The sequence below is a fragment of the Papilio xuthus genome, unplaced genomic scaffold, assembly GCF_000836235.2.
Source record: "Papilio xuthus unplaced genomic scaffold, Pxut_1.1 DF828952.1, whole genome shotgun sequence".
Lineage (NCBI taxonomy): Eukaryota > Metazoa > Arthropoda > Insecta > Lepidoptera > Papilionidae > Papilio > Papilio xuthus.
In genome coordinates, this window is record NW_013529697.1 from 5,874,377 (window position 1) to 5,995,827 (window position 121,451).

Sequence of the window (121,451 nt, forward strand, 5' to 3'; positions counted from 1 at the left end):
TGGTCGGCTGACTTTTAATCAAGAGTGGTTTTTCTTTTACATACACGTGTTCATACAATGCATTTCAATAGAACACAGAGATGTAGGCAGTTCGTATGAAGTATACACGCGCAAAGTCGATTGGGTCGACGTGGAAATCGTTTTAAAAAATTTATCCCATTGAATGATGCTATAATTTATTTTAGACTTTGATGAAAACGTTGATATTTCATGTGAATTCTCATCATCAGCTCGGAGCCTACCCAAAGTCACAGGTGACTAGGTCGTAGACAACCACGCTGGCCCTGAGCGGGTTGGCTGACTTGACACATATCGAATTTCATCTCAGATATGTGCAGATTGCATCACGATGTTTTCCTTCACCGTAAAAACGTCGGATATATGTTTTATACTTATGTAAATCGGAAATCGAAAAACACATTGGTACATGTCGGGGTGCGAACTCAGGACATGCAGATTACAAGTAAAGTGCTTGATCACTGAGCCACCGACTTCAAATTAATTTTGAAAGATTTATAAACTGTGACCTATTTATAATAATATGACAATCTGGTTACAATGCATGATTTAAAATTAAAAAAAGCTTTCAAGCTAAGTTATTCAAATTGAAAAAATGATAATTCTCTTGTACTAATAATACCGCGTTTGGTTTTAAGTATATTTAACTCACTACTTTTGAAAGAAATCCGTTATCATTACATTACCCTTTAAATTTTATCAAAGCCTTACTAATATTATAAATGCGAATCTAGATGGATGGATGAATGATTTGTTAGAAGATATCTCCACAACGGCTGCTTGGATCTCACTGTAATTTGGCAATGATGTAGAACATACAAAGCCTGAAAGAACACACAGGCTACTAATTAAGTTTTTTTTAATTCCTCCCGGACTGAGTCACGGGCGACAACTTGTTGGTCATAACTAGTAAAGATAAGCGTGTATTTTTCTTTTTTCTAAAGTATCAAAAATAAATAATTTTGATTATTTACAAAGAGAGCTCACCTATTGTTTCAATTAAATGGCGTATTTTATTGCGCTCTGTTTGATAGACCATTAATCTGATGAATAGGCATCCATCTGGTGATTTTCCAATTCTATTAACCGCCAAATGGTTACAGTTTGATTAAATTTGTATAAATTAAATGATCGTTCAAATTTGTGTATATTATAATACATTACGAAACATAGTATTGATTTTTTTTACATTACCAATGTTTTAGTGTCGATCTTAGTAAAAAAAAAATAGCTAAAATTATAGGTTTTAAAAATTGGATATTTTAATACTCAGTAATTGAATCAACCTAATATTATATACGAATAATTGGGTGGATTCATGAATGGATGGATGGATGGATATATGTTTGTTGGAAATTATCTTCGGAACAGCTGAAATTAGGCATAGATGTAGAGTCTGAAAGAACACATAGCCTACTAATTACGTTTTTTTTTCATACAGCGCGATCGGAGTCGCGGACGACACCTAGTTTAAAATAAACCGAGTATCGACAGCTTTGATATCTCATAAGTAGTTCGTATTTTGTAAGTTATTTTTAGATAAATTTCCTGGAATGGTCTATAGGAATGAACGCGTGCGCAATTATCATGAACAATGGTGTTGATTTACGAGTTTATGGTATTGTTGTCGTTGCGGGATATTCATGGGCGTATTAGTACAGCGGAGTTTGTGTGAAACAAGGCCGATATTCAATTGTTCCTGTGTAATGGATGAGTTCTCGAAAAGTCGAATTTTTTAATAAATCGTAAAAAAATTCGACTTTTGGTTATCAGTTCCTATTCACTTTTTTAAGTACAGTTATTCTTTGCGTATTTTTTACGTTGATACTGACAAATCAAATTAATAATAAACATAGAATATAAAGTGCTACTAAATCAATAGCAGGACTATGTCGAGCGCTAAATCAATACGAAGCTATTGTTTCAAATGAATACTGGACGCTTACGTCACAAATAACTTTTTTTTAATTAAACGCAATTACTATTTATTACTATTGTGACAAAGTAATGAAAACTATTAATTGTGGCTACCCTTAAAGTACTTTATAGTCTTGGAACTTCAACATTTTATATTATTTTTTAAACCACGATTTAGATTGAATTAGAATTGTTGCGCAAAAATTAACATCGTTTTCTACTCAAATAACTAAGAATTACGTTTAAAAATAACTAATGTCAATAGGTTGGTGGAATCGAATCAATATTACTGTTTTTGCAGTCTATACATTTTAACTATCTATGCGCAATATATGGGCAGTTTGCCCTAACTCTCCGCCCGAGTAATGTAATTAAAGCTCTACAAAGTTTGTGAAGAGGAAATATCGATCCCGTATCCGGTGTAAAATACGAGTAGAATTCTATTAGCTCTCAACCAATATTTATTTAGTTGCCAGTTTAAAACGATTTATAAATTAACTGCTTTTATATTGTACTAGCTGTCGCCCACAACTTCGTCTGCGCGAAATTAAAAAAAAACTTAATTAGCAGCCTGTGTGTTCTTCTAGGTTATGTTCTACATCTATGCCAAATTTCAGCGAGATCCATTCATCTATCTAAACATTCGTATTTAGCATATTAGTAAGATTTAAATAAATAATTAAAGGAATATTGTGGAATAATTGATTTATCAAAATAATAAACACACATCTTTATAGAGACAATTCTGCACTCATTACAGTGAGGAAAGATTTCCAAGTCGTTGGATTCACAAGAGCAATGTACTGTTTAGTAGATTCAAAGCACGTTTCCAAACTGACGAAATTAGTTTGTTCAGATTGCGTCTCGACACTGCTAGCACGAAGTTTCTGTAAATGTTTTTTAATTTAACATGTTACTTGTTTTTTGTATTTTGTCTTGTTATTTTACAATGTAAACGATAATAACTTATGTAGCTATAGTTCTTACCCACGACTCCGTACGCGCGGAATTAAAAAAAAAGTAAGTAGCCTGCTTCTTCCAGACTATGTTCTACATCCATGCCAAATTTCATCTAGATCCGTTCAGCCGTTTTGGAGAAATCTTCAAACAAACATACATCCATCCATCCATCTATCCAAACATTCGCATTTATAATAGTATTAGTAAGATTAAGAATAATCGAAAGTTTTTACCTAGGTAATATTTTATACTTAGTATGAGATTTTTTTATTATTAATTTCATTAAATTCACTTAACAAACTTAACTCTCTGACGAATCTTGCCTAAGAACGAAGTCAATTTAAATATTTTTATTCATTTGTATACTTACTGTCGATTTTTTTTTTGTTTGGAAAGACATTTTTGTTCGTAAAATTGAACGTCTAAAATTCAACCTTATTGAATTCCCAGCTCTCAGTTATTGGAGTTATCGCGTTAAGTAAATCATGTTTTGGAATGCGACGCGATGAAACTGGGACGCAATATCGTTACATCAGAATAACTGCTGGCCGTTTGTATACAAAGACAATCGAAACAAAGTATAATGTATCCTACATGTTTTAATATGTGATGTAAGCCGTAGTCTGTGTATTCAACATTGAGTACAACACAACAAATAATAGCTAACAATATAGATATTACATAATTTATGGAAGGTAAGAACTGATTTCGTTACGAATCTCTTATTAGTGTCTTAATTTGTTCTCATTACGTTTCACAAAATTACGTAAACCATAAAAAAAACTTTTAAGTTTATCTTTAATTCTATGATTGTGTTTCAGATCTTCATACTTTAAAATTTAATTTTGTAGTAATCTATAATAAATAAGTAGTAAAATATATTTCGTGTGGATTTTCGACTATTTTTGGACCAGAGCAGAGGATTAAGATTTAAGATTAATTTAGAAAGCATAACGTTTGAATTTTTATAGACATGACACGTCTAAGTCTTAGTTGATAAGAGTAAACTATAATATGATTTGTTTGAGTGCACAATTAGTTGCTAAGTAAATCTTTTGCCCCGGATTCTATCCATTAAAGCGAGTAGTTGCGAGCGGGTCGCTAGAGATTCAATTATTATCTTTTTACTAAGACATTTCGCTCCAGCTCTAAATAAGATTTTTTGTTCATTTTTGCGGTAACGTTCCGTTTAATTAACCAGCAACCGTTTCTCGATTAATGGAATCGGAAATACATCAAATCTTCCTATATAATATTATGGATAAGATAAAAATTGTAATAGAATTATGGAAAATAATACGCAATTTTGTTTAATCTAAGCAAAAATGTATGCGTTATTTCATAAAAACATCATTAATAATTTTCATAAATTTAAATCTACATTTATGAATTATCAAAGAAAAAACATTTGAAGAATTTCTCCACGAGAAATCTAATAACACGTATAATGACACAAAATGACAGTATGCACTAGAAAATCGTGATATTGGCTCTTAAGCAAAAGCAATAACGATTAAATTACAAACTACAGCATGTTAAAATTAGTGGTATGGATTTTACATGCTTTGGAACACGAAACAAACCATATTTGAACAGATGGAGCCAAACAATTAATATATGGATAGATTTCGCGGTAATTTCGGATACCGATTCCAATCTGATTAATGATATTAGTTTCTAAGCTTCATTGTTTTATATATATTTCATTTAAAGAAAACATAGCAGTTTCTATTTGTAAAACCTGTCTTTTCTGTTGACTTAAATTGTTGCATAAAAAATAGCATATGCTTATTGCCATTTTAAGCATATGCTTAATGCCATATTTACTTATTGACTACTATTGATAAATTTGCATGAAAACAGATTTTTTACAACATTGTACACAAATGTTATTTATTTATTTATATTAAAGAATAAAACTTTTACAATTTCCAGTCGTTAAATTAAAACATTTTCAGTTATATAACGCAATGTACTTCTGAAAAACAATTACGGTGCATTGTTTGTTTGATAAAATGATTTAATATTTTAATTGGGTCTCACAAAGGGGAACGCAGATGAGGAATTTCATTTTGGAATATGTGTACACAATAATGAATCACTCTTAGATATCTCTGGACGTATGTTGGTAATTAAATGGAAGTTGGTTTCATTAACAGAGGAGAGGATGCAGAGAAAGGATATATCTCATTCCAATACGTCCTCTCCTCTGCCAAATCCACTTCCCCTTCCCATCCTTTCCATAAAAAAACATTCGTGAACATGACCCAAAATTGGGCCTCCGGCACGCACACGCATCAGACTGTACACAAAATTGCTTCCACTTTACGCCTGTCTTCTGTGGTCGTAGCATTTCACCGGTCGACCTAGCCCATTAATGCACCCAACAAATATTGTTAGTACATGATCTATCACTGTCAAAATAATAAGTAAAATGTTTAGGAATAAAAAGGAATTAAACTGTGTTGCATTCTACGCGAGGCCTATCATCCGAGTAATCACGCAGACATAGATGCTAGATATGACTACTTGACATGTGTAAGGCTTATGAATATGCAAATGAACATTCGTAGATCTAAAAGGAGGTCAACAGTTGAGCGAGCATCTCCCATGAGTGATGAAGTCAAACTTTTTTTAGTATCTCAGATAAAACTGAAAATTATTTTCAGCTAAAACACACCTTTCAATTTTGCGTAAGATCAGTCAACTAATTCTGCAATAGCAAAAAGATACTTTATATATCCTCATCTTACTAAAATTCTATAATAACTTTAGATGGATGGATTGATGGTTGTTTTAGTAGGTATCTCCAGAACGGCTCAATGGATATCGATGAAATTTGCCACAGATGTAGAACAAAGTCTGGAACAAATAGGCAACATATTAAGTTTTTATTTAATTCCGCGCGGAAGGAGTAGCAGGCTAAAGCTAGTATAGTACAACATACGATGATTTATAATAAGCTTTATGGGTGTCCCAGTACTTAATGGATATACAAACACGCATGAATAACAGACGACGTCATTTGGCATAAAGCCAATATTTACAGACAGGTTCAAACCACGAGGAATTTAGTTTAAACTGATTAAATTATAGGATGTATGTACACTATTTCTACCATTGTTTTTTTTAATAAAAACATGGCAGTTAACTGATTGGCGGTCACCATATACTTACGTCGTTTAAAAAAGAAAACAAAATAATTACTTGAATTGTTCTATAATATATGTATACGGAGCATTATCATTTTCGAAATATGATGAAATATTGTTACATTTACGGCAACATTACTGAAAATTGATGGCTATAATAAGCCCAACTGAATGTCAACCTAATGAAGTTGATATTTTCGGTTGGATGTTTTCCTCATCCTTATATTATTTAATTTGAAATATTATGAATACGTTTTTATATTTACATGTCATCGATATATATAAAATCAATTGCTGTTCGTTAGTCTCGCTAAAACTCACTAACAACTGAACGGATTTATCCTATCTTGGTCTTGAAATGTTCGTGGAGGTTTTGGGAAGGTTTAAAAGGTGGGAAAAATTCCACGCGGATGGAGTCGCGGGCAACAGCTAGTACTATAATATATTTAGACAGTATACATCACAAGAAATAAAAGTAATTTAAAAATTAAACTAAATAATACTATTAACAAATCAAACATTAACTTTGTATAATGTTATTATCAAATACCTAAAAACACAATTAAAAAATAAATATTTTGACTTGACTTAAAAAGGTGTGAAAATTTGGTAAACATGATATTAAAATTATTGTGGTTAAGCGAATACATTTTCTCAGCAATGAGATTTGTTTGCAGTTAAGGAGGTTTCCTACGTCGTTCCGTTCAATCAAGCGGCGACTGGTTCGCGGTTAATGGAATCGGAAAACCATCAGCAAAGCTCCAGATTAATGATCGATCAAACAGCTCGCTACACGGAAGACCTCATTGATGATTTTTACGTTGTAATTTTTTAAATATTCAATTCAGATTATTCTAAATCCCCACAAAAACAATGAAACTCGAACACATAAAATAAATGGATGAATGAATGGATGTTTGTTAGAAGGTGTATCCAGAACGGCTCAACAGATCTCGATTAAATTTACCAGAGATATAGAACATAGTCTGGTAGAACACAAAGGCGACTTATTAAGTTTTCATGAAATTCCGCACAGGAAAATTCGCCGGCAAAATCTAGTCAATTTATAAACACTATTAGAGGTGTAAATGTGTAAAAGATCATATAATTAAACATATTAAAAGTGCTACATCACTTAGAGTAGCGGTCACTGAAATCCTTAAACAATTATTGCCGGAGCTATTTTCTTTATTTGAAAGGCATTGTAGGAGCAACACGCAGGGTTCGCGCCGCAATATTTCTTTGTCACTGCGACAGAGACAAATCATCACCTCCACACAATAGTAATTACAAATTAATGTTTGTTTTGTATTTACATAAAATATTGTACTTTATCTATATTTGACTTTTGATATGTTGAACTAGCTGTTGCCTGCGACTCCCTTTGCGCGAAATTAAAAAAAAAAACAATTCGTAATCTATTTGTTCTTCCAGACTATGTTCTATATGTATGCCAAATTTCATCGAGATCCGTTCAGTCCTTCTAGAGACCTTCAAACAAACATCCATCCATCCATACAAATTCGCATTTATAATATTAGTAAGATTAAAAACCTAAAAGTCATCGTAGAATAGTTATTTTCTGATTTCTGAGCCCTATTTTTAATCATTTAATATTCTCTGTTAACAAGCAATTCTGAATGATGCTTGACCCATTCTATAAGAGTTTGGTAGGTTACAAGCATACGCATATTTAAATCTTCTTTAAATATTTTTTTTTCATATTTAGATTATAGGATTTACAAAGTTTGTATTGCACTTTGTTAAAAAATACTGACCATATATAAATGTTTATTCGAATTAAAAATAAATTTTAGCTATCATATTCTGTTCCTTGCACACTGTTCGTAGTAAATTTATTATAAACAATTTATTATAAGGTGTCGTTACCAACTGACAGTTTACCAGCTTTTGGAATACAGCCAGAAGCGCAAGGCAGGTCAGGTACGTATATGATATGCAATCCTGGTACTGCCGAAAAATTCACCATTGTTTTCACCATTTAACAACATTAAAAAAACAAAATAATAGAAACTAATTCAATAGCTTTAAATACAGAGTCAATCTTACTAATCTTACTTCTTACTCTTACTAATATTATAAATGCGAGTTTTTAGATGGATGGATGGATGTTTGTTTGAAGGAATCTCACGAACGGCTGCAAAGATGGCATTAAAATTTGTCGTAGATGTAGACCTTAGTCTGGAGGAACACATAGGCTATTAATTTCGTTTTTTTTAATTCCACGCGGACGGCGTCGCGGGCGACAACTAGTTCCATTAATAACTTTAAAAACAGAGTCAATAGATAAAAAAAACTGTTCCCAAATAAAGCAAACATTTAGTATATTAAACATAGAATGTCAAAGGTTCGGAGGCTGGGCAATAAATCGATCTAATCCATCACTGTCACGAAGCCCTCAAGGGGAAATACATAATTTCCTGGGCATGAAAGAAATGCTAATAACATATTATATTTAATACTTTTAAAAGCTCGGTAACATTATGTTATTATTGTTTAGGCCAAACACAAATATTTGGGTGTAATAGTTTAATAAGCGGTAAGTACAGAGTTGCAAATAGACAAATTGATCGTTGCGCCTATGCATCGGCGGTCGAAAAGCGGAAGTCCAAGTGACGTTTCGTGCCACCGCACGTTGGTTCGCACCGGTAGTGGTGTTGCCCGCACCTCAGGCGCGAACAATTATTTTACTGCCAAAAACATTCTTCTTCTTCTTCTTCGTTGTTACAGTCTTGTCAGACTGGTCGTGGTCATCACGTATCAGTGACCCGCTTTACCAGGCGCCGCCACTCCTCCCTAGTCGCTGCCTTTTTTGTACATTGGTGCAGGGGGACATCCACAGCCGCTCTGATTTGGTCAGTCCACCTCATAGGCGATCTTCCTCGTGGTCTGTTGCCCTCAACTTTCCCCTGCACCACCAAGCGCTCGATGGATTCGTCATCACGTCTACAGACGTGACCAAAAAAAGTGAGTATGCGAACCCGAACAATGCATGACAGACGCTGCTTGATGCCGAGTTCTTCGATGATTGAATTGTTTGTCCGGAATTCGGTCCAAGGTATTATCAGCATTCTTCTCCAGCACCACATCTCGATCGCGTCTATCTTAAAAACATAAACGTTAGAATAATATTAATAAATATTTGCATGAATAATTTAATAAATTATGTTTATTTTTCGTTCACAAATAAAACACCGCTATCAACAATCGGAGTCACATAAAGAGAATAGCAAAAGAATCCTAATACTTTGTACCTTCAAGTGAACGTTTAATGTTTATTTCATTTTCTCTTTCATCGGACGTTCTGCCGGTTAGAAAAGGTCGAGGGTTCTTCAATGTTATCATTCATCAGTAAAGTCTTCCAGAAATGAAAATTCATCTTCCATTCTAATCGTAATGTTATGCAAAAAAAAACTTTGTTTTAAGAATTTCATATTTATTACTTAGTTTAAATAAATTACTAAGTTTAAAACACAACTTAAACTTACTACTTAGAATCAATTTGAACTTTTATTGTAAACAAATTTTACAGATTCTCTAATACAAAGCAGTGGACCATTAGTATTTGGGGAATTTAAAAAAATATCGTAATAAATATGACCTATGTAACCCAGGAATAGTGTAGTTTCTCAACAGTGAAAGAATTTTTAAAATCGGTTGAATACTTTTGGAGCCTATTCAATTCAAAGAAACAATAATTTATTTACTCTTTATAATATTATTAGTATAGATTATAAGACATAAAATGTGACATAACTATATTAAAAACAAACTTCTCTATATTAAAATGGTAATTAAAACAATCTTATATACACACCTATACATAAATCATAATACATACTGTAAAATTAATATTTTACCGTCGATTTATTGTGGTAGAAAAAATGCATACTTCGTTATCTTAGGCATAATACCACCGAGGCCTTGTTTTCGCGGGACTCTTGACTTGTTTAAGGTTCATACATATGCAAATGACCTAACGTGTCTTTGTAGAAAGGGTTACAAACCATGCACTCTGCAAACTATCGTATATCCTTCATCTCTATACGCACATATAACCTTTATAAGTTTACTTTTAACAACAAAAATATATAAACATAATCAGCAGAGGGAATTATGAGTAAAATTTGAACTCAAAATTTTTCATTTAAAATTTATCGAGATATCAACTAGATTTCAACATTTTACTTTTGATTATCGTTCAATAATTTTAGACAATTGAAGATATATTTCTACCGGAAAAGATTCTTCAATCAAAAATCCATTTATTCAGAAGTTAACTTGCAAGTTGCCAGTAATTACTTTGGCATTATTTACCTTCTGGACTTCTTTTCTCGCGTGTTGCATGTTATGCTCAAAGCAGAAACTAAAGCAAAGCGCAAACATTTACTTTAATTTGTTTACAATAGCAAAGTAAGCACTATTTAAAACTTTATTAAACACTCAAAATCAATATTTTTTTTATAATATTACAAATTAGAATGTTAATTAGTTTTATCAAGGATTAAGAAATTTATTGTAATGACTAATCTACTGATTTTTAATTATGAATATTTTAAACTTATGTTTAATATTTATTTTAAAAGATTAGATTTGGTTGAAAAAGATCTTTCAAAAGAACGATTTAAAAAATCTAGTGGTGACGTTTTTTGCTCGCGTGCACCGCACCGCACGGTCTGTGTTTAATGGGTTAAACGCAAAAAGAAATGCAATGAATGGTCTTGCTTTTATTCGGCTGAAATGAACAAAAATGTTGGAAATATTTTATCATATGTTATTAAATAATTTAGGAACTTTTACGACCTAGGAATGGTTAGAAAAGTAGATATCAAGAATAAAATTCAAAGTAAATTTTACTAAGAGGTTTACATTAATCCAGTTTTGATAAACATTGGAAATTAAAAGCAAAGCTACTGAGACAAACTACATACGTTGCAGAGTATTTCTTCTTTTCTATCGATTTTTTTTAAGATCTGATGATTTGTGAATGTATAGGATAAATCCCAAGCGAATGTTTTGATAAAGAATGTAGGAAACGTTCGTTTATATTATCAACACCGCTCCTGGCATCGCTCCAGGTGACAAAAATAATAACAAAAATTTCAATTCTATTTTTGTTATTTGTACAAATTGTTATTTTGTTGAAATGAAAAACAAATCGTGTTAATTATAAAATAAATAAATTATAAAATAGCACTTACGACTTTATCTATTCTTCCTCGCTATGTCCAGTCATGGTCTGTTGTTTACTTCGCTGGCGCAGCGACCCAAAGTGGCCCCTCCGACACATGAAGTCACCAAAGTCGCCAGTACTGCGCCGATCCCTGCCAGTCCATCGCTTGTAGCTCTCACAGATCTGTCGTAGGTATCTAGGCCAGCCGACGGGTTTTGTTGTCATATTAACAATTATCTGACATGAATAACTAAGAGCAGGATATATGAGAGGTAGCGACGTAAAATTATTATAAGAAAATATATGTGGGTAGCGTCGTGAGTGACGTAAGAGGCGACAAAGGTGAGTAGACGGTAGACGGAATTCTGAAGATACTTCTTTTTTTATAAAATGCTATAAATTATTTTATTATGTATTTTACTATTAATGTAAGGTAATGTTTAAGAAGAAATATTTATTTCTAAGAAAATGAAACTGTTTTTTTCTAAAAGTATTAGTTAAATACAACAAATCGAATTAAAACATAAAAGTAAAAATCGATTCAAAAATACAAATCTTTAATCATATTAATTGAATAATTCAATTCAAATCCTTTTCATATTTAATTAATAAACAAAATAAAAATGTATTATTAAACGCCTACTGTAATATGCGTCGCAATAATTATGCTAATATCAAGTAGCGTTTGCTACACTGTTTCGCTAGGCGCAATACAATCTCATCAAGACCAGCTGACATCGTAACAAACAGGAGAACTTTTATAATAATAAATTAGTACAAGATTTATATTTGTTTCAATAAACGTTACAACAAATTAGAGTAATAAGATTGTAAGTATTTTTAATGTAAGATAAAAAAAGACAGTATGAAAATATTTGAAAAAATCCAACGAATTGATTTCAAACACAGGTCCGGCACTCTAATATCTGTTTGTATCACAAAGGCTGCGGCCGTTGCAAACTGTTATTGCAGCAGGATTCATTCATGCGCATACCAAGAGATTTCGAACATAAAACAATTAAATTGCGGTTACTACGTGAAAATTTTGAATAGCAATCTTTTAGTACGATTTATTCGCCAGTATAAAAAGTTTTTTTTTCTAATATCAAGCAATTTAAGTGTAATTTTACCAAAAAAAAAATATTAAGGTAAAAAGTACAGAAAATATGTATAAAACAAACAGACAAACAACGTAAGCATAGAAAATCACACAAAAAACATTACAAGACAGCTATACTCAACTAAGGATGTCTGGTCCAATGAAAGAGGCTGCAGTCGCAGTTAGTCCTGTAACAAAATATGTAAAACCTACACTGACATATAAAATGGCATAAATTAAAAAAAAGACATGACAGCTACAGTACGAAAAGGATCTTCTGACACTTTTTGACATTGACATGGAGGCGCTAGTGAGCTGTCATAATTTAGTTTGACTTACGCCCACCTGGTCAGACTTTGTTGGTCTATAGATAGATACAAGCGAAGCTAATAAAAGTAAGAATGTAATATGTAAACGAAGCCCGAAGAAGCTAGAACTATTATAACACCCACCACAATATAAAGTGTCTGCGGATTAGATCATCATAGCCGTTTTTATAGAAATCAAAAATGTTAAGAATTTGTACCGTTATCAATATTTTATAATGTCAAAAGCATAACGCATTAAATTCGGTTTGCAAAAACAAATGAAAACTTGTACTAAATATCAATTAAACCAAAAAATATTGTCGAACTAGCTGCCGCCTGCGACTCCGTCCGCACGAAAAAGAAAATTATTAGCCTATATGTTCTTTCAGACTATGTTCTACAACTATGCCAAGTTTCAGCGAGATCCATTCGGCCATTTCTATGGGATAAAGAAAAGGGCTTTTTCTTAGGGTTTTCTCAGCAATTATTCGAATTTTTCTCAACTTTTAAAGCTTAACTACACCTCCACGAACATTTCAAGACCAAGATAAGATAAATCCGTTGAACCCTTCTCGATTTTAGCAATTGATTTTATATATGAAGATAAAAGATGTCCTTATTATTAAACAATTCGTGGAACAACAACTAGAGCCATAACATTTCAATGTTACATAACATAGCTCCTTAGTCTTGATATCAATTTACAAGGTAAGAAAACCACAATTCATTTTGCTTTAATTTGAAAATTCCGTAAAAACTTAATAAGTCATAATTAAAATAATCATTTTCTTCGAAGCGTTTCATGTGAATTACGCCGAAAAGAAAACGTTGCGTCGCCTCCATACAAAGTAGGCTGTGTTGTTTGCATCAAATGCATACGGTCACGCCGAGTAGTCAAATGTAAAACTATGTCAAAGTGAACAGTTGTTGCGTTTACGCCACAGATTATGCTTTTTGCTACACATCGGTTATGCGAGTACTAGGTTCAAGGGAAGCCGGCCAGATTACCAACGTGTTCGTTCACTATTTATAGTGGCTCGCATCTGTTTAGCCGTTGGCTTTCAGTGTACAAATGACCGGAGCCGCGAACGTCCAAAAAATCGCGCGCAGTCCTCACGATTGCGAACATTAAAACCATGTTAGATGAATAAACGTGAAGTGTTAATTTATCGCCAAGGATTTATTTTTTTCGATTTAAAGTTGTGAAGTGATTGTTGATACGACTATAACAAATTCATTTTACTATCATAAAGTCATTAGACGGTGCAACTGCGCGTAATACTTGCACACGAATTATGCAATCGTTTTCAACATCCACCGTCTCTATGCAGTGTTATATTCAATCATTAAAATTATTTGTTAGTGATGGTTATCGCGCGCTTAAAAATGTATACAGAACGGAATGGGAAGATCACGTGCTACTAAATTTATGTGTGTTGAAAAACAAAATTGACATTGGTGCTATTTTCGAGTGAATGCTGAAGAATAGTGATGTTTGGCATAATGCCAGTGTTCATAGCTAACAGCTGATCGTAAACAAATAGATTATCATTAAGTAAAAGCTTATTACGGGTTTTCCAAGTTGCAATATCTAAGTTAATAAAGTAACAAATGCCGAGAAACAAAAGTGAAAGGATTTTAAAAAATGGAAAACGAAGAAGACTCTAGTGACAGCAACACTCCAATTATCGATGACAACGTAATACGTATCCAACTACGTAAGCCTTCACACAGAAAATGGGAACTACGAACGAGAAATCATTCACCAGGTATCAGATTCCCAACGGTGCAGCTTTTCGACTGCGAAGGAAACCTATTAGTAGAAACAAACGACGAAAACATATCTATTAAAAGTTCCGATTACGATGAACCACATTTAAGGACTAGTCAATCCTTACGTGAAACAGATTACAAGCATGTTATTAATCACAAACTTCCTAGGAAGCACAACACGATTTCAGGTGACAGAGTATACACGCGTGTATACAGAACTCCTGCCTTAGTAAATGAAAACAATAATGTAAGTTATATTGTTAAGAATAATGATAGTGTATGCAACATTCCAAGTAAACTCACAGTTAATAATAGCTATAATAACTTACATCCAAGCAGTATTGAAACTACACCATTTCATTCGGAAGGACCTAGCGAAGCTAGTAGTTACAAAAGTTCAGATAATGAAACTTGTGAAGACGATAAAGAAATATCAGTGTACAAGGACATAGATGGCTCTATACACATCAATGGAGAATCGAACAACACTAATATTGCTATTCAGTCAACTGAAGAAAAGAGCCCAAACTTCACACTTCAAACTTCGCAATCTTTCAATGACACTGCGCTGAGAGAAAGAACAATTACTAATGAAATAACCCGTTCAAATTCAGGAAATAGTTTTTATACATTACCACGAAACAAAATATCTTTTCTGAATACTTACTTGAGAAGTTTAGCTGTACGACGAGCATCGAGTGCCAATTCTATTACTATATCTCGAAGTACAAAGCCTTTAGTAACTTGTGAACAGGCTTCCTGTAACCAGCAGTTGAATAACATAGAATTAAAAGAGAAAGACGAAAAAACAAATGTCATAAATTCAAGAGATGACATATCTGAAAGTGAATTCATTAATATGTCGACAGATGTCGCAGCTGATTGCGAGTTGAGAAAACGATTGAAGTTATATAGGCGAGGATTATCAGAAATTGAACAACGCGAACGAAAATTAAGTAGTTCATCGAACAATAGACGTTATTCTGTTAGTGGTGCTATTCAATTAAGTCGATCCTCCTCATCGGAAAGTGTTGATGAAGCGGATGTGGTACTAAATCGATTAAAACGAAGAATATTTAAAAACAAGACAAGAGAAAAGCATCGCAAACAATACGTATGTAAGTTATTTAACACACAGTTTAGATATTTTTTTAATCATTGTCCGTAACAATTTTTTTAATCAAGTGATTGCTATTGACCATAAACAATTTTTAGAATTTTCGAAATAAGCACATTAAAGGGCTTTAACGTAAAACAGAGTTGAGGATATGCATTCATGAGACATAATGTTGGCAGAGATAATAAAAAACTTTTATTTCGATCTTGTATTGAGCAAATACATTAAACTTTACTTCAAAGTTAATTAATTTCAATATTAACTCAAATAGTTTGGCTTTTACTTGTACGTAATAATAATGTTTGTTGCCAAAATAATCTATGGCACCACTGTAACGAAAACATTGTTGCCCGTAGCCGTTGCCAAAAATTAATATTTGTCTGAACAGACGTAGTTAATTGTTAAATAATTTCTTTTTAGATAGTATGTAAACAAAACACAAACGATTTTAAAGCTTTTACCTATGGTCGTATCAATGTGTAGCAGATCTCAATATTAATTGATACGACAAAGTTGTATGGTTTTAGCCAATTCTTTCGCCTCACGATATGAGGATTTTATGAACCTTACTCCAAGATACTTCTAGAAAAATTAGCTGGAAAGAATTTATTAATAAATTAGTTGCCGTTGATAGTACTACTAATTCCTAACAATGTTTCAATGAGATTCATTTTATGGTTACCATAACAACTCGTAAATAATCAATATAATCAAAGGACAAAGACGAAGGGAGATCAAAATAACAATCACTTCACGTGACTTTGTATTTCTGCAGCAACGTGTTAATAATAAATCCCAAGTTTATTACAAATTGTTACCTCGAAAGACAATTTATCCGGTAACCCACGCGGTTTATATCTCATTCGTATATAATATTATGATGCATAATGTAGATACATACATGGGCGTCCCCAGCCGATGATGTCGATCTAGGCTGGGTTGAGGGTTTGGGGAGGGGAGGGTCAATTACCATTATTGTGGTGTTATTCGAAGAAGTGTTAGTCGCCAGGGGGCAGCACCCCTCGCTACGCCCCTTTTGTTTCTTCTCCTTAACAGTTATTTGATAATATTTTTACTATTTATGGATGATATGTTATTATTTTTCAAATACAATTCGCTTCACTTTCATTAAAATAAATATAGTGGCATCTATGATAGACTTACTACCTTTCAAGTTACGATAGACAAACGATGGTACATCACACTCGCGCCATCTATGCCCAGCTTACGACAAAATTTTGCATTTAGTTGCGCTTGCCGACGACTTTCGTAACACAATGAACAGAGACCTCTATCGGCATATGGTATAAACAATGTCTGTAAGATAACTTATTTTTACTTTATTACAGTCATGGTTAACAGAGCTAAAATTGATGACCTGCAGATCAGCAATCTGTTCACGTATATGAAGCAGATCAGTAAACCGGCTCACGTGAATTTATACTTGCATATATTTTTTTTATCGAATGAAATAGTTATCATTTGCGTTTCGAGCTGCAAAATGCTGGTCATCAGATCGCGTCCCGTTGGCTAATATAGTTATGGTACTCCGTGATGAGCCATAAGCTCCCAATTTGGTTGTTGAGCTGCAGCTCAACGATTCAAGTCTTTGTGATCTGAAATGTTACTGCTAGTAACCAAATTATTGCAGATGCTTTTATGTTACGATAAGTAGGTACACGCAAACCTTACAAGAGTTATATTCGTGAAATAACTGCTTTAGTTGGCTGCTGGCCAAAAAAGACAAATAAAAACTTCTTGCCTCAAAAACCACATATAGAAATATACAAAAAATAATGGTCACCTGTGTTAGTTGTGCATATTAAATTAAGTTAATTCTGTGAAATTATATCGTTAACGTATGCAATATTCACAGGAACCTTACTTTAAAACACTTAAACAATATAAGTGTAATCAATAAGTTTGTAGGTAAATAAAGTAGTAACTAAGTTGTATTTTTATATTAGACTAAACAGAATATTGTGGATAGATGGGTAGGTAGCTACGTTGTAAGAAAATAAAATGTATCAATATTCCTTAGCTTTAAGCTCTTAAATACGCACGAACATGGCTACGGATATTTTTAGGCTCCATTATGATAATCCGCTAAGTTATTATTAAAGCGTGAACAACAGGCTAATTTTTTCCTCGGGTCAAGGCCGCCCGGGTCGACTGCGACGCGACGCTAGCGGTGTCTGACATTAAACTTTTTTTGTGGTTAGAAATTGACGACAGTTTTTGTAACTAATCAATACAGATACATGGAATGGTTATTTACATTTAATAACAGCAGTATGTACAATTATTATTTTAATAACAAGAGTATTAAAAACAGAAACACATGCTTTAGTTAATACATGCGCAGTGACGGCGTCGCAAGTCAATATCCTCCTCAACCAGCGTCGACGCGCCGCCATGACGCGATTCGTTTTCGCTTGTAACTCCATGGACACTTATATAAGTTTATTATTATAAATTTTCTTTTAATTAATGCGACTGTGTGTCGACAGTCGCGATATTTGTTTTGACATATTGTTGTTTCAATATTTCTCAAGAAAATGTTAAGGATGACAATATCTATTATTACCAGTGTCACAGCAATAGAGTTATGTACTATATTTAATAATCCGGGCATTGTGGCAATCAATGGGGGAGCCCTACACTGGATGAATTTAGACTGATTATGATGATGATGAAGACTATCTTTAAATAAATACTTGCTTAAGTTTAATTGGTATGATTGAAATATTTTTAATTTAAATTTATTATTTAATAATATTTATTGGATTGAATTTTTTTTTGCTCCATCCCTTTTTAAGTATTTTGATTAGGTTTAGGTTTAGGTTGGTAAAATAATTACAGTTACAGTTTTTCGATAAGTTCATATTTGATTGCTAGAAAATTGTACGGCATTGTACAAGCCACACAGTTTTTTACCACATAAAATGTCATCGATTAATACGAATCGCTTATATTTTTTGTCAAGAATTAAGTTATGTCATTTTACATCAGGGCTGAAGTTAGTTGTGAGTTTTGCCGCTAGAGTGGCAGAGATGCCGTACCAGCTGGTTCGTTTTGACAGTGTTCGGTGCACGTCGACTGGTTTGTGTTTGAGTGCCGGCGAGCGGCACATTCCTTATTCACGTGTTTATCAAAGGATAATATTTCGATTTTTGACCTCCGCAACTTTCTTAGAAAACTTTTATGTAACTTGTGAAAGTTCTATAACACAGTGAACGGTGACTAGAGAAATGGAGCGATTTATGCCAACTGCATTTGTTTGATTTAAGAAATAGTTTTGTTCCGTTGTTTTGTGTGAAAAGTATAAGTCGCATTGTATCCGTGCAAAGTAACCTTTCCGTTGTGACAGTTTATTTGTTTTGTTACCCTTTGAGACTACAAGCGGGAACTAATTCAGAAAAGGAGGTAAGGACGAAATTTAACTCTTATTAGAATAATAAAGGCAATTTTACCAAAATATTAGCAAAGTTTAACTTATTAATTGGATTAGGTATTAAATGGTGTTATCGGTGTTTTAATAACTACATTTCAGAACTACGAACAAGTGGAAAATTATGAATTTAATTTACCTATAAAGGTGAATTAAATCATCAGAATAATTCACATAAAAACAATGTCTACTAACTTGAATATGATTATTTTGTCACCGTATAAATATTAACCGTTTCAACAGTATAAGTAATTAGAACCTAGTGATAAACATACGTAGCAGTTGTAGATTTAGAATTTTACCTGAGCTTCTTAGGACGACGCAATGGAGGTTACCTTGTCGTTTTTTGGGAAGATTTAAATGTGAAATATAGAAGTCCTACTTATCTTTTAACAAATGGTATATTTCGATTAAATATTTAGCCATCATTAGTAAATATTTTAAAATGTAAATAATGTTATTGTTATTTAAAGTAGAAAAAAGAGTGAATATTGCGGTTTGTTAATTAAAATTCGGAGAACGAATCACGAATATCACACCTATTATATACAGGATGGTTTTTAATGGACGGGTCTAAACCTTTGTGGATCTCAAAATCTATCGCTTAAGCCCATGTAAGTTCTGCGGTTTTTATTAGATTCAAAGTTATTCCATTGTTTGTACAAAATTCGAAAAATCAGATTTTCGACTGAAATTTGTACGTCCAAAATATTTTGCATACAGTGGTAATGTAAATCTACGACATATGACGTACTACACTTTTCTTTAATATGAAATATCCTGCTCTGTACTGCGTTAATGTAACGAATGTTTGGGTTATAATGAATCATGCAACCTATACACGCATACCGACATACTATGTTTGTATTCTCTCACAGTTTCGTAAAACAAAAACATTTTGGTTCAAGAAAAACCTTTGTCCTTCGTTAGAACGAGTTAAACGATTTAGCTCTTAATAATCACACACGTAAACGCCGGTGGCAACGAATATGTTTCAGTTATAGCAAATTCGACCACATATGGAATTAGGGGTGTAAATTCGTGTAAGGGAACATACCTTTATCTATCAAACTAAGTACTAATATTCCTTTTTATACTATTATTAAATCGATATAGTTAAAAAACTTTATACTCATATTCTCAGGTCCTTTTACTCATCATTCGCATCGCATATGTTTACTGTCTGATGAAGTATGGAATTCAGTTTTAAAAACACTAACAAGGGATGTAAGCATTACAATACTCATAAACAATTTGTTTTGCCTCACAAATACTAACGCATTATGTTTTTATAGACTCTCATCAGTAAGCTGTACAAGACATTTGAAATAAGCGTTTCGTTCTCTAAATTGTTTCTATACTTATTAATTAAAATATTAATTAAATTAAAATATTACTTGTATTGATCTCGTACAAATGTGACGTTATTCTATTTGTATACCGTTATAAGTACAAGCAAGGCTGATGTAAGCCGCGTACTGTAATTTGTTATGACAAAAAACAAAAACCAGTATCATTAATGTTATCAAAACTTATTAAGAGTTCTTCTCTGTTAAGCATTTATTAAATATATTTTTTTTTTAAATTGAAAGTCAATAGTTTTAATATTGTTATCATTCGCTAGCGTTGCCACTTGATCCTATTTTTTACGAATTCTCAACGGATCAAGACGTTTGTAATATCTTATATATAAAATTCTCGTGTCACAATTTTCGTTCCCATACTACTCCGAAACGGCTTGACCGATTCTCATGAACTTTTGTGAGCATATTGAGTAGGTTTAAGAATCGGCCAACATCTATTTTTAATCTCGTGCGAACGGAATCACGGGCAACAGGTAGTATAATCTAAATTATTATTTTAATGCATCCTGTATATTACAATTCTTTCATTGATAAATTATTCAACGTATACTTGGTTATTATCAGTTCTAACAATGATATAGAAAGAAATGTATCAATTGTTTTATTATGTATCTCTCTCTCTATCCTTTGACTTTTTAAGACTGCCTTCTCACGTGATAAGGATCACTGCCCACCCATCTAACCAACGAAGCGGTTACTTCACATTATTGTAAAACATATATGGTAGAACAGACACGTCACAATAGAATCTCGAATCTTATCGACTAGCAATTACCGCGACTCCGTCCATTTAGAATTAAAAAAAAAAAGAAGCCTATATGTTCTTTCAGACTGTCCTACATTTATGCCAAATATCAGCGAGATCCGTTCAGCCTTTCCAGATGTATCTTTAAACAAACATCCATCCATCTAAACTTTCGCATTTATAATAATAGTAAGATTGAATATCTATAAAAGAACGGTCGGGGATGGAACACAGTAAAAATATGTTATGCGGTAATAAACGAGTCTTGGACATTCCTCCAAAAATTATATGTAAACGAGATATATACAAATAAAATGTTTTATAGAAATTACTTTTACATCCACTCGCCGCTTCAAGCATATTGCGACAATGACCGACATTGCATATATACTAACATTTTCTTCACTCACAATCCAGTTTCTATAAAATAACATGTACGTATGTCTCTCATTGACACATTTACATTTAATTATCTGCATTTGATTAGAGAAAATATTCTCTAGAAATGCTTAGCTAAATTAATATATGTTCTAGATTTCTTTTACTTTTGGTTATTTAGGTTTTAATGAAATTTACGAATATATTTGAACAACCTACAGAACCTTTCAAATTGGAATGCATTTACTTATGTCGTTCGTTAATAGTCCCAATCTTACTAATATTATAAATGCGAATGTTTAGATGAATGAATGGATGGATGTTTGCTACAAAGTATCACAGGAACGGAAGCATGGATCTTTCTAAAATTTGGCATAGATGTAGAACATAATCTAGAAGAACATATAGCATACTAATTAGGTGTTTTTATAATTCCGCGCAGACGGAACAAGCGACATCTTGTAATAAAGAATATTCAGGCAAAAATTAGTCAAAAAATTAATTACTAAAGCGTATTAATATTCAGCGTAATATTCAGACAGCAATTTTATAGGGTAATTCGTTCCGAATCACTGCAAATAACTACAGAGGAAACCTTGAAAGCAGTAGTTAGCGAAGTTTGTGGGAACTCGACGTAACTGTTCCAGAACAAATTCATCCTTCTCGAAAGTAAGTTAGCGCCTTTGAAAGCTTAATTACCTGGAAATTTAAGTGAGTCATTGCGCTCAATATTTATGCTGTTAATGTCTTGGCCCTACTTTTTTAATATAACAAGATACACTTTGGGTAGGTTACCTATAGGTATAGAGGGAGGAGAGGAAAGCGAAAGCGTGCCCGTGACCTCGCCATCCTGCGTAGGAGGAACAGATGGAACATCTGGAAGAGAATCCCACATAACTACCGTGACCCTCCCCTGGGCACGGAGTATCCATAAAGCATTCCCCTCTGAAAGAAAAAAAAAGATTACCTTTAGGTATATTAACAGAATTTTCTGCATATTTTTGCAAAATTAAGATCACTCTTGAAAATCCTTAGAAGACGAATCAGTCTAAAATATCACAAACAGTATACTTAATTATTTTGGATAGCTGTATCGATACCTGATACTCTAAAGCTTTCGTAGTATCTTAGATTTAAATATAAATGATTTTTAAGTAGATAAGTACTTCTTGGGAATAATAATTTACAAGACCCTGATGTAGTATCGTTATACAAAAGGAAACCTAATAAATTTTTCTCTTAACAGTATCTGCGAATGGCAAAACATTTGAAGCCTTTCGCATACAAATCGAATTAGTTTAGAAAAAAATTCTCAAATGTTTATTTGCTTTTTAATAAAAGGCGTAAACACTATCTTTTCTATAGTATTTTAAAAGCCGAGGAATGGTTCGTTTCGCACTTTGTCGATGGCAGAATGCTTGCTCATTTCATTTTCGCCATCTTTGCTAGTGATGATTTACGGACTGCGAACGTTCGGGCGATTTTATAAAATGTCTGATAGTGGAGGGTTTTTATCGACAATTTATATCCATGTTTTTGACATTTTTATTACATCCCTACTTCATTTTAAAATTTTTGTATAATACATCACTGAGAAAATCTTTCTTTAAATTGAAGATGCGATTTTAAAGACATAGTTAAATTGATTGTTTAATATCATTTACATATAATATAATATATTAAAAACATAGTATTATAAAGAAAAGTGTTATCTTACAAATGTTATAAATGCGAATGTTTGGATTGATGGATGGATGGATGAATGTTTGTTAGAAGATATTTCCATAACGGCTGCATAGTCCTTGCTGTAATCCATTGCCATAGATGTAGAACATAGCATGGAATAACACATAGGATACTAATTAAGTTTTTTTTATTCCGCGAATGGAGTCGCAGGCAACAGCTAGTTTAAAAATATTTTTGTACGTGTACACAGATAATATCAAAACGTATTTCTATTCAAATGATTTTCTTTTATTTTTCCAACACATAAAACTTGAGAATTCAACACGTTTATCTTTCATGACCTTTTCATAGTTGCCATAAAAGTAAATTATTCATGAAATTGTTTCGTGAATTGAATAGAGGATGGCGCGGCCGCTTTATCAGCTATAAAGTTGTAAAGTATTTTGTGCCAGGGAGTGACAGCGGGTACCGTCCTCCGTGCCACTCCACAACTTCCAACTTTGATGTTGAACACGGAATAAGCAGCACGATTCATCGTGCTTATCTCTAAAGTTAATATATTAAATAAAAAAAACATAATTTAACATTTTTCTATACAAAGGACCTTTGAATTGATAAATTTAGTCTTTAGTCCCTACCATTGTTATTGCATGACATCGTTGTTTATATCAAAATAATAAATTCATTTTAAATAAAATTATACAAAGCCAATGTTTCTATGCTATCCATTTATTTTCCGTCCATTTTAACCCAAACACGGTCGTTATCATTGTAATAGCATTCGGAACAGACGGACAAACAAATCTAATATCGCTTTAACGAGCATTCCATTGGCGGTATACCTTTTCTACCACGCGTGGTTCCATAACAAGCGATAAGCTATAGTGTTTGCCTTTCCTTGTGTATTAATAACAAGAAATATATTGAATTCTTTCCCTGCGTTACGTTAGGTTAACGAAGGTTTCCCTTAATCGTACAACAAAACAATTGCAAAATTTCATTTAAATAGTGCAGGGATTTTTATAGATCTTCGACTAAGATGATTCTGTACCCACTTATGTTTCGGTTACTATTTTATTATAACAATTTCATCGTTTTTCAGCGTTTTTATATAATATATCTTAGTAATATTATAAATACGAAAATTTAGGTGGATAGATGGGTGTTTGTTTGAATGTATCTCCGCAATGGCTCAACGGATTTTGATGCAATTTGGCATACACGTAGAACATAGTCTTATTAAGTTTTTTTTTTCTTCTGCGCGGAGAGTCGCGTGCTACAGCTATTATTATAATATGTGGAGTAGAAAAAAGAAATATAAGTATGTCAAAGATGATCGACAAATTATGTTTACATAAACTAATCTAAAGTTACTGTCTTCTTTATTATATTTGACTTCCAAGTTATATGTATGTTTAACAAATGGATACAGACATCGCTTATAGATTGTACAGTAATCCTCTTTCATTTGAAATGCATTGAAGCGAACCGTAATAAACTATACTTACGATCCAAGTGAAATACATTTGCCGGGTAGGCGACTGCAGATAAATGGCAAACTTGGCAGGCCACCACTTTCCCTGTATTTTTCAAGCTCGATAGATGTTATATGGATTACCAAAGCGCTGTAAATGCTGCTATTTTTTTCCTATTCATTGATGGAAGCTACAATATACGCGATTAAACGTTCATTTTGTTGGATGGTTCGATTTCTATTGCATATTTGTCTTGAAAAGTCAACGAAGAAATAGATAATACCCATTAGCTATCTAGTTTCTTTTTCTCTTGATTAGTACGATACTGGCGTTCGCTTTTGAGACATAAATTTGCCTCATTACAAAGTAATGAAGATTACAAAATAAAAAATGTTTCTCCGAACACCTGAACCAAGATAATGTTTTTAAAGTTCTTAACAATTACTTCTTTGTTCATCAAGTTAAAAAGTCTAAATAAGTTTTGTAAAAATTGCCATGACAGTAATAAGAATTAATGATTTATTAACGAGCAACTTCCAGAGCTGTCGTACCAATATAAGTAAACTCACACTTGTACATTTGACGCTACAATTTTATCGTAACCGATAATTTCCTGCAGGAATATACAAATATGCAAGCGAATGAAGACCACATACGCTATAAATAAACAACGCAAATAAGAGCTAAAGTGCTGTCTGTAACACTTAAAACTTTCATTATGTCGTCCATCAATAAAGGTTCATAAAAATTGCTCGCTATAGAAGTAAGGCTGGGCTTACTCTGCGTAACGATGCGACGCGATGAGTGAGTAATGAACTTGACAGTGGTGATATTATTGTTCGCCTGTAGGTGGGCGATGTGCATTCCTGTTGCCGACGCAGCTATAAATACCTGCGGCGTGTGTGCGGACACTAGTGATGTATACAATATTATCGATATACTACTAGAAAACTATGTTTGACACTTTGAATCTTCCGCAAGTATAGCAAGAGAAGGGAAAATGATCCTCAAGTTTATTGATATAATAAACACAAAGATTTTAGTGCTTGAAAAGATATGTTAAATTACATGACTTTAATTTCGCCATCATGTGATGTGATTTTAATTGTGGTGGCTTATCAATAATCACAAATATTATATAAAAGTTTTGTCAAATAATAGATCTTAGTATACGACTAAATATGAACATAAAAAGAACACTCAATAATGATACAGCGAGTTTCTTGGAATGTAATAAAAATATTAACTGTCATCTTCTATCGATATGTGAGAATGGCCCATCTCTACTCATCTCGACGCCCCTTTCCCTCGCTCCGAACTCTCTGAACACCTCGCACCGACATCTATCATCCGAAAGTTACTTAAAAAATAACGTGACCCTCGGGGACACTACGTCTTGTACTTTCGAAGTAGATTAATCGGGACTTTTGAGCCCGAATTCTTATAAATAGATATTTGTGGCTTTATACGACTTCATTTTTGTTTATGGATCTTTTATGTTTATTGACACATTGACAAATATACTTTGTAACTTTCGGTACTTTTGAAATACCGTTTCTTTTTATTCTGTCTGCCTCTATTATGTCTGACCTTTTACTATACCGCTGAATTATCTATAATTTATTTCAATAGTTGCCACCTGAGATATTTAAGCTAGAAGATTATTACAAAACAAAAAACTGCTCCATAAAATCTTAAGTCACATATTAATAAATTATACTGCATTAGTGTAATTATTTATATATTTTTTTCTTGATATTTTTTTAATCATTTTTCAACTATGAAAAATTTTGATAGTATCGGATTTGATTTGACCTGAGATTTACTGAGGGACCTGATGAATAACTACCCTTGTTTTATAGCATTTATTATTCAAAAGCAGGGGCTGAAGCATCTTACTTGTGGTAATATTTTCGATATAAAAGGTAAAAATATGAAATGAATTTTTGTGCTTTAAAAATATTAGTTATTATCCACTTTCAACTCTAAACCCTTTCCAATTCAGCTTTGTGAAATCCGATTTCAATGATTGTTTCGTATAATCCTCCACAATTACGGGTAAAATAGAAAATAGAACGGTTTTACTTTCAAGACCTTGTTCAAAGTTAAATCAAAATTTCTTTGAACGTATGATTTAATTTATAATTAATTAATTCTGAATTCGAAATTTAAAAAAAAAATACCGAAGAGTTGACCACTAAATCCATGACCATTAAAATAAAAGTGCATAAAAACTTATTGCTCCACCTAGCATTTATTTTTAACCAGGGACCGACAATACTTAAAACACTAGGTCGGCCGATAGATGTGTCTGAGAGTGTACTTTTAGAATGACTGTTTTGCAGAATGAATTATATTATTGTTGCAGTGATTTAAAGCAATCTTACGTCTAATAACAGTCACCTGTCCAATAGTGATATAGACTCCTTATCATAAAACATACAGTGTAGAGAAAAGCATTTGCTTAACGATGCGTTCTTATCATTCTGTTAACAATCTAATGTATGCACTGATAACGTAGTTATCTATCTATGTAGGTCCTTTACCAGTTTACCAATGCAAACAATACTAAGTGATTTTCAATACTACCGTTTTAGTATCGTAGATATTAGATATATATGTAACTTCTTACTAATATTATAAATGCCAATGTTTGAATGGATCGATGTTTTTTAGAAGGTCGAAAACGGCTTTAAGATTACGGTGAGAATTGGCATAGATGTAGAATAGATGGCATAGTCTGGAAGAAGACATACTACTCATTAGTTGTTTTTTTTTCATATCGCACGGACATTGTCGCGGGCGACAGCTAGTACTGGCATTATTATTTGTTAGATCGAAAAACAACTCATAATCTAACTTTTTGGTCACAAAAGAATAGGTAAGTTACAATAGGTAGATAACAAAATAAAAAATAAATCATAATACTTGACAGCTATATTTGTACAGTACCTTAAAAAGTCTGATGTTAACCAATTTGATAGATTCTTTATCAAATAATTTTCCACTAGGAGTTCAATTCCTTTCAAAGTATTAAGAATCATCTACCATTTTACGACGGAACAAAAGAAATCATTTGGTGTTTAATTAAATAGGGCGACCTCCGTTTGCAAAGGAGAAACTCATCACGGCTTATAGAATATAATTCTACATAAATGAGTTAAATATTCAACGACTTAAATACGGCATTCGGATCGGAGAAGGTACACAGTTGTATCAAAGTACGACAAGGTTCGCTTTCAGCTTCTGAAATAATATTAATTTTACAGAAGCCCCGAAGGGTATTGTTATAATTTATTCTATCCTTTAATACATTATAATACACTTAAAACAATAATTGAATATCATTTTCAAATAATTAGGTTATCATTATTGTATATAACTGAATTCTTACTACGTTGGAAATGTTAATATAGCTTGGAAGAGCGTGGATGACCTAAACTAGCTATATACTTTTGGATTCTTAGGACTTACTTATATATTTATTTAGCACGCATAATTTTATACACATATTTTAGTAAATAATTTCAGATTTTGTCCAATGTCTTAAATAAGGGAGATGATTGCAAAACTTGTCATTTGACATTACTTGCCTACATTTTACTAATATTATAAATGCGAATCTTTAGTTGCATGGTTGATTGTTTTTCAGAAGATCTCACCAGAGCGGATCAAAAGATCTCGATGAAATTTGGCGTAAATATAGAACATTGTCAGAAATAGGCTACTTATTGATTTTTTTTTAATTCTGTGCCGATGAAGTCACGGGCGAAAGCTAGTTAGTCGTAAGATTCAACAATTTTTGGAACGTCCGCTCTCTGTGTGTTGATATTGTTCTTAAGTCCCTATGCGAACATACAATGCATCCGTTGTTGTACAAACAAAGTATATCAAATCATAATATTATATGTTTATTTACGCTGGCATTTCAAAAGTATGATATTTTCACATCTCTAGCACAATGTCTTTGCGTTCATTGCTTTCTGCAGATATCAGAATAGTCGTGTTAACACTTAACGGGAACTACTCGGCTCGGAGCCTACCCTAAGTTAAAGGTGATTAGGCCATAGTCAACGACGCTGGCCAAGTGTGGGTTGGTTGACTTCACATATATCTTTTGAATTTCTTCTCAGATATGTGCAGGTTGCATCACGATGTTTTCTTTCACCGTAAGAACATCCGATAAATGTACAAATATAAATCGGAAACCGAAAAACACATTGGTGCATGGCGGGATTCGAACCCAGGACCTGCAGATTGCAAGTCAAGTGCTTAACCCCTGAGCCACCGACGCTCTTGACTTGAATTATGTGTTATAAAAATAATATTGGAACAGAATCGAAGAAATAAATTGACACCAAAATCAATCTCAAACGATTAAAATGTCTGGATTTAATTCTTAAAATGTAACCGCATCCGTCGATCTGACAGCCGGGAAGCGAAAGTATTGGTAATAAATTTTCAATTTATACAGTGCCTGCAAAGTTGTTACGATGTTGCTTCAAATCTAGCGGAATAACCGATAAAATGTAATAAAGTAAACCGAGTTCACCTTTAAAAAGATTTAAAAAAACCTTTTTTTTATATTAAATATTTAGCAGATTTTTTTGTAAATTTACTAATTTCTTTTACCATTCCAACTAAGCTCTCTAGGCTTGTGCTAGGATATGGTTTACGACAATAGTCGAATGGGGGATTCGAACCCCCCACCTCGTGATCGGAAATCCGTAACCTTAACCATTAGGCTATTGAGTTTAGGATACTGAGAAATTGATTTGTAAGTAACAAAATATGCACACGGATATACTCCTATGACAATCCAGGGATGAATGCAAATTGGCATCGGGCAAGAAACCTAACATTGAAAGAGATACAAATATGAACATACTTAATTAACAACGAAAAGCATTATCATCTTATATCTTACTTATTACTAATATTATAAAGTTTAGATGTAGGGTTGTTTATTAGAAGATAAGTGTAGAACATAATCTGAAAGAACACATAGGCTACTTATTAAGTATTTTATTAACTTCTATCTATCTATTTACCTACTATATTCTGGTTAATCCATAAGATTGGATGGATTGGTGGATTGGGAAAGCTGACCCCACCACCCAGAGATAGAGACAGATTCTGGTTAATCCAAGATTATTGTCATTTTTTGCTGATATTTAATTTTCGTACAAATCTAGTAAAATGTTACCGTGGTAAATGACGGTGAAAAATTCAAAGAGCCGTGACATTCTGCAAGGCTAGTGCATCAAATCGACCGGAAACAACTTGGTCATCGAGATTCGTGTCGTTTCCGTTACACGGTTAAGAAAATAACAGGTTATACGGTGTTTGATGAAAAGATTACGCTATTAATATTACAAACACTTAAAAAAAACATTACATTTAATGTAAAAAGTTTCTAAAACATCACATTCGTTGCATACCTATATCTAAATACTATTATAAAAATTTGGTCGGTAAAATTTCATCGGTCTGAATATTGTTTTCCATAATTTTGCTCGTATAAAAATTAAAATAAATTTCTATACGATTGGACCGTCCATCATTTTTTAATTGTATTCTTTAATAATAATGATTTTTTTATTATTGTTAAAATGCAGACCTATTCGTAACGGCCTTGGCAAAGCACTCAGCAGAAGCATTAAAGTTAATAATGACTTTATGTCAGTGCCAAGAATTAATGTCGACGATTAATATAATCTCGCATACGGAACTAAAATCTGAATACTCATCGAATAGTTACTAAACGGAAGTTTTAGGTCGATGGGTCCGAAACAAGATGATTTGTTAAAATGGGACCCACTTGCCCGCAAAACCTCTCGATCAAAAAAAAAATGTTCAAAATCGGAGCACCAGGGGCGGAGTTACGCTCTAACCATACATAAAAGAAATACAGACGAATTGATAACTTCCTTCTTTTTGAAGTCAGCTAAAAAAAACGCAAAGCAAAGTGGCAATTTAAAAATATTAAATACCTATATGTATCACGAACTGTCATTTATGTACCTTATATGTTTTAAAAAACATATTAAATGTAGTTTAACAATATTTAACATAGTACTTACTATGTTCTGTTACATTTAATAAGATATATCTCATACAATACGACAAAAGACATTATCCTGCGGCACTTACCCAATTCATTGTACATTCGGACTCAATTACATTAGAAGAAATCGTGAGATCTTTTATCTCATTGTATAGTCGGTTTGCTTCTAAAAACAATTCGTGCGAAACTAGTCCAAGGCCAGGAGTAATAAAACTTAAAACAACCATATAAACTTACCTGAGACATTTGTTAATAATATAGCTTAAAAACTTTTCAATTCAATTCAATAATAGACCACGTGATTATTTTTTTTAATTCCTAAAGTTCATTTGAAAATGTCATCTGATATCGTTATTTAATAACGATAAATAAAATGTAAGTCGATATTGTGATTAAGTTTGATTTTGAGTTTTAAAAACTGGTATTTATTTGTATCAGTTTATATTTAAAATGTTTAACTTATTACGAATTTCTGTCGACGGGTGTGAATGTTAAAAAGTTTTGGCATAGCGTAACAGCTGTATAATTTTGCAGTGTTCGTATTTATGTACTAGTAAACATTATGCAGTCAAAAACTTTTGGTGCAATATCTCAGGGACGGCAACTAACTTTCAATTTATTTCGATTGAAATGCATCGACTATTAGACCCACGAAAATGTATGAACCTGCACTATTTCGGTGAATGATTTGTCGCTCATAAAAGAGCAACATATTTGGTCTAACTCTTAGATATTCGATTCAAAGTAGGAAGAATTATTTTTTTAGCTACATCACTATTTCTTCTTCGTTGTTGTTCTTCTTTTTGATTTCAAGGATGTATGATAATTGAAACATCACATTTAACAGTTCAATATTTATACAAAGGAAAGTAATTTGACTTTTTTTTATCCTTCGAAACTATGAATAGTCAAAGGATATTTCCACCTTTTCTTGGCATAACACTTGAAGAAAAATTGTACCAGGGAGTTAAACAAAATAAAGAATAATGATTGGCATTTGTCGTATTTAATAAACTGGTACATATATTATCATAATATTATTTTATATTTATAACAAATATTATAATTTTAACGAATCAGCGACATTCTGTAGTTACATCAATCATAATTTATCAAGCGTCAATAGCCTAATGGTTAAGGGTACGGATTTCCGATCACGAGGTCGGGGGTTCGAATCCCGCCATTCGACTATTGTCGTAAACCATATCCTAGCACAAACCCTAGAGCTTAGTTGGAATGGTAAAAGAAATATTAGTAAATTAAAAAAAAATTGCTAATATTTTCAATTAAAGAAAAAAAAATTGGGTTGCAAAAAAAGGTTTGATGTTGAAAAAGTCCATTTTCATAGATACTATCGGAAAAACGTATTTTTTTATCTTTACAAGGTAACTATTGTAGAGAGAACAAGGAAAATGTTATCCTCAAATTGCTCTTCTTTACTAATAGTAGAATCAATGATAAAAAATTAACGACTCTGGATATATTTTATAGAAATATACTTACCCTGATACTAAGATTTAATATTAAAAGTATACAATGGCCTTTTAAGAATAAATCCCTTTAAATCTACAAGCTAGACGTACTCATGGTTGACAATAATTGAATTATGCGCTTATCAGCCCTAAGTATAATATGTACGGTCAATATCATACGAATGCATATTTAATTTTTAATTCTTACTAATATTATAAATGCGAATGTTTACATGGATAGATGTTTCTTTAAAGTTTTCTCCAGAACGGCTGCAATGTCTCGCTAAAATTTGCCATAGTTGTAGAAAAAAGCCTGGAAGAACACATAGGTTACTAATTAAGTTTTTTGTAATTCCGCGCGGACAGAGTCGCAGGGGACAGCTAGTCACTGCATAAAATTCAAAAAGCAATGTGTACCGTATGAAATTCACTAACAAATGTACTGATAATATCCTTAAGGAATTTGTTTTAAAATGCTAAACAACTAAAATCGTCATAATCTGACAATCTTACAGATAAGGCTGGCACACACGGAAGCTGTTAAGATCTCTGCCTTGTAAGGGATTAAAGAAAACGTGAGATGTTTTGATAGTGTGCACACACTTGGATGTTTACTAATTGTTTTACAAGATAGATATGTAAAATTCAGTACCTTCTTTATGTAGTAGTTAAATGCATATTTCTCATTACATTGAACTAAAAGTTGTTCAATAAAAGTATCGTCAAAGGATTCAATAAATCATATTTTTCTGTCGGAAGCGTGCGAAGTATCAATATCGAATGCTATTCGTACTATGAGTGTTCAATAAAAATGTACATAGGTAGTATATAGCCATAGCAAACTTTTACGTAATCTGTTGTATATTCTTAAATTGTGATTCGTGTAATTGCTTTTATATCTACATTAAGATTAACTTAGTTGTTATTTATAGTACACCAATTCAAATTTTCTTTATACTTAGAAGTATTTTATAGCTTGTGATATCAAGAAACCATGGCACATGCTTTGTTAATGAATAACATAAGAATAAGATGACATATTCAAGTCTTTAAGTTCTTGTAAATGTTCTTAATATTGCGATTTAAAGAAGCACACTGTTTTTCTTGGAAATTATCGAAATATTGGACCCATGGATAAGAGCCGAACAAATGTGTGGAAATCACGATAGCGTTTTAAAACATCATAGAAGAACACAAAGAGTGTAAAGGAGCACGTTCTCATTAGTACATTGTAATCGGAAAAACGTAGTGGAAATATCCAAGAACTTCAAAAGATATAGGAAATAATCGCATAAAATGATCTGTGACTTTTATATGTTCATGAAATGGTGTACTGGATGATTTTTTTTTGCATTGAATCCAAATAGTTTAGATTCATCTCATTTCTATGGTCTATGGTAGGCTTTTAACGTTTTAAAAATTCCGTCTGTACGCACCACTGCGTCGTACTTTTCGATTGAATTTACTTTACGACTTCCATTAAACGAAAGTGATGCAGAGCGGGGCTTCGGAGGAATGGATTTCTTGGAATGCTTTTAATCCTTTGCGCAGTTAAGGGTTCGCCTCCTTCATTGAAATTTGATTCCGGCAACTTGAGGTTTGCGGTATCTTATCTAATTTTCAAATATTGTTATTGTTATGTTCGGTTAAATTGTTGGAATTAACTGAACATTAAACGTTGCGGTATTTTGTTAAGAGGATTTTCATTTTATGCCAATTTTCATCTAAAACTGTCCATAAAATGTGTGTGTGTGTGAATTCATTATTAATTTTCTTTATACTTTTACTGTCTGTAGAATAAAAAAAATAACTAGAAGCCTATGTTCTTTCAGACTGTTCTTCATCTATGCCAAATAGCCGCCAAATCTATGCCGCGATATGTTCTGGATACTATTAGCAATATTGAGTTAAGAATTTGTATAAAACCAAGAAACAAACATTTATCTTTATTTATATGTACGATATTCAATTATTTTTCTTTTTTGGTGGTACAGATAGCATTTTACCATATAAGTTGCAATCCGATCATTGGAAAATAAATTTCGTTAGTGATGTTTGACCTTTTCGAGGAAGGTCACAATGAAATCTCTCAAAAACAATTAAGTTGGTAGCGCTCAAATCATTTGTTTGTGGGTGGCGCGCGCCGCTCCGGTTTCAATTTACTGTGTCATAACCGTTTCTTTTACTGTATTTGTTTGAGCAATCACACAGATCTCGGGAGACGGGTAAACAGACATTTACTGTTGATGAATTCCTGCATATTACATAATAAACTCACGAGATATTTCGTGGCATTTTGGTCGTTTGCCAAATGCGCAACAACAATCAAATACATTAAAAAATATCTAGCCGGAAATTTTACTTTAATTATTATCTATAAGGTTATGAGTAAAGCAATTGTCTTGACGATGGGTAATTGCGCGAAAGCCGTACTGTGTGGAATCCCAACCATCCAGAAGATGGAATTTAGAGCTCAGCCGTATTGAACGATAAAGGAATTCAGTTCTGGGAATTGTTTCAAAAAGTTATTTGGGATGATTTCCATTGTACCGATAGTATAACAGTTCGGCTAATAGAGATATAGTTTGTACTTTTATTGAATACCGTGCATCATTTGACAACGAGGGTAGTTTGGAAGCTCGTGGTATTAATATCGGGCCGTGCTCTTGTTACGATCGGTCCTACTGCATGAGAGCACTCCAGTTTAAGTACAGCGCTCTACTCTAGCTACGGAAAGTTTATTACCTACCCCCACTTTATTACTTTAACGCTAACTTTTTAAAATACTCGAAAACATTAAACTGTTATTCTGAATTATTTTTATATACACGTTTCCGTAATATTCATTTTATTAAATTCTTATTATTATTAGAAATTTTAATATTATAAATATAATAAAACAAACTAGGAAAAAATTATTACTCATGTGTAGAGATAAGCGTCAATAGCCTAATGGTTAAGGGTACGGATTACCGATCACGAGGTCGGGAGTTCAAATCCCGACATTCGGCTATTGTCGTAAACCATATCCTACCACAAGCCTAGAGCTTAATTATAATGGTACAAGAAATATTAGTGAATTTACAAAAAAAAAAACTATTAATATTTAAAAAAAAATATCACCGCTAGGTAACTTAGCAATAGGTAAGATATAAGTCGCAGAAACCATACGGCTTCAGCCTTTACAATTCCATTATCCATTGACTTTTAATTATAGTTTTAACTGGTAGGAATACTGTCATCTCAGTACTTACGTTAGCATATTGGTGTAAATAAATGTAATAAAATGATAAAAGCAAGTGAAATAGTTTTCATATCTCCGTAGGGTCGCGTTTATTATGGTCGCGGACGAGAGCGAAAGCGTGCCCCTGGTCCCGTCCCGATGCGTTGGAGGAACAGAGAGGTTTAGTGGGTATGCCTCCGCTATGGAGGAGAATCCAACATAACTACCGCGTCCCCCCCGGGGCGCGGAGTATGCATAAAGCTTTCCTCTCTGGAAAAAAAAGGGTCGCGTTTATTATAAAATACCCGATATTTTACTGCAGATGCACAGTCCCTTGCAGAATTTCCAACTGCGAATAAAAATAAAGCGCGGAAAAAATCGTAGTAAACGATCCTCCCACATGTCTGTTAAAGCGTTCCTAATGTTAAGGAAGGAAAATTATACTAGTCGGTTCACTTTATAAGTACTTTCAAAGACTTCAAAGCCTTAAGTATCTGACAGTCACCAACTTTAAAACTCTTTGATAGAACTAAGCCGTATGCCGTACTAACTTGGAAAGTATGTATACTAAACAGTTATATCGATTTGAAATTAATTAAGAAAGCGAATAATTGCTGATTTGATAATTAAAATTAACAAACATAGATATTATTCGACTAACATATTACATAGATATTTTGAATGAAGTCTTCACTGTAAATAAATCGTTAGCCTTAAAAGACAATGTAAAATTTAAAGCTTCATAGAATCTTTACCCTGAGCGTAAACTATACGGCAGTCTGATTGTAATTTCAAATGATGTGCCGAAGATATTTTGAAACGTCGCATCTGAATACAAATGGTTCGCTTAAAGCTTTCCTTGCAGTCTGAAATTCCTCATTGAATGGCAAGAATTGTAGTGTTGTTTACATCTTGAACGCGGTTCGAAGTGAATTTTAAGTCGGAGCTAAACACGAATTGATGTAGTGCAAGAATTCTTTTCTTGCAATGAGTGCAAAAATATAAATACACAATACAATTTTTCAGTTCTTCGATCCTCATCAATCCTTATGGAGAATGTTTAGATGGATGGATGGATGTAAGGATGGATGTTTGTTTGAAGGTATCTCCGGAACAGCTGCACGGATCTCGCTGAAATTTGGCATCGATGTAGAACATAGTATGGAAGAACACATTGGTCATTATTAACTTTTTTTTAAATTCCGCGCGAATGGAGTCGCGTGCGACATATAGTATTCCATAAAAATATTAATTTTTTTATGGATTTTTTACATTGAAAATTTGACAAAATTAAAACATTAAGCTTTTCGTACGATACCCTTTATACGCATTCTTATATTATAATCTTAGTTTACAACATCTTGGGATACGGTGTATATGTTACTTCACTATTACCTCCTATGTAAGCTATTGTTAAACATATAAATTAGTTTTCCTGTGCGTAGTTACGCTCGTTAAGGATTACAATTTGTGCTTGAAGCTTCGCTTTAATTATGCTGCGAGATAATTATATCTTAATCTAATAGGCTTTATTATACAATATAGCCAAACTAAAATATAAACACATATTATACGGTGTATATTTTAAACAAAACATAAACCGTTTTAATTTTTAGATTTCTAATCTTCTCATTCCAATTTTTTATAGCAAAATAGGATTAATGTATGCTTTCGAAGTACATATATAGATTTATAGTGTAACATAGATGAGCAAGAAATTCCCTCAAGCCACAACCACATGGAAATTAGTCTGCATTGTGCCTGACATGTGACAGAGGTTGGTGGGACCAACTGTCTGTTAAGTCTTGCGGTCTGCAATACTAATGAACTAGTACTGTACTCCATGCTATATTTTTACATAGATTTAGTGAACAGTTTAATCAAGTACGTTGATAGAAAGCTTCTAGATTATTTAATACCTAAAAATATTTTAGAGACAGTTATTTTAAACGGTAATACACTCCCAGACACATTTATCGGCCCAACCAGTGTTTTAAGTTTTGTCGGTCCCTAGCGAAAATAAATCTTAGGTGGAGAAATAAGTTTTTATGCAGTTTTGAAGCTGATTTATTGGTAAGAGTAAACCATGGTATGTTTTTTTATTAAATTTCGCATCCAGAATTATGATAAAAAAGGTGTTCGCGTAAAGAACCTGTATTTGTCTCAGAAATAATGTGATTGAATGTCGATAGCTACAAAAGTAGAGAAAGACCAAAGAAAATGTGGATGAATTGTGTGAACAAGGATTCGGATATGACTGTTGGTAGAGATGTATGGAGGAGTAATAAATGCTGTGCCGACTCTCCGTACGTACAAGAGCAGGTTGATAATAATGATTTTCTCAGAAATATCTCGATTTATTGAAATTTAAATTTATGCCAACGATGTGGTGAGCACTAATGTCAGGGGACATTAACGGTGTGTGGTGACACGTTACTAATGTTCTAGAACGTTTTAAACGTACCCTTGCGTATTCCAATTTCTTTTATCTATTTTTTTAGTACAGTTAATATTAGTGTTCTATACTCTTCTTTACAATTTGTTATGTTATTGATTACTAGCTGTCGCCCGCGACTCCGTCCACCCGTAATTAAAAGAAAAAGTTAATAAGTAGCCTATGTGTTCTTCCAAACTATGTTCTATATGTGTGCCAAATTTCATCGAGATCCATGCAGCCATCTATGCATCCATCCAAACATTCTCATTTATAATTTTAGTTAGTTCAGTTAGATATTAGTTTGATATTGTTGCAATTATCAAATTTAATCAGAAAACTATCTGTAGCTATACCGATTTGTTTGAGCAAATCTATGCTTCTTATTTGACTCTTTTTTTTGCAATAACCAATATAAGAAATAAGGTCGGAAACGGGAAGGAAGTTCTATTGTATAACGCATTAACAATGCATCGCATACTGCGGCGGCATTGTCTATAGCACAATGCCTTTGCCAATGATGGAGTTTTTTTTTATTCTTTCATAAATAAATAGAATTGAGAATGCTTGCATTTTAAAGTATCTTGTCGTTTCTTCGAACGCTAGACATTTTGCCAACAATGCTCATAATAATTGTCGTCATTTGCGAAAGTTCCTGTTTTTAAACCGACTAAAAAAGTAGGTTTTTATTCGGCATGCATTCAACTTCTATTTCGGACAACGGATTTCATGATTGTTTTTCAAAAATTTACATGTTTTGTACCAGTTTTTTGACAATGAAAATTCATTATTTGGTGCAGAACAAAAGATCGTAACAATTTGAAAATAAGGTTAACTTCGGTTAGCTTTAATCATTCTGTTTATCAAGCGGTCGTTTGATGTAAGCCGTAAGTGGAATCCAGTGTAACGACACACATTGCGGTTGCAACGCTAATGAACCTGGGCCTGATTAAACCAAAAATCAATTACCACTTGGTTAGCCCGCCACATTTCATGAATAACTATGAACAAGGAACTTTTTAAATTTAATTATTCGTACGATATTATTATCATACTTGATGAGTTGGGTGTTTGTGTGGTCAGTACGCTGAACGGCCTAACGGAAATTCCCCTCTGTCTTTAAAAAGTTGAAGGCCATTTCTAAATCTCTAATAATGTTTCCAAGTTTTATTGATTTCTTAAAAAAAAATACGCATATTAATTATATTATTAGATGGCAAACGAGCAAGTGGTTCCTCGATTCGTCGAAATATTGAAGTGACCGGGCACCGTCCGCATACTTTCATTTAGTTCCGATATCAAGATGTTACATCATATTTAACATGAATTTTACCAAAATTATTACTCAAGAAGTTCTCTTCAATATATTTCTAGGAAAGTGTTGACTGGCACAGAAAAAATATAAGTATTTTCTCATAGAAGATTTCAATAAGTGGGTTGCGCTTTCGTATTCACGTCCCGTGAATTTTTATGAATATGTACACAGCATTATAAGCAGGGCGAGATACCTGCGCCAGCCTACTCGTGCTTCACGCCAAAGAGATACGTTTTTATATTTCTTACTGCAAAGTTATATGCTTACAAGATTCAGTTGATATATAGGTAAATATATATATTAAAGTATTGACACATTTGGAAACAATTTTTTAAAGTCTAATATTGGAAAACTTAAAATCAACAGGTTTATTGAGGAACGTATTTTAAAGCTACTTTTATCTTCGATTATCTTTTTTTCTTTTGTTTAATTAGTGGTGTTTTTTTTTCAGATCAAAACCAGAGTAGAAGAGTTAGTGATAGCGAGACAAAACCGTGGCGCTATGATGCCGGCGGGGCCGACTTGAGGTCCCGCCACGCTATGGGCTCCAACATCAGCCAGCACTCGTCTAAAGGTCTCAAGGGCCGACGGGCAAGGTCTAGCGGAGATCTCTGCAATGGCGACGCTAAAAGTCAAACCGAGTCTTCAGTATGTGGGTCCGTGGTGGGTGACGTCATGGGATGGAACAGGTCCCTGCCGAATCATCTTGATGGCAACCGCCACCTAGCGGATTACAGTCGTGTCAACAACAACTATGGAGAACTCGGGACGTATAATCGATGTCAAAAAGGCGGGCGGGGATTGCGGTACAGAGTCTCAAAATCAGGTGAGTGAATGTCCTTTTAATAACGTTAATTAACAACAATTAAAGATAACTTTCCACGATAAAAAAGATAAAGTACGAGAAACGAAGACTAAAGACTAAAAGAATTTCTAAGACAACGACAAAAACTTAAAAACAAATTTTCTTTTCTATAAACAAGAAAATTCAAGGAAAATGTTCAGTTCATGAACTTTAAATGCAAATAATATTAGAACGGCTACGTAGATAAAGTCACGTAGGACTAGACGTTGGCCAGCGTCCACGAACCGCGTCCAGACATTAGCTCAACAAATTGAATAATAGTTTACAAACAGACCGAAACGGTTTTCTACTTTTAAGTTGGCTTTAATTGCGAGGGTAATTGTTTGTTCCTCCTTATTTTACGTTACGTTTTACGACGGTTTTCCAAACCATAGAAATATTACGTAATTATTACAACGGACGTTATTGTGTATATATCCTTTTTTAGGATTAAACCATTCAAGGATCTTTATGTGGTATAATAAATTCTTGTCCAGTTTTTACTAAACACATTTGAAAATGTTTTTTAGAGAACTTACCGCTTTCTTATATAGAATGAATAGCACAAGCAAACGTCTTGTTAAACAAGTTGGCATTTTCCCATAAAAAAAACTATTCTGACATGTTTTGTGGAAGACCTAATACTATTTGTTATATGAATTTTTAACAAACTAACATGCTGCAAACCCCAGTACAAACTCACATAAAATATCAGTGGTTGGTTTTAGCGCACCTCCGTCTTCGTTACTGCGCAATAGTGTCTAAGAAAGCTAAGTCATCAACTTGGCAATCTCGAGTGTAAGCAGGTAAAAGCTTTGGATTACATCCTTTAAAGGTAGGGTTGCCATTAAAAATAATATCAAAATATTGTCGTATTTTTATTATAAAACCATTTAGGTGTTTATTTTTTGCCATATTTATCGGAAATCTTTGTTTGCAATAACCCAAAGCTGTGGTGCGTTAACAAGGAAATAGAGTCTGAAACGACGTGAAAAATTAATGGCGGGCCGATGTCTTAATAGAAACCTCTTTACCAATTAGGACCCTCTGCCTTTGGATTGAATTGACGCTGTAATGCAATTTATTTCACAAGAAATTTCTAATAGAGTCCCAATAATATCAAGTTCTTTTCCTTTCGCACTATTTAAATTAATATTTTTTTTATATTTGATAGATTTTTTTAAAACAAAAATATGAAAATAAATGCTATATTATAACCCACATGTTAGTCGGGCGAATGCATACCCTTAAGTTACAAAAATTCACTCACAGCCTTGCTTCGATATTTACAAGGAAATATGAACAACTCTTAAACACTACTTGATTAATATTATTAAAAACGGTACAAAGTAACATAAATCCATCATACGTACATCATTTGATCATTCGTTCAGCATGGTTGGAAGTTACAAGGTTAGAAAAACACGTACAACTTGCTTCACAAGACTAACATCAATCTTCTTGTTTCTTGTTACACGGAGCCCATGTGTTTTGCTATTATGTTCTTATCCGTATCTAAAGATATTATGTCAATATCGTAAAAAATGTTAAGAGGCTAATGAACCGCGTATCAGAAGGAAGCATGACTTTATTTTAGAAACATGTTTCTTGTATTTTCGATATAATTAGCTACAAAATTAGAAGTATCTTGATTGATTTATAAATATGAAACATGATGTTCTTGAAAGAAAGTTCCGCTAAATTATTATTCTAGAAACATATTTTATCTTAATAAATTTTCGTGTCACAATGTTAGTTACCATACTCCTCTGAAACGGGTTGACCGATTTTTATGAAATTTTATAGGCATATTCAGTAGATCTGAGAATCGGCTCCTATCTATTTTATAATCCCGCGCGGACGAAATCGCGGGAGACAACTAGTTAAAATTATCTACGATACTAAATAAAAATGTCCGTAATAAAGTATTTTCTTGTGCGTAACTTTGTAACAAATTGCCTCTGCGCATTTCTATGTGTGCATGTAGCACTTACACCTAATAAAGCCTTACGATGTTCCTCTTGCGCAACATGACGAGAGGTCTACTGGAACACTGTCGGACATAAACTAAACGGAACGACATACCGGTATTGGAGAGTACAATCCCTAACGAACGTATGTTGACAAGATAGACAACGGACTGACGAACTGCGCACTTAACGCCGCAGTTTTATCTTTTACTACATTATACTATTATGCACAAAAAATTTGGTAGCATGTTACACTCTTCCTAAAATAAATCCCATAAATGAAATAGTAACCTCCACCTAACCCACCACAATATAAAGAGTCGGTTTTATTGGTAAATTGAAAACCCTTAATATTAAATCAACACTAATCAGATCCCTTAGTGACCACTAATCGTCTATGAGTGTGATAGTTGTTCTATGATCTGTACTTTATGTTTCGTTAGTCAAATATGTGTATATTTGAATGTCTTGTTTTTATCACTACTTAAATATTGACGTGAGTTTAACCTATACAGCTATGTTTGGTAGTTCAGTATAATGAAACGTCGATATAATTAGAAACTTAGAGTGGCTATGCTATGCCGTCCTTGACCGGCATTATTGACGCAGTGGGTGACGTCGGTGCGCGGTTGACCCCCCTGGTGATTTATAACTCTAACCCTTTAACGACGTCTCTAGTATGCTCCACTTTTGTTGAACATAAATTGTCTAATATTTTTATAGTAAAGTTTTGTACTTTGTGAAAGGGTCGCATTATAGATTGGAATTTCTTTTTTGAATAGAATACAACGTTGTTTTCGTATTGTATAGTACATTTTACAATGTTTTTTTTTATAATCCAGCAATTATTTGTAAATTATATAATGATGAATTCTTATAGACAATGATATTCTGAAAGATAAGGTGAGATTGCAGGACAATAACTGATTTGTATTGGTTGAACCGTCCCTAACCTGTTATTTTTTATCAAATATGATATACTCAAACATGCAATAAAGTCTTATTTATTTAATGTTAGAAATATAACTAAAGATACGTCCAATTGTATAGGTTATGACAGAATTTCCCTTGGGAGAACCGTTAGAAAGTCTTCAGCGCGGTATAATGTGTGCGAAAGCTTAATATGATCTTGACTTATATGAATTCAATGGATGGATTTTATAAATAACAACGTAAGGAACAAGTCTGATTTTTTTTTTTAATAAAATGTATTTTTTTTAATGTGCGCATAAAATTAAGTCATAATTTTAATTCAATACTGAAAATAAAATGCGCCACGGCTCTAATTTGATTTAAAGTCTTGCATAGTTCAAATAAGCGGTATTTAAAACGTCAGGCGGTAGGCTTTAGGAATAATTGTTTGAGTTTTCGGAAGTTCGTGCGGCCGCGAGGTGGGGCGACAGTCTTTTCATCTCACTAAGGACTTTTATCAATGCTTTTGAACGTTGGCTGCTTCTGACTTTGCGGTTCAGTTTAAAAAATAGAAGCTTAATATAATCGCTTCGAAAAATCTTTTCATTAAAATTGTGCCGCTCGAAATGTCAGCGTAATTTTATGCGTTGTATTACTGTGGTGTTATAAAAATAAATATAAATAATTTGACTTCGTTATTTCACTAAAAATATGAATCATTTGATTGTGAATGATTTAAATTATATATCACCATCATCAGCTCACTATACGTCCCGAGGAGCTCGGAGTCTACCCTGTGTTAGGGGTGACTAGACCTAGTGCGGATTGGTTGGCTTCACTTACTTACTGTATAAGCTATACCAAATTCGTTTTATAATTTAGCCTTATTACAAATTAAAATATTAATTAATTTTGTATATATATTTAAACTTAGTTAAACGTTTATCAATCACATCGTATCAAAGCGGTTAGAGGCAATAGAATGGTTGTCAGAACTGTAATACAAAGTGAATAGTCAGAAGGGTGTCTGCAATGCAAAGCTGTGGAGGCGAAGTCTTTTCACGTCACTTTGAGGACTACAATCCAGGCTTTAAAGCGCACTTTGTGTACACTTGCCGTTTGCACTTTTTTGAACGTTTAAATTCATTCGGTTTTTACTTAAAAAATTAAACCGACAATTTATAGAGTTTATTATGTCTTTACAACTTTATGAGAATTTTCTGCACTTTAATTTTCTTACGTTTTCCAAATGAATAAAGATTAGATTAGAGATAAATAACATTTTTAATTCGAAAATATTGTCTGTGGATATTTGTCTTGTGGATAATTAATCTAAAAAAAATCTCATCTCATCACGATCATTTAACCTATTTTTAGGCCATTTTGATAGCCTTGGCCTTAATTGCTACGAAATTAATTTTTAATTATCCCAACCAGATTAACAAAACGTCGATTACTCATTATTTTGTGTTAATTTATAAAGACATACTTAACTGAAATTTGTATAAAAAATATTTTAATTTTTTTTTACATACGTTGATTACAAATAACTTTTAATTAATTTAACCAGCCACAGAAAAGCCCACATGATTACCTTTAATCCTCTCAGAAAAATAATTAATATAGAACTTAATAAATTTCGTTACTAAATAAAAGTAGTTACGTTTGATTAATTTATTAAAATGCGATGATCCTTTTTAAGGATATGCTATTAAATTATTGAAAAAAAACCCTGTTAGCGAATTATTTGCGTCTATTTGAGAATTGTTCCTTGATAATTTAGGTACTATTGAAAAATAAGTTCAATTTTCGCGGCCATAAATAAATTTAAGGTTCTTTTCTAACCTATTTGTCTTACTTGTTATCATGCAAAGAAATGTTGGAACATTCGTCCTTTTTAGGTTATCCTAATTTGCAATTCGTCCCTCCTCCGACGTTGATGTATGACCCGTTTAGCCAACGAATAGCTTTTAATTAGGCGGAGAAAGCGGCCACCGAAATTGTGACTAAACGTTCCATTGTAACTTTCCTACATTTAATTGGCCTTTTATTTTCAAACTATTATTACCAAAAGTGTTTTACCCTATATTTATTTGTCATTAGTGAAACATAAAGCTAGATAAAAATATTTATAGTTTGGTAACTAATAGAACATGTCTATAAAATTGAAAAAAGCGTGGGTGTCTGAGACCAAAATCTCATTACTTAAAAAGTATATTGTTATCTTTGTTTGGCACAGATAATGAAAGTGATAACGATATGTTTTATACAGAAATTTTGGTATAAAAAAAACCTACGATAAGAGCTACGATCGCTAGTGATTTTTACTTATTTTTAATTTCATCCTTTATATAATAATTCAAGCGTAGTATAAAATAAAATAAAATGTCAAAACTATTTTATGCCAGTTTTATATTTATTAGCCCCAGGAAAATTTCCATTTTCACCGAAGTTCCTTTTCTTATCTGAATTTCTCTAACAAAGTCGTAAATCAAGACGAATTAGGAAGTAAAGTACAACTTCAAGTTACATTATCTTAACCAATTTGTCTTTGGACTAATCAGTGAAAAATACGGACCATTGTCCCTGTGCTAAAACATTATTACTGCTAATTTGAAGAAGTTTTACTTTTAAAGTTGACGTATTTTCTTTTCGTTTCGAATGTTTATGATCCAAATAACTTTACTAGAATAAAAAAAAATTAAACCTTATTAAATAAACCAACTAGATTATTTTTATACAATCGCATTTTTGTAATTAAACCCATGTTAGTGTTAGTTGTATGATTATTTCAAATGGTATCATTGTCAGACATCGAATCGTAAAATCTTGCTTCATGTTTGGTCATCTACAATACCAAAGAATGCAGATGCGTTGCCGGCCTTTAAATCATAACTGTTTGGAAATATCGCTGTGGACAGAGTACTCTATAATTCTTTCTAATATCTAATATTATCATACAAATACATTCAAAAACATTAAGTACACTATTTAAATAAGTCTTGTAAAAATGTTGGTCATATAAATTGCTAATAATGTTTGAAAACTATTAAAACAAATTAATTGTGTATATAAGAGGTTTCACCATTCCCTAATTTAATTTACGTTACATAATCGGTTAACATCGCTTATCCAAATGAAACTAAAAGGGCACTTCACCAAAAAGCTTTAACAACATGGAAACAGCTTTTGCAAAATGAAATACTCTCCCGTATAAAGAGCTCTGCACTAATCCTAATTTTAGTAAAAGCCTGTAAGTAAATGAGCGGCGAACTACGTGGCTTGCGTGGAATAGACATTTTTGTGTTTACATTTTAAAATTGTTGCTTACTACAGGAAATACTTTTAAAGTAACCTTTTGACTGCCTCTATATATATTGCTAAGTATATACGAAAAAAAAAATCATATTGTCTCGATACATTCATTAAGTCTTCTTAAATATATATTCGAAAATGTCTCACAATTTTTATTTATTTACCAAATAGGCATTACATATATGTTATGTTAAGAATCTATATAAACTTTAGGCAATAGATAAGAGAAGGTGCTGTCTGAAACACAGTATTTACTAGTTCAGGAGACAGAGCCCACAAAATTTTTGTGAAAATGTTTTTTTTTTCTCAATAAAGATTTTTTTTTAATTTTAATTTCATTTGCTGATTTTACTTAATATTGTACTTCTGCATCTTTGTAAGAACATTGACTTACTTAGAGCGAATAAATCACATAAGTCGCACAATTTTTTAGAAACGCGCTCTTAAAAGTAGCATTGTCCAGCTAATCCGAGTTTGTGTTAACTGCAGTACAACTATGAAGTGTAACCTTTTAGTTTTACATTGCAACAGATTTTTTACATAGAAAGTTAGATAAATTCTTAATATACACCTATTTTTTTAGTTTTATTTAATAAATGTTTTATCCATTTTATTCCTTTGAATTTCCAATGTATTAAAAAGTAAAAAAAAAATCGTTAAATTTGAAATTAAATAACCATTGAAAAATGATTAAAAGTTTTATTTTTTTAATAAAATATTAGCAGATTTTTTTATAAATTTACTAATATTTCTTTTACCATTCCAATTAAATTCTAGGCTTGTGCTAGGATATGGTTTACGACAATAGTCGAATAGCGGGATTCGAACCCCCGACCTCGTGATCAAAAAATCCGTGCCCTTAACCATTAGGCTGACGCTTAAAGTTGTTTTTAAGAATGTTATTTTATTAACACCAAATTTATTTACCCTCTAAACATTGGCTTAGATGCATTTTATTGGCAATATTGCGTCGTTCGAACAATTTTTAATAACAGAACATTGTAAGAATTTTTCTTAACTAAAATATTTTTGCCATGTAATATATAATATTATATTTATTTTCTTTTTGCACTTTGTAATAATGTTCCTAATAGAGACAGCATAAAAAATGACAGTAAAAAAAATCTACATTACGTATTACGACAACGAATTTTTATTTAACCTATAGTCCTTCAAAGCACCTGGATGAAATTGTAGATCCGTATGAACAAAACAATAAAGTTTATTATAAAAACTCTTTCTTTCATATGGTTTTTTTCTCTTTTGCCATCTGTCTCGACAACAATATAATACTGGTAATTGTATATTCAGACATTATTTTACTTTTAAGTTTTAAAAAAATGGTCTTGAATCAAAATATTTTTTTTTTGCTAAAACAAAAAGCAACATTCGAATTTTAAAAACCTGTTCAACCAGGTTTGGATGAAATTAATAGATGATGTTTAATTAGGCGAATCCGTTTTGATTACACAAACGTGATAGCAATCATAACAAAACTGTTAATATTGATTCATAAAAACTTCCAACTGGTTTTCGTACTAGACCGTGACTCAGCTGCTCTATTACTCAGACTGAGATTACAAGAATTATTACTCTGTAGCTCCGAAATAAACGATTTTTATATCGAAAAAAATTAAAAAAATAATTAAAAAAAATCATTTTGCTTACAATTTTTTTTTTCAAAATTTTTCATGATGTTTTATTCCCAATCGATGTATCATTTTACTTTACAATTTCTTTACCCATTCCATCCATCTATTATTAAACCTACCACACTCTACAACGACAATCTCCCACTTTGTCACATACGTGTTTTCTATTAAACTATCTTAATATTAAAGAAGCTAAAAGACAATTTTTCTATTGTGCGAAAAAGTATTTCTTAAATATTCTCTACTAGAAAAACCACTACTATCACTATACGAAGTGACGACAGAGAAAACGGGATTTCTTTATAATATCTCTGTGCATTACAAACAGTTCTTTTGAGTTCAGTCTGCGGCTTTCTTTTGCTTGCGAACTCTGAGGACTTCTTGAATAAAAGTTTCGCAGCTTCGTTTCGGTCGCATCCCATCTAAGCGCTTTTGTTTGTACTGGAATTGGTTTTATTACTGCTCTCTGTTTACTTTTAAGATAAATTAAGTACATTTAAATGAAGAAATTTAATAAGATATTGCTGTGGTCCAAGTGCAAATCAGGTAACTACTATTTGCAATTGCATCATTTATAATCAGAACACTATACGTCCTTACTAAGGGACTCGGAGCGTGTCCTAAGTTAAGGATGACGCCATTATTGATTTTAATTAATTACAAAAAAAGAATCTTGACAGTCGGACGGACGGACAACAAAGTAATCCTATAAGGGTTCCGTTTTTTTTCTATGTGAACGGAACCCTAAAAATCAATCATATTCAACAAGTTCTATTTCCTAAAAAATGTAATAGGTTATTAAGGCTAAATTTATGTAACTTATTGCCTAAAAACAACAATAAAAATTAAAAAGTACATTTTAATTTCGATTAAAACTTTGCTGAGTTTGGTTGTCGTTTTCTACTACAAAATTCAACAGCTAGCAAATTGGATTATTTGCGAAGTGTTTTTTTATTTCATTTTATTCCTTCCTCGAACGTCTGGATGCGAAGTTGAGAAATTGTTTTTACGTTCCTCTATGACGAACGTATTGTTTATATGATGAGAATCTAGGACGTTGGAAGTGAGCTTAAAAATAAAGCCGTTCCAAGATTTAGAATGTGTATGCATTTTTTTAAATTTAACTGCTATTGTGGCATGAAAGAATGGTCGTATATATTTTGTTTAATTAATTTGGAACAGTAACGGTATAAATAGTTCCCGCTTTTTTATAAGATCTTTCCCTTTAGCCACATCCTAAGTAATCATTGTTATATGCGCAGCTTTTCAATGCTATTTTGTACCTTGGAATTTAGTATAACACAAATTATGAAAAGTCTGGATAGAATCCTCTTTAGCACGTTGTTATGGTTGTTGAGGTACTTGACTATTATTATATATAGAACAAAAACGAAACAATAGAATAGGTAATAATATAGCCTGGATATAAAACAAGGAACATCCTGTAAAGTAATAATTTTTTTGACACGCAAATTGTGTAAAGAGCAACAAATAATAAAAGTGGAGAAATAGTCTGACCAACCTAATTTCTAGAAAATGGAACGCCATTTCGGCTCGGGGTAAGGGTGGTAAATCACCAGAGTGGGGTCAAACGAAACATATCCGCCGACGTTACACTACGTCGCCAGTTACTGCGCCGGCCAAGGACGGTATACTGTAGGCATTCTTTATTACACAGTATATACTAAACAAAAGATTTGGATAATAAATATGTTTGTATTTGGCTTATGAAGCTATCACAGATGTGATGACGTCACATGCATCGTAGAGTTTAGTTGTAAAATGAAATAGGATTATCGAAAAGTTTTTAATCGCAAGATTATAAACAAAATGTTGTTGAAAAAGTTTCTATTAATCATTTACGAGACGACGTAATTTCTGGAATCTCTTTAAACTTAATACATTTATCATCAAAGGCTGACACTCTGTAGATCCTTGATGCTATCTCAGAAGTTAATGGTCCACAGAGGACACTTTTGCAACAAGGAATGTCATGATTATAATTCCACCGGAGAGTAATCTACGAGAGTCATATCTTGTTCGGGAAATTCCTACAAAATGAAATTTTAAGGTTTATATAATCTTTATGATTGACCTAGTTTATTTACTTCTACTTGGAATAAATTCTTAGTTCTAAAAGTAATTAAAATGTATTAATTAGATATACTAATTACGTCTTCAAGATAAGTTTTATTCTTGAGAAATATTGAAAGTATTTCAATTCGCTTGATTAGTTTCTTGAATTCCACCATATTTTTAATTACCTAATAAAGGTAAAAGATGGTTGTAGTCTTATTGGTTCAACTGTTTACAATAATTTACAAATAATATTTGAAGATTACTTCTTATCTCCAGCATTTTATGTATTACATTACAGGGTTTTATGTAACAAAAACTCAAACATTTGTGGAATGAAATTGTCGCAACTTTGAATAATTGTCAGTGTTATCACGCGCCTGAATTTCACAACAAACAATCTTTTCTTCAATTTGAATGTAACAGATACAACTCCGTCTTGAACCCAGTTTACTGAGTTGGTGGCGAAATAAATTCAAAGTTTTGTTACTTTCTAGCAAATCCTTAAAGAATAGCTCGAATTGAATTGTGAAAATATCTAGATTTGAATTTTATTCGCAGTGCGTCCGTATCGGAGAGCGATAAAAATTTACACTGTTGAAATGTGTACTCAATGTAATTTATAGTCAGGACTTTGTTGCTTTATTTGTGAGCCATTTCGTTTATTAAAAACGTTTGTTACAAAACAAAGCGTTCGGATAATTTGTTTGAGCGGAAAAAACCTAATGAGATTTCGTTGCTATCAATCTTTATTGGTTAAAAAATCGTATCTTTTATATAAAAAAGCACGTCGTTCTAAAGATCAATACTTAAAGATGCCGTTTAGGGATCGAATTCAGTCTGTATTGAAAGATGAGACGATTAGCACTCCCCTTGACAAGGATGGAACACATAAATTGGTTAATGCACATCTTGACCACATTTTTAGTCTCAGTGCGTTCCTTTGGAGATCCCGGAACTCTCATCAGTTGGACTTGAGGATCGTCACCAAGGTTTTAGTGAATCAAGTCTCACTTAACCCTGTCCCTCCCCACAAAGGCAGGGCAGCTTTTGAAGACTTCCCCCGGGAACAAAAAAAAGGGCACAAGTTCAATTACATATCGCGAACAATCGTACGACATATCGTATGTGAATAATTTCGCTACGTATTATAGAAACAATTTTCAAAGTATAAATAGGTGTAGAGACGTAATATTATGATTCATTATTTAACCTACGTAAAAGCAGTGCAGGTGTATCCGAGGCGGGCGCGGCTGGCGGCACATTATGATAAGTAAACGGTACTCGTGAGTTATGTCTCCGCAACTCGACCAATTAAGCTCCCTACACACTGCACTGCTATAGATATTCCAAAGCTATATTTATGCCTCTTATCTAATATTTATACAATAACTCGCAATTGTGTTTACTAAGATACAATTCCTTTTTATCTCCATTTAAATGCGTTCTTTCATCCTTTATTATGTATATCATTTATTACACACACTAAACAATGCTATCGCTTATCGTTCTGTGTACAATATACAAGTCTGTTTCGTATAATTTGTTTTTCCTTCGTGATATATAGGCCCTGTACCTCCTGGGGGGAGTTATTACCGGCGAGAATAATAGAAGCGTTTCGTATCTAATGAACCGACGGCTGCCTTCTGCGCCGATTCTGGATTAATCAAGGGAAACCCGCACTACAATACAAACAAATCAATACGAGTATTGATAGCTCATTATTAACATTCTCAAGGTGGTATTGTATTACATTTTAATATTATGAATAACGTTATTGAAATATTTCTTAACTAGCCGTCGCCCACGACTCCGTCCGCGAGATATAAAAATAACGTTATTGGTGGCTTATGTTCTTCGAAACCATGTTCTACATCTTTGCCAAATTTCAGCGAGATCCATTAACCGTTCTCAAATTACCTTCAAATAAACATCCATCCAAACATTCGCATTTATATTAGTAAGATAGTCAGAAGTAAGATTAGTAATATTCATTTTATACTTTTCTTTGAATTCATGAAGGAATCGCGATTTTTTTTTTAATATTATAAAATTCGAGATACAATAAACATTAAACTTGCTTATGTATACTAAAATTAGAACCATAAAATGTCGTATAAATAGCAAGAACATAAACACATTTATAAGTATAACTGTCCTAGCTTGAATTTATTGTTCAGACGGATCGATGGCATTACCCTAAAAATCGAAGACTTGGAATTCAACAGACACGCCTCAGCCGTCGTACACGCTACGCGGCAAACGCAAAGGCGGGGCCTTATAAATCAATGTTAGTAACGTATTCAGTATCGTCTAACTGTTTCATAGCACGATACTGATATTTTTCCAAGCATTCCTCCATCAAAACAAATGATCCTTACTTTGTTACCTAACTAAAGGGTTTTATTGTTTCCTATCACGATATTGTACAGGTTCGAGAAATAAGGTTAATGGAATATTAAGTCTGTTTAATTTTATGTCTGATCTCATCAATTTTATATTTATACCAAGAATATAACACTTTAAGTTACGTTCGAATAGAAAGTAACCAATTAAATTGTTAACATATTAAATAATGTGATAAAGTCTAGTGTATAGTTTTTTTTTCTTTGATCCAAATAAAAAAAAATCATGAAAATATTTAGTATTTTACTATAATTATAACGTTAGGCATTGAAAATAAATTCATTTCAAAAACGCGGCCATACGGTTTGAAAAATAAAGATTCCGTTTTCGCTCCATTTGCAAAGCGAAGTAACAAAAAGGGTGAGGCCAAAATAATAGCCATAATGCAGAGAAGGAGAAATGTAATATAATGAGGTTTTATTTTCTTTTGATCTTCACAAAGGCTTTTTGTTTGATAAAGTTTTTCGCTGAATGAACTCTTCAAACACTGACACGTATTATTAAAGGGTTCCATTCTGCTTCAAACGTCGATATAAAATTATTCTTGTTTCCTTTTTTTCATAGAAATGTATGAATATATTTTAGTTATTTCATCATCAGCTCACTATATGTACCATATACAATCACGCTAGCCCAGTGCGGGTTGGTTGACTTCACACATATCTTTGAATTTCTTCGCAGATATTTGTAGGTTGCATCACGCTGTTTTCCTTCTCCGTAAGAACATCGGATAACTGTAGGTATGTAAATCGAAAAACACATTGGTACTTGGCGTGATTCGAACCCAGGACCTGCAGATTGCAAGCCAAGTGGTTTAACCCCTGAGTCATCGACGCTCTCTTTCTCTCTCTCCCTAGCTTGCATCCCACAAGGTGGTGGGGTCAGCTTCCCCAATCCGTCTCTTCCACTTCGCTCTGTTTAGTTAATTATTAAGAACATGTTTAAATATTTTTTCTAATCCTTCTCGATATAATATAGAAATTGATCATTTAAAAGATAATGTATCAATCTCCTTATTATAATTTATGAATGTTATGTTTTGAAAGTTGCATTTTTTAATGTTGTCTACAAACAAATACTGTCCGTCTATAAATCAACAACAAACTATTGTATTGATTCAATGAGTAGTGTTTTGTATACTCAAACTTCCAAACGAAATTTCATTGTAAGTCAAACAGAGACGCTACTTTATTGTTCTTATTATTGGTACATAATTGTATAAATGTGTTTACAAATCTATATATATAAAAGAAAGTCGTGTTAGTTACACTATTTATAACTCAAGAACGGCTTTACCGATATGATTGAAAATTGGTGAGGAGATATCTTAGAGCCAAGAGACGGACATAGGATATTATTTACTCATTTTTTTTTTCGAATGTATGTCTTCAAGAGCTGCTTTTTATTTAACTTAGTAATATTATAAATGCGAATGTTTAGATGGATGTGATGTGGATGGATGGATGGGTGTTTTTTATATCATAAAGTGGCAAACGAGCGAGCGGCCACCTGAAATCGATGTATAGCGAAGTGACCGATGCCCATAGACATACGCAATTGCATACGCGTTGCCTACCTTTAATCGACGGAGGAGAGGATGCACAGAATGAAAATATTTTCCCCTTCCATCTATCCGGAAAGTCTACTTCCAAATCCCATCCTTTCCTATGTGTGTTTGAAGATATCTCTAGAACGTCTGAACGGATCTCGATTAAATTTGGCATACGTCTAGAACATAGTCTGAAAGAACACATAGGCTACACTAATTAAGTTTTTTTATATATCCACGCGGACGGAGTCGCGGGCGACAGCTAGTAGGTTATATAGTGCTAGATTTCAAACACTAACCTTTTCAATCCCATCTCCGTTGACGAATTAAAAAATATCATTCAATGTACATTTTGAGAAAAATAAACGTACGACAAATCATTAGTGTTAATTCTAGAAAATACTAACTCTATGAAATACTTGTGAACTTTTTAAAAACAAATGAGTTATGTTAGACATACTAAAAAGTTATAATCAACAAAGCCACTTCATGCTGCTATGCATGTTGAACTTTTAATTGAACTTGTTGGCTAATTCAAAACATAACACCTGTGTATACTCTCGAAAATGTGCAGAATGCACTAAAAATATTAGACGTGTCTTCGGATAAACTACTGATTTTTTTTTTAATTATTCCAAAAATTATGTTTGCATTTAACCTTACAAAGTTATATAGAGCTTCGTAAAAATATTTATTGCACAAGGAATAAAATAATACGTTGTTTCAATAAAGAATGTTTTATTTCTTTTTAAAATCTATGATACTTGGCTATTTTAAATTAATGCGTACTTATTGATGCCAAGAGATTTTATTAATCTAATTCAATAAAATTCCGGTGTAATTTGTATAAGAAATCATTCAGGAGAGATTAACACGTACTCAATTCAAGCATTGGTAGGCTTCAATTGACATCAAGTGTACCTTTGATCACTGGCCACATTAGGACATTAAAAAAAATAAAAAAATCTGTTTCAGGATCAGATGCGGAACCAGTATGGAAGCTGCAAGACTCTCAGTTCGACCAGGGCTACGGGTCGGAGCGGTCGCCAGAAGAGGAATACGTGGCGCCTCTGCCCCTCGCTCCCCTCGCCGCCGCAGCCTCCCTGGAGGAGTATGAGGCGGAACTACGCAACCTCTACCCATTTATCACCGAGGGTAAGCCTCGTAAATTCTTTCCTATAAAGCTATTCCCCTCAGAATGTTATAGCACTACTATTATTGTTTATTTTATACTAACTTTTGTTCTCTATGTCAAAGCTATACTTAGAAATAGGGCATAGGTTTTAGGTTATATAAGAAATTTTAATATGAAAGAAAATGTTGAATAATCAATTTAATTCAAAAATCATTTTGTGGTTAATAATTAAAACTAGAAAGAAAAGGTTTATTATAACCAATTAAGGAAACGTTTGATTTCAATTAACCGGATTTGAGTTCGTATAACATTTCTAATCTTTTTTCTGTCAACACAAAATTCTAGCCTGTGACGTCATTCGTAAATACAACCTTGTTGAAGGTTGATGCGGACATCGGTTGACATTTTAACAAAGTGTTAAATAAACAAAGTTAATTCACACTTCATGTGGAATTGATGTGCAAAATACGTTAGCGAATATTTTTGAATGAACGAATTGGCTATTTTTAAACATAAATAATTGTAAATATGAAGATTCGAAAAATTTGTTCCTCAATAGAAACTAATAAAATTTTGAGCTTTGGACTTGATACTTATATTAAATACTATTAATTGCCTGCGACTCCGTCCGCTCGGAATTAAAAAAATACATACTCAGTAGCCTACGTGTTCTTACAGACTATGTACATATGTATGCCAAAACCCCTTCACTCGTTCTAGACAAAACCTTTAAACAAACATCCATACATAAACATTCGCATTTATAATATTAGTAAGATGACATCCGGCAACAGTGTAGCTTTTCAACAGTGGAAGAACTTCAAAATCGGTTCAGTACTTTCGGTGCCTATTCAATGCAAGCAAACAATCCAATCTTTCCTCTTCATAATATTACGAGTAGTTTAGATTAAGTACCAATATTTGGTCAATATTCGAGTACCGAATGACGTACGCAAAAACGTCACTCCGTACGTATCCGGGTAATTGAACTCACACACACACACGCAGACAAAAGGAGGTTCCGTTACATAGTGTTACAGTATACATATACAGGGTGTTTCAGTGTCTTTATCTTTATTGACACTATCTTGTTGACTAAGCTTAGCTCGCTTCTCTTACCAGCTTTTATAGTCGTCGCTGAAAACAATGTATGCATTACCAGGTGTCACACGGCAAACAATGGTTGCATTTTCTTATAAGACAAATGGTAACAAAAGACTTACGATACATATACCTACATTTTAAGACTTATATGACTTGAAATATAACATCGCAATCTAATGAAACCACGTGATTAAAGCGCCATCTCTAGGAGTGAAACAAAGTGATTTCGTTTCTAAGCGATTCCATGACGTACTTTAATAACTGAGAATAACTTTTGATAAATCAAGTGAATGTCGCGCGTCCGTTCCATAACTTTTTTAAATTCGTTATGGAATAGCTTTGGAGCGAATGCACTTTTTCTAGCCCCCTGTACTATCAAATAATATTTTAGGAATTTCTGTAATAATTACATTTTGACCATGGTTTAATGGTTGGTACCAATATAGCTTATAGTTAGTAGGATTATCGTTAGCCTCTCAACCAAAGCTGTTATGTACGAATAATATTGAAGCAAATTAACCGTAATAACACCCGCCTATGTAGAGGTGCGAAGAGCTTAATGTCAATACATTCATCCGTAACTAGTAAACAACGCGGCGGAGATCCCTCGGGAAATGGGGAGTGATTAATTTACTACGACGCTCTAGGTGTTTGAATAGAATACTCAATATTAACTATTGTTTATTAACTTTATTAATTTTACACCTTATTAAGGGTACAAATTAGCATTTTGGTAATTAATTAACATTTATCCGACGTTCTTACGGGGAAGTCAACCAACCCGCACTGGGACATCATAGTTGACTATGGCCTAATAAACCTTTACTTAGGGTGGGCTTCGAGCCCCTCAGTGGGGACATATAGTGAGCTGGTGATGAAATTAAATAACTATGGACCTATAAGTATTTGGAACCATAGATTTATTATCTTTGTAGAGTTACTTAATATGAAATGGCTACCGTGATTCGATGATAAAAATAACATTAACGGTCTAACATATAGAACTTAAAGATTTTGTGCAACTGTCATTTTCAAATGACTACAAAGAATGAACATTCTTGAACAGGTATATTGTTTGTAATAAGTAGCTATTTTATAACCAACGGATTTTACTTTTTATTTTGTATTACGCACATTATTTCTCTTACGTGTTCTCATTGTTGCGACAGTTGCGATCTCGTCGTTCTAACAAATCTACATGGCATGACGTCATTCGTTTGCAGAATCCGACAGCGACATGATGACATGCGCGACGTGTACCCGAAGCGAATTTCCAATGAATAAACAAATGCTATTCTGTAGCCGTTTCGCAAAATATAACTAAACAAAGAAATTGGTATCGTGGAATTGGATACATTCCGTAAATGTACACAAAAATTTTGCTCACAGATCTAAAGTCCGCTTCCCCTTTTCAATTTATCCAGATAAGACTCGGAAGGAGTTTACGTTTGTTGACTTTCCGCAAATTTGGGAGTTTTATATTTTCTTATCTTCGCTAACCGAAACGGCCATCTTGGGTTCTGGTGTACAAAATAATATTTAATGCGTGGTTTTTAAATTGAAATAAGGATTTTTAAAAATTCAAAATACTGAACGAACTTGTGCTCTTCAATCCTAAGAGCTAAAATATAGGCAACTTGACATTCAACGTATTTTGCGTTGGACAATGACAAGAATTTAGATTTTTAGCGACTCGGTGATTTATTAATTATGAACTATGTCCGTCACAAGTTATGAAATAAAAACAATTATTATTACACAATGACGTGATAATATGTCAAAAATATTTTATCTTCACCTTTCGTCGAACTATTTATTTGCCTCGTCTCAAGACTCTCTCGTGCCTTGGGGAGTGTTGATATTTTCCGGGATAAGAAACAACATATCCATTTTACCCGGTACTCCAGTGTAGTTGTGGCCAAATATGTTTTATTTTATTTGACACAAAGACCCTTCACATAATTCAATACTGGTTGATATTTGTCATAAATTGATATGGTTTAAAATATAATATTTATACACAAAATATTCCATTAAGCGTATAATTTATTGTTTCAAAAAGGGGAGTTACATACAATCATAAACATTTAGAAAATATTGATGTGGTTGAATTTAATTTGTACACTGTTATACGATAGTAATAAATTAAATTTTAATGTTTCCATGTTTACTAAAATATTATTTGACATTTATAATCAATGCATTCATTCTTTTACTAGGCAACTACTATTTCCGGAGGAAAGATAGAATTATTCTTATACAAAGCTATTTGTGTAGTATTGGCGGGAAACTTTATCATAATATTCGTAAGACACAGGCTGCTTCATAAATTCTTGTTGAAATAATTCACCATACAGCTACTCTACGTATATTATGTAAAATAGTACTGAAATGCATATTCTCTTCAATGGAGACATACAAGTACACTTCGTTATGCTTATTCCGTTTTATAACCCTAAAGGTTGATTTTTATAGAAGACGGAAACAAAGAAGCACACAGCCACCAGGATTCGCCAGAATAGCGAAGTGAACGCTGTCCAGAGACATCATAATTTTTTAGACAATCTTAGTAATATTCTTTGAAAAGTGGTATTTCAACGTTCAAGCCGGCGCAATAGTTAATATATGCTATTAAGGCCTCTACCTCTGTTCGAATTGCTATAGATATAGGGTGTTTTATTTTAATTTTAAAAAGAAACAGATTACTATTGCTACTCTTGTCCGCTGCAAATGTGATAAAAAGAACAGAGGTTGTAAAACAACGAAGGGATATTAAAAGTTACGTAACAAATAAAATGGAACAGAGTTAAAATTGCAGATGAACATTGTAAAGTAACGTTTTTGCAGGAAGTTAAGTGGCGTATACCGTTGAATAAATTATTCATAATGTAAGCAATAAAACGCTCCCTAACGTAACGCTTAACCTTTTTAAAATTCTCTTTTACAGCGCGGTGTTTGTATTTACGTGAAAATATCGCTGGAAACTCCGTTAGTGCCCACCGATTTCACGGGCACTAACTCTCTCGTTGTTTTACTGAACGTGCTTCTTACTCTGTTTGGAATTAATTCAATTAATTTATTTTATTAACTTTAGCTATGCAGCAGTACCACAATGAACTTATGTTTCTTGTGGTATAATAAATATTGCATGATAATATTTTATTAACCCTTTAGACGCTATTCAATTGCGACACTAAAAATTTGGTAACTAAACTTCTTGCGATCTCATGACTCTTGTCACAGTTTCCTCACGAACTGGATATTAAAGCAAGACAAAATGTTCACACGATGTTTAATTTATAGCCGCTACTGTTTGGTATTGTGAGAGCGTATTACAAATTTGTATGTTTTTTGCTAATCTGACAAGGGTTAGACTAGGAATAGGATATGTTTTATAGTATTTTTATCGAAGATTTTAATAAGAAGAGCTGTTATAAACTTATTTTCAAATAAATTAACTACCTTTGCTTACAATTATTAATAACCAACCGTAAGTTTCTGAGACTGAAATGTCCGTTGAAAACATATTGTTTTCTCTGTCTTGTCAAACACGATATGTTTTGTACAAAGATTTTTGTCTCAGAAACCCATGGTAATCATCTAACTTAGATATTAGTATCGTTTAAACTACGTGAACTATTTAAACGCTACTACGATTATCTACAATTAAAATGATTAAATTATAAAATCATTTTAATGAACAATTTCACAAAATATTAAATTGATAAATGATATTTCAGACAGCTCTTTTATCGAAATTGAATTACTGTATTCAATAACAACTGTGAATTGTGAAATAAACTCGATAGAATCATGAAAACTGTTGAAGTGAAATTGTATTTTCCAGTGAATCAGCTCAACTTTGTATCGTGCGCTAATTATTAATTAATAATTCAAGTATTGCATCACTAATGCAAATTATTTCACTTATTTAATTTATAAAATACTGGCTCTTGCCCGCGACTCCATCCCCACGATATTAAAAATATACGACAATAAATAAGTAGCCTATATGTTCTACATATGTGCCAAATTTCATCTAGATCCGTTGAGCCGTGCCGGAGATACCTTCAAACAAACATCCATCAAAACATTCGCATTTATAATATTAGTAAAAAGTAAGATTTCAAAGATTTATTTTATATCGAAAAAAAAAATCTGTGTAATCTAAAGTACATTTTAAACTATGAAATTTAGGAACAGCAATGTTCGTTTTAAAATTTCCATCGTCGTCTATACCCGAGCTTTATTATTTATATGTAGGGTAACCTACTTTATTAATGTTTGCCTTAGTAACTGGTACGCGTTGTGTTTGTCCTTTCACAAACTAGTACAATGGTTTAGAACGTGTACTTTAATATAGGATTTAGGGCTACCACCCATTGAGAAATTAATGGAGGTCGTTGATCAAAAAGATTACAAGCTAGTTTTGTTACCTAAAATATAATAAAATTATAAATAGTTTTTTTTATGATTCTCTATTGACTTTTACGGTCTGTATAATATTTTTTGGTAACGCATAAAATTTTTAATACACATTCAATGACATTCTTGTAGATTTCACCTATCTGAATTATAAGTAGAATTCTATAGAAATATCCACATATAATGTTAAATGTTTTTATCTTTATTGTTGACCGTCGTCCACAGCCAGTCTGCTGTTTCCGGCCGTCCCTCGGGAAACTTTAATATTTTCCGGAAAGAAAAACAGACGCGCATAACCCAAGTGTACCTAAACAAACACAGCCTTTTGTTTTTACTGATAGATAAACAAAACTTTTATTATAAAATGGCTTTTCGACTATTGTCAACTCTGTTCCAACTACAATGAAATATTGAATTTGATAGTTTTGAAAATTATGAAAAAATGGCTCTATCTATGTTTATTTATCACTGTTAGTTTTGAATTTATAGTAAGTATAGAGGGGGAAATTTTCGTAAAATACCTTGCCTTTTGGGGGAAAAACAAGGTTATGTACGATTCTTACTCACTAAAACCCCCTAGGTGGGCAACCTCAAGTGCGACTGCGAGGGTCCCGGGATCTCCGAAGGAACGCACCGGAACCAAATTTAAAATAGCTTAGCAGACAATGAATTAGTAGAAACTGTTCGATAGGAAAGTCTGTCGTAAATAATATATAAAACTTTAGGTTAACACGCTGCAATATTATGGTAGAATCTTTATCGTCTATTCTTTAGAAAATTATGCTTGTAAATTTCAAAGACAGTTATTATTCCGTCAAACATATATATGAATGTAACGTTTTATTTTCGTTCGACATTTCTTAACCGTGAAACCTGGCCGCAGGCGGGAATAAGATGTTATCACATTTACAAGTCCAATTTCTATGCAAAAGCCAAAGCTCCCTTGGCTATTCCTTGTCTCGTATCGTTTGCTCGGCCGAGTAATTGAAGAATATAGAGGATCCCTGTTAACTTTGATAACATATATCGTAATTGAATTGTATATCTCGGGTAGAAAGGGTAACTGTATCTCTTATCTGTCATTAGTTATTAGATTTATTTGGCAATATCCATAAAGCAATATTGAGTTACTTAACTCTTTCCTATTCCTCCAATTTCTTTTTTATTTTTGTATCGTGTATCACTTTTAGTATGTATTTTTTATCATTGCAACGTTGAACTCAATCTCTTTTTGTATACAGTATTCAAGGAATGTGCCGGAGTTCAAATTTCGAATGATTTGTTCTTTCACAACACGTACGATAGCTGGTTGCATTCCCCGATACAAGCGAGATCAATTTGTTGGGCTGATTTTACACGAATCCTAAACGTCAACCTGCATTTGATAACAAGAAAGTATAGCTTTTAGCTCTTTATTCATATTCCCGACTTTTAAAAACATATCTTACAGAGTTGGTTAGGTACAGGGTGTTTTATTAAGCGACAATATATACTTTTTTATTAAGCAAGGCGACATCTTTGGAGCATACCATGTACACATATCACAAAGATGTGTGCTACAAAAATAATATTTTAAACGATTTAAATAAAATTAAGTGTGAAATATTTGTTACAAAAACATAGATTTTGCATATAAATATTAAAGGAAATACAAATGTCGTTACTCAGGTCACGAAGCGAATCAATCTGTGACGCGAGCCTCGCAATGATTAATTAGTTCATTGGCAAATATGTAATTTACGTACGTACATAATTTGCATATTTGTACATTATCTAATTCTAGCATGATTTATAGACGTGAATGCGCCAGAGAATATCTATATATATATATATATATATACATAGATGTCCCACGGTTTAACTATCATTTAAAGCATTCTTTCCGCTTTACATCCAAAAAGACACACAAACAACATGACATTTATGGTAGTACATTATGATGATATATTGAAAAATATATAATATGATAATTTTTTAAAAAGTCTTTTAAACCTGGCAACTTACATTGTATCTGATTAACCGTGCGTTTCCGAGACCAAAATCTCCATATAAACATATAGTCATCCCTGGCATTATCTTTGACAAAACGGATTTAACAATATGTTTTGAACGCACTTTGGTTTCAGAAACCCACGGTAAATTAAGTACTTCACGGATTAGGAAATGATCACACAATCAACATATCTAACCACTACTGTGATGTTTGACTTTGCATCGGTTAATGCCAAAGTAATTTATCCATGAATACAAATTCCTCTTGTTTGTTTAGGCAAAGAAACAAATTAAAAAATAGTGTTCAGTAAATAACATTGTATTAAATTTTCTACTTCTTTTAATTGAAATAAGATGATTCACAATGAAGAATATCCATTTAAAGTTTAAGTAGCAAGTATCACTTAAGTCGAATACAACATTAAAACCGCTCTCGGCGCTCGCTGTTTCCAAACTCAGTGTACTACAGCTGAATATACAAGATGGCTGTTGTTATTGGCAAAGTTTGGTAATACGAAAGCCATACAAACGTATGGCTGCAGTAAATAAGATTTCTAGTGTTGTAGTAACAATTCTTGACAATTTATATAACTAGCTAGCGCCAGCGATTCCGTCCGAGCGGAATTAAAAAAAAACCTTAAGAACTTGTCTACGTCTTCTTCCAGACTATCCTCTGTATTCCATGTGTGCCAAATTTTATCAAAATCCTTTGAGCCGTTTCTGAGATACCTTAAAACATCAGTCCATCCAAACTTTTGCATTTATAATATTAGTAAGATTGGTAAGAAGTAAGATAGTAATAAGTCAATTTTGATATTATTGTTAAAGGTATAGGTTCCTCATAGATGGAGTTTATTTCTGTTTTTGAAGAAAGCATTTCCAATGCGAATGGTAGCCTTAAACCCTTACATGTAAATGAAAACTGATAAGAAAACAATAAACCTTTCACTCATGAATCTAAAAAGGTAAAATTGACATTATTGTTCGAAAAGTTGACGATGCCTATTTTCTTTTGAAGTTACCTTTCTTAATATTTGTATGATAACTTCCCTTTCCAAAGATATAAGAAAGTGAAAAAACGATGCTTATTTAACTTTTGTATAATCCATAGGCTTTAGTTAGATGTAATTAAGAACAAATAATTTATGCTATATTTTATACCCATTGTGGTAAATATTGTTATAAGATTTTTGCATAAAGCTGAAACTAATAAAGAGAAAATACCACTGAACTTTGTCAGTTCACAGCAACCTTGATTGTGCTATTATTGAAATTTGAATACCTTTTTAGAGTTTGAAACAAAAGAAAACTTGGCAGCGAAAAAGAAAACGGAACCACATTTCAAGTCTGTCGACCTTGCGGCTGATTGCTATCAGCTATCGTCGACTTTGCATACTAACTTATGCCAAAAAGAAATGTTTAATTTTGAATACATATGAATCATTAAGCTCTGCAATATTTTTTTTTATCATTACATTTTTTATCTTACAGCTTATCAAATCAATTTTAGCCAATTTGTTTTCGAACCGTGTCGTGGAAATTTTACAATTATGGATATGGTCTCGTACCCCTCTGGGTTACAGGCGTGATTATTTTGTATAAAAGGAGGTAAATAATAGAGAAGTTACACATATATGTAAAATTACATAACCAATGCGCAAAATAGTAGAGACAGAAGTAGTAATATATCAACAAACAATGGCAAAGTAGCGACATTTTGCGCGATTTCGTAAGCGAACAACTTTACTAATATCCCACTTCGCGAACTAGTACGTTCAGCTGTTGTGATTTCACAAACTGCCGACACTACTTCTATTACGTGCATCATATTTTCTGTGCCAAAAATTTAATTTAAGATGAAGGTTTTTAATTTTCATAATACGAAAAACTTCACAAGTAGTTGCCTTTATCGAGCGACTATCAATTAAAAAACAAATACAGACGTCAAAATATAAACCCTCCTGACAGAAAAGTTATCTTAACAGATCTAGTTTAGTATTAGTAAGAAAGAAAGAAATAACTCGCAAATAATCTTGATAAATTATTAAGTCGTAGGCGTGCTACGATGCTACGAGTACCTACGTCGTGTGAATATAAATGTAAATCACATTTCCGTAAATAACTCTTGTATAACTTTATTCATTCTAAACACCATAAAAAGCATTGAAATTTTATATTTCATTTGAATCACTTAATGCATTAAAGTTAAATATAGTGAGGGATATGACACTGGAATTTTAATTTGAAATCTACCACATTTATTCAGTTGCGTGGAAGTAATACGCAGCACTTTCCCTAGCGGCAAATCGGATCCACTTAGAATCGAACTCCGGCAGTGAATAACGAGCAATCATTTACATCGTATGCCGATATAAGTAACAATAGACTTGTTTTCCGCACTGTTGTATCACTGTACTAGTAAATGAGTGGAACAATGTGACTACACGTGTAAGTACGATTATCACTATTCCATACTACTCCTATTCTATCTAACTCTATTTCGTATTAAAGGAATTTTTACCGATTTATAAATAATAATACTATTATTATTGTTTTGAAATTTAGCTGGATTTTTATATATAACTAGCGGACCCTACAGACGTTGTCCTGTCTACACGTCTTTAATTTGAATATTATTTAAAATTTGACACTGCGATGGTCCAATGTAAAACATTCCAAAATCAACAACTACTAATAAATTAAAAATTAATTAAAAAAACATTGTCCAGCGGACAAAATTGTGAATCTAAACCATTCCCAGATCCCCTTGAACACACACAAAACATTTCATCAAAATCGATCCAGTCGTTTGAGAGAAGTTCAGTGACATACACACTCACAGAAGAATTATATATATAAAGATATATAAAATAGATTAAAATAGCATATGCAATAACATAATATTCCATAAGAAATCTTTTCTGTGGGAAAAATCCACTATTGAATATTTGCTTAAAATATGTTAGTATTTAAATTTTTAAATATAGTTAATTTTGACTACAAACATGTCATATATTCAATTTGTATGCTAAGCGCAAATATCCTCTGGCTGACATTCCCACCAATTACTCGCGCACTGCTTAATTATGTAAACTCATAAAGTGTTTTGATAAATATCACTGAACTAAAATATAGCTAACAGGAAAAAAAAACATTTAAGGTAATTTATAGTACTATAAATATTATTATATAAGTAAACTTAATCTATATTAATATTACAAATATAAAAGATTTGAATATTTGTATGCATCGAATAGGCTCAAAATAAAAAAAAAACTTTCCCTCTTAGGAAGCAGCACTTTCCCGCATGATATAATCTAAAATTATTACTTGATATTTTTTTACAATCCGCGCAGACTAAGTCGCGGGCTACTGCTAGTGTAACATAAATATGAAGGTTCTTAAATCAAAGCGGAATAAATTTCTGGAACTAGCGTTACTTCAGGGATGATGTTTATAAATTAAAAATAATGGTACAAAATTTTTAACTAATATTCACAATTAATATCTTAGTGTTAACGACGTAGGCATAAATAATGCACGAGTTAAAAGACATACAACAAGCAAGAATCGTTTAACATTTTCTTAAGTAAATTTATGTACTTAATGGCCGTAGTAGAGGAGATAAGTAACGGTTGGCCGTCGCGTTTTTTATTCAACTGCTCCCAACTTGTTAAGAATATGGATTAAGTTCTGTTTAACTGAAACTGCTAAAGTTTTAATGCGCATAATAGCTATTTAATCTTGTTGTCTTGATCCAAAACAGACTTTGTACTTCTGCTTTTTGTCTTCAAGATGACCTGCTAGGGGCAGAATTAAATTTCTTAGTTCATAAAAAGAAATTTTGTGACCTTAACTGATGTTAAATATTGCATCAAGTTTCTATTCTTGGTCTAACATCAATAAACCGGTATACTGCAATAAGCATACTGAACCGTTAGATAAAACGATTCTATCGTATTGTTCTTTTAGTTCGAAGTTCGTGAGAATGTCTATTCAGCTGTAGCAAGAAATATGATCAACATAAATAATATCTGTGGGAACTGAATGATAAGAAACATGCGTTGTTATTAAAATTAGAATTATGATGCGGTGAAACTTTTACACACGTTATCTTGTCCATTATTATAGTGTATTCCTTGATTAGATCTTCAGACAGGGCACCTACGTAGGTTTATTCTTGTACCAATATATCAATCAAAGAACATATAATTTCTGATCTTTTGGTAGAGTTTCTTTAATATTTCAATGTGCTATGTTTCAAATTCGCCTTTCAACGTGGCTAATAAGGTAATATGATTAGAAAAACGTGCTAATATAATAGCACATCGCTTTGTGTACGTGTTAACTTAATAGCTTATTGGATTGAATGTTCAAACGAATCCATTACGAGAGGTTTTTAATTAACTTCTGCATGTTAAAGGCTAGCTCGTTTTCCCCCTTTTCATTATCTGTACTCTCTAAATGAACATGTTTACTGCAATTAACTTGATCAGCTAATATCTCTTTTGATGCCTCATTTGTATCTATTACATGTGTTTGTTGTTTTTTGTTGAATTTGGCACAAAACTGAATACTGTTTTACATTAGAAGTAATTGGATAAAAGTTCGACACAAATTTACGTACATTTATAGATGAATTACTAAGAAAGCCTTTTATCTTGTCTTTTGTTTTTATTGCCTAAATCATAAACCAAAATTTAAGTTAATTTCTCGAATTTAATTCTACAATAAGTTGGTTTATCGTTTTCTTAATTAAACATCATCTGCATACAACGGATGTCGGCTGTCGGGCGGTAGGAAACTTCGCCTCACATTTTTCATCTTAACAACTTCCTAACTTGTTAAGAATATAGATTCAGAATTTACTGCTCAACTTGTATCATAACTTAGAACGTTTAATTTTTTTAATCTTATACAAAATCTGTATAACTTTAACATACACATTCTTTGTGTCCTAAAGTTTATTATATATAAAAATCTTAAAAAGCTATTTTAAATTTGTATCACCAGTTTATCAAGATGTTTTTTAAATCCTACTGGAATAGCATTCATTTTTGCTATTCGACTAAATGCTGTCATTTAGCTTATAATGAAGAGCTGTTAACATTATTAACCTTTCCAAGAATCATTTATTTCAAAGTAAGAAATTAAAAATACTTTTTTGTGTTGGCAAATATTAGTGGAGCGTCGGTGGCTCCGTGGTCAAGCACTTGACTTGCAATCTGCAGGTCCTGGGTTCGAATCCCGCCATGTACCAATGTGTTTTTCGATTTACATATGTACATTTATCCGACGTTCTTACGGTGAAGGAAAACATCGTGATGCAACCTGCACATATCTGAGAAGAAATTCAAAGATACGTGTGAAGTCAACCAACCCGTACTTGGCCAGCGTGGTTGACTATGGCCTAATCACCCTTAACTTAGGGTAGGCTCCGAGCCCCTCGGTGGGGACGTATAGTGAGCTGATGATGTCAAATATTAGTCGAGAGTGATGGAGATGGAAATTAATATTTAAAACACTAACTGTCACCCGCGGCTCTGTCCGCGCGGATTAAAAAAACTTAAGTAGTAGCCTATGTCTCCTTCCTCTGGAAGACGTAGATGTAGAATATAGTCTGCTATATTTTACATCTATACCAAATTTCATCGAGATCGAGATTTTCAGCCGTTTTAAAGATCTTCAAACAAACATCTATCCATCCATCCAAACATTCGAATTTATATATTGGTAAGATTTACTGGTTAAAATTAATAAGTCAGTGTACATGTGTAATGTATTTTTCTAACGAATAGCTAATTAAAGATTACCTACATATACATATGTGAAATTATTTATATAGATTTCGATTAACATTGAAATTACATTGATAAATATTTGATCAAACATTTGTCGATCTGATCTCGATTATGTGTGATGTATACGAAAGTTGTTTCGTCTCCCCTCTCATCTCTATTAAGGAAAAGCGTCACAAGTTATTAAGGGGACCATTCAAAGCTACTTGTGTACGCACTTTTGATAAAAGTATTGGCACACAGAGTATAATATTATTTTTCTCTCGCTTAATAAAAGCAGGCTGTTGAGGTTTGACCGACTCTAAAGGATAAATAAAAAAGGCAAGGCTTTTAGCGATTCGTCATATAAAACTTATCTGGTTACATGTTAAGAAGATTTAAAGAGCACTCATAACATAAATCATGTAGGTATGGATATTGAAGCCCGATAAGTGTACCAAAACAAATGTAACTCCTTGATTTCTGCCTTCCTGATATTACCAAGATTATTTATTTATTAATACGTGAATCTCAAATTCCAAAAACTTAGTTAATTCTGAATTTTCGTAGTTTTAGTAGTTAGCCGAATATTTTGCGGCACTTGATAAACTCTCGGAAATTGACCTCGTTGCTAATTACCTGCCAACTCAATTACTTCCAAAGGTAATTAGTTACAAGACTTCATTACACAGGCGGTAGCTTTAGTTGATAATTGCGGTATCGACAAACGTGTATTTAATAAAATATATGCACGTTTGCGAGATTTCATTATAAATAACACGGTTTTAGCAATTCGGTTGATGTTTTAAACACACTAATACGAATACGATAACAACTACTATCGAAACTAAATGTTATAAGTATCCATTCTGCTCTAAATTGTAATATATTTATCTCATTAAACACGTGTTTCTGAGAGCATTGCTAATATATTAATGTCGTTGTTTTCTGAAAGATAATGATATGCTTTATACAGAGATTTTGGTCTAAGAAACCAACGCTATGTTGTTATTATGGATTTCATAACTAAACTAGTGTTTAACGAAGAGTTATCAAATACGACTAAATAACTTTGATTCCAGGGTATTGATTTAAATTGAATATTAAAAATATGAGCACGTAATATTTAAAAGTGTGATGCAAACCCGGTCATCGGGTTCGTGCACACTATTCGGATCAACGCCTGCAGGCGGATGGCCCGTCATGCGTGCACTCGCCCTAATTTAAATGATGCCCCGTTCGAAATGCTAACGTCAAATAAATATGATATTCAGTTAAGAGACACAATGATATCGATGAAGAGATTTTAATTCGTGGTTTGAAATTTTTACTTTATAATACTTTACCTAAACCTTATCCTGTAAGAAATAAAAGTATTTTTATTAACTAAAAATTTTCCAAAGAAATTGGTAACTTAAAATTGAGAGTTCTTTAAGGACAATAATTTATAGTGGATGATGAACGATGGAAAATGGAAATGATAATTTTACGACTTATGATAACATTACTTCGTAAATAATACAGAGTTGATGTAACATTTCAATTTTGTCAAGAGAGCCGTGTTCGTGCCGAAACATGTCGCAGAGCACACTTCTCTGCAAATACCTCTTGGTAACGTCTTTTCAAGTATGTCTAAGGAAAACAAATGTTTACTTTATGCTACTAGTAATTTACATATTAGAATTCCAAATTCAAAAATCATCAATTTAGTTTAGAACTGGCAATTTTTTACTCGAATTAAACGTTATAAAGGAAACAATATAATTATCGAAAGTACTTGCAACGCTTAGGTTTATTTTTCAGGTTGTTTAAAAATATAGTTTTAAAGTTTACAAAGAATTTAGTCACGTATAAAGTAGTTTTATCTTCTTTGTAAATAAATGGAAGTGAGTTGAAGTCAGTGCCGTGTTCAATGCTTTGGAGCGTGTAACGTGGTATGCGTTGAATTCAAACTTTTACTGCAACATACATTTTTTTCAAAACCCTCCAAGCCTCTATAACTCTACACGTAAACCGTTAACTATTTATAGCATTTTTATGACACATCTTTCTTTTCCTTTCATTTATGGTTTTCATTGAACAAAGTTTTTTATCATTATTTTATTTTACACGTAAGTTTGTACCTTTCAAAAAACTTGTCGAAGTAAGATTCAATGAAACATTTTCAATGATTTTATATGCAGCTTTATCTCTTATTATGAATAAGTTTTTTTTCTGAATATTGGAAGCGACTGACAAATAAACGTCGCGTCGTGTCACGGTCAAATTTATTTCGAATTGGCCAGTAACGGACGTTCCAGAAGCTTCGACATGAATTATACATTACCTAAGGGAAGTACACAGAAACAATTCCGCCAATGATCTCATTCAATTCCTCTTCTTTCCACGCAATTCTCACGGCATAAGGAAAATATGGCAGTAATTCGAAAAGTTTTATTACTTTTACGTGCGTATTTGTTAAGTCGATTTCGGCAAATCGCCGCGTAAGAGGTTTCCTTTATATCTTTCGACAGATTTTTACTTACGGGTGCATGTTATTATATTAAAAATAAATACATTTAACTTTAACCTGTATATTACGTATTAATTGTCTGGAATAATAAGTACATCTTATATAAAAATATGTTTATACATACGTTTCTTCATATCAAACAATGGATTTTTGCCATTTGGCATCAATTCTAACCGACAATGTCCTACTGCAAAATATTCGACCTTTTAAAGAGCTGCTAGATATGACGCTATGCCAATATACAGTTTACAAATAGTGGAATTATCTATTGTTTTAATTAATAATTATAATTACACTATCGTTCTATTTTTATTATTTCCATTTTCAAATACATAAACACTTATAGATTGCATTAAAATTCGCAACGTGTAGTAAATAGCATTTAATATATTGAAACAATAAAGCGAGAGAGAAACTGTAATCTGTACTGAAAACATCGCGCTGACCGCACTGCAGGGGAGCACTAAAAGTCGACCCAAACATACTCCCGGACAGGACTGAACAAACAATGTTAATAAAGGCCAAACATCCCTAACTTACCTGTCGCCTGCGTCGCGTTTAACAAAAACACGCCTCATCTCCCGGGGCTAAGCTCTCAGACGAGCTTCACTATCTTTATTTAAACAATGTTCATACAAATTTCGCTCGGTTAAAACAATAAACTTTGCATTAAATTACGATTTTCTCATTTATTTATCTTCATGTGAAATAAATATATTCATTGATTCAATATTATACTTTTAAATATGTCTAAAGCTCCAAGGATGGATGATACCACTTTCTAACGACCGACAATGATGGTGATACATCCTAATATGTTGAAGTTCTTTTATATTGAAATAAGATGAATCCGATATGTACTAAAATTTGAATTTCTATCTTGTTCCATAGACAACACATTCACCGTGGTGGTTGAGAAGGACGGACGAGGTCTAGGCATGTCGGTGTGCGGCGGGGCAGGGCTGGTGCGCATCCGACGCCTGTACCCGCCGCAGCCCGCCTGGCGTACCGGTCGACTGGCGCCCAGGGACCTCCTGCTCGCAGCTAACGGTGTGCCTCTAGCCGGTCTTAGTACCTACGTGAGTACCTTATCTGTTGTTCTTTCTCATTGTGCTGCCGTCCCTTTCCACAGTAATAGGGAATAGGGATCCGGCATTATCATATGCTCTTAAATGCTTAAATGCCAATATCGATTTCGGTATCTTAGTAGCTTAATGTAAAATATGTATTTTACAAAAAAAAACATTTTTATGATTTTTTCGACATCTTTTCATTTGTTTTTCAAGTTTTACAATATCATTAGACCCAAGAGATCTCTTCACAAAGTTAGAATTTGTTAAACTTCCGCGCGTAAACTTTCTAAAGATTTTCTTAAGTTACAATTGTAATATACATTTATACTGAAAGGGAAATTATACATTTTCCATGAAATAATAATAACAACCTTTGTCATAACCTCACAATAAAATCCTGCTTAGTCAGGGGTGGAGAGAAGTAAAAGGTTTTTAATTTTTATACATTTGACATGTCAAAACATGGGACTTGTCAAAGTATATACAGAGTAACCCAATTTACATAATACATAACTGTGTATCTTGTACACTCTAAAAATGGATATATTACGTCATCTATAAAAGTTGCAATTTCCCGTTTTAGCACTTCCGACGACACAGTATTAAACATAAAAAATATGTTAACGTTGAAATTGCCTGCGCTAATGCTGCAGCAATAAACTGCAAAGGGTTGTCACGCCCTCGTCTAAAATATACTACAATTTTAAAAAAACGTTTTTGTAAACTTACAACTGAAAAAAATATCTAAACGATGATATCTTTAATAAATGTAAAAAAAGTGGATTCTGTAAATTAATTTTCTATTATCGGATCATTTATTTAGTGAAAATGTCTATTTTCATCGAGTTCGATACAATTTTGTACATTCAGTTGGAAAAGTTTTAATTTCTTATAAAGTTCACTAATTACAGCCCTGTTAGAAACATCTCGGATCCGTCGCCCGCGGTACTAAAATCTTCGGTAACATATTAGGCCTGTCGATAAAGTTATAACTTTGCCCAACTTTGATGTGAACACACAAAATCTTTTCTTGTATGATTCTGTAAGGTAATTTCGTAACTTTTGGTTCAGTGAGTTTGAACGAAGTTGATACAAATCTTACATCATATGCGATAGAAACTTACAAAATCTATATTAAGGCTTATCATTTCTATTTACGAAATAATTTCAAACTTTAGTAATATATGTTTGTCTTGAAATAAAAACCGATGGAAGTTGAAAAAGAAAAAATGGATCGCTCCCTTTCGTTGATCCACAATTGATTTCGAAGTGTAATTGAATAAAATACTTTCTGGGATTATATTTAACTCTTGATTCCGTTCCGGAGGTCGAAAGGCGAAGTACGATGAGTGTCACGAACAGAATTAACAACTCGAACAAAGTGAGGCTGTCCTTATTTTGAAATTGAATTCCCTTTGCTTTATTTGAGTAATTTTACTTTTGTATCTTTCATTATATGTATATTTACACCGTTATATAGTAATACTGCAGAGTTATTGTCTCCTTTAGGTAAATTAAATAACAAATCTACACTAAGGACTCCCTAAGTGAACAATTAACGACTGTATGGTAGTACTAAACTCGGTTATACTTATCTATACAATTGCTTCAATGTCACTAATGAAAGAGTGTAAATAGAAATGTAAGATTTAATCTATCTAATTAAAATAAGGTTAACTATAAATTGAAGTGAATCTAATATCGAAAAAAGGTTTATGTGTTTATTTATTTTTTCTGTCTGTCCGCAAATCCGCGTTTGTTCCTTGTACTCTCTAACACGACTGGTTCGATTTTATCGGGATTTTTATTTAAACTGATGTATGTCGGAGTAACTTAGGGTATTTTTCTAATACCTCGCTGAGAGAGACACGGGGAACGGCTAGTTATGCTTATATTAATACTGTCGTCAGCATTCTTGGACCGTCTCTTGCATCACTGCGCCCTGCCCTGCCTAATTGCGCCTTTAAAACAATGACGTTAATCAGAAATGCACGTCTGGTTTCTTACTAATGACGACTATTACACATGTTTGTAGTATAACTTTCAGAATATGAGTGAAATAACGTATTTATTGCACTGCTCATCGTCTAATTTCACTCATAAGAAACCAAAATAAACGAGCGTAATAAAGGTTTGATACAGTTTTTTTTACTATTTTTCTTAACTCAATGAGTTTTTAACTTTGTTAGACTCTGCAAAGCTCTACGTAGTTTGCAATTTTTACAACTTTTCCCTCCCTTTTAATGATTACGAGTCTAAAGACTGTCCGTGTTTGTAGAGTGTTACTTTAATTTGTTTGAGTTGATGGAAACTCTTACGAACGGTAACTCAATAGTCTTTGACTCTTGATACTTTTATCGATGATATGGTTTTAATGTTTTACACCTTATATTAATACAAAAAAAATGAATACGTGAACGGCAACTAATATTATTCGTTAGTGTTTATTTAGCAATTATTAAAAGATAGCTTGCGCCCATGAATCCGTCCGCGCGGTGTTGATAAAAACTTAGTAAATAGCCTCTGTGTTCTTGGTGACTATGATGACGCGTTGAGCCGTTTTGGAGTTACCTTCTAATAAACATACATCCATTCAACCCCATGTTAGTACATTTTCGCATTTATAATATTAGTAAGATTAATTTAAATTGTGTTCTAAATCAAAATTGTGCAAGAATTTTTTGTTATAATAAGTCATATCATACAAACTATTCATAGCAGAAATTACAACTGTTGGGGTACATTTTAAAAGTGGGCCGGCGTCCATTGTGTTGCTAAATTAGAATACCCAGTACGTTACCTGCGCTACTGAAACTGACAGGGATTAACAACTAAACAAATTGAAAAGAAAGGAAATTTAAGAAAATAAAACTTCATTAAATTTAAAAAGAACAGACCAAAAGTCTGTGCAAATAATAACCGAAAAGTTAAAAGGAAGCGAATTATATGAAAATATTATTTAACAGCATAACACTACTAATATTAGTAGGAACTCACAATACAGTTAATAGCATTTAAATACTATAATTGGCAATCACTAGCTTCTAGAGGGTCGGAGGCTCAGAAGTTAAGCACTTGACTTGTAATCTATAGTTCCTGGGTTCGAATCCCGCCATGTACCAATGCGATATTCGATTTACATATGTACATTTATCCAATGTTTCTACGGTGAAGGAAAACATCGTAATGCATCCTGCCCATATCACCAAGTCACCAACCCGCACTTCCCCAGCATGGTTGACTATGGCTTAGTCACTCCTAACTTAGGGTAAGGTCCCCAAGCCCCTCAGTAGAGAAGTGAAAAATAATATTTATTGTTATACCTTACCATATAGCTGTTCCTACATATATGAAAAAATATTTCCTTGTTACGTTCATGTTTGTGATAGTAAAACGCTGTATGTTGTGTAGCAAACGGGTTTCTCATTATTCAACGTCTCAGCTAAAAGAAACAGTCTGAGTGTACATACAAAGGCGAGGAAATTGAAGAGCATTCCTCTTCCGCCGCGACCTGTTGTCAGCGACGGGCTCGTCCTGACAACGTGAGATATTACCTACGAGATAGTAGCCTAACTTTTACCGTATATAGAGAAATAAGACATTAAAAGTATTCCTACATAAGAAATTACTTGTTGTCATCCTTGACTCCGTCTGCACTAAATAAAAAAAATATAGTATTCTTCGAGAGTACGTTACACATGCATGCAGCCATTTATGTGATACCTTCTAACAAACATCCATCCAGCCATCTAAGCATTAGCATTTATATCTGATGAACTTGAATTCTCAAATTTTTTTCATGACATTTGGTTAGACCCAGTTAAAAGATGTTTTCGTCTTAATTTACGTCATTCCTTAAATATGTATATCTTTAATGTATTTCTTTATTTATTACACCGCAATTTGGTGAAATAGTATTTTAAAATTGAAAACGTGAAAATTTCCCTTAATTATGAAATAACGTGACTGGAATCGAAAAAAAGTAGCACAAATAAAATATCGCTGATTTTCTAGTAGCGCAGAAATTGGTCGCGTGCGGGAACACAGTCACGGTAACGTTGCTGCCGACCTAATGTTTCCGTAAAACTAAATGCGATCTGATATAAAACTGGAGCTCTATATACAACTTGAGGTTAATGATCTTATATTGATTCGTAATATAGAACAATGACTCTATCATTAGAACTTTGGAAACAAGTCTAAAAGGAGGAATGTTGACAATGTTACAAAAAATAATAGTAAAGGGAAATTAAGATTAAATTTCATTTTTAAAACTACGAGAAGTTGAATCAATTTAAGCTGCACCTAAGATCGTCTATGATATTTATTTTTCATCCCAACATTTTCCTCGTTGAAGCAGAACGTGAGTAGCAGTCAAAAGATCTTATATGGCAACACAATTTTATAAATGAATTCATTTAGATAAAATACTTTAATTCCATAAACTTTAACGTACGTGCAATAAGTATACAGGAAATAATGGAGGAAAAACAAAACATAACCTAACATTTCAAAAACCGTTAAGATTTTTAAATATTGCAATATAACGAACACATAGGTACCAAACATTACTCTTCCCAGCTGAGTATAGAAAAATCCACAGTGAGGTGCTCGGAGCCTACCCTAAGTTAGGGGTGAATAGGCCTTAGTCAACCACGCAAGCGCAGTGCGGGCCAATATACTGCGTCCCGGAGGCCTAATTTAGTCCTCTTCCCGTCCCCCCATTTTTCTTAAAAGTAAAGGATGGGAAGTGGACTTGCCAGATGAGAGGATGCATGGAAAGGGAAAATACTTTCATTCTGTGCATCCTCTCCTTCGTCGATTAAAGGTAGGCAACGCATATGCAATTGCGTATGTCTATGGGCAACGGTCACTTCGCTATATCAGCGATTTCAGGTGGCCGCTCGTTGGTTTACCAACTTATGATATAAAAAATATATATAAAAATACTGAGCTAAAAAAAATGTTATCAAAAGAAAGTTAAGGATATTGAATTACATGTTATATCTGACGCCGCGGGCATCGTCCGTCCATTCTAACAGATATTACGGCACACACAATTTAATAAATGGCGTTACAGATTGTACGCAATTCGATTACAAGCATAGGTCAAAGGAACGAGAACGACGACGGCCGTAACGAAGTTGAATAGCAGAACAATTGAAGCTCGTCATAACAACATTCCCGATCCGCATTCTATGTCTTATTAAGAAACAGTTTTGTTACAAGTTATATACCAGATATGTTTTATATAGCTAATAGACATGCCATTGTAACCTACTAACTAAGACGTCCTGAATGCATATAATAAAACTGATCAATAGTAAAACGCGTGAAGCTAAACTGTGTCTTAAATAAGCTTAAAATAGTAAAAATATCAATAAAATTTTAACTTTAGCTGTAATATCAGCTCTATGCTCCGTGATTGAGAAGTACTTTACTTATAATCAGAAATAATCAAACGAAGCACTACTTTCTTGTTTTAGAACGGCGTTACATTGTTACAGCTTTCGTATTCGCACGATTTTATCAGTGTGTACTCGTTTAGTCAGGTTGTGCATTAATTATGGGAGAACGCCATAGAACGGCGCGACTTACTGCACTGGGTAACTTCCACTCTAACAAAAACAAACTAGTAATAGATTTCTCTTTACATTACCCACGTAAACTATTTCCCTTCAAGGCCAATTTCCTACATAGATATCTGTCACATACCTATACTACTAACGTCAAAGGATATAAAATGCTAAACATTACTGTATCCTCCACGTAACAGAGCAATTGGCCGTGAGCCATAAAGCAGTCAGGGCAATGGTTTATTGCGGACCTAATGCGCCCCGGGAGCACATAACGCAGCAATTTAACGATCAGATATCAAACGTCTCGGGTTCGACGCTCGCCTACCGCTGAAACAAGATTAACGCCAGCGCCCCCTAATCCCCATGCTATTGCTTAAATTAATCCCCATTTAGTCCATTTAGTGTATTCCGTGCCTTGCAAATGTTGGTTTCACCATTGTCTACCGCAAATATAAAGCTGGCCAATGTTACGCTTACCTTCTCTTTATTCCTATGAATTCCCTTCCTAAATCCAAATCTCCTTTCCCAAGTACATTCCTTCTTAACATATCACAGTTGAGAAAACAAAACGTCGTCAAAAACACCAATTTGTAATCAGAGATCTTTGTTACTTATCTATTTGATATTTTTCTTTCGAAAATTGCCCATCCATTATAAATTATTATACTTCTTATTAAACTTAAAGAAATAAAATCATGATACAAGTATTTATGTATTTAACATATTAGGAACAAATGTTATTGTTTAAAACAGTGGAAATTTCCGATTTACATGTTAGCATTCAAAGCTTAGCTTCTGAGAGCACAAAGCGTCGGATATTGAAGAATGCTTTGTTTCCGTAGTCCCTTTGTCCGCGACTGCGACGGCCCCGAAAACTGAAAATTGATTCATCTTATTTCTTCTTACTAATATTATAAATGCGATTTTTTGGACGAATCGATGGATGGGTGTTTGTTAGAAGGTATCTCCAGAACGGCGACGTGGATCTCGCTAAAAATCGGCATAGATTTAGAACATAATCTGGAAAACATAGGCTACTAAATAAGTTTTTTTTTGCGAGCAGGCGAAGTCACCAGCATTTTAATAAAAAACCTTATTATAGCAAGAAGCTGCTCATTATTTAACATAAAGTATAATAATGAAGTAAATATTAACCTTTAGAACGTAGTTCCGTGTTTCATAAAATGAAAAGTCGACAACATTACCACCCCGACGCAACGTTGAGGTTCATTAAAATCCTTTTCTTTGATTAACGTCATCAAGGTGCCGTGTAAACGGCGTTTATTTAAAATGTAAACCTAGAATAAATTATTATACGTATATCTGCAAAATTAGTACTTTACGATCGGAAAAATCTTTGGCAAAATAATATTACTTGGTACCACGTTACGACAAACTTAATGTCTGCCAATTTAGATCAATAAACTGAAAACAGTTAAACTTATTTTTAGTTAATTTCAGCAAAGCTTTCTGAGTTTATAGTATTTCCTATTGAGAAATTAACCCAAGTATTGCTTAACTTCGTTACCTATTGTTTTCCTTGAATAAGGTTTTTTATTAGAAACGACTAAAGTTTTTACTCCCCAATGCTTTGTCGGATTGTTCGAAACAAACGAAACAAATGCTTGAAGTTTAGCCGAGCAATGAATCTCAGGCAGTCCCGGAGGAAACTTAGCAGGTACGCGCCGATACCAATAAGAAAAGAAATACGGTCAAGAAAACATTGCACGTACTATGAAACATTCCGCTAAATGTTATTTACTTCAACAGTTTCTTTTATAAAAGTTTACTCATTAAGTAAAAATAAAGTAAATAATGCGTAGTCCTTCATTTTAATTTAAAAAAGTATCTTATTTAAATCGGGAGATTTTAAAAGGAATGTAGTCATAACACATACTGATTGAATCTGCTTCTTTTTAAATTATAATAATATATATTTCTTTACATTTCTTAGGAAGCACTGGAGGTGCTAAGAACAGCGGCGACGCGTGTTGAGCTGCGCGTGTGCCGACCGCCTAGTGACGCGCTGGAGAGCCTGACGCCGCCCGACCCGCCGACGCCACCCGTCCGCACACCTCACCCACCACATCTACCGCCGCTCGACCCCCTCAACTGCCATCCCTTACATGCTCGGTAATTATAATTTCACATGAGGACAAAACAGTATGAATAGTTTTAAATGCCTTCGTGACTCAGGTTCCTCTGCGCGCTGCGCAGTGCCCTTCCTATATGCGTAGAATTTTTACGTCCTTTGACCTTTACGTCCAACTACACCTAAGATGGTGTTCCGCGCAGAGACTTATACGATGTTCCGAGCCGCTAAGATATATGAAAACTATAATACTCCTCTTTTTTACATCTGTTTAAAATCTATGTTGACTGTTGTATAAAAAGAACCTACAAAATTACTAATAATAATTTAAAAGCAACGATTACGCATTTATTTTCCTTGCTTCTCCTTATTATGCGTTACAACGTTTAATTATTAACTCTAGTCAATAGATAATTAAAATAAAAAATATGATCACGATGCACTAAATTAAGACATCCAATTGGCAATTAATAACTCTCTGAATGTCGGCTGTGGTAATCTAAACGAGCCTGGCCGTGTACTTTGAAATTAAAGGCGAGCGGCGCAACCGCGGCTCCATTCCTTACATAGTATGACAAGATAATCAGAGAAACAAGCGCACATAAAGTTGTTACTACGCATATTCAAAGGCATCGCACAGGAAAGCTGCTGTTAATTATGTTGTTCTAGTATTTTAGTTACATTGCAGCTACTCTACACAAAGACCCTTTTAAGAAACATTTACGAAAACCCTTTCTTAACCTTTACATATATAAATAAAATCGAACGGTCCTGACTATGTAAATCTTACCCAGCTTATTTATAAATACATACCTACTATCTTTTTACCCTTACTTCTGTGTCCTTTATACAGTTTTTTACGAAAAAAGTCACATCGTGGTTTTTTTTAATCTTATAAAGCATCAGCCTATAATTATATTGCTGGCCAGTTTTAACGTACGAATATATTCTCAGTTATAATATAGTTAGAATATTTAAATCTTTTCAGGCTATCTCAAACAACTAGTAGCGCGACCACATCGTCTTCAGAAGGCCGGGGCAGGCGGGAGGTGAGCCCTGAACCTGACAGGCGGGATCTACATCTCCCAGACTTGGACAAGCCGCTGCCTGTATACGATATACAGTATGGAGTGAGTATAACACCTTTAAAACTGTACCAGCTGTCGCCCGCGACTCCGTTCGTATTAAAAATAAAACTTAATACCCTATGTGTTCTTTCAGATTATGTTCTATATCTGTGCCAAATTTCAACAAGATTCATTCAGCTGTTCTGGAGATTAACTTTGAACATCCATCCATCTAAACATTCGCATTAATAATATAGAAAATTTGTTAACATTTCTCAATGTAAACGTAAATGCTAGATGCAATGATAAAAGTCAGAATTAACTCATCTACTTTGCCTCTTACTAAGTAATTTGAATAAATTATAATAGAATATGTTTTAATTGCACTTATATGCTCAAATACAGTCTACTAGTTGTACTATTTCCGTAGTAACTAATAATTTATTGAATAGACAATGGCTATCAATGTAGGCAGTTTACATAATGTTACCATTATCGTTCTCATACAACCCTAAAGCTGTACAATATCACGACTATGTTCCTAACAACGGCCTGTACATTGCTCTATATTACAAGTAATTGTACTGCGTATTATACTCAACATTTAAAACTCTTTAAAATGTGTTATATTTTAGAGAAAAGTATATTAGACTTAACTTATAAAAACTTTTATTTTTCAACAACTTTGAATATATTAGACCTACATATATGTCCACGGTAAGGGTAATAATACTAGGCCAAAGATACCTAAACACACTTTTATGACATTTTTTCCGTAGCCGTATAATCTTTCATTTTCGAAAGAAATCCTCTTACCAGAATTAAATTGAAAATTAATTGAACTCTATAAAATATTAAAAACTTAATCAAAGAATTAAACTTAGTACGTAATTCTTCGCTTTTATTTAACATAGCCTCATTAACAATTACGATAATATTTTTCATCTCTTTGGTGATTAAATATAAAGTTAAATGGCTGCCGATTCAGAAGTAGCGAAGCAGTCATTGTGAAAAGTAAACGGTCGGGCAATTTCTTTTATTGATAGTCGCCATTAACGCTGCGCGTTTAGAAATTCAACCCTTGAGAGAAAAAGCGGCCGGAATCGAAAACAAATCTGCGTATTCGAATTAATTTTGCGCCAAAAAATATTTTAGTATTCTAACGAATGCCATCTGCCTTTTGCATAAAAAGTTTTTTACGAAATAAATATACTCTGAATTTCTTTAAACCTTTTGGAAAATATAATAACGGTTTTATTTAAATATGTATGTTTCGTAAGGAAACAAAAAGTAATGTAAATTAAAAAAATAATAATATAATAGAGTAAAAAATACACCATTAACTCTTCACGAGATTAAAAAAGACTATAGAGTCCTTTGATTAGTGCCGTAAACATTTGTGATAACTATTTAAGTATATAAAAGTAATTCCTATAGAGAGTAAGATTCAACTTTGCATCCCACTGCCATGCTGTATTAGGGGGGGGGGCGTTTCGGCCTCCGTGACACACACTCATCAGACGAAACGCGGAATTTCTTCCACTTCACGCCTGTCTTCTGTGCGGTCGTCAACTATTTTAAAACCAGAATTAAATAGTTTAGAAAGGAGTAAGATAAATGTCTTTCTCTCACATCATTAAGACGCGGCCTCTATATGCTGTAATCCTCGGATATATTTTAGTTCAATGAGCGGATCATCAATTAAAACAAGTGTCGATCGCGTAGTTTTATCTCGATGCTATTAATCCTACATTTTCTAAGACTTAACTCTCTGTATCTAACGAGTATATTTTATCTTATACGAGATTTTATGTTCTTATGATGTTTTATACACGTATTATAGATCCCTTCACTCTTTATGGACATAAAAAAGTTGCTATTTTTTTAAAAAGGCATTGTTAATTAATGGAATTGAATATCCTCTAGTTGGCTAGATAACCCTTTCCCAATTAATAAAGCTATTTGTTCACGGCTGCAGGATGATGGATCGGTGGTGAGTAAATTATTCAATAGCTTTAGAGGATCAGCCGTTAAAAGTTGAATAATCCGTTTTAATTAAATCCCGCTGCCAATAAAACACCGCTCTGCTGCCCGTACAAATTTCGCAAATGTATTTTCGTCCAATTATTTTATACCCGTTCCTTGGAAGCGCCGTAATGAATGGATGGCTTTTGTTTTTATGATACTTATATTTGCTTTCGCTGATTGTGTTCCAATATTGCGTGCTGTTTTCCGTTATTTATTTGAATGCTTAAAGTGCGAGCTTTTTAATTATCTTTTTAAATATACGTCATCAAAGTTGGATTTTTATTTATTTGAGGTTTCTACTTTCAAATAAAATCAATCTGACAACATTATTTTTATGTTAAGTGACCTTATCTTTTTGAAAATGGCAGGAATTCGATATAGTGATGACGAAGGTGAATGGATCCCTGGGCTTCACGTTGCGAAAGGAGGACCACAGTGCACTGGGGCACTACGTCCGTGCGTTGGTCCGGGAACCTGCGCTCAGCGACGGCAGGATACAGCCAGGGGACAGAATCGTCGCGGTAAGTAATACTAACAATACCGTTGAGTCATGATTACTACAATGAATAAAACTGGTTTGGAGTATCCGTCTTTCTCGAATAAAAAACATATTACGTACACATATAACATATTTGCGTAGCCGATAACAAAAAAACATTTTTATAATTTTCTTTCTGTCTGCATGTTTGTCCGTAAGCCGCGTGTGTTTCGGATAATCTACGCAACGAATTTACGATTTAGACGGAAAGGCTGATGTAGGCGAGCTATAGATTATTTTTTAATCCTGTGTTGACGAAGTCGCGGGCGACCACTACTATACAATGTTTTGTGTTGTATTACAGGTGAATGACACGCCGATGTCCAACATGTCACACACGGAGGCTGTGTCATTTCTGCGCGCGTGCGGCGCGGACGTGCGCCTGCGACTATACCGCGACCACGCCGCCACGCCTCTCTCGCCCGTCTCGCCTAAGGATGATGGACCCACTGACTCCGACCCACCACTCAACAGGCCTAAACCACCATTGAGGTGAGTGTAAACAATACGTCATTGTCGCTAGTCGACTAATTACGCCACATAACAAATCGTTAATTGCAAGTCTCAACCTGAGGAGTATACCATATTATATCTTCATTAAGGGTCTCTGAGTGATAAATAAAAGGCTTAGTACGGCAGTAAGTCTTATGCAAAATACATACTAGTAGCAAAAAGCATAATTATCAACTTATATTCAAACGTAAGGTTTCCTCAGACATTGAACGGTTTCATTGAACTAATACTTCGTAATTGATTATACCACACGACCTAGGCTCCCTAGCTTGGTCGCTAGAGGCTTATTCTAAATAAAACATTTACTTTCATGACCTGTGATTTATATAGCGAAACTTTTTATAGATGGACGGTTATTGCTAGGTATTTCGAGAACGTCTCAACGGATCTCGATGATATTTGGCATTGAGAACTTAGTAGGGAAGGACACGGAGACATCTAATTACCAATTAAATTTTACTGTGGCAATAAGCTCGTGTTTATAACATATGTGTGTGTACAGACCAGAAGCAGTATCAATGCTATGCGACCTGGCAGCGCGGCGACTGACGCCGGATGCGGCTGACGGCGCGCGCTCGCCCTGTCTCTCCCCGCGCAAATTCCGCAAGCTCACTAAAGACAACAACCACTACGAACAACCCACTGGTAAGTAATACCCCACCATAACTGTTTGAATAACTCATCTTAAAAGCCTCGAAAATTTGAATTTAAATTATTGTGAATCTGCAGAATTATCAACGATGGTGACGTTATTGATTTTACAGATAACTAAACATAATTTGCCGCTCTTTTTGTCCTAAGTACGTATTTATTTTAAAAAGTAAAACAGAACCTAATTTAGTTTGTTTATTTGAAATAAAATAATTCAATAATTTATACCACAGCAGAAGCACACAATTTGTATATTTATGAGCGACGAGTAAAATAAAAAGCATAAAGTGGGCATCATTTAGATAATGGATAAAACAATGCAGTGCGCATTGCATGTATTCTGCACTGGTTTGAGCAAGCGAGGCACGTTCATAATTTATCTATGTACACATGGGATGGCCAATATTCAAAAGGATTAATAGCTGGGAAAGCTATGCACAATCTAATACAATTAAAAGGAGTTTTATCATTTTGAATTAGATAGAAAAAAAAATATTACAATTTTAAATTTTTTATCTGTACAAGTTTGCAATTTGAACGATTTTTCTGTTCGGATTTGGCTACCATTATGAGTTTTAGCCATTTTAATTCATAAAGTTTTTTAGTTATTGAAAGTTTAATAAACCTTTTCCCAGTGCAAATTGCTCCTAACATTCAAAGCTAATTACGCGCACTGGCCGGACAAACGTACGTTTATTATCAGCCTAATTGATTCGAATTACTGTCACCCGCATTCAAACGAAAACACATTTCCAAACCATTGTTTGTTAATAGCTATAAAATGTGTTGTTATTTAAACTAAATATTTTACACTCATTTTATATTTTGATTTAATATTTCAGTGATATTAAAGTGAAGTGTTATTAAATAGCAAACGGAAAGATGACAATTGTTTTACAAATTAAGCCTAACATTACCTATCTACGTAAGACGATTGATTGATCGTGTAATCGAGTCTCTTTGTCGTTTGATTTCATCAAAGGTTTTTTCTTGTACCAAATTTGTTTCTTTATTCATTCCGTTTCTAATATTTGGAGCTTTAGATAATGCTAGCGAAAAAGAAGAAAAGAAAATAAATCAATCTGTATTTCGGAATTTCTAAAAATAATTTTTATTTATTCATCACCAAAAGACACTAAACAATATTTTATACATCACATATTTTTATATAAAAATCGCTATCGCTACGTACACACAAGCACTAAGCGACAGTTTTTGCACAGATGGCCCAAGTACGGACATAAAGCTTGAGACACACTATCCGCTAGTCGATACCGTCGACGGTACGGTGAGCGATTACAAGCAGCAACAGCTGCCACAACTGCAACAGTTACAACAGCTGCCGCAGCGTACTGCTACACTCACCAGCCCCACAGCCCCGCCCACTTGTAGGAAACAAAAGTTGAGTCTGACAGGTGAGACTCTGTCAGTACCCCTCACATACATGCGTATAGTCCGATCTTGAACGACGAATCGATCGTCTATCGGCAATTAACTGTGAGTTTCTGAGACCGAAATCTCCGTTTAAAACGTGTTATCTCTGTTTTGTCAAGAATGACAGGGACGACGATATGTTTTATACTGAGATTTTGATCTTAGAAACTCACGGTAAGTCTCCTATACTTTTTGTAGAAAATACCATATGTCAATTATTATCTTACTCACGATACGTTTACAATCATTTATAATTCCAAATTTGTACAATATTTAAGTAACGCGCTATAATGTACTTTCCTAACCGTAAGTTTGTTAAATTATTTTCCATCTCGTCTAACTTTAAACTAGATAAGTTTAAAATAGAACTGTTCGGTATTTTAGACCCAGGCAATAATAACCTTTAAGTATATTCTGACCTTATTTATCATCAAAAATAAATTTAACTTTAAATTTACCCAATATCATTGAAAAATGAAAACATTTACGAACAATGAATAAAATTGTTACTTAAATGTATTGAAAACAACTGCAGGAGTAAGCAATAAATATAAGAACTTTGAATAGATTTATTTCGTAATATTTATTTTCAAAATAAATTTAAAAGTGTATCGTGAATAAGTGAATATTGCAAAACAAATTTCAATTCGTGCGACGAACATTCCTCTACAGTATTGCACTTTTGCACTACCATATTGGTTTGATCTGTAACCAATACTGCTTGTTAGTACTTTTCACTTTTTGCATATTTTACACAATAAAACCTTTTTTTCATATGTATTGACCTAGTGTTAGTATTATTAAACATAAAATCCCTGCTTTTATTGAATACATGACTTATGTTTTAAACTCACGACATTTTAAACACACATCTTTAAATGTAATTTCAACATTTTTATATACATTATTCTATCACAGATTTACATTTTTATATTTATTAGACAAATGAACTTTTCATTATGCACGAATGTAGAAAGTATTTTGCAGCACGGTCAAAATTAGCCCCAAAATTATACCCATTTATGGGTATCTTTCACTATTTGATTTATTCAACAAAATCTGTATTTGAATCTTACAGTAATAATTATATTTAACGTTATATATTTGTGATTCCAGTGCCTCCTCATGGTTACGAGTTAAATAACCTGGACAACGATACCCTGGACGCGCCGAACGTGTACCAGGAGGACATAAGACCGAGGTACACGGAGGCAGTGTTCCCAGTCGACTCGGACGAGCCTGTATCAATGCCGGTGGAATTGTCGAGTGATGAAGCGCGCTTCAAGCATTCCAGTCCAGCGTACCAGAGCGCTGTGCTGACTTCTAGCAGCGAAGTCGCCTCAGATGGATACAAAGACGATGGTAAGTACATCGTAATTGTTAACGTAATTTTTTTTTTTAGGTCTTATAGATAATAGTAGAAGATAGTTGGATGTTGTGTTGTTATATCTATGTAATAAAGTGAAATGAGATAGTAGTTGTTGATGTTTTATCAATTTATTTGCAGGAAATGGTTTAAAGAAATGGAAAGGCGTCGCTCTGTCGCCCGACAATGAACGGAAGATGATACCTGAAACACAGCCGAAACCTAAAGTTATGGATGTTGCGCAAAAAGAAAACGTCAAACCTGGACCGCCTCAAGAAAACGTTAACAATGAACCGACGGTATGTAATACATTTAACATCAAAACACCATATTCACTATTTTTAAAACAGATTCTAGTTTATACTGCTCTTTGGGCCACTGTACAGTCAGATGCATAAATATCTATACATTTCAATGGTTCAAAAACTTGTATTAGCCTACGGTTTCCAAAATAAGTATGTACTTATCTATATGTATAATATGCTTCCGGCGAAAACATGCATACGTATTTTTGAAACCGATGGCCTATACAAGTTTCTAAAGTATTAGGATTGTATAGATATTTATGCAGCTGACTGTACACGGACAGCTCCAAGCAACCCCTGCTTACGAAGCCGGGTCATGTCGATCTGTATGAACGTGTTTGCTTGTTTGCAGATAGTTACAGTGGAACTGAACCGGGGCTGGAACAGTCGGCTGGGGTTCAGTGTGCAGAGCCACCCGGAGTCTGGTCAGAGCTACATCTCCGCTGTGTACAGTGACAGTGTGGCCGCGCGTGATGGCCGCCTGCGTCCCGGCGACGTCATACTGCAGGTACCTTCGCCATTGACATCTATACAACCCACTTCAGCTGTTGTCAATTGCCAGACCCAGAAAACAGGCGTGAAGTATTCAGCTTTTCGTCTGAGGATTAAGATGCCAAACAGAGTTTAATATCTCTGTACAAAACATATCGCCATCTGTATCATTATCTTTGACAAAACTGAGATAATAATATGTTTTGAACTGGAATTTTAGTCTCAGAAACCCACGTTTAATCCTATGCATTACAATCCTATGTCACAGTTACAATAATATGTTTTAGTTCATAAAAATTCAATTTTTGTACAGTTATAATAATAAAAATCTCCCAGTATTTTGACTACAGTCCTTGAAATTCTATTTTTCAGGTGAACGATGAAAATGTAACATCAATGAAGACACCAGAAGTGATAGACTTACTGAGAATACTCCGAGGCTCGATCTGCATCACCGTACTACGTCCTCCCAGCTCTAAATAAACTCATACCCAATACAAGCATAAGGCGACTAAGATATAAATTATAATCACGTAACAATTCAAAATGATTATTCTTAGCACAGAGAAGCACTAAAATATTGCTTGAACAACACAAGCCATATATTTGAACACATTATTAGTTTAAATAATGAGATTATTGATAAAGACATAGCATCGTTATATTAAAAAATGTAATTGAATTCTAAAAAGGACTTTTAATAGATTAAAGTATAACACGATTCAAACTTTATGGCCGCTTGTGGTTAACGAACGCATATCTTACTATACCTAAAATTGTATTTTATGCAGTTTCAAGCCGAGCTACTGTAAAGTTTGTATGGCACTATGACAGTAATATTCGTGTGATATATAGGAATTATTAAGACAATCATTGGTAAGATAACACCCGCACAAATGCTTTATCTTGAACGCAAATAACACGTAGTGTGATTTATTAAAATAAGCAATCAAATATCGTTTAATCGTAGTACATCTTGTCACCTTCCTTATTACTTATGATGAAAACTTTTAACTTACCACAATGTATTAAAAGTTCCTATAACAAATTCATTTACGTCATCTAGTTGTTTTTTTTTAATTCACACTAAATTGCTTTCTAACTTACTATATTGTGGAATTGATCTCTTAAAGAGTCTCGTAAAAATTATAAAAAAAAACATTAGCTTATAAAAAAATAATTATGATACAATTTTATGTCTTTGGTCAAATAACACCTATAATAAAAAATCATAGCATTAAAAACGTTCAGAATATAGATAAGAAAAAAAATTAAGAATCACATGCCTATTTTCCTATTGGAAAAGATTTGCGTTTGATGTCTATAAAATAATTATAATTTTAAAAATAAAAATTATAAAAAGTCGAAATCGCAAACTATCTTTATAATTATAGCATTCCATGCTTTAATTTTTGTAGTTATTAAACTCAATTAATTTGCAAATATTTTAATGTAACAATGCAAAAAAATATATAAAAATTAACATTATATAATCTGTATATTAGAAAATCGTCGTAAAGACTATTTATTTGCACATTGTATTTTAATATATGGCCTGAAAAATATTCATATTTATGAAACAATAATTTCCTAACATAGATTTATTTATTATAAAAAGACTTAACTGCAACTACATGTGAGTTTACTTAATAATACATAGAAACTTATATACATACTTGTATACAACTTTCGTATAACATTATAGCAAAATAATTAGGAACAGCTTAACATACGTATGATCATCCGGTAACGGCACCGATAATTCCTGAAGATATCCTAGTCTAGATTCCCGACCGATCTGAAACTAGTCCGTGCCGTCACTTATACGTGAGTTAAACCGTTCCTAATTTATTTATTCATATATTTGTTTATTTTTATATTACGATAGTTTCAACATTATTCTATACAAAGGTGAATGCGACAGTTTTTTGCCTGTTGATTTTTTTAAGGTTTTAATTTTTTTTCTTTTTGTTCAGTGACATTATGTACCAATCTTAAATATTAATAGCCATTAACATGTAGATAATTACGCCATATATTAATGCAATAAATAAAATCATATAAGAACGTATATAATGGATATTTAGCGTACTTTCCTGTAGGTACTAAATATATTAATCTAGTCAAATCGATAATTTTGATCATTTCGTTTCGTAATAATAATTTAATATAAATCAATAATAATATAAGAATAATTACAGCTATATTATGATATGAAAAAAAAAAACATTTATTTCTACTTTGGTTGCTAAATATGTAATGTTGACAAGTGAAAGATTTTATCAACAAATCAAGTCGAAAATATATTTTAATAAAGAGTTAGTTTAAGATAATGTAAACTAGGTTAACAAATATATTAACGTAATCAGAACGAAACAAAAATCAACTGATATTCTAAAATTATTGTGATGGATTTGTGTTAATAGATATTTACTATATTACATACATTCTTAACATCTAATGAAGTTATATGTATTAGTAAAACTTAATAAATATAATATACATAATGATTAGTGCAAATAATATATAAGAGGGAGCTGCGGCGCTGCGTGACGTCATTTACTTCGTGCTCACAAATTTTGTTAAATATAAAAATATGAAAATTTACATTTCTTTTTTATTCATACTCTATCCGATCCCAATCTTATGTCCCTATATCCTTCATGATGCACTTCTTCGGTGTTGAATAAATAAATAAATACTGAACGCAATTTATGAAAGCTTAAATTACAAAGCTATCTTTTGTACAACTGGTAAGCTTGCGAATTTAAACTACAATCCATTAATTACAAAAGATAAGTTTTCTTCTATTCTTATTTATAAATGTGAAATTACTGAGTACGGCTTATGTAAAAGAAGAAAATTAAACTTTTACGTTTAATTTTTTTCTTGTCCTAATTTTTAGCTTAGATTTACTTAACGTTCTAGTTCTTTTGTATTAAGTAATATGACGATAAGATACATTCTGTACACCTGTGAGCGATTATTGAACCTGAAGTCATGGTGCGGAACAACGAACGGGTCCCGCGTTGTCGACCGACCATCCGAGACACCCAATGGTGTAATGCAACTGCTTACATAATTTTACACGAGTTAGTAAAACATAATACAGAGAATAATCTGTAGTCTAACCTGATTTATAAAGCTGGAATTTTATGTCCTTTTAGCCTTCCTTTTATCTATTTTACTAATTAACAGCGAATATTGGGATGGTTCGATGTTTGTTACAAGGTATATCCAGAACAGAGGCATGGATCTTGCTTTAATTTGCCATAGATGTAGTACATAATCTTTAAGAACACATATGCTACTAATTAAGCGTTTTTCTTAATACGCGCGGTCGACGTGCCAGGAAAAGTTAATGTCATATTTGGACTGAACGGTAAATCGAAGTACAAAATTCCAAGTCTCTATCATTGCTACGCAGTCTATCCTGGTGTGCTTACAAGAATAAACACGCTGTTGTGAACGCGCACACGCTGAATGAATGAAAATCTTGTCACGTAATGAACGTGGTCATAACATGAGATTGACATAGTTTTACTAAATGTCTGGGCAACTGACCAAAGCGAATGTGCTCGTAAAATCGACTTACGTGTGTATTAAGTGAAGACAGTTAACATTTAATTATTATTAGTACTAACGCATCTGTGGCATATGGTGGTCACGGTCAGCGAGCGTCCACCGGCACATACTAGCCAGGGGAAAGGGACGAGGGGGATGCGGTCCGCTGCACAAACAACGTTCCAAATTTGAATAGACCGTAGTAAGGAGTAAGATTCCAGTAGATAATATTCGAAATTAAGTTCAGACAAGAATTTCATTATGTTTGCAAAATAAATAGATACAGTGAAAGTAAAACCACTTCTTACTAAACTTATACTATTGGTCCTGTATTCAATTCCAAAATAAGTACGTTAAGCATGAATTTAACACTTTAAAGAATACTTTTATAATTTATTTATTGTCTTGGAAACCAGTGAAAACGTTTGACTTGATTCTATGTGGTCATTGTGGTATTGTGGTTATAGTTAAATGAAAAACCATAACACGAAGAACCTGTTATTCTCCTGTGAATTTTATCATATTATTTTTATAAAGCACTAGATTATGAGTCATAAAAAATCCTATTTCACAGTTACACTACGACCATGTATAACTCAACATGCTGAATCGGAAAAAAATAATACCAAACTCTCAAAATCACTTCATTTTCTATTAGCTTATTCTTGTCGCTACATTTACAATAGCTTTTTGAACCATACGAAGAAAAAAATTCCTACCACCATAAGAACATCTAGAGATAAGGCTTTCAACAGACAGACAGACAGATGTAGTTTAAGGATCGGGAAACAAAACATCTTTTTAAATATGTCAAAAATCACTGGGAACTTTTTCTATAAATGATTATGTCACATTAACACATTTCTTTAAAGCTTTTGCAAGTATTGGAAGAAATTGTTTATTGTAGCGTCTGCCATCATTAAGCGACACCTGGGTTCTAGGGTTGTCACTCGAATGTAGAGTTAGTTGCAGTAAGCGATTCACGCGCGTAAGTCGCGTTTTATGTGTTGATAAAATATATCGGAAGTGCAGTGAACGACTATTCCGCAATCATTATTTTAAATTTATACATGAATTGATGGAATTATTTTGCCAATAAGTGATTTTGTTTTTCAAGTGAGTAATTTATTTTCTTTTTTATTTTGTTTTTAAAACGTAACATAAAATCTATATCAGTGAAAACATACAATTTAGGCTTTAATAAGATGAAAATCAAATTGCAAGATTTTTGTTTGCAAATTGCAAGAAATTTGTTTTTTACTTGCCAAAACAATAATATCAGCATTTCTATACTCTTATATGTATTTATAAGACACAAAACTGTATTTACTTAATTAATGTGAAGTCGTACATAAAATTTAAATGTAAATAATATCATGAAATGATCTCAAAATCCAGCGGACCAACTTCAACTTTCACTGAAACTTCATCAAAACAACTGATATTATTTTTTGTTCCTTTCTGATTTGTTTTTCAGTAAATTTCGGCATCACGCTGTGTCCATTACAAATATTTTATTTAAAAAAACGTTGTTACAAAATGGTTAAACATAAATCAGTATATCGTTAGTTTTTAAATAGTTATTTAGCGTTCGTAGCAACAACATTGGAGATAAAATGGTTTCTTTTCAACATCCATCCTAAATTATCAAAAAAAAACAATTATACGGTTGTTTTAGATGACATTGTTAGGTGTGAGTTATAAGAGTATAAAACATATTAAATTTCCGTTTTACACCATTATTTGCTAGTATATAATCTTGATTCTCTGGGAATAAATAGGTACAACGCAACAAAATTATAGTCAATTTTTGGCTTTCAACAACCTTGGTAACATAATGTAATGATGACACGTTATGGTTATTTTAATAATTTCTATAACTATTTATATTTAACAATTGCGATGTAATAGTTTATATATTATGAAATTCGAGTTTTTGCAATCAAATAAATAAGTAAACAAACATTCTGTGTTTATAAGAATGTATTTAAACGAAACATCAAAACACAGTTGTTTAATTTTGTGCATTTATATAATAATTGCGTAGTACATAAAAGGAAAGATACAATTATTTTATTGATCTATTGTCTAGGCATGATTTTAAAACAAAATTTACTCCCTTTACATCAGCCTTTTTAATTGGACACACAAGAGTGAATTTAAACAGATGTAACTCTAGTAGTTCTCTCTTAACTCTCTGATTTGGTTCTTTTTTTCTCTGATTATCATCAAGCGTAGCAGTATCTTAAACCATCGTCCACAACAATATTTCTAAAGCGATGAATCACTGATATATACAAAGTATATTAAGTAAAACTATTCCCACATTTCTCGGCTCTGTCTTCGCCCGATACTCTACACTCTATTAAGAAGGAATCCAAGTTAAAGATACGCTTCACGCCAATAGATTGAAATTGCTCCCTCCATTGAACAGGTAGAGTCAGTCGTCGAGGCCCATAATTTGTCAACAGGTACACAAATGAATTATGGCGTTAAGTAGACCGCAACAAATCTCAATTTATGGGTCAAACTGACGACAAATTATTCATTACCTACGAAAGTTATCGAGTGTTTTTTTTTTAATTTCATACATTTTAATATTTAAAATTTGTACAGTAAAGAAATAGCATTAGACATGAGGAATCGATGCAAACCGCAGTCGCTTTGAAATCACCAAATGTTTGACCAAATTAAAATGAAGTCTACGGTCACTTATTTTAGATATCTTTTTGAAGATTCAATGTTTTGTTGTTTCCATGAGATGATTACCAGACAATTTCGCAAAAACATGTTGCGTGCACTTGCTAAATATACAAGCCATATTTATCTGAATAAAATTTATCAAACAGTTTATCAGATCTCGTTTAGTCTCACACAATCTGTTATATGCAACAATAAACGAAGCCGATATTGTTTCTTATTAATTAACATGTCTTTCACTTGTATCAAACACATCTACATGAAGCTTTGTTGTTTTGTTATCATGGGAAGATTTCCCACCATTGATTACGTCGACAAGTAAATCATCCGATAAATTACATTGCTCTTATCGATTTCTAATATGTTCCATTTTTTATCAACATTTCTTCTCTATAGAAATTTAAATCTTACTAATATCGTACTAATTTTTTAAATCCGAATGTTTAGATAGATGGATGAATGTTTGTTTGAAGGTATCTCCAGAACGGCTGTACACATTTGGATGAAATTTGGCATGTATACAGAACAAAGTCTGAACACTATTTTTTTTTAAATTCGCGCGGACGGTGTCGGTGGCGGTCGGGCGGGTTAGTACATATGTAACTTTATTGACATATTTTCTGTTTGATCAAGATTTACCTATTTTTTATTGCACATCCATTTATTATCAAATAAAAGTGATAATGGTGGAATACAACGCAACTATAAGATTAATCTGATAAGTGAACTTTTTGTAACAATTGAATGTTGGGAACATTTTAGCACAATATCTCAAGACAATGTTGTTAAAATGCTTCAAAAATTTCGTAAAATGAAAGTATCACTTTTAACAGAGACCTGCGTAATGTATGAACAAACTTAAAGCTTTAAGATTGAAAAAACCATGACCCCCATAAAACTTATTGACTATTTAAATAATAAACAAAGGTTCACTTCACCTATCTCTCCATTTTTTTATCTTACTTCGGCATAGGCTATTTATACATTCCTACATCAATTTAATGTTTCAAGATTTCTGGAATTGGTACGATAAATTTTGTAACCATTATAAATTATGTAAATAACATTTAATTTTCCTAAACAGATAACAGAAAAATGTTATCGAAACTTTGTGCAAAAAATGTTAACAGTACAGTGAGTTTCTAGGTGATTGAGCTTTTTATGAAACCAAAAGTGCAACGACCGCGAATAGTCCAAATACACTCGTAAATAAATAAAAGGTACAAAATGTCAATAAAAATGAGATGTTGAATTTGAAAAAAGTGGATTTTAGAGGTTGGCAGCATTACATCTGACTTATTAGTTGTCTTATAACATATCGCCTTAAGTCGTTACGGCTTAGACGTTGGAACGTTACCGGATACTTTGCGGGACAGCCGGCCATGTTCCCGGGGGAGGCACGCTCGGCCGCACCAGCCGACGTCACGGTACCGCGCGCGATGTGAACCTCTGTACCTCGGACGATAATAGACAAATGAAAATTTATTAAAAGAAAAAACTTTTTAAAATTTAGCTTTTATTGTGGTGTCCTAACTAAAAGAACTAGAAATTCTAAAAAAGACAAACTAGTCGAGATGATTCAAAAGAGCCCAAACTCGATGCAGTTGTGTTGTATTGAAAAGCTTCTACTTATCTTCCAACTCCATCAACAGATCAGATTAATACTGCCTCTTCACGTGATTTAAGGGATGCAAAACTTGATGACAACTTAAGGTCAGGTGGAACTAAATATAAGCTCTTAAAAAATGTCATCGATAATTTAAATTATCATCTTTTCATTACTTTTAAGTAGCTTTAGCCCTTTTTAAAATGTGAAAGGAAATCATTTGTTACCTTGTCAAAAACATTAATAAAAAATTGAAATCGTTTCCTACCAATGTTTCTGTGACGACGAGAACAGAACTAAACAAGCATTGAATGAGAAGGAAGTCACCTTATAATTACGCGTAATTGTGGAGGCCGAGATACTTTCGCGCAAAAACTGGCTCACCCGCTTTGTATCTTCACCGGATTTGTTGCTCAATATCAACAGGGCTGCGATTTACATGATAAATTGTAATTAAATAAAATAAAATAGAGGCTTGCAGAGACAATAATTTTATTAATATTTCTTTTGGACTTCTAAATATCGATCGAATTCTTGATTGAATCAAAGAAAGAACCAAATAGTTATGATGTTTGTTCGCGACTGTACATTTACACCTTTAAATTGTTGTTGGTGGTAATCAACTATAATGTACCCATTGCGGTATTTTCTACCACAAACGAACAATTTATGAAAACATCTTGCCAACGGTAAGAATAAATCTTGGCAGATAAGTCGCTTCCTTCTTGAGTACTTCAGTTCAGTTCTTTTAATCTTTTTAATCTACAGTTCTTTATAATCTTTTTTAAGACAAAACATACATAATAAAATAAATAATATTTAAAATGCCAAATGCATTAGTAATTAATAAGGAATAAAGTATCATAATATCTAGCTAAAGGAACATCCTTAACCGTATCTAAAAAATTAATTACAAACTGACTTTACTGCGAAAATGTGCGCATACGCATATACGCCATCTTGTGACCTGTATAAAGACTAGAACATCTGTGATTGAAAGGGTAATAATACCCTTATAATAAAATTTTACCTATTTTACCTTTTAATAATAAAACTTTAGTTGACAGGTCAAGTGTAGGTTTATGTAAGTTTCGAATTTTTTTGTCCATCTTTTTTGTCCAATTAAGGGCTACTACTTAAAAAACTGTAACTTGTCCTAAAATCTTTAATTAGCCTTTCCACCTTTTTAGTATTCGTGTATTAGCCTTTTGAAATAATCAGCATATGTTTGTGTCGTTTCGCTTTACAACGCTGCACACCTTTGTTTGCCAAACGTATGGGAGATAGTAATCACTTTCCCAACGATATTTTTCTTAATTTATGCACGATTAAAACGTCAGTCAAATGATATGAAATACTTTATTGATAACCTATAAATTTATATTTATATTATTTTATGTTGTTACATTTTTGACTTCCTATAATGTGACATTGTTATATATTTTGCTCTTTGCAAACTAATAAACAGTTAAGATTTTTTGGCTATATTTAGCGGCCACCAAAACTAGTATTTTATTCTGAATCACAATCTTTGAATCTTACCGTGAATAACCTATATATTTACAAGCTACAATGTTGCGTGATCCACCTGTCCAATACAAAAGCGTGCGGAAGTAACTATTATTATAACAGAGGAATTGTTCTTTGTAATTTATACACGGAGACTGTATCATTATAAATAGATTTACCAGATTAAATGGAAAGTTTTAAAATTCAATCGAAAGTGTAAAGGGAATCATGTATCTTTCATCTTTAGTATGTTTCTCTGTTTATGTCATATTCCATGTTATAAAAGCATTTCAATGTTTACTTCACATAAATAAATCTTCAAAATTTTTTGCTTTAAAAAAATCCTATAACCAATTAGTTACAAATTATTATTTATGATATTGTGCTGGTTTCGGTACGTTTTATTATATCGTTTGTTTCGTTTTGGTCGTTTATAAGTTTAGAAATACAACATACATTTTATTTCATTGTTGTTCAGTTCTGTAGTAAGGGATTCGCGAAATATTTTGACATTTTATAGAAGTCTAGTTGTCACCCGCGATTTCGTCTTCGCGTATTATAAAAAAACTTAATTAGTAGGCTGTATATTCTTCTAAACTATGTTTTACATCTAGGCTAAATCTCACCGACGTTCGTTGAGCCGTTCAGTAAATACCTTTTACATAATAAACATCTATCATTTATCTATCTATCTAAACTTTCGCATTTATAATATTAGTAAGATTGTTTGGAATGTCTGAGGGTCTTGAACTTTTCACAAACCTTAACCGCGAAATAGAATACAGTTTGAATATCTGAGTTCTGGTCCAATTGGCGTTGGTATTCTAATCTAGCTGCTGTTGAGATGATAGAATTAATGTCATTTACGAGAATATGTTTGGATTGTAATATAATAACAAATAAAATAAATCTCATATCGCATAATTTCCGTCTTTTATTATCATTTAGTTATAAGGTTATGTCTGCCAATTGGATGTGGTCTTCACACATATTTTGTCCCAGCATTTTACAGCAACGACATTTGTTACGTGTGAAATACTGCAATTCAAATTATCAACATTCACACAACTTTAATGTGAATATACTCACGCTCTGAGAATATATATTTTATTACATATTTACTGTTATCAAAAACGCTCAATTAAATTTGAACAGCGAAAGATCGTGAAGATACATAATTTGACATAGGCCGTTAATCAATATCTTGTTTATAGTATGAAACAAATTTTAATTTATAGTATACTTTTAATTCGAGACGCGTTTACACAGTTTCAAGATTACAAAATACAGTATGTTGTTTTTACCTTTCTACTCTATAAACTTTAAAAACAACATGTGTTTTATTGTCGACCCTTTACATGTTACTACATTACGTAACTTAATTTAATATTTATATTACAACACGATTTTTTTAAAGGATAAAAAATGTAAATTTAGATTGTGTGTAGATAGAGATCACACAAAAGTGTCTGGTTTTCAGTTTAATTAGTTAGTACAATTTCAATAAATAATCTGTGGTTGTGACGAAAGTACAATGTCGCAATAGTTTCTATTCAAGATGTATTAAAATGCTGCAAATATGAAAATTAAGATAAATACTATAATAGAGACGAATAACGGAGGGAAGAGGCTTTCTCTCGTCTCGGGCGAGTCGGTCGGCTTTCGGCCGCGCTTTGCATACTCCGTCACGCTCCTTGACTTAAGTTCACTAATTTGGCTACTATAATACTTTCTTAATGACACCATTGAGTACACCATGTCTGTGATGTTATTAGCTGGTATTAAATCAAATGAGAATGTAGGTCAGCACAATGTCTATTTTTTTATTTAGAACAAAAGAATGATATCACAAGTGAGATAATAGACTAAATAGATTTAAGCATTCAAGCTTCAATGTTACTTTTTCTAGGTTTGGTTGTACAGCCAGAAAATAGAACTCGCGATAATCATCCTAATTATTTTGTAAGTATCACAAAAGTAGCTTAGCTTCACAACTAATTACTAACTTCGTACTCATGTGAAATTAAAGATAAAATATGGTACGAATATCTCCCATCCTTGAATTATGACGTTTACAAAATATTAAAGGTATGTAGGGTCTAGGGGTCAATTCCCTGCATAACACATATAAATTGTCACATTGGCTGACAGTCAACGGCCTTCGCGCCGTCGCGCTTGCTGCCTCTTTTGTTTCTGTCAACATGACAACTCATCAGTTCCCGCCAAAATAAACGTCAACGACTCGTCTGCACGTTACACATATCCGGTTGACACGAGGTCATTTTTAATTGTTATTTTACATAATTTCGTCTATTGTTTTGATGTGTTGCGTGTGAATGAACCACAGCACCTAAATTAGGCTCTTATGGTTGTTTTATGCAACGCTTTTAATAAGAACATTAAGTATAATTACCTGTGCTAAGATATTAAGATTTCATCTAGATTCTAAGATTTGTAAGTCAATGTTGCAAATATAAACAGACCAGTAGGTTAATTTTTAGGGGAAATGTTATGCTAAGTTAAGTTACTATCTACAAATGAATGTAAATTGGTTAAAAAAGGAATAAATCCTCAATCAAGTTAGCCACCTGCTTGCTTAGACTTAGATACCATCAAGTAATGACTGAAACGAATTCGAAGGAAAAGTGTCAAGTCTTAAAACAAAAGACACAAAAATGTTGCCTTACATAATCAGTTCCCAAATTACGCAGGTTTGTCTATTCAAAAAGAAAAACATTAAAAAATGAAGCAACGAGTATCAAAAGTCCGGTAACATGAAGTGAAAGAAGTAGATTTCATAACTCATGGAAAATAAAAGACATCCAAAATGTAGGTGATTCGTTTCACCTAATTTTAACCGCTATCAATTCACGAAATACCTTTTTGTGAAATGTAGGCTGTAACTTTAAAGTAACGGAAGATAATAACAACTGTATTATCCCTATATTAAAGACTCAACGGATCTGAGAAGACCACATAAGCTACTTATTAAGTGTTGCCTTTTAATTCACTGCTGGCGCATTTATGTTTTTTTTTTATAAAATGATCATCAGATAGACATGTTAAGCAAGTGTGTACAAACATGTGCATGTCTAAACAATGACTTGCGATGTGTTCATAGTTTAACACGCACTGCTTCCCATCCCGTGCCTAGGTAACCTACAAGCTTAACACTTATATAGCACTTAGCGTGATCATTTAGTTATAGCAATTGTTATAACAAATTGTAAGAACGGCTAAACATTAACTATAATTTTCGGGTTTGCTCCGTACCCAAATTGTCAGTAAAATTTATTACCCAAAACAAACAAGATATTAATATGTAGCTAGGAAATAAATTAGCATTATTTTCATTAACAACATACGAGTCACGTTAACGCTAGTCAAGCACTAAAGCTTTATATCCGATACTACGTTTAATTATTTCGTTTATTTTAATATAAAACATAAGATTATTATAACCAACATTGCTATTACGTTATCAGAGCAATTGGTAATTGACTAATTCTCATATGATCATTGTTTATAAACAATAAGAACATAGATTGGTAAGATTTAATAATATTTTTTAACTACGCTCATGTTGTTGCAGCGATCTGTCTAATTGTTTGTGTAGACAGAAACAAAAACCATTAGATCACTGCCCATAGGTTTCATTGTAACTGCTTGTCATGTTCATATCATACCGATCAGTTTGGAGACGATTGTCTAAGGTGTAATATGTCAGAAGACATTTGGATATTATAACAAGGTTAGGCTATACCGCTTGACTATATTTTCGAATAATAGCATTGCACTACGGACTTAAGACTCACGCATAGAATTAATCTTTGGCTACTTGTGTCTAGTGCTTCAAGACTATAGAAGAAGGGTGGTCACCTTGTATTTCGCAATTAAACTAAAATCTGTGATCCTGTTCTTAAAATTTAATCTTTTTAAAGAAAGCAAGGACGTGACTGTTGCTATTTACGTAAGATCGACTGTTAATTTAACACCTGTCTAAAACTCGTCTCTCTTTTACAGGTGTACGTGAAGTAAGCGTCACGTAAACGAAATTAACTCGCTTAAGTGTCAACCTGAGGTGACAACACTTTCACCAGTAGAGCACGCGGCCTTCCCACGGAGAAACCGTGCGAAGGAAAGCTTCGGGAAAATGTTCTTTGTCCCCTTAGATAAAAAGAGGAACCCATGCATCAGATGAATTGGAAAGATGATGATGTTATGCTCAGAGTACGCGAGGAAGCAGCCCAGAGTCCGGTTAAAACCATCTCTCAAATGGTCTCAAATACTGCTATGGCTGGTGCTCACAACGCTCATTACGACATGCTCAGCCAACAGACCGCCCCGCTTTTTGATCGATGGACGATCAGAAATTGTCGTAAGGTTAAAGGAAGGACCCGAAACTCCAGTAGGTAAGTAACGTTGTGTCACTTTACAACAAGCTAAGTTAAAAATCGCATTTAAAATAAGCTCCACATAATACGAAACAGTTGGTTGCGCTTCTGGGTTATAAGGCTCAAGTCGCTGTCGCTTACTTGAAATTAACACCAAATACAAAAGTAGTAAAGAAAGCCTACTTAAATGGGCAATCCAATTACGATTTTAACCTTCCGGTTCTGGATTAACTTAATGATCTGCTTAAAAGGCTGATCGCCACTAAATAAACAAGGCTTAAGTATTATTAGGCTTATATATTATTTATTATATAAAGTCTATCTTCCTAATTTTTTTTTCCATTTCTTGTTGTATAATAAATCTAATAATGTCGAAACGCAATAGTGCACTTTCTTACCATAAATAAACAACCCATTAATGAATATTTTATATTACTTGGCATTCTACCAATATTTTGGGTAATATCAAAAGCGAAAATATCATTCTTTGGCTAGCATAAAAGACACGGAAACTTTGATTAAAAATTTTACACGATAGTACTGGCGCATGTTATTCTAACTTCTGTGTAAACATGACAAGAACTGCATTCGAGTGAGCGTAATTGCATTTAGGCATCGCTTCAACTATGACTATCCGGAAATTGCTTTAATTAGGGTGGAGTGTTACCAAGACAACAAACCATAAACAGGGGAAGCCTTACACTTCCCGTGTTACCTGCTTTTGCGGAAGTTAACGTACGATTAGTCACGAGGGAGACATACATAATGTTCTTTGTATTTAATACTATAAGGATCCTGTTACTTTTGTGCTACAATATATATGCTAGCTATACTTTCTACGTAACCGGTCTTCCTTCCTGTGTAGGGTATTTTTTTATTAAATGGAACACGTACATTTTAAAGTACATTAAAACTTTAAAACTACTATTTGTATTTTTAAGTTGGCATGTATCTTTTATGATATGCTCATAATTTATGTTGTCATAAATAAAATTGTAGTAATCCGTGTACACATGTTTTTTTATTACACTATTTATTTAATATATTTCAGGGAGTTTAATTTACCGCCTCCGGGGCATTGACCCTGATGGGGACACGTTGAAATTCGGTATTAAAGACCAAATTGGTAGTGATATATTAAGACTAGAAGCCATTTCGTCCAACGAAGCTAATGTATATTTAGTTAAGGAATTAGATAGAGAGGTAATTAAATTTTCAATTTTACTCAGGTTATATCAAATTAAAAAGTACCTGACATTTTTACATTTCTTTTTTTAAATGACATTTTATATTTACAATCGTAATTATTATACATTACGTCTTCTAACATTGCTTTACCTAAATTATTTGTCATACTAAAATTAAAGATTTTTTACAGACACGCGATGAATACTCATTTGTCTTAACGCTGACCGACGGATATTTAGGGGAGGGTAACTTTGTAACTCAAAGCTTTTTGTTGTTGGTCGAAGATGTAAACGACAACGAACCTGTTTTCAAACCTTATCCCTCCGCTATCACAGTAAGAGAAGATGCTGAGCCTGGTATTTTAGTAACTGTTGAAGCCACCGACCTCGATGAAGGGGCATATGGCCAAGTTAGTACCTTAAGTATATCCATGTCTTTAATGTGTAACCAATTCACAATTTTATGTTCGATTTTACTTTTTACTATTTTTTTAAAATTATAGCTGTACATGTATGTTTTGTGTTGTCGATTGTGATATCGTAAAACGTAAAAACGAATGTCAATATCACGTCTGCTGTTAATCTGTCACTTCTGTCACTGTCATATACTACCTTGAAACCGGGATACTTTTCTTGTTTATATTAAACATATCTTACGTTTCAAAGGTACTTTATCAATTACAAGAATTAGACGGAGATCTTGAGAATTTTTTAATACAAACAGTGAATGGGAAAGGTGTGATACGCTTAGTAAATGGTTTAGATTATGAGCGAAAATCCCTTTATCAACTGCGAGTATTGGCTGTGGATCGTGCTAATCAAGGTAGAATTAATACGGGGACGGCCGCTATTTTAGTGAAAGTCCAGGACGTTGAGGATCAGCCGCCAGAGTTTATTGTTGCCAGTCCCGTAACTAGAATCAGCGAAGATGCGCCAATCGGGACTTCAGTTTTACAAGGTAAGTTACAAATAGATTTGATTGTAATGAATACTTTTGAAGAATTTTTGTATTGTGTTATTAATGTTTTCATTCACTTATCTTTCAGTGCGAGCCATTGATGGAGATAGAGGGATTAACAATCGCATTTCCTACAGTATTGTGTCAGGCGGAGAGGAACATTTTGATATTGATGGCACGTCTGGTATTATCTATACATTTAATCCATTGGATAGAGAAGATCCACTTAACAGCAATGGAGCTTATATCTTGGAGATATTGGTAAGAAACTAAACAATTGAACAATACCATATTATTTGAATGTTTAATGAAATGTATTATATTTCTTAACTTTTTTATTCTATTGTACATAATCAATATTTTAATAAAAACTCTTAATATCTGAAATCAACTACAGTAATGTTAACATTTTTAGTTACATGTATGTCTTTTCATAGGATCTTTTTTGTTAATATTAATTTTATGTTTCCGACAATCAAATATATATTGATTTGTAGGCTACAGAAGAATCACAACAAATATCACCACTGCCCAGTGCTACCACTGAGGTAACAATAATTGTAACAGATGTCAATGATGAGATACCAAGATTCCGAAGTGAGCAATATGTTGGAGAAATATTGGAGAATGCTCAACAGAACACACCTATCACACTCTTACAGCATGGTGTGCCTGAAGTCTATGATTACGATCAGGTATTACAATCAGTTTGTTTTTAAATATATTATGGCTTTATTATGTTCAGTTACATAATTACTATGTTTAAGCACACACCAGTTGTGCATTTGTGGAAATCATAACTTCTACTATAACTACTTATTAGTAGTTTATGCCGTAGTAATATTTAACTATTGCCTTAGTGAGACCAAATAGTAAAATTAGTCTATTTCAATATTATAAACAAAAGAGAAATAATTTTCTCTTTATATCAAATTTACATATAAAAAGAGAAAGATATTAGAGGCACTGCAAGAATTTATTAAGTTTTTCAGAATTGTTTTACCATGTTATAAATAAAAATAATAAAACCTAATATTTTAATTATAAAATTAACTTTCAGGGTAAAAATGGGACATTTGACTTATACTTAATTGGTGATAATGGTGTGTTTGAGGTGACACCATTCAAAGGTGTCAATGAAGCCTCTTTCCTGATCAGAGTGAATAATCCATCTTATCTTGATTATGAAAAAATAACGATGATGAATTTTACTTTAATCGCCAAAGAAGTTGTTACCAAAGACCCGAAAATGAGGTATGTAGACAAATGCCTATGTATATAGTCGAAATTGGATAAGTAAGTCATTTTTGGCCAGATGGAGAACCTCCATTAACGAGAAACTTGAGTAAGAGAGAAACCTCTATAAGCGGGAAAAATTGTGGTCCTTTGGACACATGTTTATCCAATTTGACTATACATTTATATTATGTAAATAGTTTACAACTTAACATAAAAAAGATGCTTATAAAAAAAAATATTATATTTACTTTCAGTATAGTGCCAATAACAGTTTACATAAAGGATGAAAATGACAATTTCCCAGAGTTTACAGAGTCATTATATACAGTATTGGTACCAGAGAACTGCGGAGTAGGAACAACAGTTGCTTGGGTACAAGCTATGGACCAAGATTCTGATAATTATGGAACAAAAGGCATCCGATACACAAACCTTGGAGGGAGTATTGCTCATTTGTAAGTTTTTCTACTAAACTAACTTTTTCTCTGGCTGGTAATAAAACTTGACACTTTAAAACATCTGCTAAACTTTTATAAAGAAAAAATATACATATGATTTTGTTACATGACAGATATATTAATTAACCTAACCTCTATCCTCATATATTTCATCATCAATTCATCAAAACATTCTGTACATTTCATTGTCAAAATTATATAATTTGATGGCAGTAAGTACTTATACAACTTCTAGCAGTCACCAGACACTTCGTCCTCGTGGAATTAAAAAAAACATAATTAGTAATCTATATGTTCTTCCAGACTATGCTTTAAATCTATGGCAAATTTAATTGAGATCAGTTCAGCCTTTCTGCAGATACCTTCAAAGAAACATCCATCCATCCAAACATTGCAGTTATTAGTAAGATTAAAATTGCTGATATTAAGTTTAATTAGTACCTTAACCATATGTCATTTTCAGATTAAATCTCAATGAAATAACTGGTGTAATAACAGTAAAGCAATCAGGAGATGGTAGTTTCGATAGAGAATTGATTTCAAGACACTATCTTACAGTAGAAGCGAGAGATGACCAGGGCAATGGTAACAGGAACACGGCACAACTTGTTATCAATATAGAAGATGTTAATGATAATGCACCAATGTTCTTAGCAAATAAATACGAAGCTAGATTATTAGAGAATGAAGAACATTTTGAAAATCCATTGATTGTCGAAGCGAGGGATGCTGATTTAAATGGTAAGATTTTTTTTTTTGTATTTTTTTCAAATTACTATTACTGTCTTTATTCCACTCACTTAGGGTCGGTGTTTAAGCTTTCACCCTCCAGATTGATCTTTCTCTCTTGAGTTTTTACAACGACATTTTTAATAGTCCGCGCGAATTAGTTCTACAACTATGCCAAATTTTATTGAGATCCGTTGAGCCTTTCTGGAGATACCTTCTAACAAATATCCAACCATCTAAACATTCGCATTTGTAATATAAGCATGATAGTAAGATTGTATTTGGATTGATTCTATGCCATAAGTATTTGATTTGACTTTCGCTTAATATTTTACGTAAAAATGTATGAATTCTGTTTACAGGAACTAAGAACAGTCACATAGAATACTCAATAGTGGGCGGTGATTATAAGAACAATTTCACAATAGATCCTAACCTCGGAATCATCACTCCGATATCCGGCTTGGACTTTGAACAGATACCGGGCGACAACGGCAACATACGGCCGATACATTTAGTTGTGAGTACAAAGAAAATACATAAATTAATTTACTTACAGCTAGAAGACTTCTGAACAACAACATCTGACTGACTCGACCAGTATTGCAAGGGGAAATATTCTCATTGTGTGCCCTTCTCCGTCGATTAAATGTAGGCAACGCATCTGCAAATGCGAATGTCTATAAGGAGTCGTTGCTTCGCTGTTTAGGCGAATTTAGGCTACGTCATCGCTTGCCACCTTTATAATATAAAAAGAAGCCCCTTAACTAATAAGGACAGGTCAAGAGCTGGGACATTATTCAACCGCGCAATATTAACACTACTCGATTCGTTAGCATTGTAGTTAACTTTTATGACAATTAATGAACCAAAATAATATTAGATCTTTATTGAATTAAGAATTAAAATTGACTTCAGGTGAAGGCACGTGACTTCGGTGTACCGTCGCTGTCGTCCACAGTGCCGGTCACCGTGTACGTGCAGGACGTGAACGACCACGCCCCCATGTTCCAGCAGATGATCTACAAGCGATCCATTCCAGAAGATATGCCTGGCGGGACTAGTATATTGGAGGTATATTGTTATTTATGTTGTTTTTTTATATTTTATAATCGCAAATTTTCTAGGTGTTCAAGTAACATAATTTTTTCTCAATTGTATAAACGTTTCGGCATTGAAAACCATCTATAGTACTTAAAGATTAGTTTTTTTTCTGCTTTTTTGCCATAGCAATATTGACCAACAGAATTACAAAAAATAACCATCTTATTATGTTGTCATTAGAATAAATGAATTACCCATTTATTACTACTCTCTAATCGTACTTCTTACTGTCTTACTAATATTATAAATGCGAATGTCTGGATGAATGGATGGATGGATGTTTGTTAGAAGGTGTCTTCAAAACGGCAATATTGATCTCGCTTTAATTTGGCACAGATTTATAATTTTTTTTTTATTTCGCACGAATAGTTAATATTTGTAATATATATTCATTAATTATTTACTCTTGTTTATAAACTAAGAAAAGTATATATGTTGAATCAGGTGAAAGCTCGTGATATGGACGGTTCGTCGCCGAACAACCGCGTGGTGTACCGCATAGAGCGCGGCGCTGCGGACAAGTTCGTGGTGCAGGCGGACAGCGGTGTGGTGGCAGTCGCGCAGGGTGCCAGCCTCGACCCTGATGTCTCCAGTCCTAAAATGACCACATATACACTCACGCTAGTACGTAGTTATAGGTTACCTACTAACATGGATAAAATTAGCAGTTGTCAACATGGGGTTCTGAAAAGTACCAAGTTTTGTTAACTATTTTTACATATGGCAGACGAGTCCTTTGATATTCTTAGTTCGAAGTCCTTGTTGCTCTCTTCTCCCATCTATTTTTATTTAGTGGCCTGCAAATTTATTCAAATTTTTATCCGCCCCCTAAAATAGTCTTAGGACCCCCTAGGGGGCGATACTGCATTTTTATGCCTTGACGGTAGATTCTAATATAGTCTAGTTTTTCAAATAAGTTAACACGCATAGTAATTATTGAGATTTGATATTTCATAGTATAAATGTATGCTCAGATTGCAATAGACGGTGGCATCGGTGAGCAGCAGCTGCGGGCTGCAGTGCTGGTCAACATTACCATAGTGGACGTCAACAACAAGCCGCCCGTCCTGTACGAACCCGGTACTGTTAGTGTTATGGAAAATACACAGGTATTTATTTATTAAATCTATTATTTTACACTAATTTTTTTCATTTGTTAAAAACGATTATTCTCACCTCGAAATAGAAAATTTGAGAATAATAATTTGACTCCACTCTATGGCAAATTTCACTAAATTTAGCATCGATGAAAATATGAACTAGTATAATAACCGAGTCCTATAAAAATCGGTTTACGAGATATACTCTTTCGGGGACTGTGTTAAAAAATCTACACTAAGGGTCCGCCTTAGTTGACTTCGAATGCGGCAGTTTGACATGGTATATACTTACAAGTATTTGTTTTTTGTATTACCACGTGGTAAATGACCAAGTGGTCATCTGAATTCGCAATAGCGAAGCGACCGCTGCCTTACTTTAAAATAGATATCTATCTATTTAAACTCAATTGCTGTTCGTTAGTCTCGCTAAAACTTATGAAATGTGTGTGGGGTCTTAAGGTTTAAAATGTGAGAAAAATTGGAATAATTGGCGGCGAAACCATAAGAACAGCCTTTTTTCCTATATAAACGTTTTCTAAAAATTATGTTTTTTTTTTTAATTCCGCGCGAACGGAGTCGCGAGGGACAGCTATATGTAATAAAGTATTGTGTATTAGGTGGGTACAGTGATCTACCGCGCTCAAGCACACGACCCGGACGAGCAGCCCGTGCTGCGCTACACGATAGACAAGACGGGCAGCGCGGCCAGGAACGAGGAGGGAGTTGTTGTACATCTCTCAGAGTATGATTATCTCACTATGTGGGACTTAAATCCCGTCGATGGAACACTCAAAGTTGTACGGTAAGTTTTTTATCACGTTTGACAAAAACAGTTGCAACTTTTATGATCTGTCGCCCGCGACTTCAACCGCGCGAAATTAAAAAAATAGTAGCTTATTTTCTTTCAGATTATGTTCTTCGTCCATGTCAAATTTCAGCGAGATCCATGTAGCCTGGAGATTCTGTAACAAACATCCATCCATACATTCGCATTTATTTAGTAAGGTAGCTGTCGCCCGCGGCTCCATCTGCTTGGAATTAGAAAATAAATAATTAGCAGATTGTTCTTTCATACATAATTTCATCAAGATCCGTTGTGCCGTTCCGGAGATACCTTCTAACAAACATCTTTACCTTTTACATTTATAATATTAGTAAGATCGATATTCCTTTTTTGTCCGACTAACAATGAAGATTAATTATTACAGACTTTTGGATCGAGAGAAAATTGAAATAGTAAAATTGATGATAAGAGTAGAAGACATGGCCGCGATTGAGACCGGACCGAAGCAGACCGCGTCTGCTACACTCACTATTGTCGTTGAAGACGAAAATGATAATAATCCTAAGTTCAGGAAGCCCTACTACAAGACTTCTATTGCTGAGAATTCAAAGAACGGTGCTCTTATTGATAAAGTTATTGCCGATGATGCTGACAAGAACCGAACTATGAGCTATTTTCTGGAGGGTATGTAATCATTTTGTTTAAATTAACATATTGTATGCAATTTTTTTAAATAAACATAAATTTCATACATTTAAATAGAAGCCACACAGAGGAAGAACCTTTAATTATTCTAATGAACAGAATGTCATAAGGAAGCATTCTTAGCAAGCAAGCTTTGTTTCTTGTGTTAAAATTAAAAAATACTTATGTAGAAAACAAATTTCTGGTAACAACATCGAAATCACGTTATTACAAGGTTTCTAACATAGTTTTAACCGTACCCTATTAGGTACGGTTAAGTTTTAGTCGTACTCAAATAAGTGCGGTTAAAACTACAAATCGGTTAAGCTTCAAAACTATAGATCTCAGCTAAATTTTTTACGACGAATAGAATCAATTTAATCTGTAATTCTGTAATTTAATTATAAACTTGGTGAACTGGTACCAGGTCCTTCGGAGCTACTAGAGCTGGTACACATGGAGCGTGCGAGTGGAGAGCTGGTGGTGAACAGCAGGGTGGACCACGAGCAGCACTCCTGGATCAACCTCACTGTCAAGGCGGTGGACAGCGGTCTGCCGCCACGATACTCTGTTGTCGATCTGTTTATACAGGTATGAAGATTTATGCATAGAACTGTTAAAATATAAAGGAAAATAGTACATATAAGATGATAAGATGTTAATGAGTATAGTATCTATCTTTGTACTAGATTTTGTATATTAGTGTTAAAAATAGTCGAACCTGAATGAGCGAGAAATCTCCAAAATCGAGAGTCAATGTCTAATCCTGATAGACGACTATAAGCGAGAAAATCGTGTTAAATAGAAATCTCTATAAGCGAGATTTTTAAATTACAATTTTTTTTTGTTACTTTATTTCCACTTTAATGTCAAGGTGCTGGATGAGAACGACAATAACCCGGTATTTGAGACAAGTAAATACGAGTACACAATACCAGAGGATATAAAACCCGGGACAGCTGTTGCCGACATTGTGGCACGAGACGCAGACTCCGGGGAGTTCGGCAAAATCACATACTTATTAGATCGTATGTCTACACAGGTATTTGTTACATCTTATTAATATTATAAATGTCAATGTATGGATGGATAGTATTTATTAGAAGGTAGCTACAGAACGGATTAACTGATCTCGCTTAAATTTGGGAAAGATGTAGAACATATATAGTCTGAAAGAACTCATAAGCTGGTAGTTTTTTTTTTCTGCGCGGACGGATTCAAGAACGGCAGCTAGTTTGACAATAAAATGACTAATAATCAAAAACATTTTTATACACAGATTTATTTAAGCTTAAATTATTTTCTAAGTAGTGTAGTTATATGTAACTGATAGGGTTGTCATTAATAATATTAGGATGAACCAACTATTGTTATGTCTTAATAGATTTTTTCCAATATTCCCTACAACAGCATATGCATATTTGATCAGGAAGATAAATATAGTTTTAAGTTTTTTTTTTGACCAAAAGCTACTTTAGACAAAGTATTTCTTAAAAATATAACTAAAATTTGAATTTAAAGCCTTATTCACTTTATTCTAGGGCAAGTTCCTTATAAGAGCGGAAACTGGTACGCTTGTAGTAGCGGAGCCACTGGACCGCGAGATACAAGGCACATACAACCTGGTGGTGGAGGCCTGGGACAACTACCAGTTCGGATTCCTCAGTGGGGAGAGTCGGAATGCATTCAAACAGATCGTGTAAGTTTTTTGCGATTGCAACTTCAAAAGAAATTGTTTCTATTGTTTTAACTCAAAAAATATTAAACTAAAATTGATGAATTTTGGTGAAAAGAATTAGATATTGACAAGTTACATAAGTTTTCCAGAATGATCTTACTTACTAATATTATAAAAGCGATTGTATGGATAAATGAATGGATGGATGTTTGTTATTACGTATCTCCGGAATAGTTAAAATGATCTCGATGAAAATTGTATAATATAATTAACTTTTTTAAATCGCGGGCAAAAGTTATAAATTAATGTAATAAAATGTTCGATGTGGCTACGATTTAATCCATTTAGTGATAACATTATTTTTATTTTTTTTATTTTCTCAGTGTACACGTGGAAGACGTAAATGACAATCCGCCGCAGCTGAAGTTGCCGAACGAGTGCGCCACAGTGACAGAGTTCCATGAACAACGGGAGCCTGTCACCACCGTGTCTGCTATTGATGCAGACGACAACACCACGCCTAACGGACAAGTCACCTTCCATCTTGTTGGCGGCAAGGGACATGGTAAACAACCTTTTATACTAGACTTTTATTTAAACAATAAGTAAAGCTTTATAGAGTAGATAGTTAAAGAAGTTAACTAACGGAATGAATTTGTTTCTTTAGGATCTCAGACTAACTCTTAATTAAAAGCTTTAATCACCAAATAAATACGTATGTTACTGCTAAAACATCTGAAGTAAGTCCCCTCTCCCATCCTACGCTTTTCTTATAAAGAAAAGGATGGGAAGAGGAAGGTGATTTGATGGTGGGAATGCATAGGAAGGGGAAACATTCTGTGCGTCTTCTCCGTCGATTAAAGGTAGACGCCGCGATGTGGCGTCTTGCTCGTTTGCCACCTTATAATATATGAAAATATTTGTTGAATCCAGAGTTATTCCGCTTTGAGCATGTATCTGGGGAAGCGAACACAGCGCGATTGTTCGCACGTCAGTCGCTGCAGGATCGCTTCGGGAACTACTCGCTGGCGGTGGAAGCACGTGACGCTGGTCATCCTCCGCTAACCGCACGAGCTGTGCTACGTGTCTGCGTCACTGACTACAATGACCACCCGCCAGTGTTCGTGCATCCTCCACAGAATGTCACTATTAAAGTGCCTGAGGTAAATTACGAGAGATCACTTACAAAGAAGAAGAAAAATGATTCATATATTATTTTGGACTTCCTAGTTTTGTTAACACTGCATTAATTAACGCATAAATTTAAAATCTGTTGCTATTTGCCTATGTACTGTCAGTAGTGGCGTTAGGGAAGGGCGAGGTGTGGCGACTGCCCTGGGCTCCAGGCATAACGGGGCACAGCAGGCGCCCCTTTAAATCCGACTCAGGTATTTTCGGTGCCCACTATAATACCATATCCTTGGAAGTTGTCCACCGACACCAAAAAAGGGGGGCGTCGCAAAAATCTCGCCCAGCGCACTGGAAATGTTTAAAACGACCTTGTGTACTCTTTTCTTCGCAATTTTAATTTGAATACAATATGTTCATGTGTTAATATGACGTCATAACAGAATGCAACAATCGGTACCGTGGTAGTGGAGGTGAGGGCCATCGATGCGGATATCGGGCCCAACGGCGCAGTGCGGTACCGTGTGCGGCGTGACGCAGCCGGTGCCTGGCGCGCCTTCGCCGTACACCCCGCCACCGGGCTACTACGCACCGCCGCCCCACTCGACACTGACCACCGCACATCATACCAGGTACACAAGTACATACGCACACACTTGCGTACACAACGCGCACCAACACGTACAGTCACGTACACAACGCGCACCAACACGTACAGTCACGTACACAACGCGCACCAACACGTACAGCCACGAACACAATGCGCACTTATACATACAGTCGGGTACACGATATGCTCTACCACGTACATTCGCTTACATGACGTACACTTACAGGTATACACGTATACAATGCGCATCAACACGTACAGATACGTACATAAAGTGAAATAACATAATCAGTCGCGTACGCAACGTGCAAATTGGAAAAACTATCGAGTACTACCCAAAATACTACTAACTACAGTTACAAGTACAAAACTATAATAGATACAGGCGTGTTATAAAGAAGTACAATCGCGTATATCACTGTGTACAGTCACACACATTAATATCAATACGAGTTTGTTTTTGACCTTATAATTGGAACAAGATCCAGAATTAAAATAAGTGATATTTTACAGCTCAGAATAGAAGCGTACGACTTGGGCATGCCGACTCCACTAAGTTCCGACTTGGACCTCACAATATACGTACAGAACGTAGACAACTACCGACCTCGTTTCCCTGATAAAGCTATTTATATTAATATCACTGAAAATGTACCAGATTATGGAATTATTTTACCAAGTGTAGTGGAAAGAGACCCTATAGATAGAGGAGATGAACCTATATTGCCTGTCTGCTACTACATTGTGGAAGGGAATGAAGACGCCATGTTTGATTTGGATAGAAGCACTCACAGGTAAAGTAAAATCATTTTATCCCTAAGTCCAATCTGATTCTTTTATAATGTTTATTATAGAGAAAATTGGGTCCGGGAGCCCTAATTTTAAATCTCTTTCCCGTCCCACCTTTTTATAAGGAAATGTTGGGAAGGGGAAATTAATTTAATGTAGGAGGACCGAGAAATATTCTTTCTCTCAGCGTCTTCTCCGTCGATTAAAAGTAGGTAACGCATATGAAATTGTGGATTTCGACGGGTAGCGGTCGTTTCGCCATTGCGGCGAAGCCAGTTTCTATCCACCTTATAATATAAAGAAAAAAGAAAATTTAAATATAGTTATTATTTTAAAGTAATTACACAAAATTAGAAAATCAATATTTTTCATTATAAAAACAACAAGTATTGCTTTTTTATAACGTTTTTCATCTTTACAAAATAGGTTTTTTTTTTTAATTTAAAAATGAACTAAAAAACTAATAAAGCATTATTTGTGATAGGTTAACATCAATAGCTTTAGATCGTGAACAGAAATCAAATTACACATTAACAGTCCTGGCGACAGAGGATTGTGTCAACACCCCAACATACGAAGCATCAGAAGACGCGGTCAGCTCACTGACAGTGTACATCAAAGTGGTAGATCTTAATGATAACGCACCAAAGTTCGTCAGTGAGATATTCACAGGAGGAATAACTACGGAAGCTGATTTTGGAATTGAATTTATGCATGTTAAGGTAATATCAAAATTATCTAGATTTTCTTTAGTTTGGTATAAGAATATTGCAGTGTGAAATGGTTTTTGAAGGCCGTTGTTCAATATTCTTTATTAAATTTGTATTGATGAAAAAATGAAGGAATTGTTGTATTTATATCTTACTAATATAAATGCGAATGTTTAGATAGATGGATGTTTGTTAGAAGGTATCTCCAGAACGTCTGTATTGAAACTGCTGAAATTTGGCACATATATAGAACATAGTCTGGTAGAACACATTGCTGCTTTTTTTTTATTCCGTGCAGGCGGAGTCACGCGCGACAGCTAGTTTTATAATGTAAAAATTGCGATTGAGGGTAATGTTGATGATTACTTTAGTAAATGGATTGTAATTCCTTATTATATTTTATTATAAAACATTCAAATCATCTCTGTAAATCTATATTATTAACCGTGGGTTTCCGAGTCCAAAATCTTCCTTTAAAACAAATTCTTATCTCTGAGTAGTCAAACATAACGATAGAGGTGACGATATGTTTTATAGAGATATTGGTTTTAGAAACCCACGGTAAATTATATTACGCGGAAACAAAACCGAGAAAATTATATAAATTTGAAAGCTGATTAATGCAATAATTAATAGTTCAATATATTTATTCACAAGCTCATATCATAAAATAACTTTTGTTTCGCAGGCTATTGATATAGACGAAGGTGATAATGCTAAAATAAGCTACTATTTGATTGGAGACGTAAAAGAAACATTAACTGAAGGCTTAGAGAACTTGGCGGTGTCGCCTTTCCTTGTCCACATCGACACTGGTGCCGTCTCGCTCAACTTCGACCCGCAGAAAGGGATGAAAGGATACTTCGATTTTAAGGTTGGTAGTACTGATGACTCTTGGTCTTTGACTTCTATTAAAAAGACCGGCTATAAGCTGTGGTATTCCTGTTTTATTTTCGCCTTTTTGGCGCTAATGGTTGCGATTGACAGTGGTGGAGAGGATTCGAACTAATAATAGATATAGATTTAACTGATAGGAATATTACCAGGTAATTTTAAGTCGAGACACAGTATAAACTGTTATTTTCAAACAATAATCTATCCCTTTATATATTTTATTCATATTATGATTGCTCTTATCGGTTTGAGGTTTAGTACAAGACTTTCAATATATGTCATATTTCGTTTAAACAGATTTAAATCGCAGTTCCCCTCTAAATATAAAGAAAAACATGGCAGAGAATTAAAAATATCTGATGAATTAATGTCTTTTATTTCCTTTATTTCCATTAATTATATATAAAATATTTAAACTATTTCTAGGTATTAGCAAACGATACAGACGGCTACCATGATGAATCTCACGTATTTATATATCTATTAAGAGAAGACCAACGTGTGCGTTTCGTTCTACGCGCACATCCATCCGAAATACGAGACAAGATACAGATGTTTAGAGAAACATTAGCACATGTAACACAATCTGTGGTCAATGTAGACGATTTACGCGTCCATGAGAACAAAGATGGATCAGTAGACCATACGAAGACCGATTTGTATCTACATTTGGTGAATAAAGAAGACCATTCGGTTCTAGAAGTGGATCAAGTTTTGAAACTCGTGGATAATAATATTGAGCAACTAGACAGCCTTTTTAAGGTATGGATAATAGTAATTTTCTTTTTTTGTATGAATTTATAAAAGAAAATGGCCCATAGACTGTAAATAATTAAGTATTTCAATATATATTCACGTTGTGAACATAACTTTGGCTAATTTTTACCCGATTGACAAAGACAAAGAAGGTAATTTTTTCGCGCGTATGTAAGTTTGTTTTTATGTATTTGGAGTTGTATGTATGTAAATTCCATGGTGACAGCCTAGAGCCTGAACGACCGAACTGATTCTAGCTAGTGAGGTGTCATACAATTCGTCTTCTACCCTAGAGTGTCATAGTCATCGACACAAAACACACATAGTGGACGAGAGATAAAGTTTTAAAAAAGTAGTGAAATGAACAAGTTCAAATCTTACTCGCCACAACTTTTTTATCATTGCTAAATCTTTTTTCAACCTTTCCAATTACATCCTAAAATAAGAAAGTGTTATATGTAACATAACAGTATATTTAGTTTAAATTAAAAAAAATCTTTGTCTCAAAACGCAAACAATAGATGGCGCTATTACATCTATTAGCCTCATTCAGTCGAATTTTTCAATAAAGGTTATTTAATTCCCCACTGATGTAATATTGACAAGAAGTTGTACATGTGTAGGAGTTTAACGTGTTGGACACGCAGCCGGCGGGGTGGGCGGCGCTGCTGGGGGCGGGCGCGGGGGCGGGTGTGGGCGGGGTCGGGGGCGGGGCCGGGCGCGCCGTGTACTGGCTGGTGTGGACCGCGCTGCTGCTGGCCGCGCTGCTGGCGCTCTGCCTCGTGCTCTGTCTCACGCAGCGAGCTGACTACGTCAGGAGGCTTAAAGCTGCCACCGCTACGGCATATTGTAAGATTTTTATGTTATTGTTGACTAACTGTCGCCCGCGACGCCGTCCGCGCGATATTAAAAAAAAACATAATTAGTAGCCTATGTGTTTTTTCAGACTATTTTCTACATCTATGAATAATAAATTTCATAAAGATCCGTAGAACCGTTCTGGATACTTTTTTTTTTTATTTTAAAATATTAGCAGATCTTTTTTTGTAAATTTACTAATATTTCTTTTAACATTCCAACTAAGCTCTAGGCTTGTGCTAGGATATGGTTTACGACAATAGTCGAATGGCGGGATTCGAACCCCCGACCTCGTGATCGGAAACCCGTATCCTTAACGATTAGGCTATTGACGCTTCTAACAAAGAAAGAAGAAAAGTTTTTATTATTATAGGTAACAGATTAAACCAAGAAACAATAACTAACATAATAAAATTGCACATAACTAAGAAATTAAATTAGACCTAAGTTACCATTTATGGTTAATTTGGATAATTTAGTGATGCCCACACTAGGCAATGCCTGTATCGTGGGCACCGATACAAACATCCATGCATTCATCCGTCTATACATCCATCCATCTATACATCCATCCATCTAAACATTCGCATTTATAATATTAGTAAGATATAATTCTTACTTTAGATACCTTGATATAACAGAATGTCTATACCGACAAGGGTAGCTGGACCGGCGAGCATAAGTCAAACTTAATTATAACAGCTCACTGGCGCCCCCTGTAAATAAAAAGTTCCATAACATATTTTTTGTACTGTAGCTGTCATGTTATGTCTTATTTCTTGTATACCTATGTAGATGTTACACATTTTCTGGCAGAACTAACCGCAACAGCAGCGCCTCTATCATCGGACCAGATATCTAATAATGTTTGCTTATGTTTGTTTATTACCCAATTTAGATTTTCCAAGGTCATCATTACACCAGCACCTGACTTTACTTGTAGGCAATATTTTTATTAAAAACAATTTAATTTTTGATTTTATTTAGCATCACCAACTCCTGGAGATTCGGACATGACTATTCGAAGCACGGGCCGAGTGCCGAATACAAACAAACACAGCACGAAGGGATCGAACCCAATATGGTTGCAAGCTTACGAGAACGACTGGTATAAATCAGACGAACAACTGAGTCAATCGGAACGCGACTCGCTGGACGAGAACGCGGTCAATCAGGACCTTGCCAGTGATAAACCTTATTTTATAACAACTGGTGCGTTCCCATCAATACAGTCCAATGAGACTGAAACTGGAACAAACCAGGCAGACTGCGCTTTCTATCAACAGCTAGAGCAAATGAAAAACGCTAAGAATATGGAAACTACCGAACTCTAATAAGTGACTAATTTATAATGTTTAAAATATATGTCATGTGTATATTAGTTAGTAATTATATTCTTTGGGCCTAATAATGTTAGTAATACACCCAAAATTTTCAAGAAGGATAAAAGAAGATTGTCACTAGAAACTATTCTGTTAAATTGTTTCTTTGATTTTTTTTTTCCTATAAAAATGTAATCGTAAAATAAACGTTATCTATTTGAACTTGGACAAAAGAACACTAAATAAATAAACTTATTAAAAGTTATAATTCATCAGTTGAAATTATACTATATTTAATTAGTTGCAGATTGTTTACATTGTAACATATGTTGTATGTGGATTATAAATAAAACGCATATGTATGTATTTTGGTCGGTCCATGACGCATGCAAACTGTAGTCTGCAATCAACTTTTATTTACAATTGTATGTACAAAGAGATAGTGTCACAAAAATAATTATTTATCACATTCGTAACTTCGCAGCATTATAATGTTGCGAAGTTAACACTCACGTATATTCGTCCGGTGCCGCCCCCGGACAATATACGTGAGTGTTTAGCCGTTTTTATATCAGTTTAGTATAACGTCTCACGAAAGTTTGAATAATTTAATGTTAAATATTGCTTGTTTCATGTATTCTACGAAACAAATTTATATCATTTAACTACCAATCGTTTTATCTTGGTTTATTATTAGAGTTATACGAAGACTAAATCAATGTCTTACTATACTAACCGTGGGTTTCTGAGACGTAAATCTCCGTTTAAAACATAATGTTATCTCTATTTTTACAAAGATGATGACAAGGATGACGATATATTTTTACAGAGATTTTAGTCTTAGAAACCAACACTTATTCTGTAACACTTTTCAAAGACAGTGATATGTTTTTGGCAATGAAACTTAACAGTTAAAAAGAGAACATTGATTTTTTATCCGGAGACTATAATGTATGACGTATTCAAACAGTAATATTTGCCCACCGCTATCAGCTTTTCTCTAGCAATGAATTGCTAAAATATCGACTAAAAATAAATAATCATGGTGACACAACAATAAGCTGTGTTGTTTAGGATTTTGTATAAAATCGCTGGAAATTGATAGAATTGCAGATGTAAAAGTAAAAAAAAATATCATTATACTCAGTCAAGATTTTACACCACGACAAATCCCACGCAACATCCATGGATAAGGCAGAACTGCTAATTGGAAATAGTTCAGCTGTATAAAAATACTATACTATCAAGTAAATGTATTATTTAATCTGAGAGGCTAATTTGTGTACAAATAAACAGTAAAATGTAAGATTTTAATTAAATGTTTAGGTTTTAGTCTGTACGTTTTGTATTGCCAGTCATAAAAATAATACGTAGGGTAGATTAATAATGATTGTCAATGCTTTTAAGATATAAATTATAAGGACCATTATGTCTTCAATGTTTTATCGAAATTTGTATTTATTTATCTAATCTAATATTTTAGTAGTAATAAATATAAGAATTATTGTTTCCTTGTTTTTTTTAAACCTTGGTAAGTTACTCTGTCCCGGTATCCACACACATCACTGCACCAATCACATGTAGACAGTTTTTTACGAGTTAAGAAAAAAAAACAAGCATGTGAAACATCTTTGTCATATCTAGATAAGAAAATTAACATAGATACGTAGATTATCTAATACGTGAGATTTGATTGCTTTCCAATGCATTGATTTTTGCAGAAATATTGATACCATTTATCATTTTATTGAGACGTGACTAAAATTACTCTAAAAAACATTATGGAGAATTTATTGAATACACTATGTTGTAGGTTGAATTGAATATACAAGTTGCTTGTTTAGCCCCTTGTAAAAAAAGACAACTAAAGAGTTGCACGTTTTAAAAGTGTAAACATTGGTAACTGGTAACAGGCGCTGGCTTGAATCCCATGTTGCTGTTCACTCACGAGGTGTTGCCCATCAACTTACACCTGTTTCTCTATGAAGATTGCGTTGGTACATGTAAAGCTTAACAATTTATTGAAGCCCCTTGTTATCACCAGGCGTATGAAAGCAATATGTCTTTCAGCATTTCTCATTACAAAACTGAAAATTTTCTCGCCGTTTTTTAATTTCAAATCAATGGCCATTTTAACCATAATACATTTTTTTTTAATATTGAATTCAGGAATACCAACCGCTTTATAAAATGTGAATCAATAGAAATTGTATACAATTAATTACGCAACGCCACGGCCTTCATAAAACAATAGATTGGATTCCAATGTGACTGTTCGGGACTTTCTATTAACGCTATTATAAGCAATGAAAAGTGTAGTAAATATCACTACAAAGTGATGCGGTGATTTACAAATATAAAGTCTATTTTGATGTACATAAGATATCCACCAAACTATTGTTTATTATAACTTTGAAATCTAACAACGATAAAAAAGTAGTCTGCAAAATAACAAAGATACGCATATTTTCGTTATTCGATACAGTTAATGAGGGCAAATAATTTTAGAATGCCGTATATGGGCAATAGATAAGGGAGTGTTATAATGCAGATATATTGCCCTTGAGGATAAAAATAGTATGAGTTGTTACCAATAATTGGATCAGAAGATTACATTTTTATAGATGGCGACAAACGACGATGAGGGAGGGAGATACAATATTAACCCAACTCTATAATTATCGTTGTGGTTAGTGTTACCATGTATCAAGGAAACAAACTACTCCCTCCCAGGT

General features: G+C 33.3%; 2 protein-coding genes across 3 annotated transcripts; both read left to right on the forward strand.

Annotated features, from left to right (window-relative positions):
- The first annotated feature begins 13,679 nt into the window (after positions 1-13,679).
- On the forward strand, positions 13,680-89,324 carry LOC106126858 (uncharacterized). 2 transcript variants are annotated; one of them, XM_013324760.1, is made up of 14 exons: positions 13,680-15,539; positions 39,600-39,974; positions 54,848-55,027; positions 71,709-71,896; positions 79,424-79,602; positions 80,550-80,691; positions 83,025-83,177; positions 83,499-83,686; positions 84,210-84,352; positions 85,582-85,773; positions 86,909-87,154; positions 87,300-87,457; positions 87,816-87,971; positions 88,328-89,324. In XM_013324760.1, the coding sequence occupies exons 1-14, from the start codon at positions 14,294-14,296 to the stop codon at positions 88,436-88,438; spliced, it is 3,657 nt and encodes a 1,218-aa protein (XP_013180214.1). In that variant the 5' UTR covers positions 13,680-14,293; the 3' UTR covers positions 88,439-89,324. The 2 variants fall into 2 exon arrangements, with proteins under 2 accessions (XP_013180214.1, XP_013180222.1); XM_013324768.1 differs by lacking the exon at positions 85,582-85,773 and having other exon boundaries at positions 13,684-15,539.
- A 9,958-nt stretch (positions 89,325-99,282) lies between these two features.
- On the forward strand, positions 99,283-118,728 carry LOC106123611 (cadherin-23). Its single transcript, XM_013320028.1, has 28 exons — positions 99,283-99,296; positions 101,358-101,746; positions 102,780-102,931; positions 103,107-103,325; positions 103,582-103,873; positions 103,962-104,134; positions 104,371-104,568; positions 104,934-105,127; positions 105,367-105,567; positions 106,034-106,311; positions 106,662-106,819; positions 107,218-107,373; positions 107,848-108,027; positions 108,378-108,512; positions 109,121-109,305; positions 109,712-109,971; positions 110,399-110,562; positions 110,846-111,013; positions 111,513-111,670; positions 112,033-112,214; positions 112,583-112,812; positions 113,221-113,409; positions 113,901-114,181; positions 114,661-114,898; positions 115,575-115,760; positions 116,207-116,542; positions 117,160-117,385; positions 118,382-118,728. The coding sequence occupies exons 2-28, from the start codon at positions 101,545-101,547 to the stop codon at positions 118,726-118,728; spliced, it is 5,688 nt and encodes a 1,895-aa protein (XP_013175482.1). The 5' UTR covers positions 99,283-99,296; positions 101,358-101,544.
- Positions 118,729-121,451: the final 2,723 nt, after the last annotated feature.

Coding starts and splice junctions, on each gene's coding strand:
- LOC106123611 (XM_013320028.1), top strand. CDS start 101,545: ATGATGATGTTATGCTCAGAGTACGCGAGGAAGCAGCCCAGAGTCCGG. Junction 108,028..108,377: donor CCACATATACACTCACGCTA/GTACGTAGTTAT, acceptor ATGTATGCTCAG/ATTGCAATAGACGGTGGCAT. Junction 117,386..118,381: donor TGCCACCGCTACGGCATATT/GTAAGATTTTTA, acceptor GATTTTATTTAG/CATCACCAACTCCTGGAGAT.
- LOC106126858 (XM_013324760.1), top strand. CDS start 14,294: ATGGAAAACGAAGAAGACTCTAGTGACAGCAACACTCCAATTATCGAT. Junction 80,692..83,024: donor TATACGATATACAGTATGGA/GTGAGTATAACA, acceptor TGAAAATGGCAG/GAATTCGATATAGTGATGAC. Junction 87,155..87,299: donor AGATGGATACAAAGACGATG/GTAAGTACATCG, acceptor ATTTATTTGCAG/GAAATGGTTTAAAGAAATGG.